Below are 144,179 nucleotides of genomic sequence, written 5' to 3' on the forward strand. Positions count from 1 at the left end.
GCTGCCATCTACAGGTGGGAAGAGTCTTTAATGAATTAATTTATATAACAATCAATTCAGCTGCACAGTTTCACAAAAAAAAAAAAAAATTTAAACATACAGCAGGCAGAAACGGGTACAGAAGATCTTCTGGCCGATTCTTCCACTGAGGAAAGATGTTGTCGAAGCAGCATGTTCTCCCTGCGCAGCAAACAGCAGTAAATAGTGGCATTACTCGTGATTTGTGTATTCAGATACCATCCTTCACCCCAAAATCTGCCGATATTATACTTTGCCTTTTTTTTTTCAAGAGTGAATAACAAAATAAAATAAATCACATAAGCAGGTTCAGCTAAGCTCATAATGACCGATCCCAGGAACCAAACCTGAGCAGTTGCCAACACACCGCGGAGCCAATTTAGACTCACCAGTCAACCTATCCTGCACGCTTTTGGATTGTGGGAGGAAACTGGAGCCCCTGGCAAAAACCCCCACGCACATGGGGAGAGTGTGCAAACTCCACACAGAGAGGACCCAGGACCAAACCCAGAACCTTCTTGTTGTGAGGCAGAAGCACTAACCACCATGCTGCCCACGATCATTACATCGCATGTACAGTAATAATGCTGAGAGTTGCTTCAACTTAATTACACTGCAGAGACGTAAACTGTGCCTTATTGGCCCTTAAGCTCATAATCTCTTGATTTTCCTTTGAGAAGAGGCTTGGTCAGGCACCTGACAACTTGTTGCAACAGTCTCCTACAGTATGTATTCCATACCTATTATATCAGCCATTAATGCCACATACGAGTATAATTCTGCATACACTGTTATGGTCCATATAAATAACTAGATAATTTTCAATAATTAAAAATAAGAACCATATAGTATATAGTGTTGGCATGGTGGCCTCCCATTTCCAGGTATACAGGCCACTCGAACCCCAGCCATGTTCTGTGTGTGTGTGTGCCTCTGTGCCTGTCTGTATAGACATTGCATGTCATGAATACATCACATTAGAGATGGATTTATACCAAAATTTTGACTTTGATACTGATACCAGCTTTGGGATCTTGCTATTAAAGCTAAATCAATAATGTAAAATATTCCCATTTAAAAGTTATGTTGCCTTGAAATAAACAGGTTGATTTATCAATTGGGGTGGCATGGTGGTGCAGTGGTTAGCACTCTTGCCTCACACCTCTGGGACCCGGGTTTGAGTCTCCGCCTGGGTCACATGTGTGTGGAGTTTGCATGTTTTACCGATGGTGTCGTGGGGTTTCCTCCGGGTACTCTGGTTTCCCCGCATGGTCCAAAAACATGCTGAGGCTAATTGGAGTTGCTAAATTGCCCGTAGGAATGCATGTGAGAGTGAGTGTGCCCTGCAATGGGCTGGCCCCCCATCCCGGGTTGTTACCTGCCTCGTGCCCATTGCTTACGGGATAGGCTCCGGATCCCCCGCGACCCAGTAGGATAAGTTTGGGAAATGGATGAATAGATGGATATACAGACAAATTAAGTAGGTTTTTACATATATAATGACAGCATACAGTTTTTAAAAGATAGCAAAATTCTTCTTGTGTGCATCCATCCATCACTTTTGTTATTCACAATGTTCAGAGATCGCATTGTGAGGGCAACTTATGCTCCTCCCTCCACTCAAAGTCAGCTATTTGTGAAATAAGAGACAGAACATTTGAATTCACAGCTTGTCTTTTTGCTCCTTTCTCCACCTTGAAGCCCCTTTCTGGGTTAATTTGGTGATTTGCATATCTTTTCAAGCATGTAAATGCACTGTCACAAAAATGGCACTTAAATGCTGCAAACTTGACATCTCAAAATGTTGAAAGAACAGTTGCTCATTACAATGAACTTACTTTGACATTGAGACATTGACATTCATGATCATGAAATAAAAAGCTTGCTGTCAGAGGTAGGGGAAGAAGATGTGCAATTGTATTTCAGACAGCTGTACAATTTTAAAATAGTGTCTATAGCAATGTTTACATATTCTTTAGTGTCAGGTTCGCCGCGGGCGCTGGGGAGCGGGTGATCGCTTAGGCAGGCAGAGGGAGCACCTGCTCGGGCTGCGCTGGAGCCGCGGGCAGAGGGAGCGCCTGCTCGGGCTGCGCTGGAGCCGCGGGCAGAGGGAGCGCCTGCTCGGGCTGCGCTGGAGCCGCGGGCAGAGGGAGCGCCTGCTCGGGAGCGGCGGGCAAAGGGAGCGCCTGCTCGGGAGCCGTGGGCAGAGGGAGCGCCTGCTCGGGAGCCGCGGGCAGAGGGAGCGCCTGCTCGGGAGCGGCGGGCAGAGGGAGCGCCTGCTCGGGAGCGGCGGGCAGAGGGAGCGCCTGCTCGGGAGCGGCGGGCAGAGGGAGCGCCTGCTCGGGAGCCGCGGGCAGAGGGAGCGCCTGCTCGGGCTGCGCTGGAGCCGCGGGCACAGGAGGCGGCGGCTCGAGCTTCGTAGCAGGGGCCGGGGCTCTCCGGATCTGGATCAGCCTCCTGAGGCCCTCTACTAATCTCTCCAGATTCTCCTGCAGAGAGGCGGGAGGGGATGCAGCGAAGTCACGCTGTAGCTGCGCAGCGAGCTGGTCCTCCTCTGGGAGCCTTGTATGGCCGGCTCGTCCATTACCCTCCAATAAAGTCCCTGGAGGGTGAAGTATCGATTCGCGAGGGCCGCGTGCGTAACTGGAACCACCAGCGGAGGCGCAGCGGTTGCAGCTGGCAGAGGAGAAGGGAGTGCCTCAGGCTGGGCGGCTGCAGGCGGCGGGACCTCCAGGTCCCGCACAGGAGAGACGGGCGTGGCCCCTTTAAGGGTGCGGGGCACCCGCGGGATAGCGTCCCGCACCACTCTGGCCCCTCTATTAGCCAGCCGCTCGGGCCGGAAGTAATACCGCTCGAGGGGCGGCTGCAGCTCCTCGGTGACCGGCTCCCGTTCATGGAGCAGGAGGAGTTCCTCCTCCTACTTGCTCCCAAAGCCTGGCGAGAGAGGAAGCTCCCAGGCTGATCGTCGGCTCATCGGGTCTCCTTCTCCTCTGCTTTCTCTTCTTGTGGTCCGTCATTCTGTCAGGATCGCCGGTTAACGGGTGCGGCGAACAGGTAGACAGACGGGCAGGAAACAGGCAAGGCAGGCAGGCAGGATACGGGGAAAAACGGGGATTTATTTCGGTAACGGGGACTTGGAAACATCTGACGCAGACTAACATCAGTGACAGACCAGGAACCAATGTAAGACACGGACTGAAATACACAAGGCTGGGCAAACATAATCAGACACAGCTGGGTACGATCAGGAAAGCACACGTGCGTGGCACACACGAGAATCGTACGAGCTGGGCGTGACAATTTAGTAAGTCTTGTCAGTTCTCCTTATGAGATATTCAGCTTGTGCGTTTTTGAAAAGCTTGATATTATATTAATGTTTGGATGAAGAAATAATTCACTGTAAAAATAAATGTTTTCAGTCCAATATCAGATTGTGGCTTCAGAGTTTAAGGAAAACCTGGACAAAGCTGTTGAAAGATGTGAGAACCTCCTGATACTAGCTGGATGTCTGCAAAGCATCACTGTCAGCAATAAAAACGAACTGGTGCAAGACATCATTAATTGGTTTGTCCTTCAGCACAAGGACACACTTTGAAAGGTGTGTTCCTCATTATGTATTATCCATGTTCAAAGTTTTTAGGCCATTCAAAATTAGTGGTTTTTTTCCCTATTTTATAGGTTCCAGGATGGTCTTTGTTGCCGTGGACTACTGGATGCTATCCAGAGCCATCCAGGCGTATTCAGAACAGTATTTACAAAGATCAACGAAAAGCTTGAGAGTATTGAACAGCTGTTTACAGAACAAAGGTCTGAGCGAGGGAGCGACACATACGAAAATGAAGCCATCTGCCATTGGAGAGACTATCTCTTGGATGCTAAGAGTAAGTATTCCTCAACCACAATTAGAACCAAACTTAGAAGGATGTGGAATTCTAAAGAATGATAATTCTTCATAAAATCAGCACTCTATCCATCCATCCATCCATTTTCCAAACCGCTTATCCTACAGGATCGCGGGGGGCCCGGAGCCTATCCCGGAAACAATGGGCACGAGGCAGGGAACAACCCAGGATGGGGGGCCAGCCCATCGCAGGGCACACTCACACACCATTCACTCACACATGCACACCTATGGGTAATTTAGCAACTCCAATTAGCCTCAGCATGTTTTTGGACTGTGGGGGGAAACCCCACGACGACATGGGGAGAACATGCAAACTCCACATACATGTGACCCAGGCGGGGACTCGAACCCGGGTCCTATGGAATATTATTTAGTACTGTATAACATAGAATACAAGTATTATGATATTATTAAAAAGTATGCCAAATATCCATGATGTAATCATTACAATATAAACATTATAATGTAATCAACACAATGTAATCAACTGAGTATGTATTTGCACCTTTTGTTAGTCTGAGATTCTGTTAGCTACTTTATGTTAGTCCTGAATCTATGAATATTCACTTTTATTAGCGTATATTTTATCACTATGTTAAAGGACAAATATATTATCAACCTTTTAGTTAGACAATGTGTAAAAGGCTGAAACTGCCTAGGTTTACTACTGAAGGAAGGGATTCGCCTGAGTTCACGGCTGAGTATTTTTAAAAAACCAAGTGGAGCTGCTCACGCCACCATTATGTTCAGCCGAGAGACCAAACGGTAAAAGAAATGATGGACAAACTTATCACCTAGGGGTGTGGATTTAAGGGAAAAAACAATTATTGTGAATGGCTGAAGGAATGATGATGCTTAAGTGACGAGATATTGTTAAATGATAAGAACTTATAAAAATTTGTGTAAAACAGTACTGGACACACTTTTACGTGTCTAGCCTTGGTTGTAACTTCATTGTTGCAATAAAGACTGAATTCTGGATACTGCACAAGCGGACCTCTGACTTCTGATTTGGCGGAGAAGGAGAAATAACCACGACAGTCCCAGAGGTGTGAGGCGACAGTGCTAACCACTGCACCACCATGCCGCCCCCTATCAGCACTCTAACCACATATATTTAAGTACCATTCAGCCTTATTTACTTTATACATGAAGCCTGGCAAAAGCAGCCAGCCTTTACGGACACTGGAGGACATCCTTATTTTTGCCACCGGAAGTGACAGCATTCCAGCTCTTGGCTGTAACCCTGCACCTACACTTGATTTTCTTCATCATTCTTCAAGGTTCCCTCAAGCCAGCACTTGTTCAAACATCTTAAAAATATCATGCCATGCCTCATATGAAGATTTCAAATGCGACATGGACTTTGGAATTAAGAATTCGCCTGGTTTTGGAATGGCTTGTTTACGCGTAGTTGATGTTGCATTGTATGAAATTTTTACAGTTTAAAACCCAGCAGTATTCTTCACTAACACTACTGGTTCACAGATTCAAGAAAGTTTTTAATAACTGAGGCTTTGTTATTGGTGCCAGCTTTTAGATACATGATTTTTCTGCTGTATCCACCAATTCTGTCACGCCCGGCTCGTCCGCTCCTCGTGTGTGACACGCCCCCTCATTATCCACGTGTGCTTCCCTGATCTTGCCCAGCTGTGTCGCCCAGTCCCGTCTATTTCAGTCCATGTCTTGTCCGTCATGGATGTTAGTCGATGTCAGATGTTTCCTGGTCCCTGTACCGTGAATAAATTCCCGTTTTTCCCCGTATTCCGTCTGCTTGCCTGCTTCCTGCCCGTCTGCCTGCCCGTGCGATCACCCCCTTCACCGGCGATCACAACAAATTCCTCCTTGGATTATAATCCTCCACCTATTAAAAAATAAAGAAATCATTTAATATATATATATTTTATATTAATTTTGTAACTATATTAAGATGATCTGGTCAAATTGAAGCAGCAGTTTGATTTTCAGTAATAGAAATGTTCATAATATTTATGTAAATTGTTTATTACTAACTTGATTAACTTGTGATTGCCATCAACGTGCCAGAGTGCCCATGGCGATGGTACACTATAGCCTCCTCACTTGATGGTGTTAATTGTCAGGCCCCTTAAGAAAACACCAATGGGATTGACAGCCCTCATAACTTCCCTTAGCCTCTTTTTCTGCACCCTAAATTTTGAAAGACATAAAAAAGATGAATTGGTAATTCAAATTACTACAGACAGTAGTGAATGTACAGTATGTGCTGCAGTTACCTGCATACGTTCTGAGGCAAGCAAATATATATATATTTATAAAAAACTAAATTTGTTGTTTGATTATAGACAAATATGGTTGATGCTTAAGATTTATCTAAAACTTACCTCACTCCCATACTGCAAAGAAACCCTGACACGTTATTGTAGCCTGAATCTGGAAACTCTGTGATCACATTTGTCACCAGGTTATGCAGGTCTTCCTCAGATATTGATAAGTGCTATGGATTGAAAGTCCATGTTCTTCCATTCTTCTGTGGACAGTTCTTGTACTAATATCCAACATTTCTTCTATCTGTGGAACTGAGAAGTTATGGTCCAGGAAAAACTCCAGCTGATCTTTGGTGACATTAATTTTAGGTTGACCTCTAGTACCTGTATGACTTGGTGTTACAACAAAACCTGTGCAGACATTTTTGGGTTCACAGTTCAAGAGCAGCTTTGCTCTTGACAAGTTTTCTAAAACTAAATCAGTTTCACGTTTCAGAAAAGATCTGATTAGAGTAGTTTCTATCTGTTCTATTCTATAGTAAATAAAATCACTGTCATCAAGAATTGGATTCTCAAGGTAGCGGACTGTGTTTTTAAGGACATCTGCAATACTGTCCAAATAATCTTGAGGAAGCCCTTGGAATCTGTAACAATGTAGAACATATTATTAATTAACACCAGTATACCCCCACACTGCTTAATTACTGAATTTACGTCTCCAATCACCAAATGCTGCCAAATTATGGGAAATAGATTTTCCTGCTATTATTGGGAAACTATTCATTGATATAGCTTATACCAACATTCCAGATTAACGGTGTGAAATGAACTTAAGAATGCAAATCCTTTTCCCAGGAACAAAAATTAGACTAGGCCAATGGGTGAAGAAAACAAAGACAAATATAAACCTAATGTCAGTGTATTGTCATTGAGGTTTTGTACTCAGGCACCTCGCTGTAGACAAAAACAGAGACAGAAGTAAACACTGAGGCTCAGAGAAATAATCCTTATTCTTAGATGGACATCAACAGAGTTTGCCTTTCAGCGGGTACAGATTTATTCATACTTTATCCAGCGATGTAAAATATCTGAGCTGTGTCTTCAGGTGCACTTATGCTTGTCAGGGTTTTGAGGTGCTGGAGTCCATCCCAAGAGGCACAGCACTGGAGGACAGGATGCAGGTCCACTTCTAGGCTATTAAAGGTACCACGCAGCCTGTGTACATGCCATTGGACTGCCAGAGGAAACCCACGCCACGGTCAGCAGAGGTGGAATTTTAACCCTTTTAACTTGACTGGTGAGGCAACAGTGTTACTGTTGCCTAGTTTATATACAGACGAAGATAGAGATGCTTTATTGTCATTGTAAGTACAATGAGATTTAGTTTGGAACACGCCAGCAGATGCACAGTAAACTTACATTTAAATAGAATCCGAGGCATAAAACAGAATCAGAAAATAAATGATGTACAGACACTGTACATGTATAGAATCATACACACACACAATACGGTGCTGGTAAGTTGGTGGGTGAGCAATTCACAGAAGTAGAGCTTATCAAGTGTTTTAAATGCACATAAATATGGATATTGCACATGTGGGGTATTGCATCAGAATGTTTGAGATCAGTGCTGTGAGTTCAGAAGTGTGATGGATGTGAGGTAAAAACTGTTCCTCAGCCAGTTTGTGTCTGCGTACAGGGTTCTGCAGCATCTACCAGATGGCAGAGGTGTAACAAGTTTGTGTCCAAGGTGGGTTGGGTCGAAATTGTATTGATTTTCTCAACTTTGTGGTATTTATGAGAGCATCGAACAGGATAGTGAAACCCAGCTCTGTAGTTACCGTGATACCACCCTAGGGGGCACTGTTGCACTGTTACCACTGTTACTGTATACAGAAAATTAAACTGCACTTGGAAGGAATGTTTTTATGGTTTTATATACTGCCACATGTCATTGCTAGCGGATGGGACAAAGACCTGCCGAGGTCACCCTTGACAAATATAGTGGCCTTCTGTTTTACAGGTAGATGGAGGCTTTCTGTTTAATAAATTGGGGGCAGTTCTTTGTTTTAGAGGCATGCAGGTAAAGGTTCTGTTTTAGAGGTAGATGGAGGCTCTCTGATTTATAGGAAGGCGGAGGCTGTTTTATAAATGGATGGAGGCTCTCTGATTTATAGGAAGGCGGAGGCTCTGTTTTATAAATGGATGGAGGCTCTCTGATTTATAGGAAGGCGGAGGCTCTGTTTTATAAATGGATGGAGGCTCTCTGATTTATAGGAAGGCGGAGGCTCTGTTTTATAAATGGATGGAGGATCCCTGATTTATAGGAAGGCGGAGGCTCTGTTTTATAAATGGATGGAGGCTCTCTGATTTATAGGAAGGCGGAGGCTCTGTTTTATAAATGGATGGAGGCTCCCCGTTTTAGACGCAGGTTGAGGCTCTCTGTCTCAGAACCTGACTCTCTTTTACCTGACAGTCACGCTGGCTTCCATCTCACCAGGAAGCAGAGTGACAGAGTGACACCCACTATATAAGTGACCCACAATCGGAGCCCGATGCCAGGGTGACACAGCCAAAAAGGGATGTGTCAGTAGAGGCAGAAATCAAATTAAAAATGAGCAAATTGTGTGCCGTGCGACACAGTGCTGCCGGCAAGCTTATGTTTCCGGTTTCATAGGAATTTTCATTTCTATTTATAAGCTTCATAATTATTTTGTGCTAGTCTAATACATCATACATAGACAGGTGCAGTAAAAGATGGTCTTAGAAACTCGATTAAGTGACAAACTTCTGATATTTGTTGATAAAAAAGTTTGTGAGAGAAAGCATTTTTTGTGCTTCCGGATCAAGGCGTCACTTAACTGTAATAAATCAACAAATATTTTAACCAGTAAGGTATAATTTAAAGCCGTATACGTAAATGTTAGTGAACACCTTAGTAAGTAACTGTTAATTAGGTAATACTTGCTGTTATATGTGTACAGTAGCTTTGTAGCTTGTGTAGCTGTACTTAGCTGTCCCAGTAAGATTACACAGTAAGACATGAATGTTCATGCGATGTTCCAGTGAAGTAAAAGGGCATCTTAATTTACATAGCAAATTATTTTATACAAAATAACAGCTTTTTCTGAGTTAGCAAGGGCAGCCCGTCCCTGAGCAGTATGGGGTTAAGGGTGAAGTCATTTTGCCAGCAGTGAGAGTTGAACCAACAACCTTCTGATCACAGGCATAGCATCTTGACCCACTGAGGTGCACAGCAGCACACCCCTCGACGGTCACCTTTCACACCAAGAGTTTGTGCTGTGACTTCATATCACTGGAGGAAAATTGTCCCTCTGTTCTCCTCACTCTGAGATCTGAGATGTACGGTAATCACATGAAGCTCACTGCCGCTGTCCTCCTGACCCACCATTAATCAGCACACATAAGAAATTAGGAAAAAATGAGGATTTGCCTTTAAAAGGCTTGTGATGAGATACTATTTGACGGACAGATAATTGACAATAATGACTTTCAATGTCTTTTTTATTGATTTTGAAGACAAAAAAAATCTAGAATTTAATGTATTATCTCTTGCTCTATTTTCACACTATACTCTCTCATATTGGCACATTAGTGATACACACACACAAACACTGTTTCCCGTTCCTTTTGAAGGTTACTTGATGTCTTCCTACGATTCATGAGAACCTGTCGGATAAGTTGACGGTCATCTCTGCCATTAGAATGTCGCTTCCGCCCTTTACCTGGCTGGTTTCTGGTCGTTCCCAGTGTCTCCTCAAATTGTTCCTGGGTACTGCTGTCTCAGAAATTTTGAACCTGGAAGCAACCTACTGCTCAGCGTAGCCAAATCACACAGATGTTACAGCACGTTCTTCGCCACTGCAACAGAAAGGAAAGTCCACTCACCTCTCTCGTGGCCCTTCTTGCCTTCGGAGTCAGTATTGAGTGATATGTCTGCTGTCTGAGGTTGGCCTTTTTGGGTTGCTGAGTAGTAAATACTTTGGAGGGCAGGGGGTGGTTTTTGTGTGTGGGGGTGGGGGAGCATACACATGATTCTGCAGTTTGAGTATGCTTCCCATCACAACGCCAACACTGTAATAAAGCTTACTGCCGTTACACTGCATTGATGTGATTGAGGAGCAGGGGGCCAGTGGGCATGGGGGAATTTATTTTTATCTGGCATTATTTGAAAATGAACCGCTGGCTTTAACTCAAAGCCCAGGGTTCCCTAGGAAAGTTCACAGAAAGCACAGTGTCTTTGTTGAGAGTTCAAGTCTAAGACTGGGTCTGTTTTAAGGACTAGTAACTCAGGTGGCTCAACTGCATTTTATTTATCTATGTCTTAAAATATCACGTTTATATGTCTCTATTTATATTCTATTTATCATTCCATTTGCTCTATAACCAACGAGAACGATATTTCACCTCAGTGGATCATACAGCTGAAGAACAGAATAAAAATACTTTGCTGGGTGTTTGTTTTATCAATGACTGTAGTGACTGAAATCCCACTGTGGAGAGAAATGCAATCCTGAGGCCCCGCCCCCGATCATGTGACCCAGTAAAATCAGTTAAATGTGACTGAAATGTCAGGCCTAGTCACTGAAAACCTGTAAACTTTGACAGGTAATAGCACTGCTGCATTCGTGTGGCAACATTTGAAAAACCCATGAAAGCCACGTTTCGCTTTGACCTCACAGTAAGGCAGCTGGGGCCTCCATAATTACAACATGAATGAAAAGTGACACCTCGACAGTGAATATTACACCTGTGCCATTCCGCAGGCTTCAGGCATCGTTCGTCTGAGAATAACAATGTCAGGTTTATGTGTCGTGTCAGAAGGGTGAAGGTTATAATGAAATGGAATGTTAAATCCCTATGCTCTACTGTTTAACCTTCAGGCAGAAAGTGTGCAGCATCTATAAAATGTCTGAAATATGCGTTTGTGTAACGACCAAACAACAACAACAACAAAAGATCAGTTTATTGATAGCAAAAGTTTTTGCATATAATTAGCTTACATATAAATCCCATGGGGGCAGCATGCTGGTGCAGTGGTTAGCACTGTTGCCTCACACCTCTGGGACCCAGGTTCGAATCTCCACCTGGGTCACCTGTGTGTGGAGTTTGCATGTTCTCCCCATGTCGTCGTGGGGTTTCCTCCGGGTTCTCCGGTTTCCCCCCACAGTCCAAAGACATGCAGAGGCTGATTGGACTTACTAAATTGCCTGTAGGTGTGCGTGTGAGAGTGAATGGTGTGTGAGTGTGCCCTGAGATGGGCTGGTCCCCCCATCCTGGGTTGTTCCCTGCCTCGTGCCCATTGCTTCTGGGATAGGCTCCGGACCCCCCACGACCCAATGGGATAAGTGGTTTGGAAAATGGATGGATGGATAAAACCCATACTTATGGAATGATTAAAAGATGAGGTTCTGTATGTTTTCATTAGACTAATGCTGTTTGACTTTCCACACTTGGCAGCAGCCTTTGCAGGGAATATGCACACACTATCCTGGGCAAAGTGGAGACATCATCACCATCCTCACCATCATCATCATCACCATCACCATCAAAGGCTGTGTTTGAAATGTCCACTCGTCCACTATATAGTTAGTCACTTTGAAATGCTGCTCAAATTCTCCACTATATATTTCACCCACTTTACAGTGCACTGCAAAACAGTGTGAGGCACACCAAAATGCAGTGTATAGAAACTGTACCCTACGTCTGTCGACTTAGACCATCATGCATCATGCCTGTCACGTGAGTGTTGAAACCATATTTGAGAAACTTATCACGGTCTGAATTATAACCATTAACCGTTGTTAAGTAGCTTGCACATTAAATACTTGCATGTGTGCTTACATAGTGGTAGGGCTACCACTGCCTTAAAAACTCATTTTATTGTATTTGATTGCTTTACATGGGCAAAGCTAACACACAATAAATATAGTGTTGAATATTAATATAAAATACCATAGTTACAGCTGCAGTCCCCATCGTGCTTGTGTAGGTGGATACAGTGCAGTCAAGTACATTAATAACAGAGTTACATGTACAAATTTGCATTATAAAGTTTTGTTTTATTTTTACTTAAGCGTTGTGAATGAATGTCAATTACAATGAGGACTTGTCCAAAAATAGCAACGTTGGTGCCCATGTTCTGGTGTGTTTTGTATTACAATTAGTACAACTAGTACTATCACAAAATATATAACAAATCAACAAGTACATTTTTCAGCGTTGTAGTTTGACACTATATATTGGGATATTCTGGCATTTCTTTCTGTGACAGAGATAGCAATTACAAATTTCTGGTGCATAATTATGTAGCAAAATTACAAAATAACATCCCCCTAGTGTACGAAGTACATCCACCGTTATCTGCCTTTATCCTCTAGCGAATGTTCTATGTAGCGAAAACTATAGAGTGAGTGAATGAGCAAACAAGCGGACGTTTTGAACACAGCCGAAGTCCAATTTGAGTATTTTCTGGAAAGAGGCTCTTGTAGTTCTTCTTGTTCTTTAAAGTGGATCATTAATTAAAATCATTTAGAAATTGTGTCTGACAATAACTCATTTTATTTAATGGCTCTCCCCCATGACATAGCTATGACATAAACACTGTCTTGCGGAGCATGACTCCCTGGACGGCCAAGGTGCATATTTTAGGTCCTGGAATGAGACACTGGGTACTTCACACATGACCATGGGGTCAATGCGTTGAATTGGGGAGGCGGGGGGTTAGACTTGGCCAAGTATAGGAAGAACAGAACAGAGATTCTTGTCATACCAGCCACTGTGTCACCAAGGAGGGTCGGGGTCAAGGGCCGTGAGTCTAGTAGACATTGTCACCAGGCAAGTCGTTACAGCCAGTACTACACGCATGCAGCTGACACGCATGGCAATGGTTTGGGCTTGGTGGGGGGGGGGGGGCTTCTGTATATCAGAATCAGAAGGCTCAGGATTCGTAGCTCTGTTACATACAGTGTTCAAAAGTTTGGACACACCTCCTGTTCTTTGTTAATCAACAGGACAGTGACCCAAAACACGTCTCCTGGCTATGTGAGGAGAGTGATGGAACCAGCCAGCACAGTCACCTGGGCCAAACCCAGCTGACACAGTTTGGGATGAGCTGGATTGGAGAGGAAAGGAAAAGCATCCAAAGAGTGTCCAGAATGTTCTACTGGCTGCCAATCCTGGGTTGTTCCCAGCCTCGTGCCCATTGCTTCTGGGATAGGCTCCGGACCCCCGGCGACCCAGTAGGATAAGTGGTTTGGAAAATGGATGGATGGTTCTGACTGACACCAGGTGAAGTGGGAGGTACGACCCGCTTTGGTTTCGAATGAGACGGCAGAACGAGTGCAGACACAGACGGATGGATTTTTTTGGCCATTGTACCATTTTGGGTATGAACTGCTTTCCAATCACAGCTTGCTTTATATATGTATTTAGAACCCTGTTAAAAGTAAGACACTGAATTTATCACTGTTAAGTACTTGCTTACCTTTCACCAGTGATGCACATTTCTATCAATTAAATGAATGTTAGATTTAACAGACAATTTCATAAAAAGCGACATTTTTGAGAAAGCAGGGCCAAACAGTGCCTGGAGTAACGGGGGGTTAAGGGCCTTACGGAGGGGCCCAGTAGTGACATTGAACAGGTGACCTTCCCATCATAGACATAGCATCCAAACTCAATGAGCCAAACAGCGCCCCCACTGGATTGCTATGTGTTTTGCAGCTCAGGTGATTTTTTTTCCTATATGTTGATTTAAATGTGGCTGGTATTACTACACCATGAAGCTTCTCCTCTTCCTCAACACCCTCTTCATGGCATCAGGATGCTGGTTACCCATGGAGACCCTGGAAGTTTGGATCAGGAAGGAGGCAAAGGGCCAAGCGTCCTATGGCATATGCAAATCACTGCAAATCACTGCAAATCACTGCGTGCAGTGTGCAGAGGTTAGGTGACACATACCATCCTGTAGCTCAGAGATGGAGAAAGGGAGACAGCTGTTTGGTCCTGGAGAGGAAATACATAAAACCTCACAGGAAGCAGGAGTATTTATCAGGGTCTCACAGCCTCATTCTGCCCTCCTAGACATGTCTATCTACCTGCCTGTCTGTCTGCCTGCCTGTCTATCTGCCTTCCTGTCTCTCTATTTCTCTACCTGCTTGCCTGCCTGCCTCTCCATCTGTCTGTCTATCTATCTGCTTGCCAGTCAGTCTGTCTGTGTACCTGCCTGCCTGTTACACTGTGGACACCTGCTGCATTCACAGCCAGAGCGCAAATACCAGAGTAAACGACTTTAATATCTAAGAATGTTCCTTGCTGATCATGACTATTGACACAACATTGGATAGTGAAGTTGACTGAAGAGTAACAGCTTCCCGCTGTTACCCTTCAGTTACCAATAAGGGTACACTCACTCAGTGTGGTCTTTTCCAGTGCAGACCTCCTCACGTCGACCTCCAAGAGACGAGCTCATGTCTTTACCACTGAATTAGCTTCAGCCCCCAGGCCTGTTTCATAAAACATTTACATTTTCACTTACAGCACATATGTCCCCGTTATATAATTTCCATTTTTCCATTTTCATTTAGTCTACATGTATATATCATTAATCATTACTCCATCCGGGAATTTTACATGTCATATACTAACATACACTGTACATATGCGCATCAAAATAATTTTTTCACCAGCTTCTGGGAAAAACAAAATATATAAAAAGATAGATTATCATAACTAAGACTGAAATAACAAAAAACCCATAAAATATTACAGTAAAACGAAAGTGATGACGATGATGATGATGAAAACCCTTTATTGCTGTTGCAATATACCATGTCACTAGTCACGAGTACCAGCGTAAAACAGGCCATCAACCGACCATACATGTACACAAACATCACAGTAGGGGGTAGACAGGTCGGGAGACAGGGGCAAACAGAGAGAAGAAAAGAAACAGAATAACGTGAGGAGAGAGGAGGAGAATAAAAAAACAGCCCCCAGACTGTACTCCAGTGGGGAGGACATTGTAGGAACCGAAAAAAACACCTCAGCAACATAAGCACATGGTCACTACACCTTACAACATAAAATGACACAACTTGCAACAGGTGAGGGAAATGGGGAGGAGGAGGTAGTCCAGCACAGACAGACAGCCATCCGGTCCTGCAGCCACGAGGGCGCTGGTCACAGACCCGCCTGTTCACGCTGGGGGTATGAAGCGGCAAAGGCGTCGGATGGGGGGGAGGGTGCAGTCAGTCCTTGGGATTGGTCTCACTGTCTGGTTCTTCTGGGGGAGTTGTTAGTTCAGCAGCGGCCTTGGCCGAGGCCGGTGCTGATTGGGGGGAGCCAAAACCTGATAGAATAGGGTTGTTTGGGTTTCCGGGCGAGAAGCTGTAATCTCCAACTCCCCTAATGTCCACGCTGGTCTCAGCCATCCAATAATTTTTGCAAAGCTGTGAGCTTCTCCATGATGTTATCCAGTTTCACAGTCTGAGTGCTAACAGCTCTGCCCACTCCATCAATCATTCCGGCCAGCCTAGTGGGGCTTTGAGCGGCTGTCACCGTCTTCTTCAATCTTTGATAAACCAGGGCAATGCTTAATCCAATCAGCATAATACCTGTAATCATGGTTCCGAATAGGTAGATGTCTTCAATGTCCTCCACGGAAAGAGCTGCCAGGCACACGACCCTCCACCGCTCCCATCCGTCCATCGTGTAGCCAGCAGCATACGTTCCTGCCAGACAGGTTCCCCCGACCCTAGGCTTCTCATCGAGAAGATGGTGTCAATTGCGTTGAAAGACCAGCTGATCAAATCCATCGTTTTACGTAGTTTGGAGAGCAGGGCTGAGAGAGTCTCTCAAGTATAAGACAGTAGACTAGACGAGACGAGAGGAGCAAAGCAGGGAAGATAAGGGGAGGGAGAGGGAGAGAAGTGCGACCGCCTCCGCTGAGAGCCATGCATGTTCTCCCCATGTCGCCGTGGGGTTTCCTCCGGGTTCTCCGGTTTCCCCCCATAGTCCAAAAACATGCTGAGGCTAACTGCACTTGCTAAATTGCCCATAGGAATGCATGTGAGAGTGCATGGTGTGTGAGTGTGCCCTGCGATGGGCTGGCCCCCCATCCTGGGTTGTTCCCAGCCTCGTGCCCATTGCTTCCGGGATAGGCTCCGGACCTCCCGCGACCCAGTAGGATAAGCGGTTTGGAAAATGGATGGATGGATGGATGGAATGTGTATACATAATATTTAGTGTAGTAACTGCTTCTGGCCAACAGGGGGCCACAGGCAAACGTGTGATTTGAGTGGTGACAAATGCTGCTGCTACAGGTCATGGTCGGGCTCCTGCAATCATCCATCCATCCATGCATGGAGGAGAGCACCAACTTTTATGGAGGAATAAGAATCATTTCCTCTCTGCCCGCTTGACTGGGCTTGATAACTGGTCACTAGAACTGGCATTGAGGAGGTACCACGGCTCATCTGACATGCCCCTGCACCCTTCTGTGCCATCTGTGCAAGGCTGCGTTTTTTTATAACCTCTATGCAATATTTCTGAAGCCTAACCAAACCCCACTTCTTCCTTCCTACCACGGAATACAGTGCAGCACTACACACTGGACTACAGTCTATCAGGCAACACAGGGCACAAAGCTGGGTTCACCCGGGACCATCATGGGGCAAACCACCCTCCAGGCACTTTGGAGATACCCATCAGCCTCACTGTATGTCTTTGGACTGCAGGTGGAATCTAGAACTGCCAGATCCGTGCGTGAGAGAGAGAACATGCAAACTAGGAACACACAGGTCAGAAACAGGAACCAAGGTTCCTAAAATAAACTGGAGAAATGGCTCAGTGATTTCTTCCATCAGTAACTGGCATGCTGTATAGACAGTTCTCTGTATCGAAACTCAACCATAATCTGCGCCAAACATCCAGAAATATCCGCACTAATCACATCTCTTGTTTGCATCACTGACTGAGCTTGCAGAAGAGACCGTTGGAACGTACCAACTCCAATGAGGAACATAAAGTAAGCTTCAGTTGTTAGTATGGCTATGGACTAGCTTCAAGTAGTTGCAACTTTTCCTCCTTAAAAGTAATATTACTGGTCCTCACGCTGTGGGTGTCTTCAGGGAAGGATCTAAATCTATATTTTCTGGGGGTGCCACTGAATGTCCATAGCTGGACAAATAATCATGCAAAAGCATTTATTTCCTATTATGAAATTGCTCAGGTTTGTTTTATTAATGTATTTACGAAAATGAAATTGTGCAACTTTTAAAAGAATAAGGGCATACATACATGTGGTAGTAAATATTCAGTGATTCTCATTTAGCATTTTGAGTCCCAGCTGTGAGCCTCAGAGCCCCATGTGTCTCAGGGTAAAGCAGATGCTATAAATCCTTTGGCTGTACAGCTGTCATGTTCTATTTGTGAGAATAATGTGTACAAAGAAGAGTGGAGTCAAAATCAACAAGCATGCAATGACATTAAACACCCAGATTACCTGCTAATCGCATACAGAAATGCCTCAAATTTAACCAAGGACGACATGTTCCAGGTCATTTTTCTGTCTGAAGAAATGCATGTAGACGCAAAACAAAACAAAAACGTTAAACTTTCTGGATGCTCAAATACTTGCACTTGGCGAAATGGCAGAGCTAATTGAAGTAAAGGAGTGTTACGCGATGACATTTCGAATCCATCGCTCATTGAACCTGGAGAACATGGATCCAGAAGGTAATTAATAATTAAATGATAATAAAGTTGTAGCCACCGGTATGTGACAAACGAAATGAACGTCTGCATTGGCCTAATACTTGTTAGTTGATAAGTAGCTGATAAGTAAAACCTTTGAGTTTCGAGGTAAAATCACAGACCGGTTGAATAGTTCAACTTTTATCTACAGAAACCAATGTATTTTGTACTGCAAAGGGATGCACTGAAGTTTTAATATGAGAAAATGTAACGATGCGATAGGAAATGCTGTTCGGTATACTCCCCTTCACCATGTTTAAATAATAAAAAAATAAAAAGTGCCAAAAGTGCAGGAATAAATGTGTTTCATTTAATATTAATTCACTTGGATATTTGTGAGAGTAAGCGTATTCATGGATGTTGTCTTTTTAGCTTTATGGGTAATTCTCACAATTTTATTTATCCGACAATCGGAAGCCCGTAGACTCATTTTAAACTTATTTTGTAGTACAGTGTTTATCCCGTTATTGTCAGAGCCCATGTTCTTATATATATATATATATCTGTGTTCCATTTTGTCGCAGTTCATGAGTTTGTGGAGGATAAGTTCATCTCCATTCTGGTCGTGAACTTCGAGAGCAGCTCACTGACAATGGAGAACTTCCAGTCTCTGGCCCTCAGTGTCCCTTCATTTTATTGGCGACTCACTGGGGAGCAGTTGGATCCCAGTCTATTGCGCATAGCACCTGCACGGCTGGAAGTAGTACATCATGGTGCAGAGACTGGTATCCAGCATGGGAATGGAGAGTCACCAGCTGAGGAGAATGCCCATTACGGACAGGGGCTGCCGTCACCCAGCTCTGCAAGGGAGGCTTCCCCTGCAGCTCCAGCATCCACGACTGAGGATGCTGATGGACTCCTCGAGGCTCATCCTTTGGCCTGGGGTGAAGATGAGCCCTTATCTGTGGCTTCTGAGGTTGAGCCAGAACATGGTGAATCCTCCAGCTCCACCTTCTGGATCCCCGCGGGCCCTAACAGCACGTGGCAGCAGGTTGAGATTGAAGGCCAGACCTTTCTGCGCAAGCTGGATGAGCTCAGCCTTCCTCAGGGATTTTGGAGCATCACGGACTACGCTGATGATCACACCATGGTCATGTCCGTGCATGTCTGCGTGCATGTCCGCAGTTCTCTGCGGACATGGAATGTGAGGCGGGAGGAGAGGCCTCCTCACAGGCCCGCTGGCACCAGTCAGAGGAAGCGTAAGGCCAAGCCCGACGACAACAGTGGCTCCAGCTCACCTCCGCCACGCAAGAGGCCCATGCGCTTATGATTGTATTCCACGTTTTTACACTGTGAGTTACATTTACAATTTAGTCAGTTACTTGATAAATGACCAAATAGTAGTTGCTGCGGTATATATTGTATACGTTTGCTGAACTGGAGTTTTGTGCGTCCTTACAAAGTAATAACTGTAAGCATTCTTTAAGTATGAAAGAGTTTGGGGCATTGTCATCTGAAGGAGACGGCCCCGTGTCCCCATAATTATAACTTTATACTATATTTCTGCATGACTGAGTATTGAATGAGTACCTGGTACTCGCATCACATATTTACCATTTATATCAGTCTCCAAAGTGCTTAGAGAGTTAAGGCTGGTCTTGGTTAGTTCTTAGTGATTGAGCTTTTATTCTTCTGTAATACTCCCCAAGTCCCTCACTCTACTCAATCTCTGTACTCTTTGGTAGTGAATGAGTCATTGTCACTAACTGCAAAAGTTTATGGATATTAAATGGCAAACATAATGCAGACATATGTAACATAGTGTGGTGTTTGCAGTAAGTTGGGCTTAGTGGAAAAAGCCCAATTACTAACCCTGACTTCTACTTCGCAGGCAGCCCCAAGTCGCGTCCCGGCGGGCAGGCGGCCCAAAGTCGCGTCCCGGCGGGCAGGCGGCCCAAAGTCGCGTCCCGGCGGGCAGGCGGCCCCAAGTCGCGTCCCGGCGGGCATGCGGCCCCAAGTCGCGTCCCGGCGGGCAGGCGGCCCCAAGTCGCGTCCAGGCGGGCAGGCGGCCCCAAGTCGCGTCCCGGCGGGCAGGCGGCCCCAAGTCGCGTCCCGGCGGGCACGCTGCCAGAAGTCAAGTCCCGGCGGGCAGGCGGCCCCAGGTCAAGTCCCGGCGGGCAGGCGGCCCCAGGTCAAGTCCCGGCGGGCAGGCGGCCCCAGGTCAAGTCCCGGCGGGCAGGCGGCCCCAAGTCAAGTCCCGGCAGGCACGCTGCCAGAAGTCAAGTCCCGGCGGGCAGGCGGCCCCAAGTCAAGTCCCGGCGGGCAGGCGGCTCCACCCAGCGGGCACGCTGCCAGAAGTCAAGTCCTGGCGGGCAGGCGGCCCCAAGTCAAGTCCCGGCGGGCACGCTGCCAGAAGTCAAGTCCCGGCGGGCAGGCGGCCCCAAGTCAAGTCCCGGCGGGCAGGTGGCTCCACCCAGCGGGCACGCTGCCAGAAGTCAAGTCCCGGCGGGCACGCTGCCAGAAGTCAAGTCCCGGCGGGCAAGCGGCTCCACCCGGCGGGCACGCTGCCAGAAGTCAAGTCCTGGCGGGCAGGCGGCCCCAAGTCAAGTCCCGGCGGGCAGGCGGCCCCAAGTCAAGTCCCGGCGGGCAGGCGGCCCCAAGTCAAGTCCCGGCGGGCACGCTGCCAGAAGTCAAGTCCCGGCGGGCAGGCGGCCCCAAGTCAAGTCCCGGCGGGCAGGCGGCCCCAAGTCAAGTCCCGGCAGGCACGCTGCCAGAAGTCAAGTCCCGGCGGGCAGGCGGCCCCAAGTCAAGTCCCGGCGGGCAGGCGGCTCCACCCAGCGGGCACGCTGCCAGAAGTCAAGTCCTGGCGGGCAGGCGGCCCCAAGTCAAGTCCCGGCGGGCACGCTGCCAGAAGTCAAGTCCCGGCGGGCAGGCGGCCCCAAGTCAAGTCCCGGCGGGCAGGTGGCTCCACCCAGCGGGCACGCTGCCAGAAGTCAAGTCCCGGCGGGCACGCTGCCAGAAGTCAAGTCCCGGCGGGCAAGCGGCTCCACCCGGCGGGCACGCTGCCAGAAGTCAAGTCCTGGCGGGCAGGCGGCCCCAAGTCAAGTCCCGGCGGGCAGGCGGCCCCAAGTCAAGTCCCGGCGGGCAGGCGGCCCCAAGTCAAGTCCCGGCGGGCACGCTGCCAGAAGTCAAGTCCCGGCGGGCAGGCGGCCCCAAGTCAAGTCCCGGCGGGCAGGCGGCCCCAAGTCAAGTCCCGGCGGGCACGCTGCCAGAAGTCAAGTCCCGGCGGGCAGGCGGCCCCAAGTCAAGTCCCGGTGGGCAGGCGGCTCCACCCAGCGGGCACGCTGCCAGAAGTCAAGTCCTGGCGGGCAGGCGGCCCCAAGTCAAGTCCCGGCGGGCACGCTGCCAGAAGTCAAGTCCCGGCGGGCAGGCGGCCCCAAGTCAAGTCCCGGCGGGCAGGTGGCTCCACCCAGCGGGCACGCTGCCAGAAGTCAAGTCCCAGCGGGCACGCTGCCAGAAGCCAAGTCCCGGCGGGTAAGCGGCTCCACCCGGCGGGCACGCTGCCAAAAGTCAAGTCCCGGCGGGCAGGCGGCCCCAAGTCAAGTCCCGGCGGGCAGGCGGCCCCAAGTCGCGTCCCGGCGGGCACGCAGCCAGAAGTCAAGTCCCGGCGGGCAGGCGGCCCCAAGTCAAGTCCCGGCGGGCAAGCGGCTCCACCCGGCGGGCACGCTGCCAGAAGTCAAGTCCCGGCGGGCAGGCGGCCCCAAGTCAAGTCCCGGCGGGCAGGCGGCCCCAAGTTAAGTCCCGGCGGGCAGGCGGCCCCAAGTCAAGTCCCGGCGGGCACGCTGCCAGAAGTCAAGTCCCGGCGGGCAGGCGGCCCCAAGTCAAGTCCCGGCAGGCACGCTGCCAGAAGTCAAGTCCCGGCGGGCAGGCGGCCCCAAGTCAAGTCCCGGCGGGCAGGCGGCCCCAAGTTAAGTCCCGGCGGGCAGGCGGCCCCAAGTCAAGTCCCGGCGGGCACGCTGCCAGAAGTCAAGTCCCGGCGGGCAGGCGGCCCCAAGTCAAGTCCCGGCAGGCACGCTGCCAGAAGTCAAGTCCCGGCGGGCAGGCGGCTCCACCCGGCGGGCACGCTGCCAGAAGTCAAGTCCCGGCGGGCAGGCGGCCCCAAGTCAAGTCCCGGCGGGCAGGCGGCCCCAAGTCAAGTCCCGGCGGGCAGGCGGCCCCAAGTCAAGTCCCGGCGGGCAGGCGGCCCCAAGTCAAGTCCCGGCGGGCAGGCGGCCCCAAGTCAAGTCCCGGCGGGCAGGCGGCCCCAAGTCAAGTCCCGGCGGGCACACTGCCAGACGTCAAGTCCCGGCGGGCAGGCGGCCCCAAGTCGCGTCCCGGCGGGCAGGCGGCCCCAAGTCAAGTCCCGACGGGCACGCTGCCAGAAGTCAAGTCCCGGCGGGCAGGCGGCTCCACCCGGCGGGCACGCTGCCAGAAGTCAAGTCCCGGCGGGCAGGCGGCCCCAAGTCAAGTCCCGGCGGGCAGGCGGCCCCAAGTCAAGTCCCGGCGGGCAGGCGGCCCCAAGTCAAGTCCCGGCGGGCAGGCGGCCCCAAGTCAAGTCCCGGCGGGCAGGCGGCCCCAAGTCAAGTCCCGGCGGGCACACTGCCAGACGTCAAGTCCCGGCGGGCAGGCGGCCCCAAGTCGCGTCCCGGCGGGCAGGCGGCCCCAAGTCGCGTCCCGGCAGGCAGGCGGCCCCAAGTCGCGTCCCGGCGGGCAGGCGGCCCCAATTCGCGTCCCGGCGGGCAGGCGGCCCCAAGTCGCGTCCCGGCGGGCAGGCGGCCCCAAGTCGCGTCCCGGCGGACAGGCGGCCCCAAGTCGCGTCCCGGCGGGCAGGCGGCCCCAAGTCGCGTCCCGGCGGGCAGGCGGCCCCAAGTCGCGTCCCGGCGGGCAGGCGGCCCCAAGTCGCGTCCCGGCGGGCAGGCGGCTCCACCCCAAGTCGCGTCCCGGCGGGCAGGCGGCTCCACCCCAAGTCAAGTCCCGGCGGGCACGCTGCCAGAAGTCAAGTCCCGGCGGGCACGCTGCCAGAAGTCGCGTCCTGGCGGGCAGGCGGCCCCAAGTCGCGTCCCGGCGGGCAGGCGGCCCCAAGTCGCTTCCCGGCGGGCAGGCGGCCCCAAGTCGCGTCCCGGCGGGCAGGCGGCCCCAAGTCAAGTCCCGGCGGGCAGGCGGCTCCACCCCAAGTCAAGTCCCGGCGGGCACGCTGCCAGAAGTCAAGTCCCGGCGGGCACGCTGCCAGAAGTCAAGTCCCGGCGGGCACGATGCCAGAAGTCAAGTCCCGGCGGGGCACGCTGCCAGAAGTCAAGTCCCGGCGGGGCACGCTGCCAGAAGTCAAGTCCCGGCGGGCCAGGCGGCCCCAAGTCGCGTCCCGGCGGGCCAGGCGGCCCCAAGTCGCGTCCCGGCGGGCCAGGCGGCCCCAATTCGCGTCCCGGCGGCCCCAAGTCGCGTCCCGGCGGGCAGGCGGCCCCAAGTCGCGTCCCGGCGGGCAGGCGGCCCCAAGTCGCGTCCCGGCGGGCAGGCGGCCCCAAGTCGCGTCCCGGCGGGCAGGCGGCCCCAAGTCGCGTCCCGGCGGGCAAGCTGCCCCAAGTCAAGTCCCGGCGGGCAGGCGGCCCCAAGTCAAGTCCCGGCGGGCAGGCGGCCCCAAGTCAAGTCCCGGCGGGCACGCTGCCAGAAGTCAAGTCCCGGCGGGCAGGCGGCCCCAAGTCAAGTCCCGGCGGGCAGGCGGCCCCAAGTCAAGTCCCGGCGGGCAAGCGGCTCCACCCGGCGGGCACGCTGCCAGAAGTCAAGTCCCGGCGGGCAGGCGGCCCCAAGTCAAGTCCCGGCGGGCAGGCGGCCCCAAGTCAAGTCCCGGCGGGCACGCTGCCAGAAGTCAAGTCCCGGCGGGCACGCTGCCAGAAGTCAAGTCCCGGCGGGCACGCTGCCAGAAGTCAAGTCCCGGCGGGCACGCTGCCAGAAGTCAAGTCCCGGCGGGCACGCTGCCAGAAGTCAAGTCCCGGCGGGCACGCTGCCAGAAGTCAAGTCCCGGCGGGCACGCTGCCAGAAGTCAAGTCCCGGCGGGCACGCTGCCAGAAGTCAAGTCCCGGCGGGCACGCTGCCAGAAGTCAAGTCCCGGCGGGCAGGCGGCCCCAAGTCAAGTCCCGGCGGGCAGGCGGCCCCAAGTCAAGTCCCGGCGGGCAGGCGGCCCCAAGTCAAGTCCCGGCGGGCAGGCGGCCCCAAGTCAAGTCCCGGCGGGCACGCTGCAGAACTCGCGTCCCGGCGGGCAGGCGGCCCCAAGTCGCGTCCCGGCGGGCAGGCGGCCCCAAGTCGCGTCCCGGCGGGCAGGCGGCCCCAAGTCGCGTCCCGGCGGGCACGCTGCCAGAAGTCAAGTCCCGGCGGGCAAGCGACTCCACCCGGCAGGCTCGCTGCCAGAAGTCAAGTCCCGGCGGGCAGGCGGCCCCAGGTCAATTCCCGGCGGGCAGGCGGCCCCAGGTCAATTCCCGGCGGGCAGGCGGCCCCAAGTCAAGTCCCGGTGGGCAGGCGGCCCCAAGTCAAGTCCCGTCGGCCACGCTGCCCCAAGTCACGTCCCGGCGGGCAGGCGGCCCCAAGTCGCGTCCCGGCGGGCAGGCGGCCCCAAGTCGTGTCCCGGCGGGCACGCTGCCAGAAGTCAAGTCCCGGCGGGCAAGCGACTCCACCCGGCAGGCTCGCTGCCAGAAGTCAAGTCCCGGCGGGCAGGCGGCCCCAGGTCAATTCCCGGCGGGCAGGCGGCCCCAAGTCAAGTCCCGGCGGGCAGGCAGCCCCAAGTCAAGTCCCGGCGGGCAGGCGGCCCCAAGTCAAGTCCCGGCGGCCAGGCGGCCCCAAGTCAAGTCCCGGGCGGCCAGGCGGCCCCAAGTCAAGTCCCGGGCGGCCAGGCGGCCCCAAGTCAAGTCCCGGGCGGCCAGGCGGCCCCAAGTCAAGTCCCGGGCGGCCAGGCGGCCCCAAGTCAAGTCCCGGGCGGCCAGGCGGCCCCAAGTCAAGTCCCGGGCGGCCAGGCGGCCCCAAGTCAAGTCCCGGGCGGGCAGGCTGCCAGAAGTCAAGTCCCGGGCGGGCAGGCTGCCAGAAGTCAAGTCCCGGGCGGGCAGGCTGCCAGAAGTCAAGTCCCGGGCGGGCAGGCTGCCAGAAGTCAAGTCCCGGGCGGGCAGGCGGCCAGAAGTCAAGTCCCGGGCGGGCAGGCGGCCAGAAGTCAAGTCCCGGGCGGGCAGGCTGCCAGAAGCATTTCCAGATTTAGACGGGTTTCCTATTTTTTCTATGAATTAATCCATCGACTATTTAACCAATTGGTTGATTCACTTAACGCAGTAATTCACTTGTAACAGCGGGAGCTGATATGCAGGTGAGGGGAGCCAGAGATATTAAACACGGTTTTTTAAATTCGGTTATGGGAGCACCACATGCAGCTGTTTTGGTAGATAATGGAAGCAGGAAGTACTTTTTGTAAACTAAAAATTTATTGTGGGTAAACTTGGTATAAAGATGGTGGAGTGACAGTACTTTTATGTTGATTTAAAGCCTGACGAGTTTATTAGCTATAGTTTTAGTGGACTTTTAGTCCAGTTTTTTTTTCATTAGTTTCCATCTTTCAGTTTTATTTTGCAGTAATATCACTGGTCCCAAACAATCCCAATGCATACACACACATACTGGTACTGTCAATCAATGTATAATAAGTCAAGCTGTTTTAGGTGAACCCCATAATGTCCTGTAATAAAGCTTGTGATGAGATATCCCTCTTGTTTCTCCTTTGCAATGTGGTTATGTATAAAAACATTCAGGAAGGAATCTTATCTGTATTCTTCACTTGATGTGGGTGTCACTATTTCAGTGATGGGTCTTTATTGTAAATATTTAGGTGTTTGTCACAAATACAGATGGATAGATAATAATTACATTAATTATTTAGGTAATACACAGAAGAAATGTGATTGAAAGGAGATTAATGTGATGTAACATAGACCGCCAGGCGTAATGTTCTCGCTGTCTGTATGGGACCATGTTGTTCTTACAAGTGACCCCATAGAAGCACATCTCCAGGTTTTTAATGTTTACAGTCTTCATATCTAGATCAGCATCATTGCTTAATTTCAAAATTGCACGTAGGAGCTGCACAGTGGTTAGACCTGTTGCCTGACATATGTGGGAGGAAGGTTCAAGTCATGTCTGTGGATCTTGCATGTTCTCCAGGTGTCATGGGATTTTTTTCCGGTTTCCCCCCACAGTCTAAAAATATTCCAAGGTTAACTGGAGTTGCCAAATTACCCATGTCTGAGTGGTGTGTGTGCCCTGTAACAGGTTGGCACCCCATCCTGGGTTATTCCCTGTTTTGTGCCCATAGCTTCCAGGATAGGCTCCAGACCCCTTGTTACCTTACACAGGAAGTTCACCATTCCTGTCCAAAGCTTTGAGGAAGTTACAGGATCCCCGCGGATCTTTGAAAAGTATCAAAGTCTGTTTTTCCCCCCTTTTTTTTTTTTCCCACGCACGTCACTGCCTATAGCACAGGGGGCAGTGTGTACCCGATAGGCCTATATGCACGCCATAGACAATGAAGATATAGTGCTGCATGTGCGTAGCTGGTGTGTAGCAGGTTTCCCTTAAAATGGTAGAAATGGTAAATGCAAATGATAAGTACTGTGGCTGGTTGAAAAAGACGACTAATGTCTAAAAAGCGCAATACAACCTTTGTAAAAAAGTTATCAAACTGGCAGCAATGGGCTCTAAAGCCATCGATGCACATATCAAGGGAGAGAAGCACAAATATTTTGTCAATAGTCGGACAACTGTCCCCATTCAGTTTTTTACCAGTATTGGCATTGCAAGCACAACCTCTACAGATAGGCCTACACCCGTTTTGGCAGTGTCTCCGGATCCCACAACAAGTAATGCATTCAGTACATTCTCCTCAACCGACACTGAAAGCAGAAGTGCTATGGGCTTTGCCAAAACATTCACTTGTGGTAGGGATAAAACCGCTTTTCTTGCATGATTTGGACTCGCTCCATATATTAAAAGGGAGCTTCGTTGTCATGTTTGACGTAAGTATGAACAGGACCATCAAAAGAAAACAACTGGATGTGCATGTCAGGTATTGGGTGAATTATGAGAATGGCTCTCGAGTGCAGTCCTGGTATCTGGGATCACAGTACATGAGCCACTCCACCGCTGAAGACTTACTGGAGAAGTTTAAGGTAAGCCATTCAATAACATTTAAACTCATTAACGAACCCACTCTGAGACGACGAGCGAAGGAGAAGAAAGAGCAGTTGGTGGTCTTAAATGCAGATACTGCATAGACAAACAGGCGCACACATACACAAGCATACGTTCCCACCCTCATGCACACATAAACAAATATTTACACATTCACCCAACATAGAGAGATGTACACATACTCTCACTCCCCATATATACTCTATGTGGACCCCTATTTTTTCCTCTGGCGAGGAGACCAGAAGACCACCCCGGACCCTGCAGCAGCCGAGAAGCCCACCAGCCCAGACCCCGACCGGACGGCCAGCTCTTCCTCTCAGCCCCCAGCTCCAAATGTCGAACAGAGAACGGGGGTGTGAAAAGACCCCATGCCCCCCTTCGCCCACTCAGATGTGGTGTTGGTGCATGTTCTAAAGTGCTTTTAAAACGGGAAGGGCATGGCGCTAACTACCCCCTGCCAACCAACAGCTGGTGTTAGCTCAGCCCCCCCGGCCCAGCCTTAACCCCAGCCCGGAGGCAGAGCGCCCCCAGAACCCCAAGCCCGCCCCGGATTCACCAAGGAGCAGCGCTGCTGCCAGGCCGGTAACCTACGTCCGCCGGCACAGGCTCCCCCAGCAGCTCCGCCTGCAGCCACCAGAAGGACCCCACCCAAGAGCCACCAAAGCCCCACCCAGGCCAGGATCGCAGTCGCAGTGCCGAACCCCCCAGCAACCCACCCCCAGGGAACCCCCAGACGGCCCGAGACAATATGCCCCCCACGTACAACGACAATGACCAAAGCGGGACAGAACCGTGACCCCCCACCCCCACTAGGTGATGGAGCTGATCAAAGGAGCACAGAGAGATTGATCTAGTGTGGCAGCAGAAGCTGTATCAAGACTAATATGGTTCAACAATCTGTCTCTATATTGGTCGATATAAAATTTTTTTTTTTTTCCAGTTCATAAGGACAGTCTTCTAGGCAATGCATAAGGCGGTGAAAGCCATGTGGATTGTGTTAAAATCTGTACTGACGCCATCTAGGTCACCCAACAAGCAGACTGAAGGAGAGGCTGGAATGGTACATTTCAGACATTTTAAGTCTTCACAGATCCTGCGCCAGAACATCTGAGTAGGTGGACAGAACCAAAAAGCATGGATGTAACTTTCAGGTGTATCGCCTTGACAGTGTGAGCAGATGTTAGAAGACGTAAAACCCATCCTGAACATCCGATGCCCTGTATAGTGCACTCTATGCAGGATTTTGTATTGTATTAACTGTAAACTGGAATTTCTAATCAGTTTAAAGGTTTTTAAACATATCTTAGACCAGAAATTGTGGTCCCAGCTGACTGATAGATCTGCCTCCCATTTTGCAATGATTCATCCATTTTAGAAAGTGTCCTGTATATTTTAGACAGTAATTTGGGGGGTTTTAGATTAAGGAATTCTGCCACACTTTGTGGTATTTGTAATTTGATTTGATTAGACCTTAATTTTTTTTTACTATAGATTTAACTTGTTGATATTCTAAAAATCTATTCTTGCTAATCCCATATCGTTTAACTAATATGTCAAAGGGAATAAAGTCTATTCCTTCAAATATATGTTCCAAGTATTTAATACCTTTACAACTCCAATCTGGGAAGTTTATCAATTATTGTTTAGTAGTACGTCAGGGTTGTTCCAGATGGGAGTACGCTTGCATGGGATTAATGAAGACTCAGTCATTTTTAGAAACTCCCACTACGCTGTCAGAAAAGAGCTGATACTGATGCTTTTGAAGCATTCCTGTCGTTTTGATGTTTGAGCTAATGAATGGTAGATCCGAAATCTCTATCTTATTGCATAATGCCTGTTCTACGTCTGGCCAAGGCTCATCTAAGAGGGTATGTTTTAACCACCCTGAGATGTTTTGGAGCCTGTTGGCAAAGAAATAGTGGTGAAAATTAGGCCGATCTATTCCTCCTTTGTCCTTAGTCCTTTGCAGTGTTTCTAAGCTAATACGTGGGGGTTTATCTTTCCAGAGGAATTTAGAGATGGCGGAGTCCAGAGATCTAAACCAGTCAGGTGATGGTTTACTCGGGATCGTTGCAAATAAATAATTAGTTTTTGGCAAAGCCATCATTTTTATTGAGGTGACCCTTCCCATAAGTTATATGGGTACAGACTTCCACCTGACCAGATTATCCGCTACTTTATTTAAAAGTGGGAAATGGTTTAGTTTAGTTAAATCTGCCAGCCTAGGTGTAACATTAATACCTAAATATTTTATATCTCCAGACGGCAGTGGAGTGGGAGAATTATTCTGGAAGGAGCAATTAATTGGAAGAACTGTAGATTTCAACCAATTTATCGAATAATCTGAGACTCTTGAGAAAGAGTTTATTAATGTAATCACCTCAGAAAGAGTGGTTTGTGAATGCTGGAGAAAAAGTAACACATCATCCACATAAAGACTTACCTTATGTTCTACATTCCTGCGTTTAATGCCTTTAATCACTGTAGCCTGTCTAATTGCTGCTGCTAGTGGTTCAATAAAAATCGCAGACACTGAGGGGAATAGAGGACATCCCTGCCTGGTGCCCCTCTTCAGACTGACCAAACATCCTCCAGTTTCTTTCGTCCTGACACATGCTGTTGGGGAACGATGTAATATTTTTAACCAGTTTATGAAAGAGTTTCCGAAACCAAATTTGCATAAAGCTGCAAATAAAAAATTCCAGTTACTGTAACTCTATCGAATGCTTTTTCTGCATCTAGAGACAATATTGTAATTTGAAGGTTTTTATTGCATGAATAGTCTATGTCTAGATTGAGTAATCTACGTGTATTTGTTGATGAGTGCCTCCTTTTATGAAACCAGTTTGGTCAGGATGAATTATGAGAGGGGTTAACTTCTCTATTCTTTTTGAGAGAGCTTTGCAGATTATTTTAAGGTCAACGTTTATAAGGGATATTGGACGATAGCTGGTAGTTACTGTAGGATCTTTGCCTGGTTTTAGCAAGAGACTAATGTTGGCAGAATTCATATTTGGTGGTAGCCGACCATTTTCCCTGGTTTCTTGCAACATTCTGCAGAATGTTGATGCCAGAATTGTCCAGAATTCTTTATAGAATTCTGCTGGAAATCCATCTGGACCTGGAGCCGTTTTATTGGGCATACCGTTCAGGGCTTCCTGGAGTTCACCTGGTGTCAGCGGAGAATCCAGTGCCATCGCTTGATTGTCTGATAATTTCAGAAGGGTTATACTATCAAGAAACTGATCAATTTCGTCTTTAGATGCGTTTATCTGTGGTGAATATAAAGATTTCTAAAAGTCCCTGAAAGTGCTGTTTTTTTCTGTTAGGGTCATATACTGTATCCCCATGTCAGTCTTTAACAGCACATATAGTTGTTTTTTCCATATTTATTTTTAACTGATTAGCTAAAAATGACCTGATTTGTTACCATGTTCATAATTTTGCCAGCGAAGTTTTTCTATTAATAATTTCATTTAAATCTAGTTTTGCTTTGCGTATTTTATTCAGCATTTCCTGTTCCTGGGATGATATGTAGGCTTCTTCTAAGGATTTGATGGTTTCTTCTAATTCCTGGATACACTTGTTTTCTCTTTTCTTTTTATGTGATGAGAATGAGATTATTTTACCTCTCATCACAGCTTTGCCTGCTTCCCAGAGAACAGATGCTGATGTTCCAGGCAGGTCATTATAGTCTAAATATAAAGCCCACTCTTTTTTAAAATAGTTAATAAAATTTCCATCTTTAAGCAATGATGTATTAAATCTCCAGTTTCTGCTTGGTGGAATGGCCTTCTTATTTATTAGGGTTAAAGATACAGGAGCATGATCGCTGACAGCAATAGGGTGTATCTCTGTGTCTGAAATGTCACTCAGCAATAATCCAGATGAGAGTAAGAGTGATGGACATGTGAGAAGAAAGTATATTCCTTACGGGTGGGGTGAAGAGAACGCCATGCATCGCAAAGTCCGTAGTCGCTCATGTGCTGTTTAACTATATTTGTGGATTCCCAATTGCGCTGAGCAGCTGTACTGAGCCTGTCCATTTCTTTATTTAGTCCAAAGTTGAGGTCGCCCCCAAGAACCAGTACGCAATCCAGGTGTTCAGAGAGTGTGGTAAAGAAAACGTGGAAGAATGAGGGGTTATCAACATTTGGACCATATATACTAACAATACATAACTTTTTGTTAAGTATAGATAATTTAATGATTATAAATCTACCCTGTGGATCTATAATTGTGTTGAGTACTGTGAAATTGACATTTTTATGTATTAGAATGGGGAGGCATGGTGGTGCAGTGGTTAGCACTGTTGCTTCGCACCTCTGGGACCCGGGTTCGAGTCTCCGCCTGGGTCACATGTGTGTGGAGTGAGCATGTTCTCCCCATGTCGTCGTGGGGTTTCCTCCAGGTACTCCGGTTTCCCTCCACAGTCCAAAAACATGCTGAGGCTATTTGGAGTTGCTAAATTGCCCTTAGGGTGAGAGTGAATAGTGAGTGAGTGTGCCCTGCGATGGGCTGGCCCCCCATCCTGGGTTGTTCTCTGCCTCGAGCCCATTGCTTCCGGGACCGGCTACGGACCCCCCACGACCCAGTAGGATAAGCGCTTTGGAAAATGGATGGATGGATGTATTAGAATTGCTACCCGTCTTTGCCTAAAGTTATAGCAGGCTGAGAACACATTAGGAAACTCAGGTGTTTTAAGTTCATCATTTGGCAGGTCTATGAGTCTCTTGTAATAAAACAACGTCTGCCTGTAGTTTTTTAATATTTTTAACCTCTTCTCTCTGGAGCCAGCTCCATGCCCATTCCTTGAGACAATCCTTAGTGTGTCCTTAGACATGTGTGTGTAGCTAATGTAGCACATGCAAATGAATGAGGTTTGAGCGAGCTTGTACGGGCTTGTGTGTGCCCTATGTGTCTGTGTGCGCTATGAGGTCGGAGTGGTTGTGTTGACGCTGACTGCATATGTACGTGGTTGTGCTGTGCAGATGCGTAATGATTGAGGGTTTTGTGTGTGACAGAGTAGAAAAGCAGGTGATCGGTGCAGTGAAAGAAGGGGGAAGTGAGAGAGACATACAAAGGGGCAAGTTGGTGAGGGTATACGTGAGGACAAGAGAGAAGCGGAAACATTGTTAGCACTGTAGCGCTGCGGAGACTGACGGTAATGTATTTGATATGACATCATGTTCAATTAGCAGATTAACATGTATAAGCTAGAGAGATGTTAATGGAAGACGATTAGAGGAAATAAGAAAAATATATAACGGGTTCTTATCTGGACTGGTGTTAATATAACCAGGGAGTGGTACTGGGGTCGCGGTACAGCTGCCCATCCACGTACAGCTGGTCTACGGCGATGACAACTCGGGAGCCCTTCTAAATAAAGTTGCGTCGGATTGGGAGCAGAACTTTGCGTCGCTCCAGGATTTCTGGGGAACTGGTCGTTTACGCCAAAGTCCGTTCCTTTCAGCTCCCTGCCGCGGCTCTTCACCTGCTCCTTCTGCTTAAAATATCCAAATTTAGCCACAATAGGACGCGGTCTCAGTGCACCAGGCCTCTTGGCTCCCAGCCGATGGACTCTCTCAAAGCAGATGTTTTTCACAGTGTCCTCCGAAAGTTTCAGGTGGTTCTTGATAAAGGTTTTGACGGTAATTCTGGGATGCCTGAAAACACCAGGTTATTTCTCATGCTGCAGGCCTGTAGATCGGCGACAGTCTCTTTTATTTTTTTATTTTCTTCATTTAGATGGGTCACATTTTCAGTTAGACACTTAACCGAGTCCCGTAGTGAGGCGTTTTCAGCAGCGAGTGTTTCCACCTGCTGCTGGTTGAATTCCAAAGATTCCCTCAGGGATTTGAATTCCTGATGTAGAATCTCGAGCAGAGCCAACCTCGCGTCGAAACTGGACAATCGTTTGTCGATTGAATCCAAGATGTCGGCAAAGTCTTTACCAGTCGGCGATGCTGTGCCAGGGGAGTCTGCCGGGCAACTTCTTTTGGAGGACGGCGTCTCGCTTTTGGCTGGAGAAGAAGCGTTTGCGTTCTTCTTCATGACTATAATGTTGAAGTACCAGTCGATATATTCCTCAAGAGATTCCAAATTCCCCTCGCTGTTCATTCAGATTTTCCACCAAGTCTCCGGCATCTGACGTCACCTACAGCATTTCCGCCTCTGACGTGCCCTCCAATGTACTCATACTTGTACTTGCAAGATCTCAATTCTGCATTACAGTAGCGTACATTGTCCTGGAGGATATGGGTGTGAGGCAAGGAACAACCCAGCATGGGCCACCAACATATCGCAGGGCACAGATACCAGTCACACCTACACTGTAAACCCGGATAAGTTGAATTTACTTTAAAAATTTGAGGAAACCGGTTGCCTTAAAAAAATAAGTAATTTGTAATGAAAACCTAAGTTCATTTAACTGAAAATGTTAAGTACATTACACTCAATTCAAAATCGATTTAACTTGACATGTTTTGCTAAGTTAACTTCTTTGCACAATTAATACACTTAATATCTTAAGTATAATGTACCAAATACCTAGTTGTAGCTTACTTATTCAGTTATTATCATTAAATTATTATTTCAGTTTTTAATCTGGTGGATTATAAATAGTTATTCAGGTCAAGAAATCAGATGAAACATTTGTTGAAAACACCCCGGTTAGGGGTAAAATGCTTTATTGTGAACATACACAACAGATTGTTTTTCTAAAAGCACGACATAAAATTAGGCACCTGGTATCAGGTGCAACAATTAAGAACACCACTTAACACTGCAAACTGTTTTCCTCAGTTTTTGGTTTGTTAATCTGAATCAAAACCAGACATATCAGTGCCAGTCCAATTACATAAATAGAAAAAAGTGCATAACAGTGCAAATAAGTCCCTTTTCTAAAAGAACAAACAATCTTTCTCCTATCTGGAGAAATAGTGTAACAACACCTCTTTACACTGCAAGTTGGTTTTTCAGAGTCTGAATTTTTGGTGGCAGCTCACTTTTACCCAGGTTAAACATCACCTGCTGAACAAAGCAAAAAGTGTTTTTCATGTATCTGGGATAGTCCAGGTGCAGGGCATATATCAGTCCAAAAAGGACATAGAAGGCCTGAGGAAGGTTGGCCAGATCATCCATCACCACATTCCCTTCCAAGATGATTCCCACTTTGGATGGGTTCAGCTTAAGGTTCTCTTCACCAATGAAAAGCAATCCCACTGGAGTTTGCCTGTACAAGTCATTGTCAGCTGTGTCCTTACAGAGAAACAAATGTACAATCGTGTGTTAGTTAGCACAAACATTTTCGAAGTGTTAACAATACAAATACCCTAAAAAGAAACACTGTACACTGATATATTAGTAAAAGACATTCTGTTCATACAAGATATGAGGCCTGGCTTGTTCAGCTTCCTTTTCACTGTACAATTACAGCAAAATATTTAATGTTAACTGAACCCAAATTTTTTCAGCCAAGTTTTTTCAGTTAATTTCATGCCACTGATTAAACATACAGACAATTTTATGGTAAAAATAAATAAAAAAAACTCCAAGTCTGAAAAACTGAATAAATCTGTAGCACATAGTAGTGCGGATTAATGGTTTAAAAATAAAATAAAAACAAAGAACATGCATTTATGAGGGGCCGTGCAAGCCATAATTCATTCTGGCACTCACACACATTTTCCTCTCACACTCACATTCTCCTCTCAGAGGAGAGGAGGATAGGAGAAGGATGTGTGTGTGAGAGGAGAATGTGTGTGTGTGTGTGAGAGAGAGAGCAGAATGTGTGTGTGTGTGAGAGAGAGGAGAATGTGTGCAAGAGGAGAATGTATGTGTGTGTGTGTGTGTGAGTGTGTGTGCTTGCACGGCCCCTCACATGCATCTGCAACATGTATAAAAATGAATATGCTTACAAAGCAGGTCTTGAAGAAGGCAGAAGGATCATCGCCCAAGGTGACCGGCAGTCCCCGAAGACAAAGGCATCTGACGTCTGTTGGCTCAGTTGTCTAGACGATAGTGGACATGGAATAAAACACTTTATAAGGATACTGACTGTAATTTACAAGAAATTACAAGAAGAGATTAGGAAAAAAATTAATGGAAATAGGAGATAAAATTATGAGAATAGAAAATGCAGAGGTAAAAAAAGGTGTAGAAAATGAATAGAAGAGGGAGAAATAGAGACGAGCAAAGAGGGGGAGAGAAAAATTAGACAAGAAACAAAAAGGATAAGGAGGAAAAGCTTCATAGGAAAACAGGACTGATGTAGATATGTTAACTTACCTTTGTCTGGTATAAAAGTTCAGCCAAAAGCTGACCAGTAAGGCCTTTCTTCTTTTTGAAGAGGTCCATGAGGCTTGGAGACAAATTGTCAAGTGCATCCAAGAAGTTCTCTCTGAGATTTTTCCCTACCACTCTGCCAAATTCATAATAAACCTGAAACATGGCAAACAATGCATCAGTCAATGTTCACACTGTTTTAATCTGACACACTCAACACTACATGATATGTAGACACTAAACACAAACCTGATTTTCTGTAAAAAGAGCTGGCCAACGATGCACCACCTGGCTGATGGCAGGCTTCTCATTGACAATCTCCTTTCTGCGAAAAGCAAACGTCACATCCATCTCTTTCTTAACCAGGGATTCCTTTGGCTTTGTCTTCATCATTTCATTGACCAGAACCTCACGAGCTACTTCCATGTTTTGGTCAGTCATCCCCTCTGGAAAATCAGGCAGGAAATTTATTTCCCCTTTCTTTGGCTTCTTGATCTGTGTGTTTGGAGGATCGCCATTTGTAGTGTCACTTCTTCGCTTGCCACCATTGACAGTAACATCAAGTCGACCCAGCTGCCGCATTTTGGTTCTATAATTACCCATTTTGAACTTAAGGCTATTCTTCCAACCATTCCAGCCAGAGTGTGACCCAGTTTCTTTAAGGCATGGGTGTGTTTGCACTAAAGCCTTAGCAACAGTCTCAAAATCTTCCTTTGTTGGGTATGCTTTAAATGCATACATGGTCTCAGCCAATTTCTCGAGTATGTCATGCTTTAGTTCTTTTGTGACTTTAAGAAAGGTTGCATCCCTGAAATACTGCAGGTTACCTTGGCGTAGTCTATAATCTACATCGACTTGAAATTTTGGAATTTAAAATACCGCTGGCCACTGAGAACTTCTATCCAAAGAGATGGACAGGATCTCGGTGTCTGCTTGGCTGCCTGTGTCACTACATAATTCAGAACCTCCAGGGACTGGTACAAGCTCAATGATAGGGATGATTTTGACCGTTGGTTTATCTGGGAGCTCAGACAAGTCTGTGAGGTTGCATAATTCATTGTTAAATTCAGGATCTTGGTACTGTAAGGTAAAATTGTAGTTTGTTTGGAGAGTGCCTTTGAGCCAGCTAATCAAATCTTCAAGTATGTATGGTCGAGGGTTCATTGTCATCTTTCTTATATCACCCTCGGAGATGATAACCCGCATTGTTAATTTCTGTTCCATGGCCATCTGAAAAATTAAAAGAAAAAAAAAAAAAGACAGACAGCTGTTTAGCAAATTACAAATCGTCTCAGTGTCACCATAAGCTCTCCTTGTACCATGTATGCTGATAATGGGAGGACATCATTTAAATCTGACATCTTCAACACACACATAGAAGTAACACTATCACAATGAAGTTGGTAAGATCTCAAATGCTCCCTGTACCATGCGGCCAATTTGTGACAGACAAATAGAATCTCTACATTAACTGCAACAATCTTGTGAATCTGGACGAATGCAGGCAGACCAGAGCATGACCCAGAAGACAGTATCATGCCTGGATGATACTTGATTCCATCTACACTGACAGATGCAGCTTCAAGCACCGACTCTGGTGTTGTAAAGTTTTGAGCAATTGCTGTCTGCACACTGTGAGGGAAGGTGGCAAGCAAAACTGGAGTAACCTTTGACATCTCAACTGATGGTCTGAAAAATGAGCTACAATCGAGATGGTAACTGACTGCCTTCTGGTGTTTTGTAGCAAGTGTCGTGGCAACATTTTTAAAGTTCTGAGCAGTGCGAATTACCCTCTTAAAGAATTTATGCTTCCCCTCGAACCGCATTGTCCAAACCTCAGACAGGGGACCAAATTTCCTTACCAGCTGAGGATAATGTTCCACAAAGTGATGTTTTGGCCTTAAACGAAACTCTGGAAATGTTGACTGCAGTAAGTGCCTGTGCTCTGCTATCTTACAGTCCAGAAAGTTAAGCGTCTCTTCTGTATGCTTTGGTGCTACAGCTAGCTCAGTAATATCTTTGAGCAGCATGAGAATTTCCCAAGTGTTGTCACCCTCAGGGACACAGTGACCAATGAGAAATGGAAGGAGCCTTATGAGACACCAGTTCTCATGGCCATTTCCACCAATGGTCCCTTTACTGGAAAATCCCTTTCCAATAACCTGAGGTCGATCTGTTTTGTCACTAAATGAGTACTTAAAACACCTGATGGCCTGATTCAGCATATCTAGGGTGAAATAAGTCTTGCCTATCAGGTCTGTAAGGCACAGGGACAATTCAACTGGAACAATACCTTCCAAAATATCATGCAAGATGTCAGGAGGGTACCCACTGACCACATGAAAGTGCTCAAGATTCTCAGTTAAAGGACATGCTCCTTTCACACCATAAGCTCGAGTCATTCCAGGGTCCTCTCTGATATCCTGCACCTGCCTGTCATGGGACTCTTTGTCTCGGAGTTGAAAGAAACCAGAACATACCTCTTGTTGTTGAGTGTCTCTACTGCTTGCCAAACAGAATCTGCAGAACTTGTCGACAGTAAAACTCTCCAGGAAACCTGCAAGAGAGTGGGCAGCAAGATTGTCAGCTGCAACATACAAGACTGTACCTTTCACACTTGCACCTAGTTGCTCCAGGTAAACGCCATTCTGCTCCAATAATTTTAGATCATAGATCAGAGGTTGGAAAACTTTTGCATAACCACACTCCTTGACTGTGGAGGTATTGCACAGTAGAGCAAGTTGGATAGAGCTGAGGGTTGACCGATATTTTGAAGGTATGTTTGCAATAACCCAGTATACTGCACACATCTTGTGTTTAAGCTTTGATGTTCCAAGAGGATTGGCGACTTCAAAGTCATCAATGTAAAGTACAAGAGCAATTGTGAACTCATCTTTTGCAAGAAATGGATTTTCAGTAAAGTATTGCCCATCAGTATATGATCTGAATTCCTGAGGGACATGTACTTTTTCTGACATAGCTTTGTCTAAAACATCAGTTTTGTTAAGCAACTTCTGTAGCATAGGAACAATGGGAACATATGCAAGAGTTTTTTTGCCTTTCTCCACAACATATTCAATTGGATTTACCAGTGGAAACTCTCTACGCACATAGGCTGCTCTTTTTTTGGCAGTTCCTAAAGGTCCATCTTTGGAACAATGTGTCATCATGTTACTTTCTGACACAGCATTGATAATCTCTTTAATAACAGTCTCATCCATGTCAGCACAATATTTGTTTAATATGCCACTGACTCTGTGTTGTACAAGTGGTTGTGAGAGCTTATTGATTTGACAGAGCTGCTCTATCACATCTTGCACTGCACTCTCTGGTATGTGCAAAACAGTGTGCATCTTTAGTAGTAAAGATGCCAAGTTGTGCTCAAGCTGTTTTTCTAAATCGTGCAGATCACATTCAGTTACCTCAGACAACTCTTGTGTGTCCTCAATATCATCATCTGACATCTGCTCTTGTGAAGCATTACTGTCATGGCTTATAATATTGTCACCAACAATTTCTGATTTAAACCTCTTTGAGATCTGTTGTTTGTGTACTTTACTCTTGTGTGCTTTGAAGGTGGAGTAAACACTGCTTTCAAAATTACAGTCTTCATAAGGGCATCTGACTTTATGATTTACTTTTAGATGTGCACGATGCAGGTGAGTGAAAAAGTCACTCTCTGAACAAGACTCTGTAAATCCACACGACAGACAGCTAAACTTAGTTGGTATATCTGTACTTTGTTGCTGATCTGGAGTTTTTGTGTGAATGCGGGACAGGTGAACTTTTAGTGCATTTAATGATTTAAATGTGCACAAACATTCCTGATGTAAACAAGGAAAAGGCTCGGTTCTGGTATAACCTCCGTGTTTTAGCCTGTAATGTTTAAATAATTGTGCTCTTTTTTCACAGCTAAAAGGACAATACTTGCACTTCCAAACCATTATTTAATCGGTGTCTTTAGACTTAACTCTAAGAATTTCTCTTTATTTTCCCTGCAAATGAGCAAACATTAACAACATTTACCTTAAGAAACCTAACAGACTGGAAAAGTCTGAACACTGACATCACATTTATTATTTTGCTAGTTTACGGCGAATTAGCTTTAATATAGGGCATTTTAAGTCACATACACATCTTAAGATACATATTCGCTTATGTTGTCTTAAAGGAACTTACCAGATACAATAGGCCGTGGTAAACCGCGTAAAACAGCCGCATGTGTTCCCGCTATCTTCTTGGAAAAAATAACGGTTGCAGCCGGCCAGGTGAAAGCCTAAAGGCGAAGCCCGCGAATCCCCACTAGGAGTACCATGACAACCAGCTGCCGTAACGCTGCATCTTGTTTACGACACTCCCTCAATTCTGAAAGGGGAATACTCACAAAAAAAGAAAAATAATAATATGAACATATTAATGCGTAGCTCAATCTAAGGCTGGGTTACACTAGCATTAGATATCGATTAGTTGTGGATAAAAAAAAGCCAACGAACCGGTAAATGTTAAAAAATTGTTTCCACCGCTGCCCCCAAAACCCTCCCCCCCACAGTTAGGTAAATATACATTGCACAGCCAGGTAAATTAGCCAGTGTCTAAAAATTTCCGTCGAAATGACGAAAGTTTAAATGAAGTTTTTACAACTGAGGGAGTTAAACTCACCTTCCAGTTCCTCGCCAGCGGTGTTTGAATCCACACAACCGCAACAAAAAATCAGTTTTAGACTGTTTTTGTTTTGTATTATGTGTCTGTGTAAGAGCAGGCTGCAATATAGACTGTTGAAATAAGGAAAACACACACACACTGATACCTTGAGCAACTGCTCATTACTCTGTTAATAGGCAGTTATCACAATTGGGAAGAAGAGGTGTGGTCTGTTCAATAACTTTTCAATTTAAGCTTATTGTACTTCACATTATTTGCACATTGGACTATGCCAACAAATTAGTAGAATATACTTAAAATTATGAAGTGATATCATCAAACTTTTTCTTTTTAGTATATAATGCTTTAATATTTAAGTAGAAACTAAATCCGGGCTAACAGTGTACAGGCAATTTGGTAACTCCAATTAGCCTCAGTATGTTTTTGGACTCGGGGGGAACCCCACAACAACACAGGAAAAACATGCAAACTTCACACGCATGGTGTTATGGCCGCAACTCAAACCCAGCTCCCAGAAGTGTGAGGCAATAATGCTAACCATTGCACCACCATGCTGGACCATAAGTAGAAATCCAACAAGTGAAACTGATTTATTAGGGTTAAGCTAACAGACACCCAGAAAAATTAAAATGTAAATCACTGCAGTGCCGTGCAAACCTGTGTGAACAGCCAATCAGATCAGCCTGCTCTGTAGCATGTACCTCCCTGTTTCCGGTCCCTTTGTCAGTTTCTCAATGGCTGATTCAAAACAAGTGGAACCACTATGATGTTCAAACCCTTTGCTCTTCTCATTTTCATTAGTAAGCTCCTGATCACCGTAATCAGTCTGCATTTGAGACATTTTTCCCACACCCCATTCTCACAATAAGCTGATAATAATACTAATAATACTACTGTAATAATAGTATTACAGTAGACTTACTCTTTAAAGCCAGATGGCAGTGCTCACATACTGATGAATGGTTGCGTACCCAAGTGCTAGAAAGCTAGAAAGCAAACAAACTGATTCACCACTTACTCTCATGTACATCAATTAAAACTGTTTGCTCCAAGATAAAAGATAAAAATACAAAAGTAATTTTTGCTGTCTAACCTCTGTTTACTGCATGACATTTCTGATTAACTGATAAGTAGAAGATACGTTTAATCTGTTGCTTGGTGGTAAGATGTTTCCAAAAGGAGAACCACAAAGAGCACAGTCATTTTCAAGGTTATTTCTCACTGGTCAGTGTGAAAGGCTGCATCATTAATATAACGCCGGGCTCAACACAGTGACTGCGCCTGCGCTGCACTGTAGATCGCAAGCCAGGCTGCAGACCATCAGCCCTGAAAGTTAAAACAGGACTCGTATGTGTGTCATGGGTTGTTTACAGTTTTTCTCAATTGCTTTGGCACATTTTTCGAAACAGTCTTAACATTCTCTAAACTGTGAGTACAAATGTCACAACTGTTTGCAGGAACTTCAAAACTTTATAGCATGTCTGCAAAATGTAGTTACTCACCCAAAACATTTAATTCATGCTTCAAAACCTAGTTTTTGTGTCAATAATTTGGCCAAGGCCACCAAAATCTAAAGTATTTTTGTCATTGTGTGAGCCACACTGGTCAAAATGTTTAGTTGTTTTTTCACCACAACAGTCAACCATGAAAATTAAGGGTTTAAACAAAAATCTCATATTTGTTGAGAAAAGTCAATAGTATGTAGAAAAGAAATGAAAAAATCTATGAACATTTGTATTTGTACAGTGTTTATTTTTGTACTTCACGTGTATATACACAATACAAGTGTATTACTGTACATGTAAAGTAACTGACAAGAGTAACAAGATTTCACTTTACATTTCATATTTGTGTATTACCACAAATACATAAAAACAACAAATAACATTCATGGGGAAAAAAATATATATATATATTCTTGGTGGACATCTTGTCGCTCACGTTGGTCAGGCCAAAGATTTTCATCAACATCACATCTGATGTTTTCCATTGCCACACACCGTGGAAAAAATCTCCTTGAATGCCGCACCCATCCCCTGCAATGGTCAGCTGTGATGTCCTCACATGCAGCATTCATGGCATCCAACAAAGACATCTGATTTTGTGGTCTATGATCATACACTTTCCACCTCCATGCTAAAAAAAACTCTTCTATTGGATTTAGGAACGGAGAGTATGGTGGAAGGAATTCCACTGTTATCCTTTCATGTGCAGCAAACCAGTCACTAACGCTGTTGGTTCGGTGGAAGCTGACATTATCCCAGACAACAACATAATTAGGCAAATGTGGTCTAACCAAACCTCTTTCTTGTTCTAGAATCAGGTCTCTGTAAAGTGCATTTAGGAAGGCCAGGAGAAGTTGGGTATTATAGGGCCCAATGTGTGGAATATGTGTGCTCACACCGTTCTCTGAAATGGCAGCACACATTGTAATATTGGCCCCACGTTGGCCTGGTGTGTCAATTGTGGCTCGGTGTCCAATGAGATTGCGACCACGTCTCCGGCCTTTGGACAGATTAAACCCAGCCTCGTCCGCAAAAACAAGAATGTGGGTCGTTTCATGTAGTTCTAACTCCATGATTCTCTATGAAGGAACACAGGAAAAAATTTAACAGTAAACGTATTTTCTTATGGGTTTCTGAAACTTACAGTAAAGTAATACAGGCATCTTAGAAATACAGGAAAACTCACTAAGTGCACACCAGTGGTTTACCTGGACATACTGGTACCGCGATGCCTTGACTCTTTCACTGTTCCTCTCAAATGGCACCTTATAGAGCTGTTTCATAGTCATCTGATGTCTTTCTAAAACTCTGTCTATGGTGGAAATGCTGACAGAATTAATATTTGCAAAGACCTCATTGTCATTTATGATTGCACTTTGGATCTCTCTTAGCCTGATGGAATTGTTGGCTATGACCATGTTGCAAATTTCTTGTTCTTGCAGTTGGTTAAATACTGCTGCTCTGCCACCAGCGCGAGGTTGTCGTGCAGTTCTATAGAATGAACAAATAGACTTGCATTTACCTTTACAATATTGTTGTTTATCTTTTCCACTCTGGAGTTGCCCGCGGGGAGAGGCGCCGAGCGGGCGTGGGCATACTTATTGCCCCCAGGCTGGGCGCCTGTACATTGGGGTTTACCGCAGTGGACGAGAGGGTAGCCTCCCTCCGCCTTCGGGTGGGGGGACGGGTCCTGACTGTTGTTTGCGCTTATGCGCCAAACAGCAGTTCGGAATACCCACCCTTTTTGGAGTCCTTGGAAGGGGTGTTGGAGAGCGCTCCTCCTGGGGACTCCCTTGTTCTGCTGGGGGACTTCAATGCTCACGTGGGCAGCGACAGTGAGACCTGGAGGGGCGTGATTGGGAGGAACGGCCCCCCCGATCTGAACCCGAGCGGTGTTTTGTTATTGGACTTCTGTGCTCGTCACGGACTGTCCATAATGAACACCATGTTCAAGCATAAGGGTGTCCATATGTGCACTTGGCACCAGGACACCCTAGGCCGCAGTTCGATGATCGACTTTGTAGTCGTGTCGTCGGACTTGCGGCCGCATGTTTTGGACACTCGGGTGAAGAGAGGGGCGGAGCTGTCAACCGATCACTACCTGGTGGTGGGTTGGCTCCGCTGGTGGGGGAGGAAGCCGGCCAGGCCTGGCAGGCCCAAGCGTATAGTGAGGGTCTGCTGGGAACGTCTGGCGGAATCCCCTGTCAGGGAGAGTTTCAACTCCTACCTCCAGCAGAACTTCTCCCATATCCCGGGGGAGGCGGGGGACATTGAGTCCGAATGGGCCATGTTCCGTGCCTCCATTGTGGAGGCGGCTGACCGGAGCTGCGGCCGCAAGGTGGTCGGTGCCTGTCGCGGCGGTAATCCCCGAACCCGCTGGTGGACACCGGTGGTAAGGGATGCCGTCAAGCTGAAGAAGGAGTCTTATCGGGCCTTTCTGGCCTGTGGGACTCCAGACGCAGCTGACGGCTACCGGCAGGCCAAGCGGAATGCGGCTTTGGCGGTCGCTGAGGCAAAAACTCGGGTGTGGGCCTGTTGGTGAGGCCATGGAGAACGACTTCCGGACGGCTTCGAGGAGATTCTGGTCCACCATCCGGCGGCTCCGGGCGGGAAAGCGGTGCAGCATCAACACTATTTATGGTGGGGATGGTGCGCTGCTGACCTCAGCTCGGGACGTTTTGGGTCGGTGGAGGGAGTACTTCGAAGACCTCCTCAATCCCACCGACACGCCTTCCAATATGGAAGCAGAGTGTGGGGACTTGGGGGTGGACTCGCCTATCTCGGGGGTGGAGGTCGCTGAGGTGGTCAAAAAGCTCCTCGGTGGCCGGGCCCCGGGGGTGGACGAGATTCGCCCAGAGTTCCTCAAGGCTCTGGATGCTGCGGGGCTGTCCTGGTTGACACGCATCTGCAGCATCGCGTGGACATCGGGGGCAGTACCTCTGGACTGGCAGACCGGGGTGGTGGTCCCCCTCTTTAAGAAGGGGGACCGGAGGGTGTGCTCCAACTACAGGGGGATCACACTCCTCAGCCTCCCTGGTAAGGTCTATTCGGGGGTCCTGGAAAGGAGGGTCCACCGGATTGTCGAACCTCGGATTCAGGAGGAGCAGTGTGGTTTTCGCCCTGGCCGTGGAACAGTGGACCAGCTCTATACTCTCAGCAGGGTTCTGGAGGGTTCATGGGAGTTTGCCCGACCAGTCTACATGTGTTTTGTGGACTTGGAAAAGGCATTCGACCGTGTCCCTCGTGGGGTCCTGTGGGGAGTGTTCCGGGAGTATGGGGTACCGGGCTCCCTTTTAAGGGCGGTTCGGTCCCTGTATGACCGGTGCCAGAGTTTGGTCCGCATGGGCGGCAATAAGTCGGACTCGTTCCCGGTGAGGGTTGGACTCCGTCAGGGCTGCCCTTTGTCACCGATTCTGTTCATAGTTTTTATGGACAGAATTTCTAGGCGCAGCCAGGGCGTTGAGGGCGTCCGGTTCGGTGACCTCAGGATTAGGTCTCTGCTTTTTGCAGATGATGTGGTTCTGTTGGCCTCATCGAGCCGTGACCTTCAGCTCTCGCTGGAGCAGTTCGCAGCCGAGTGCGAAGCGGCTGGGATGAGAATCAGCACCTCCAAATCCGAGACCATGGTTCTCAGCCGGAAAAGGGTAGAGTGCTCTCTCCGGGTTGGGGATGGGGTCCTCCCCCAAGTGGAGGAGTTTAAGTATCTCGGGATCTTGTTCACGAGTGGGGGAACGATGGAGCGGGAGATCGACAGGCGGATCGGTGCGGCGTCGGCAGTCATGCGGGCGCTGCATCGGTCTGTCATGGTGAAGAGAGAGCTGAGCCAAAAGGCGAAGCTCTCGATTTACCAGTCGATCTACGTTCCTACCCTCACCTATGGTCATGAGCTTTGGGTTGTGACCGAAAGAACGAGATCGCGGGTACAAGCGGCCGAAATGAGTTTCCTCCGCAGGGTGGCTGGGCTCTCCCTTAGAGATAGGGTGAGGAGCTCAGTCATTCGGGAGGGACTCAGAGTAGAGCCGCTGCTCCTCCGCATCGAGAGGAGCCAGATGAGGTGGCTCGGGCATCTGATCAGGATGCCTCCGGGACGCCTCCCTGGGGAGGTATTCCGGGCATGTCCCACTGGGAGGAGGCCCCGGGGAAGACCCAGGACACGCTGGAGAGACTATGTCTCTCGGCTGGCCTGGGAACGCCTCGGGGTCCCCCCAGAGGAGCTAGACGAAGTGGCCGGGGAGAGGGAAGTCTGGGTCTCCCTGCTGAGGCTGCTGCCCCCGCGACCCGACCCAGGATCAAGCAGGAGATGATGGATGGATGGATGGATATTGTTGTTTATACTGTAAAAATACTTTACATACTGTAAAACAAAAAAATACATATGTACCTGTTTCCCCTACGAAAGGTTTGCACAATTGATGACACTGTGGACCTGTTTACATTAGGCTGTACTCTTCGACCAGCCTCTTCCATTGTAAAACCATGATTTATGACATGATCCACAAGTGTGGCTCTGATTTCATCAGAGACTCTGACTCTTCTATTTCCACCTCTTCCTCGATTATTTCTTCCTCTACCACCACCACGTATTCTTACACGCCTTCCAATTGCTCTTCCACGAGCATGTTGCTGCAGTTCAGCGTTGTGAACGTCCTCCATTCTCAAAACATTCTACAGCAGTGATTGTGCTGTGGGCAATCTACATATATATACTCCCAAAGTTGATTGGTTAAATGGTTAAATGGTTGAGTCATATTAGAGGTACTTTGCAATTAGATTGCGATTGCAATTACAGGGCATGTGCCAATGTAGCAGACATTACAAACAATGTCAATGTTAGATATATTTTAGAATATACATTCATGAATACTAATTATGATAATTGAATAGATCGTTTTGAATGTGATGGCTTACACAATAAAAAATGTCTGAGAAGTTCTGAAGTGTTTGACAGTGTAAGTGAGAATCGAGTCATCAGTTTTGATCAACAAGCCATTTGCAATTATTTGTTGTCCAAACTGCAGACAGTTGTATGTACTCTTTGCACACATGTGCCAAAACATTTGCAATTTGCTCAAATCAATAAGAAATTCCAATCTGATGTGAAAAAGATGCGAATTGTTCAGAGATCATCAAAATCATTTGAGAACTGAGCCAAAGCAATTGAGAAAAACTGTAATAAAAATGTACAGGACAGAACATACAGTAGTGGATTCAGTTTCCTTTGCTCTTACACTCAGATAAGGTCAGTTGTCAAGTCAAGCTTTTTACAATTGAAGCAGTTGGCCAAAATAAAGCCAATTCTTTCTAGGCAGCACTTTGAGACAGTAATCCACTCTTTTGTCACTACTAGTCTGGACCACTGTAACGCCCTCTATGTTGGGGTTAGAGGCTCCACTATTGTTCACCTCCAGAAGGTTCAAAATGCTGCCGCACATGGAAATATGAGCATGTCTCCCCCATTTTAGCCTCACTCCACTGGCTGCCCGTACATTTTAGGATTCATTTTAAAATTCTGTTATTTGCTTTTAAAGCCCTCAAGGGTCTTGCTCCACCTGACCTCTGTGAGCTGCTTCACCCTTACACCCCCACCCGCTCTCTCAGGTCAGCTGATCAGCTGTTCCTGACGGTTCCTAAGACTCAGCGTGAGCTTAGAGGGGATCGAGCTTTTGCAGTCGCAGCTCCTAAAATGTGGAATGACTTGCCTTTTCACATTAGAGAGGCCTCTTCTCTGTCCGTTTTTAAATCTCTTCTTAAAACTCATCCTTTCTCTTTGGCCTTTGGCATGTTGTGAGATGTTGACTTTAATAGTAAATTTTATTTTAATCTTAGCCTTTTCTTTATTAATTAATGTAATTTCTTGTTTTTATTTTATTAATGGCCTTTTACTCTCATTTAATTTGTGTTCTGGTTTTTATTAAATTTATTTTACTTCGTTTTTAAGTATGTGAATGTTTTTATTTATTCCTCTGTGCAGCACTTTGGTCCATATGATTGTTTAAAGTGCTTTTCAAATAAAGCTGGATTGCACTGGATTAGAAGATGGCTCAACAAATCTCTTTCACAGTATGTAAAATTCGACAGAGGGGCGCAAGGTGACCTTCTGTCAGGGGCCCAGAATTTTTAGCTACACCTCTGTGTTACTGTGTTGTTTTTGTTCTGTTGGGTGTTGGGTTTTTTCCCCTAAATATACGCTGAAAACCAACCAATCTCTGAACACAGAACAACACAGACAGCTGTGATGACTTTTTACTTGCTGCAAGGGAAGTCCGGTCCTGACTTCGAGGTGTCAGCCTCTCAGTCGAACTCAGCCAACTTCGAAAGAGTAACTCCCCTCGCAGTATCTTTTACTGAGGTACACAAACAGGATATGCGAATAACATTTAACATTGTTTATCACCATGTATGGGGTGGAAATATTCAAGCGACAGTTCTTAAGAAGGGTGATTGCTAAATTAAGATCAAGCTGCTGCAGGGTGTTATGTCTAAGAAATGGCATCTAGCAAAATGACAATAGTAAAAGTACATATTTCTCGAACAGTGGGTGTCAGCAAGAGCCGGCCCACTTATTCATTACATCATAGTGGGGGATCTCATTACAGTCAAGGTCCCACCCAGAACCCAGCAGGGGCCAGCCAAGGATCAGCCAAGGACCAGCCAAGGTCCCATCATGGAAACTGGGGAAAATTCAAGCGGCTACATCTGTATATATTTATAGAGATGACTAATTGGCTCTGTTGTAGAAATTTCCAGCCAGAGACTTGGTTCCTATATGACAAGGATATTTTATTTTTACTCGGACTGAGAGGCTACAGAAAATCATCTCTGCATGTGATCTCCCCTTTACTGCTCGAGCAGAGCACATGTACATCAACAAGTGTCAAGGTAGTAAGTGCATACAAACAACTTCTCAGGACAGTTATAGGGCCTTCAGGAGGAACCAAACTGCTGCCTCATTCAGAGATACCATTGTCTAAGACTTGCACTAAAACATTCTGAGCACTTGGGCATATTTAAACAAAGTAGTATGGCACCTGTGTCAGAATCCATCCCTGCCTTGTCCTGTTCACATGTCACTGGCCATCCTATTCTCTCCTCTGTCTTCTACCCCTTAGCCCGTAGTGTGTTTGCCTGCTCATAGGGCCACCATGTGGCTTAACGGGTCAAGTGGTTCCTGACTCCCCTTTTAGTTGTGGGTTTTGAGGATATCACAGGGTCTGTGTTTTCATGATTGTCCCCCAGGCCACCATGCAGCTCAGCCCAGGATTCTCCACCCATTCTACCTTTACTCCTTCAGCCGCATACATGAGTCAGACCTATAGGTTATTCAAATTTCGTCCTGCCAAATTTACTGGACAGGAAGTGGACACTGCAAATGAATATGTGAATACTCCAATACCTACATCTTTACAAGTTACATTAAGGGGTTTGGTACAGTAAATGGTTGTGAGGTGGGATTTCTTCTTGATGTCTGTTTGTAGCCCGTCCACCAGCAGCTGCTGCTGTATTTATCACACCAAGCAGGGAACGTATATTGCTAAGTTTTTCTTAGTTCAATTACACTTGACTAAGCTAATTAAGCTGGCTATGTTATTTATATTCAGAAGGATGCCGCCATATTGGGTTATACACAGATGCCACAATAGCTCACACTCACATTCCCTCTTCATTATTTTTCTAAATACACTCTATCCTGCCTTGTCACCTGCAACAAGATCTCACTCCCTGTATCGAGTAAAGTCTTTCTAATGGTTGAGCAGATTTCTGCTTCTCTCCTAACCATGGACATCCAAAGTAAGATGAAGCAAAATGTTAGGGAATTTGACAACACATGGTTACTCTTTTGGTAACAGTGACTTTGGTTTTATTTTGATAGATGCAAACCACATAATATGGTCTTAACCTTGTTTTCTGTCCTAAAAGCAAACTTTTGTGTTACAGGAGAAAAGTGCACAGCTGCTCGGATCAACCCCAGCTAATCAGCGCATATGGGAATCTTTTCAAAATACCATGTGAGTCTAAATACCATCTAAAGTAATATAAGCTCTTTAGATGACGCTCAAATAATCAATTCCCATCAACTTGGTGTCAGAACACAAACTCGGTGGCAAAAAAGTGAAGCACAACAGACTAAGTTGTGAAAATGAAATCTGCATGTGATGAAAGGGCATGTGACAGTATCTCGATGATTATAATATCAGATCAAACGGAGTTGGCGGTATGGCCACACTGCTGGTCCCATGTCAGTAGGGTATAGCACACCCCTGGGCCCGGATACCACTAGGATGTCACTGGTGTACCACTGTGCCGTCAGAGTGTGGTGTGTCACTCCACAGCGTTGGCAGGATTGCTCTTCTCCCTGCGGCGCCACCATACGCACACGACGGTCATCTGTGGTACTGCAGAACTGAGATGTATTGCTGAACATGGTAGGACGCCAGTCGTCATCAGTCCATGCCTCCCAGTGACTACACCACTCCAATCGCAACAGTTTCTGTGCTATTGTGAACGGCAGCCTATGCATGGGACGGTGAACCTATAGTCCAGCTGATGCCAGTCATCGCGACACGATGATATAGGGTGTTGTAGAGAGTCCAGTAGCTGTGTCCATATATCAGGCGCAGGTGTCATGGGGATCTGTGATGCTTGGAGCACAATCCAACGATCCTTCCTTGGCGTGGTCTGTCTTGGATGACCAGAAACTTCACGACGTGTGTGGATGCCTCACGTGCCCATTGGTTTCAATATCAGGCGACTGTGATATCCGCATGGCCCACATGCAGTTGCACCATATGACCACCTGGCTTCATGCAAACCCGCAATGCAACCCTATCAAACTCCGTCAAGTGCTGTTAACACTGTCTAATGTGACTACGAGGCATCCTGTGTCTGGTAATTAAACATGCCAACTCCTTGCAATTCTAATCATTTACATATCCATCACTGGTCTGCACGTGTACCAAATTACATCTAAATTGGATAGTTCTGGGTTTTCAACTTTTTTTTCCCTGAGTGTATATGCCCTTCACTGATGAGAAATTCATCAACATCTAAGTCCTACATTCATGTACAATGCATATTAAATGAATATTTTGTCACTATTAGTCTTGATGTATCATTCTTTGAATGCACTCAATTGAATCATGGACAGTGGTTCCACATGGTAAAAAAATGAATATTCTGAAAAGGAAACATCCTTCTTCGGTTGATACATTCACTTTGTATTCTGAGAAGGTTTTTCCCTTGATTGCCTTGTACAGTATGTCTAGTGTGTTTTTTGGTATGAATGTGGCATTAATCATACAATGAAAAAAACACTGACTTGTAGTGAACATGTAAAACGACAACATGCAGTGTCATCTATCCATTTTTCAAACCGCTTATCCTATTGGGTCACGGGGGGTCCGGAGGCAGGGAACAACCCAGGATGGGGGGCCAGCCCATCGCAGGGCTCACTCACACATGCACACCTATGGTTAATTTAGCGACTCCAATTAGTCTCAGCATGTTTTTGGACTGTGGGGGGAAACCGGAGTACCTGGAGGAAACCCCACGACGACATGGGGAGAACATGCAAACTCCGCACACATGTGATCCAGGCGGAGACACGAACCCGGGTCCCAGAGGTGTGAGGCAACAGTGCTAACCACTACACCACCATGCCGCCCCCATGCAGTGTCATATATAACTGAAATAAGAAATGCTGGATTGCCTGAGTTGCATGCGTGTGTGTTTTTTAATATGGGCAACATGGTTCCCTGAGATGCCTCAGTGTTGCTCACCTCCATCTCTAACACACAGCCTCAGAAATGATTTTAAAACTACTGAAAGAAATAATTGGCTACACTGCAGCTCCACTGTTTTGTTTGGCACCCCTGCATGTCCTGCATTGTGTGGGGAAAAAAGTTGAAGGCTGTGTTACATACTGTAACACAGCTAGAATGCAAAAACACTTTATACTTCACATAAGATGGTGGACCTTATTGACAAAGGCAAATTTGTGTTGACCCCAGCAAGGCAGCTAGCGTACTTTGCATTTCTCTCTTACCCGGATGTGACAATAAAGTGCTGCACTACAGTAAACCCTGCAGACAGCATTCCCCTGGAGGATGAGGGGCAGCCACATGAGTGTGTGGCAGAGTCTTTGGTTTACACTAAACTGAGAGCAGACTTGGAGAGCTCTCCCATTGAAAATAGCGAGATGGTTTTGTTTGTGGATGGCTCATGTTGGAGAGATGGGGATGCCTTGAGGGCTGGGTTTGCTGTAGTCCAGGCACAGGGTGATGATTTTCACACTCTCGTTTCAGAGCACAACCCTGTTCTGGTCAATTAGCGGAGATAAAGGCTTTGACTACAGCGTGCCGGCGAGGACAACATAAGACAGTTACTATCTACACAGACTCTGCATATGCACACGGTGTATGCCATCTCTTTGGAGCAGTCTGGAAGCAAAGGGGCTTTCGCAAAAGTGACGGCTCCCCCATTCAGCATTATAATCAGATTTTGGAGTTGCTACACACAATGATGCGTCCCAAGCGTTTGGCTATTGTTAAGTGTCAGGCCCACCGCAAAGGTCGTGATTTTGTTATTCAAGGAAATGCAGCCTCTGATGCGGCAGCCAGGGCGGCTGCGCAGGTGAGTACTGCTGATCTTTTACCTATGGTGACTACAGAGCAGGTTTCTGATCTGGTGGCCCTGCAGGAGCGGGCGGGCCCCTATGAGGCCTCAGTGTGGCTAAAAAGGGGGGCCTCTAAGGATGCTAATGGTCTGTATCGCAACCATGAGGGACTTTTGGCTGCACCTCTGTCTCTGGTGAACATTTTGATAACGGATGCGCATGGTCTTGACCATTGCGCACGGGGGGAGGAGTTAAGGAAAATTACACAACAAGCTGCAAGCAATGATGGATGCAAGGTTGTCAGAATGTGAATATGAGGTGTGCATTAAGAACAATGTACGCAAAGCAATCACGGCCCCAGTAGGGCACATTCCAGTGCCTGAGGGACCGTTCAGACACTTGGTGATGGACTATGTGGACATGGGAAAAACAGCATATGGAAAGCGATATATGCTTGTGATTGTGGACAGGTTCAGCAGATGGGTGGAGACAATACCGTCCAAGGACATAGGGGCGATGACAGTGGTGAAATTCCTGATCAGAGAGTCCGAGGTTTGGGATACCAACTGAAATAAGCTCTGATAATGGAGCTGCCTTTGTGGGGAAAGTTAAAAGTTAGTGGTTTAACAGCTGAGAATAAAACAAAAGTTGGCATGTGTGTATCACCCTCAGTTGCAGGGTATGGTGGAGAGAGTGAATGGCACACTTAAGCAGAAGCTGAATAAGATTTGCACCACCATGAAAATGAACTGGGTGGATGCCCTGTCAACAGCCTTGATGGCATATCGGATGGAAACGCACAGGTGATGCATTTGTCTCCGCATGAAATGCTGACTGGGAGACCTATGCCTGGATCGACTTGAGGGGGCGTATAAGGGACCCAGCCTAGATCAGCTGGGGGATGAATTAAAGTTGTACATGAGGACTTTAACCAAAATACACAAAACTATTTCCAAACAGGAAAAGGAGAAAGCACAGAAAGAAGACACAGACCAGGAGGAGCCAGTCATCTTTCCCGGAGATAAAGTCTACCTGCGAGTGTTCCGGTGAAAGTGGCACGAGCCCCGACGAAAGGGACCCTTCAAGGTGACACGAGCCACAGCAACAGCGGTGCAGGTAGAAGGGAGTAATACGTGGTACCATTTGAACCACTGCACTAGAGTACCGCACGAAAGACAGAGTCACTGAAAACTACACAGAGGATGCAGCTGCCCTTGACTCAGATGGCCCTGATGGAGCTCCCAGAGGAGCTCCACAGCTTGGGGTGGAGTCAGGATCAGAGCAGAGTGAGGGCCAAGAGGGAGCATCGCAAGCAGACCAGCCACTCCAGACAGGACACGAAACTGTGGGTTCTGGTAGGGCTGACAGCAACGATGTTAGTGATGCTAATGATTTATCAGGCCCTTCAGGTCTGGGTGCACAGCAGGACCACAGGTCAGGTGAGCACAGGACAACTGACTTCACTGACTCAGCCTGGTCCTTTGATGCTGAATAACCTCTCAGATTACAGTGAGCGAAAGCGGAGAGAAATGGGGGGAGATATGGGAGTGAGGAGAGTGAGCAAATTTTAGAAGGATGCCCAGGATGAAGTAGACCTGGATGGGTTAGCAAAACGTACACTTGGAAATTGGTGGTATAAATGGGCTAAGTATACCGCCACTTCATTAGGGCAGGAGGGGTGTGTGTTGTGTGCAAGTCCTGACCCTTCAGTTAGGGTTGTCCCGTTCCCATACACTAATAAACAGTGTGAAGAATGGGAAATGGAGAGGATTATGAGATTCTGGAAGAGTCTGTGTCAGGAGGGGCAGGCCCCTAAGAAAGTGCAGGCCCACATCTAACCAGACGGAGCGCATACCGTACTGCCCATATCAGCGTCTGATATATCAGGGAAATACTAAATATGCATAGAGGGTGGAAAAGCATTGTGGGCAGTTTAAGCCCTGGGAAGGAGGTCAGCAAGATATTATGGCGAACAAATTGAGTTTTTTTACAGCAAATTTTCCTCTCTTCACGTTGTCCCTACTGCGCAGATTAATCGTCCCATGTGCCTGCCAGCAAATATTGCTCCTTTACCTGCCGAATGCTGCCTAATTTTAATGCTGCAATTGAAAGGCTTCAAACATGATATGGGTGTGTGGGTTCTTACTAAAAAGTTACAATTCAAGTAGCCTCAATAACAGTCCATTTTGATGGCAGGTATCTGAAAGTACAACTCTGCAGGACCTTGAGAAGTGAAAGACACCTCTGCTTGACTTCATGGCCAATGCAGGTTGTCTGAGGCCTATCCGGTCAATAAGAGACAGGAATCTGCTGGAACATGACATTGTCACGTTTCAGGTCATCCACAGGGGTCAGGGTCCATTTCAGAGGTATTCTGTGTTCTGTTTACATGCATGTTAGTTAGGATCAGAATTTTATCCTTTGACCAACATGGATCAAGTTGCTATTATTTCTTTGAATATAAACTAATAAAGTAACCAGTAACACATTGATAATTCATAAGTGAGTTATAAACACTGTCTACATTCTGCGCCACCTGTTCTGCTTTGAGCCAATCACAATGACTGCTGACCAGATGGAAGATCTTTTCAGCATTCATCTGTCTCCAGAAGGTAGCAACAAGAGAGTTGCTGAGGAAATAGACTCTCCAGAAGGTAATGACCATCTCCAGGATGCAGAAGGTACTTTAATTGACCGTATACTACGGGACCGTTGAATGCTTGAATCTGATTGGCTGACGAACGTTCTGAGGTGTGCAATTATTTTCAGATAAACGCACGCTGAACGTAGTTCCAGGTAGCTCTCTTGACCGCATTACAGTTCCATATCACTTCGCATAGTTAACTGTAATAACGGAAATTAGCATACAGTACCTATACAGCACACAGGACTAACAAAAACAACAACATGACAGACGATTTTCCGAAAGTAAATTTTAATATTCACGGTGAATATGAAACTTTCAACAATTGGGCTGCAGCAGTATTAGTTAGCCTAGTGTACCAACTTAAAGGCTACACATGACATTTCTCACTAGCGAGGTAATAACAGCGCTGCATCTTGAAGCAGACTTACAGTTTAGAGACGGTGCTTCAGAACACTGTTGAGGGACACACAGAGGTAGCCTAATTCATACAAGCTCTCTCTCTCTCTCTCTCTGTTTCTCTTTCCCTGTGTCTCTGTCTCTCTCGCTCTCTTTCTAATAACTTCATTATTAACTGCATTAGTCTGCTATCAACGGCTCAAGCCTCCATTGCCAGCTTTAAAATGACGTTTTGGAACTAGCAAAAGAGTCGTTGGATGAGATGCGGAAGAAATAATCCTACTCACAATAGCGATTTAAGTAGATAAACCGGACGAATCCCTTGAAATATATCATCTGATCGATGTCTTGAGGTGTGGCAACCGTAGTATAAGTGGAATAATTGACTCCGGACCGTTGAATTATTAGAAAATAATGCACACCCGAGGTGTAACGGCATTACCACCTCGGGTGTGCATTATTTTCTAATAATTCAACGGTCCGTCGTCAATTATTCCTTACGTATAGTGTAGAAGTAAATGTTGTTTTTGTAAAACCAAATATACCTGTATAACAAAAAACACTGTAGCTAAAGTTAAATCCTCTTACTGGACAATCACCTATTTTAAATCGCTCTTCAGTTTTATCCGTTTTCCAAACCTCTTATCCTTCTGGGTCACGGGGGTCGGGAGCCCATCCCAGAAGCAATGGGCACGAGGCAGGGAACAACCCTGAATGGGGGGAAGCCCATTGCAGGGCACACTCACACACCATTCACTCACACATGCACACTTACAGGCAATTTAGCAACTCCAATTAGTCTCAGCATGTTTTTAGACTGTGGGGGAGAACCGGAAAACCCAGAGGAAACCGCACGACGACATGGGGAGAACATGCAAACTCCACACACATCTGACCCCGGCGGAGACTTGAACCCGGGTCGCAGAGGTGTGAGGCAACAGTGCTAACCACTGCACCAGCATGTCGCCCCATCCTATTAAGCTTATTGTTCAGAATTAAAAATGGGGTTATTAAGAAAGAGTAGCCTCCTATAAAATAGCCCAGCACTCCTCCCTCCAGGCCAAGAATATTTTCTTTATGGTCCAGTTCAAAATAATATCAACTGCAGAAATACGGAGCACATGTAATTTATCTGTATTTTAGATGGTAGACGAGTGGCTGGGTGACGTCGTGGCTGGACGACTTGCAGTGTAGCTTGTTATCTGTGCATTCTGGGCAGGCTGCTGACTTCTGATTACTTTTGGCATTTGGTTCAATGTCACGTCATTTCCAGGTGTGTCGGTGCCCAGTATGAAGCTAATCGCCGCATTATAGTTATGAAAAGAAGACAGAATAGCAAAGAAATTGAGGCAGAATTAATTCAACAAAGTATTAAAAATATTACTCAAGTAGATGAATCGCTTCTTGAGACTGAAGGCGACTGTATTTGCATGAACGAGCGTCGAAAAGAAATGCATTATTGTCACGTTTAAATGAAATAGTAGTAAGTGTCACATTTGCGACGTATTACAGGAGGATGTTAATCTTAACTTTGACTGTAAAATATCATAATAAACAAGAAATGTGAGTTTTTAGTCTGCTTAAACAAGACTACCGATGTTACAGCGAGCGGACGCTGCTGCCGCGCAGGAGAAGCGAAGCGACATTGCCTTTAAAATGAGAGATTACATTCCGTGGCAGGGGGACAGTTTACAGCACGACACCAGCATTAGGCAGCAGGATGGGTGGGTTAGGTGATCTCCATGACTGAAAGGGATTCTGGGGACTCGGGGGACAGTGTCGCCCTGAGGGACTGAGGGCCACGTCAGAGGGGGCCTGATGTAGAGGGGCCCAGACAAGGGATGGCTGGTATAGAAGAGCCAGGTGTGGAGGTGCCACATATTGAGGAACCCTGGTGATCACACTACAGGGGGCCAAATGTTGGTGGGCCAAGAGGAAGTGGCTGGGGAGTAGAAAGCATAGATGTCTTGGAGGTGGGTAGACTACAGAGATTTATGCACCCCGGGATTCCCTCAAGTGCCTCTCAGATCTAGGATGGCCAATACTCGGTCCTCCCCAGGAGTGAGAGGATGCAGACTGGCTCCCCCCAGCTCTCCTCACCGGCTCCCTCCAAAGAGCTGTAGCCCTCCTTTTGGTGATGCCGACATCGTCCCTGCACTTCCCCCTCACACCCTCTGCCATGCGGCAGCAGACATGGCCCACAGAATGTATCAATTTTCTTTGATCTCTTGCTATATATTTTCCTGACATATATTTGTCTTTTGCCAATGTGCATTGTGGTATAGGAAACGTACCCCAGAGCAGGACTTTAGACTAAACCATTTTCAGTAAGGATAGGTGTGCTTGGGGTGAAAACACTTTAAATGAACTATTGAGATTGATTCATTTTATCTGTACTTTTTTGAATATGAAGAATTATTTTAGTGGATATCTCCCTATTTTAATGCTAGAGGGAGCCCCCCCCCCCAAATTTATGCCTGACCCACAAACCCACACACTGTCCACAGATGAGAACAGCGCAGACCCTGCACAGTCAGGTTTGGCAACTCCTTCCAATTTTATAGCCCAAACCAGGAGTAAAAGATGCAGAAAATCAGACCCTTCATAGAAAAATTTATGTTCAACGACACTCCATAATGCTGCTTAAAATGAAGCAATGCATGCACAAGTTAAAGCTCTTTTCGTTTTAATGAATGAGGAAAGAAATAGTTTTGGATAAAGAAATGAATTAGTCTTATTTTTTTCATGTGAGCATCCTCCTGCAGCATTGAAATACGGTAAAGTGGCTGATGGATGGACTTGTATTAAATTTGGGAGGGTCTGAATGAAGCTCATTACCCCAAATTTTCTTAAATTGGCTTATATATTTACAACATGGTGACTGCAACAATAATACACCCACGACTGTGGTGTTCTACCTAGAGCACCACTAGAGGGAGCTCACACATTCTGTCGTACTTGCCAACAGTGATGTATAGGAACAGAGTTAGAAGCCGGTAATTTATATATAAAAAATGTCATTTCATTAATCTGACTGGGTAGGTCCAGCTGTCAATCCCACCCAGGCCTATCCTCAGCTCCGCCTCTGCATCAGTCCATCTCTTTGCAGTCCAAGTTGTACATCTACCAAACTTGGCAACAAATTTACAACGGTTCTGTTTCGGTGGTTGTATTTAAGGAATGTCACATTAGTAAACATCTGGACATCTGAAATGGGCAGAGACAAAATCGGCAGTACAGGCAGTCCAATGTCTTTGAAACTCCTTTTTCCTTCAGCACCCTCTTACTGCAAAACCTCAATCCAAAGTTCTCTATGTTGTTCATCTCTGTAAAACTGCAACAGGAGAGCTCTCTCCACTGGTGTTCTAATTCACCAAGGGAACAGGAAAGGCCCTCTTTTGGTAGACTGCCTACTGCAGGCTCTCTTACCCGGGGATGAATCATCTCCAGCTTACTCAAGTGACTCTGGAAGTCGCATTTGATACTGTGTCCGGAAGCAGTCCCTGCTGCGCTTAGGAATGATGTCTCTTCTAGTGTAGAACTGACTGTGGAATTTACTGTAAATTCCTAGCAAAAAAAAAAAGCTGCCAGAAAAGTATTGCAAAATTGCTGTTAATCACTGTAAAACCCCCAGCTCCATGGGTGTCCCTACAGGTGGCTGCCCTTTGCTGCCAGGTTTGCTGTTACCTTTGTCTGTGCCCGTGTGTCAAGCAGAGCAAGATGGGGTAGGTGAAAAGAGAATTTCCCCAAGGGGAGTAACAAAGCATCATTTCATTTAGAAAATAATTACAAAATGTCTTTTACAGGTTTTGTCCTATGTAAATTACAGCAATTGTCTTTTTTAAACAGAAAAATAACAATTAACTGTAATCTAGTTTAAAATATTATCTTGTATTCTATTCAAAATATAGAAGTTACCTAGCAACTGGAATTGGCAATAAATACTAATACTCCACAGTACTGAATGTTGTTGTAGAATGCTTTCCAAGTTAATTTTTGTATTTTACATTTGCAGCTATGCAATCTATGCATATTGTTAAGTGGTTTAAATGAGACTAAGACGAAAATGACAGCCTGAGACAGAGACCCACACAGAACAAACTCACATTAACTGGAATGACATTAACTTGAAAATTTCAGGATAATCTTCACACCCGTTAACCACTTGATGGAATTCAACTTAGTCAGAGTTGCAACAAAGTCAAGTATTTTTAAAACTGACCATATTCTAGGCTTAAAGGCCCAATTTGAAATCAGGACTGGACATAGAAATCTATTCAGAACAACATTACATTAATGTTAGAATAATGTTATATTTTTTGCTGGTCTGTGTTAATGTAATGCAACAACTCTGGTCTAATACCTCCCTGTCACTTTAATGCTGGATGTGTGTGCAATTTATAACAAGTTAGGCAAGCCACGGATTCAACCATTAAACTGCATTTTCATTCCACATTTTTTGACAGTTTGGTCCAAAATCATATTCCACTAAATCAGCTGTAACAAATTCCAATAACTTCAACCTTCAAATGTATTAAAGTTGATCTTTTTCAGTGTGTTCCTAAATCTTACGGTATAAGCAAAAGGTATAAATAAAAGATTAAGAACAATTTCCATTTGAATAGTGGAGAAGAGTCCTCATCTTTTGTACATGTCTCATGCTCAGAGTCCATCAATCGCCTGAGGAGAGAGGAGACGGGAGGATTGACTGAGTTGTTCTTCTCATGCATTGTCCCACTTCTTTGGCTTGCAGTCTTCATGCTGCTGGTTGGATTGATTCCAATGAAACAGTTTAAACCGCAAAATCACATTAATAAAACTTACGCTGACCCTCACTGAAGCGGCCTGGTATCCGTTTCATACCTCACTTTACAACACACAAGACTTTTTTTTAACAAAGGCACAAGTTATTTTACGTCATGGCCAACCCACGTTTGCTAGTTTAATGGCAGAAAAATAGTCAAAGCCAGGCGCCTGGTCCACAAGGGTTGTACTCAGTCACTGCTGTTTTTATGGTGTAAACATGCTATGAACTAATTTTTTCAAACATTTTCTTTAAGAGCTAGGTGCGCTAGGTGGATTGCTATTATAATGATGGATTTGCCAGGCAGAAGAAAAGAATGCTTCTCTACAGAGATACAGAAACAGAACTGCTTGTGCACAATGTGAAAGCGTGCGAGCAGACCATCTACAACAACAGCAGGATTACACCAAAGTAGAGGTCTGCATTCCTGTGGAACCCACAGCAATAAAGTGCAGTGCAGGACAAACTTTCATTTTTGAATGCAGGAGCAGGAGGGAAGTGACTGATATGTTTGCAGGGAAAAAGAATGAAACAAGTGTTTTTTGTTATCAAACAATTTTTTATTTGCGTGAGTAAATATAAAATTACACAACAAAGTATAGCACGTTATCACAACATTACATTGTGTGAAAGCGCTTTACAGCATCCCCACCCAAAGCCCCCAGTGAGTAAGCCATAGGCGACAGTGGCAAGGAAAAACTCCCTAGAAGGAAGAAACCTTGGGAGGCACCAGACTCAAAGGGGAAGCCCAAACCTCCAGGGGCCGGCAGGGAAAGTCAAAAACACACACACCAGATAACTGCAACAGGTTCTTCTACATATCCTATACATGGGCATGGTACAGTGATGCAGTGGTTAAAACTGTTAACTCACACCTCTGGGGATATTCATCCATTTTCTGAAACCGCTTCTCCTGTTCAGCGTTGCTCCAGCTGACAGCTTTTGCAATTCATCTGTATCTGAATGAGGAAAAACAACATACAGGCAATACAATGGAGCTGTCAGTCACTCCTGGCACATGGAATACAGTTCTGCACTGACACCTCCGCAATGAACAATTGCATTATAGCATAGGAAACTAGTTAACTTTCACATAAAATTTAGATATAATCAAAACAGAAGCCTGGAACAATTTAAAATTTTACTAAATGGCAATATACTGATTTTAGTCACCAAACAAACTTTATAGGACTTGCTTCACTACTTTTATTTGTGTTTCTTGCAATACATCTGCCCTCTCCTGGTCTGCTGGAATATCATTGCTGTAGGCAGCACCGAGCGCAACCACCCGCATCCGCAGTAGAATGCAACATGAAAGCGCACGCGGAAAAGTGAAATATCACCTAGACTTTGCGGCACAGGAAACTAGCCGACTTGCACATGAAATTTAAATTTAACCAACACAGCACCCCACAACAATGTTCACTTTATTTAAAAGAAATGAACTAATTTACTCACTAGCAAGCGCAATAATGTACTTAAACGCAGGAAAGCGCACGCGGAAAAGTTAAATGTCAACTACACTTTGCGCATAAAATTTAAACATAATTAACATAGTAGCCCGGAACAAAATCACTTTATTTAAAAGCAATATACTGACTTTACTCATCAAACATATTTTAATATACATGCAAATTTGACAAATACTAAATAATAAGATAAATTATCCGATAAAATGGGAGCAGAATGGCAACCCACCTTGGTGCAGAAAACAAGTGAAGCCGCGTCTTTCAAACCGGCAGCGTCCCACGTGCCGAGGAGTCAAATGTAATCAAGCAACACGGCCCACACAATTAAATAATAACATCATAATAATTATAGCTCTTTTATAATTATTCTATATATTATTCTATAATTAGAACACCGAGAACAGTATACAACAGCATAAGCATATAACCCTTAAAGGTTTATTAATTAAAAATCACACATTCATCCTGCTTAACAAAAAACAATGACTTAAAGAGACTTAATTGTGAAATGAACGCTACTGTCCGAGGGTATTTATCTCCACAAATCGCTATGGAACATAATGTCTTAAATACTCAGATTTTCAGAATGACAGAATCTTAACATTTTAAATTTTGTTTTGCGATACCGATACGTAGTGATATTGGTATGTGGAACAACGTTAAACTGTAGTTAGATTAAGGGCGTATTCACAATTTACCCGTTTGCCTTTTACCGTGACTGAGCACGATCCCCCACCCCAGCTGGTCTGCACTCCCCACATTGCAAATAACGATCCAGGCCTTCAGCGCTTTTGTTACCGTGGGACTTTGTTGTGTTGAAGAAAACATTAAAATGAAGTCTGAGGAATGTTACATAACACAGCTAAAATGCAAAAACTCTCTCTGGTGTAATTCACTGCAAAAAACCAATGGTCTTAAGTGTGGTGCCTTCTTCATAACACTCCCTGACTTTTGTATTCGTGACCATGAGATACTGTGGCCTTTTCTTCCTTCATTTGACTAGTGTTCCTCCCTTTCCTCCCAGCCTTGGTTGGTGGTTCAGGCAGCATCACCTTCTTTTAATAGTCCCAGGTTTATCCATCCATCCATTTTCCAAACCGCTTATCATACTGGGTCGCGGGGGGTCCGGAGCCTATCCCAGAAGCAATGGGCAAGAGGCAGGGAACAACCCAGGATTGGGGGGCCAGCCCATTGCAGGGCACACTCACACACCATTCACTCACACATGCACACCTAGGGGCAATTTAGCAACTCCAATTAGCCTCAGCATGTTTTTGGACTGTGGGGGGGAAACCGGAGTACCCGGAGAAAACCCCACGACGACATGGAGAGAACATGCAAACTCCACACACATGTGACCCAGGCAGAGACTCGAACCTGGGTCACCCAGGTGTCATTTATTTTGAAATTCGGTTCAAGTGCAGAAAATATAATTACCATATAATTACCTTTAACAATGAGGGGGGAAAAGTCGAGACAGGAAATTAGGTAACAGTAATTAGTAATCACGCATAGTTCTCATTTATCATGATGTAAAATTATAAAACCTTTTCTGACTATTAATCTGCACATTTCAATAATTGAATTAATATTGCCTAATTTATTTTTCATTTACTGCAATCACTGTACATTAAAGTATGTTTTGAATCTAGCTGTGAAATTGTTGATGCTTTTGTTGATCTGAAAGATGTTGCCGGAGCCTTAGGATATGCCTCTATACACATGAGTGAGGGGATGGATGCATTATTCTATGGAGGCCTCTGAAGAGAATAATTATTCCAATTTTATATTGAGACAAATGGTTAATTCCTTATTAATGCAGACTGCGTTCAGAGCCCCTGTTCTGCCATTGATCTTTTTTTAAGGCAAGCTTTCATGTATTAGTTTACTCTAAATTTTGATCACATGTCAAACTAAGCCACATGGCAGCCCGAGCAGCAGGCAAACACACTATGAGCTAAGGAGCTACAAGACAGAGGAGAGAATAGGATGACCAGTGACATGTGCTGGCCAAATGGGAACAAACAAGAGAGAACAGGACAAGTCAGGGATGGATTCTGACACTAAATACGCCCAAGTGCTTAGAATGGTTTAGTGCAAGTCTTAGACAATGGTATCTCTGGATGAGGCAGCAGTTTGACTCCTCCTGAAGGCCCTATAACTGTCCTGAGAAGTTGTTTGTATGCACTTGCTGCCTTGACATTTGTTGATGTGCATGAGCCCTGCTCGAGCAGTAAAGGGGAGATCGCATGCAGAGCTGATTAGCTATAGCTTCTTAGTCTGAGTAAAAGTAAAATCTTCTCGTCATATAGGAAGCAAGTCTATGGCTGGAAATTTGTACAACAGAGGCATTTAGTTATTTCTAGAAAACTATATAGAGCCAGTGAAGGAACCAGATGTTACAGTAACACTGGTCACTGTCCATGGTTCTGAATACTCTACTTGTTGGGCTGGCACTGAACAAATAGGATAACCGGCCACCGTGTCCGTGTGCCTCTACTGATTGGCCCCCTGACATATAATTATTTTTAAGACTGAAGGGGAGAAAGATCATACAGGAAATTAGTTAACAGTAATTAGCAATCACTTATAGTTCTCATTTATAATGATGTAAATTTAAAAAAATAATATATATATATCATTAAAAACAAAATATAATCCTGATTTAATGTATCCCTTCTGCTCTTAAAAAAGCACATTATGTCTGAAAGACAAATATGTCTATTACTCTACATGTTTTAATAATTTTGTTAATATTACCTAATTTGCTTATCTTTTTTTCTGTAATCACGCTGCATTAAAGCAATTTTTAAAACTAGCTGTGAATTTGATGATTCTGTTGTTATTCTGACTGTTGTTGCCCTGGTGCCTTAGGATACGTCTGTCTAAACATAAGTGAGGGGATGGATGCATTATTCTATGGAGGCCTCTGAAGAGAATAAATGATCCCAATATTATATTGAGAGAGATGGTTAAATCAGAGCTGGATAAGATTTTAACAACGCTGAGCTATTAGTTAAGTTCTTCCCAAACGAGCTTGATGGGCCGAATGGGCTCCTCTCATTTGTAAATTTCTTATGTTCTAAGATATACAGTACTGTGCAAAAGTCTTGTTGAAAAAAGAAAATTACAGATTGGAAACCTTTTAATAAAGAAACTGTGATAGAAAATTCTTGATTATGCTAATCAGTAATCAATAATGGAATATAGATGATTATGCAAAATGCATTACCTAATCAGTAATTAACAATTGAGTTTACAATGTGTTGTTGATTTAAACATAGTGGTTGAAACAATGTAATTTACTTGTCATTAATTGAATGTATGAAACAAGAATGCAAATCTGCTTAAGTAAGAAATTTCTATTTTCTATAGAGGAACTAACATGTTTGCCATATATTGCTTGTTCAGCAAGAGGCCCAGGTCAAAGCAAAGGCATGACCTGAGAAGTAAGCTGTTGCAGAAGATATTATAAAATGAATGCATGGTATTGGATAATATAAAATGTAGAAAAAGAGAACAACGAGTCCTAGAATAATATAGCAAAAGGAAAAGTCCCAAATAGATAGACTTGTTCTAAGCTGATAGGTGGACCTTGAAAACGTAGAAGAAACTGGTATCTCCAGATGGCCAAACTTTCTTTGAACTGCCTGGACCTTGAAAGGCAGAAGTAACTGGAACGTCCAAAAATCCGATTTGTCCTTGATTTGTCAGATGACTGTCGCATTTTAGGCCATAAAAGATGTATGAATTTGTTGCTCGGGGAGCAGAACACAAGACGCATGATTGCTGAGTGTCTGTTCCCTGTGAGCTCATCGAATAATAAAATTCTGTCAAACACTTAAACATCGGACTTCGAGAAATTTCTTCCACAAAACACTCTGTTCTCGTTAACAATTTTTCAGTTATAAATTCCATATTATACACTTTCTTTCCATTGTACTGTCGTGGGTGGCTGGGGTTTTAGCCAGGAGATCGTTATCATCCTCCTGGCAATTACAAGAAGAACTCTCAGTAATACAACCTTATTTTCATGCACTATATTCTGTGGCATAATTCCTAGTATGAAATGAGCTGGTTCAAGTGGTAATTTTATGTTCAAACATTTTTTTTATCTCTTCCTGTATATTTTGCCAGTACTCTGACAGTTTTGGACAATCCCAAAAAATATGGGTGTGGTCTCCTACCAGGTCACAACCCCTCCAATAAACCCCCGATTAGAGGTGTTGCCAAACGTAGAGGTGAGAAGGGGAGTCTTAAAGTATCTCATCTTAACTTTCCAATGAAATTTCCTCCATGTAGGACTGTTTGTTATTCTGTGTCCTTCTTTACATGAATGAGTCCAATCTTCATCGTTAATGATAGTATTCATCTCTAGTTCTCATTTTTCTTTGATATCAACACTGTTGACTCTTTTTGTAATATTTTATAAATATATGATATAATGTTCTTTTTAACCAATCCTTTAATTGTTAATATAAATAATATACTTGTTGACTGTAGGTATCTAAAACAGTTGGGCACTGGGAGGCCACATTTGTTTCTAAGATGTTCGAAGGACATTAGATCTCCTCCATCACACAACTGATCCAACTGGTTAAACCTCTTTTCTCCCCATGTCTTAAACCCTGTATCTAATTTAGATGGTAGAAAAATCAACATTCTGTGCAATTTTCATTGATCTTGATATTGATGAAGGGCGCCCAGCCTCTCTCTCACTTTTCAGAGTGTTTCCTATCCAAATGTTATTGATTTTATTTACTTTCTGTGTATCTTGATTAAAAATAATTGCTATGTCCAGCGGCAGATTTGGGCAGATACTCTGTTCCATTCCCACCCACTGAGCCTCCCTGTCCTGGGTTATCCATACCACTACTGATATAAGTTGGGCTGCCAAGTAATAATTTTTTTAATTAGGCAAGTCAGGACCCGCGTTCTCTTTTGGGTTTAACAGTCTTTTCAGTTCAATCCTGGGTCTTTTGTTTTGCCAGGTAAATTTGGATAACCATTTATTGAGCGTTTTGAATGTGGATATAGGGACCCCTATGGGCAGGGACTGGAACATAAAGAGAAGCCTAGGTGGTATGTTCATTCTAATGCTCTCCAATCTCCCCAATAAGGATAGAGGGAGGATTTTCCCATCTTTGGAGATAATTCTTTATTTCACATAGTAATTTACTATAAATAGTTTTGTATAAGTATGATATACCAAGGATCCCTAGGTATCTAAAGCCATAACTGTGGAATCGAAATTTTATATTTGCGAGCTTTAATGCAAAAGACATTCTCTGTAGTATAAGTGTGGGTAGGTTACTGTAAAATTTGGACGAATCTTAAACTTAAAGCAACAGTAAGGTGTAGCGATCAGGGAGTTCAGTATAGGACTAAACATGCAAGGGAAGAAGTAGATAATTAGTGAAACTTTTGACTGGGCTGGAAATCTGAGGAGTCATACGTAGATATATTGCACAGCAGATATTTTTGTCTGCTTTTCAGATGGTTGACATGACATATTTTCCGACGCGCGCTCTCTGTCCGCTGGTGGGAGTGTGCTCACCTGTCTGCATCGGGGCGGAAGTCCGCCATGCGCAATACAGAGAGCAGAGGAGAATTGTAAATGTGCGACCGTGTAGAGACAAAAATGACAAGCTTTTGTGTAAATAAGATAAATAGCATAAGGCTATTTAGTTTGTTTATTAAAAGGACAATGTATAGACTTGTTCTATAGGAAAAGTAACCTTAAGAACATAAGAAATTTACAAACGAGAGGAAGCCATCCGGCCCATCAAGCACTTTTGGGGAAAACTTACCTAACAGCTTAGAGTTGGTAAAATCTTATCTAGCTCTGATTTAAAGGAACCCAGGGTTTTAGCTTGCGCTACACTAGTAGGAAGACTATTCCATACTCTAACTACACGCTGTGTAAAGAAGTGCTTCCTCAAATTCGTTTTAAAATGTTCTCCCGCTAAATTCCACTTGTGGCCACGAGTTCTAGTATGTCATGTCACTCGCCATCCAGACCTGTTAGAATCTTATATACCTGGATCATGCCCCCACTTAGTCTCCTTTCCTCGAGGCTGAACAGATTCAGCTCAACTAATCTGTCCTCATAAGACATTCCTCTAAAACCAGGTATCATTCTCGTAGCCCTACGTTGCACCTTTTCCAAGGCAGCAATGTCCTTCTTAAGGTATGGTGACCAAACCTACACACAATATTCTAGGTGGGGTCTTACCAAGGAATTATATAATCATAGCATCACTTCCTTTGACTTAAACTCCACACAGCTAGAGATGTAACCCAACATTCTATTTAACTTTTTTATTGCTTCCCCACACTGGCGAGAGTGGGACATGGAAGCATCAACATACACACTGAGATCTTTCTTATAATCAGCTACCTTTATTTCAGTGGAACCCATAAAATATCTGTACTTTATATTTCTGCTATATTTCTGGATGTGGCAGTGTGTGAGGAGATGGAGACTCTGATAAAGTATCATAAGGCTAATAAGAACACAGAAAGGTGTAACAAGAAAAGGAGTGAGCAACTGGAGGTTCTGAGGTTATGGCAAAGGGAGAGGCCTGGAGAAAAGAGCAGAAAGTGATGAGAGAGTGATGAGTGAGAATCAGGCAGGAGTCAAAGGTGAAACAGAGCAGGAGGAGTTACGACTTCCTCAGTATCACGGACTGTATCTGTTAGTAGAAGGGCCACCTCTGATATTTAAGGGCCACTTTCCAGTAATAGAGGGCAAGATAAAGTTCAGAGGGGAAGAAACAGAAGGATGAAGAAAGTTGTTTATATGGGTACAGGGAAGTGAGCGACCTGCGGCGGCAGACCGTGAAGGAAGGACTGCGAGGGAGTGATATAATAATAGAAGGCCAGGCATGTGGGTTTAAGAAAAAAGGGGGGGATATAAAGGTGGGGTGCGGAGCAAGTGGTAGGGCTGCAGAAGGGCTGATGCATCTGATGGACAGCCCTAACCCTCCATGTAGAGGATGGAGTCAGTTTCAGGAGAAGGAGATAGAAACGGATAGTGAGGAAGGAGTAGAGGAGGATAATGCAGATCATAGAACAGTGGGAAGAAGGAGGTGCTGTGAGACTCCCGATAGGGACACTCTGATGCTCCCCCTGGTGGTGAAAGGAGCACAGACACAGTATGTGCCATGGGCAGAACAGTCCTGGCAGACGGAGCTGGAAAATGGATGAAAGTATTTGAGGAGGAAACTATGGGACGGCTCTTGGTGATGGGGGACATAAAAGCGGTTCAGGCTTGTGTCCTGGGGGTAGACGGAATGGAGAGAATGCTGGCAGTGGTGACAGGGACTCCGTGACTGAGTGTGGCTGAAATGAAGGTGGAGCCCGTAAAGGAGGGGGAGAGCCCAGCTGCCTATCTGCAAGCCCAAGAAAAGCGGTGGAGCATTGAGGCAGAGCAGGACCTGCAGGATTCGCTGTTTAGAGGTCTGTACCGGAGGGCACTGCAGGACACGCTCCCAAAGCCAGTGAGAAGCAGGCTAAGGCAAGTGGTGGGGCTTATTACTATTCCTGAGGAGCAGCTGATCCACGCTATTGACTTGTACAGAGAGGAGGAGGACTCTGCTGAAGAGCATGAGAGGGAGCTGACGAAGAAATTGAGTTAGTCACCGCCAAAAAAACAAGGCCTCTAATTGGCCTCTGGTCCCTAATTAGAACAGAGTGAGTATATACAATGGATGGGGGTTTCCTCAGAAGACACCCATTTACTCACAAATTTGATGATCCTAGAACACGGAGAGACTGGGGAACAGGCTGATTCAGCTGGTGTGCTGGAGCTGTGATCAGCCTGGACACACCTGTCCAACCTGCATGTTCCAGAATCTTGTTTAGTAGATGTTCAGATAGGGGCCAAAAATGTAAATATGTCTAAACTAACATCAGAGCATATCCCAGTGAATTTGTTAGGCAGAGATGCTTTGTGTCAGCTGCAGATAGACATAAAATGTACGAAGGGGGAGTAGAGGTACTCAGTGGACAGTTCACCCTTCTGCAACAAAGGTTGTTGTCCAGCAGGGATAGTATAGCTTATACGGATTAGAAGAAGTTATTGGAAAGGTTTGGGAAATCCTAGAACAGTGGAGACCATTTATACAGGAACAATATAGCAATGTGCTAAATTGGAAATAGGATAAATACAGTTGTTAGTTGCGATGGGAGATTTCAGTGATCCTGGAGTGAGGGATGAGTGGGATCGGCTGATAGATCCGCTGCCTTGCCTAGAGAAAGACGGGATGCGCATGACGGCAGACTGGATAATATTAGGCCCTGAGGGAGTAGCCATTCAGATACGGAGGACAGGAGTAGTGGGAGAATGGTACAACACACCAGAGGAGGAGCCCCCCTTAGCAGTGGCTTTTAATCAGCCCACGCTGGATCTGGGAGAAATGATGGGGCGAGCAAAGCAGGTGGTTTGGGTGCCGACAGAACATGAAGGAGTGCAGGCAGCGGCAGGAGAGAAGCTGGTAAGGAGTCAGTCGAGTGCAGAGAGTGTAGGAGATTTCAGAGGTTAATGGTTGTGGAGCATGATTGGAGTGCAGTGTGAAGGGAAATAAAGGACAGAGGAATGTTGGCAGGAGATGGAAGTGCCTGAGGAGGTGTGGTTCCGCTTTGGAACCCCGCCCCTCCCATCTGTGGTCAACCTTCCCCTTCTCAGTCTCTTATTTCTGGCCAGACGCGAGATCTTCATGGTTTATGCAGCGTGCAAGCGTTTTTCCCCTCCTTGTGTTCCTGTCTTCCTGTGTACTGATCTCTGCTTCGCCTCCTTGGCTCCAAGTCATGCCTGGCGCGCTTACTGCCATCTACGATCAGCCGACCTGGATTACCGACAGCGTCTGCCGTTTCAGCCCTCTGACAGCCGACGCCGGACCCCCGGTTACATAGGATGGATGGATGGCTTCGAGCTTGTATTTGAAATAGAAACATCGCAGCGGTTCTCAGGCAAGAGCTGGACATATTTATTTTTCAGCTTGTTTTTGGTAAAAGCAAGAAATATAAGCTTTGTGCGTCTGTACTCTGGTCTTACTCCCTGCACACATTGATTGCACGGAAGGACAGTCACTGCAGTCAGCTATTCTCACAGACTGACTTTCTCCTTTAAGTGCTGATACTGCAGAAGAAGATGGATCATTTGCTTGCTTAATAACCACAAGCACCCATATTGCAGAATGAATGAGACTGAAGTGGATGAAAGGCCACATCATTCTGTCTGCAGTGAAAGAAATAATAGCAGGAGTTGGAATTGATTATGATTATGGAGAAAATGGCTGGCTATGGTGAGAAAGCTGTGGAAATTTGTACCAATTCACATCGGTGAGGGCATAAAGGGTTATTTCATTCAGTATGGGAAGAATTCACATATTTGTGCGAGGAAGGTAACAAAAGTTCACTAAAGTACACTATATTAACTTTGAATATCCTTAATTAAAATATTATGTACAGTATAACACTGCACCTTTTAACAGGCTGCATGTCTGGCAGTGAAGGTCACATTCAGTTTGCTGAATGTATTCTCTGTCTTAAATGGTCGGCCTATTTTTCCTTCTGCTGGATGATGTATCCAGTTTTCTAATAAACAAAGAGTATACTAAACAAGTTGATGTTCTGTGTGTCTGATACCTGTACCTGTTTGGCAAAGCAGTATATAGTTACTGCCTACACTTTTGGCTGTGCATGTGTGATTTTGATGGGAATATTATATTTTTATATCTGTGTAGACTTTTTCAGCAATAATTGAGTTTATCCTTCTGTACAGTATTTAAGGTTTTGGTAATTCATCATTTATTTGTATTTGTGCAGTGTGCAGTTACCAGGTTATAAATAAATAAACAAATAAATAAATGTGACATCAGAAGAGATGTACAATGACAGTAAAATGTGTGAAAGTACTGGAATGTGAAAAATGTGTGTGAGTCTCCACATGTATAAAGCGGCTGTATACCATAAGGAAAAGGAGCAATGGATGAATTACATAAAGTGCTTACTGTCCAAAACGACAATGAGTCATGTTTGGCGTAACATAAATATTCAGTGAGTTAACCCTTCGAACTCGACAAACGCAAAATGCGTTTTTCGCACCTATTAATCTGAAGCTCTTAACTTTGGTTATGCATAATGCACAGACAAGAATCATATGTCTTTGGAATCAAGAGAACTATCAGCTAACTTCACCAAGTCACCATATGGATGCAAAATCAAAGATTTCTGCCTGGCACTAAGCATGTATTCCTCTGTCACGTCACCGGTGGGAAGTAGGACCCAAATGCAAGCTGTAGGGCAGAATCCCCTTCGTGGGGAGTTTTATTGACAGGCAGGTTTGGGCACAGAGACGCAAACAGACAAGGACACAACTGGAGAAGATAGGACTGGGCACTTTACCAGACTAAGGAATGGGAAAACACAAGGAAGCTGATAGTGACTGACAGAAGGGGAGGAAGGTTGACTAAATGGGCAAGACATGACAGTAAACGCCCCCCTCCCAATCCTGTGCCCTCCGGGTACAAGGGCATCATTAAGGGGACACACAGACCAGGGCAAAACCAAGGACAACAGGGGAGACTAACCCCCAGGACACAACTCATGACAGGCCAGGTAATCCAACAGGGATGCTGACTATGGACCAAAAGACAGACAGTGGGTGTCAGTGGGTAAGTGGGAACAAAGGACACAGTAGAAGGAGACAAAAGGGAGGGATTGGGCATCAAAAGGACCAAAGATGGCACAGGGACAGACAAGGCAGGACACAACCAGACAAGACAGGCAAGCAATGGAACCAGTGCAACAATAATATGGCCAGGAGAGGGGAACCTAAAGCGGGAAGCAAGAGTGACTGGAGTGGGGGCTGGAACAGTGAAATCGGGCTAAGAGGTGAAACCAGGGAGAGCCACGGGGAAGCAAGACTACAGACCAAAGACTGAGGTATTAGGAGGGGCAAGACACTAGGTAGCATGGGAGGTAAAGTGAACAGTTCAGGGCCTCTGATGGGCTCCGGGGTGCCGCAGAAGGGTCACGGCCAGGGGGGCCTTTGGAATCCTGTCTGGGTCTGTAGAAGCTCCACTCGTCTGCGGCAGCCGAGGGAAGAACAGCATCGGTAGACGGCGAGGGGTTGGCAGAGTCGGAGGGTGTCGAGGGGCAGGCAGGACAGGAACTGGACCAAACCAGGGACCCTGCAAAACAAAAACACAGGCCAGTACCTGCGCCATGAGGAGACCGGATGTGGTTCCTTTTGGGAATCATTGAATGGGATACCCTGAAAGACCATCTTGGACCAAGCCTGGATCAGGAGGCAGGTCTGGGTAGCATAACCTCGTTTTTTCCTCCTGGACCTCAGCTCACGACTGGATTTCCGTTGACCCTGCCGTTGTCGCGGCAATAGCCTCCTCGGCTGGGGAAACTTTGGCCACGGGGCTGACACCACGGAGTGGGACTCAGGGCAAGACCTGGAGGCTCCCACTCCATGTCCTCCGGGGGAATGTCCTCCAGGTCAGCCCCCTCTGGGCTGGCATTGTCCGGAGAGTCTGATGCCAGGCTGGGGATGCCTTAATCCAGGCTGACTGTGCCTTAATCCATACTAAATGTAAATAAACATAATGAAATTTAAAAGAATAAAATGGTAATTAGAGGAAAATTTAACGTGTAAGTTTTTAAAAAAATGGGCTTTTCCTTTTATCCAGATGTCTGCAAGCGCTGTGACTGATGAATGGTGATGTATGAGATCCTGAGACTGGGCGACGCTTCCAAGGATGGGTGGCAGGTGGCATTTCCCAGGAATTACAGGCTGGAGATGCCTGAGGAGCTCTCCTGGAGGGAAGACAGAAAAAGAAGAAGGGAACAAGCAGAGGCTGTGGGGAGAAAAAGGCTGCAGAACCAGTTAAAGTTGTACAGGTGGATTGTACAAATGCCCTCAAGTCTTGGTCCATGAGGGTTCCTGTTTTTAATTTACAAAAAAACAATAAATTAATTTTAAATAAATCTTAAGGCTTCTCATTTACATCTTTCTAGTAGTTAAAACACATACAATCAAATAACTTGCCTGGTGATTTTGGAACTTCCGACTCCAAAGCAAAATAATACAGATTACAAGTACATGCATTATTCTACTTGGGGAAAAGGGATAAATTAAATAAAGGGTTAACTTTGGAATCTAAAACAAAAACAGCAATATCATATCAAGGGTCTTCAATACCTTTTTCCTGTGTCTGCTCCCTTTACATGTAGATACTGATATAAACACGTACCTTTAAAATATATTATGTTTAGTTTATAAGCTTATTTCATTACAACAAACAAGCACAATCCATAAGTGCACTAGGCCTAACACATGGTTCAGAAGCCTCCTACCCCACCTTACACCAGCCACATGGACACCATCTGTCCAACTGGGCAACTTCAGCGTCTTGTGCCTCCTGAAACGCCACCTCAGTTTCTTCTTCTTCCTCACATCCTTCTTCCTGAATGGTTTCCAGCCATGATCTGCCTCCTTGTGACACAATAGATCCCAAAGCATTCCCTCTACTTTTCTCTCCTTCTCCCTTAACCTCCTCCACATTCACTCCTACCTCACATCCATTCTCCTCACCTCCATTTACCATATGCATTACATTCATACCAGCCTCCGCCCCCTCCATCTCACCATTGGAGGCCCCTTTCTGATACCTCCACATTTTCCCAAGTAGCCCTTCCCAATCCCTCCTTATCCCCCCCAACCTGGACAGTGGGGGTGTCGCTCGTGAGCACTCCTCCACACCGACTCCCCAGTCGATCACCTCGTCACACAGGTTCCAGGCATCCCAGTACTGGGTGTTGATCCAGGCAACCGCTGTCTGAATTTGCTTTCTGAGGAGTAAATGATAGATAGCTAACCAGCTATTTACAGTGATAATTAAATGAATAAAGACCAGACAGATCTTCAACCATACACAAAATACAGTTGCTATAATTATTATAATCATGGGCATAAATTTTATTTAACAGTAGGGGGGGGACAATAGATATAAAATTTCTCATAAGCAATTTTTGAAGGGGACACAAATAATACAGTCTAATTGTACTTATGAAGATTTGTCCCCACAGTGAAAAACTTTATTTCTGTCATTATTATTGTAGCATGGAGACTGTGTCATTATGTTTATTTTCAAAGTTTTTCTCAGGTTCAATGACAAAGCAGATTTTTCTTCAAAACTATTTATTACATTTTTTGTTATGTTGTTTACGGTCAAGCCATCAACATACAATAAAATTTAAACATGACTATTATTGTGAAAGATATAAAATAAGTAATGTTTTGTATCAAAATCAACAATTAAATTATCGATTTACAGTAACTGTTCTATGCAAAAAAAAAAAAACATCTGCAATTTAAAGCAAACTTACATTAATGAATAGACACTAAACAAAAGTACCAAATGTGTTTTTCCTGGTATAACTGGGCCCCACAAACTCTTGGCATATGTTGTTTATGTTAAAGTTGTCCAGCTCGTCTTTCTGCATATTGCAGACTAACAGACTGTGAAGTCTGTCTTGGCCCATAGTAGCCCTTAGCCACGTCTTTAGTCTGCGCAATGCACTGAAGCTCCTCTCAGCTTCACATGAGGACACTGGAACCACCAACAAAATTCTGACAAGGACCTCAATCTGGTCAAACAAGCCTGAAGGGCCAGTGCTTTGGACAGGATCTTAGTCCGTATTCAATAAGCCTTTAGGTGAAAGGAGGTGTAAGAATGAGGATCTTTCCCCTTTTTTAGCATGAGAAATATTAGCTTGGGCAAGAGGTTCAGGTTGTTGAACATGTCCAATAGGAGAGAGGACAACTGGGGCCATAACTTTTTATAGAACTCTGAAGGAAAGCCATCGGGTCTGGGACATTAACCACTTTGCGAAGCAGCCGCCATGGTGGTCAGTTCAGTTACAGTGAGAGTGATAGTGACATCTAAATCATTCACAGCCACACATTCCTATGAAGGAATGGCTAAATCCCTAAAGAAACTATTGAACTCTAGACAACAAGTGAGAGGAGAAAAACTTGAATGCATTATTCATTTCTAGAGGATTTGCTCGTAATAATGAGACCTTGTTTGCATCAGTAGTTCAGCAGTATGTTGAATGCAGTATGTGTCCACACCTGTCGTCTGATGGTTTAAAATGAGTTTCTTGAAAGAGCATCATACGAGACCTTCAGCGATAAAGGTATTGCAGTATTTCACTGTGTTTGATAGGATTATTAAGGCTGTTATAGTTAAAACTAAGCAATTTACAATAGTATCCCCCCACACCTCCCTGGTGAGTCCCAGGTTAATCATTACTAAGGCGTACTCCTAACTGAAGTCTGCTATGAAAATTCGGGTTGAAGGCTGTGGCGCAATATGTTAGACTGACTGAAATAAAGCAGAGAAAACGTAATATAAAGAAGTAAGGAAAATAGAGGTTAAAATGCACGGTAATTTCTTGTCATATCGCCGCAAATGCACATAAAGTACGTACGAATTCACACTGTTACAACAACCGATTGCTGCACATATCGCTTTTGAAGGTGAATGCGTACTTGCTTACCAGTTATATCCATCCCTGCGTATATAGCTAACAGAATGTCAAACACCATTGCTGTGCTCTAGAAGTTGCAAAGTAACTTGCTTGCCTGCTAGTGGCACTCCAGTACATTTCTAAAAGCATGCTCAGGCAGTGCCATCTTGTGGTTTGTCATATGTGGAAGCCTCAACAAGCCAAAATCAGCTACTTTTTTTTCCAAAGTACAAAATTAATTTGTATCAGCTAAATGTATGAGTGTTTATAGCCACCGAGCTTACCTTATTGGAAGACAAAGCAGGACATTCACGTATCATGTAATTAATTTAAGAAAGCGGTATTTTGCCTCATTACGCGTGTATTTAAGCTGCAGTGTGGTGGAAGCTTATTACCTTTGAATAACATTCCTTTAAATATTATGCCTCGGCTCCATTTGCTTGAACAAAATAACGCTTCCTATTGTACTGAACATTCGCTATACAATTTGTTTTTATGAAACTTTCTTTAACATTTAAAAGAAAAGTAGAACTTTCTACATCTGAACTACATAGTACGTCTTCGACATTCCCCGGAAAAATTGACTCTACGCACGAGTTATGACGTAATACGCACGTAGCGTAATACAGCTCATTAGCCAGTTTCAACGTACGTATTATTACACTAATGTTAAGCGGACAGTGGGAGTAGTTTCCATAGAAACAACGTAAATATTCTTTACCGTTTGCAGCACAGCAAACTCTACGCATGAAAATGGCACTGAGGTGAGCAGTTTGTTAGCTCTCCAAAATTTCCTTTTATTCTTCAAATTATATTATGCAACTTTGATTATTTTCTCTTTTATACTATACTAATGTAGTACATGTCGATAAAATTATTGCATGTTTTTAATGTCATTAAAACTTGTGGTCTTTATTTTTATTGGAGGTGTTCTTATATCGAAGTGATGATGATAGACAGCTATTTGGTTAGTAAAATCTTCCCAAACTTCAAAAACTGTCACTGATCCCTAAAACGGCGGTGTAATTTGCCGGGGTGTCCACGATAAAATATGCGGAACGGTGGGAGATTGGTTATGCGAACGGAAATCCGGCACTAAACAATACAGACAGTTTTCTTTTTAATACGGCGCGAACCCGTAATAAACGGGACGGTAGGCACCGCCCGCCCCCCCCCTGAGCACTGAGCGCTGAGCGCGGACGGTACCGGTACACTGACCGGAGGCTGGGAACCCTTACGGTAATGGATGGTAAAATGTTTACTTAAAATGTTTAAGTAATTTGGGGCATTGCTTTCGTAATAAGGTAAATGCTTCAAGACTATTACATTTTTAAAAAAACAATGTTGCACAGAACTAAAAAAATACTCTTAGTTTTATCAGTGTTAACACAGTTCTCAGTAGCATTCATCTGGGTTTTCACTTGTGGAGGGCTGTTGTTTCCTATTCCATGTTAGTTATAATCGCTAGCACAGTTTTTTTTCTATAAACCCCACAATTTCCATTTCCATTTTCCAAACCGCTTATCTTACTGGGTCTCGGGGTGTCCGGAGCCTATCCCGAAAGCAATAAACCCCACAATTATTCATTATAATCCATCCATCCATCCATCCATCCATTTTCCAAACCGCTTATCCTACGGAAGCAATAAACCCCACAATTATTCATTATAATCATGGGCGTAAATCGCGGGGGGGGGGGACGGAGGGAACATGCCCCCCCCCCCCAATAAATTATTTTAAAAAACGCACTCTCTATTGTGAAAAATATATGCATGTATACCTAAAATAATTGTGTAGGTAGAAAATAAAACAAACGCAAACAATGCCTTTAGAAACAGTTGCGCCCCCCCCCCTTCCTCACAGTGGTTTGGCCCGCTGCCTGCTTTCCCAGTTCATCTCACCTACTCTACACACACGAGTCAGGTGTGTGGCTGCGGCTCTATTAATGTTGAACTCCAATAATTAGAGTATTTTATTTAATTTAAATAAAGCGATTATCTTTAATGTAGTTAATGCAGACTCATTCATAAATTAGTTTCGGCAAAAATGCTGATTACCGATGTAATTTTCCATGAATCAGATATATTAGCGATTAAAATATTACTTATTTAGTTAACGTTCGCTTGTTTACAATAACTTGTTCCATAGTGCACTGCAACTAACGCGCCAGAGCCGTTTCCAATGCATTGTTTTATTTGTGACGACTTGGCATAATGGGGCGGCATGGTGGTGCAGTGGTTAGCACTGTTGCCTCACACCTCTGGGACCCAGGTTCGAGTCTCCGCCTGGATCACATGTGTGTGGAGTTTGCATGTTCTCCCCATGTCATCGTGGGGTTTCCTCCGGGTACTCCGGTTTCCCCCCACAGTCCAAAAACATGCTGAGGCTAATTGGAGTCGCTAAATTGCCCATAGGTGTGCCTGTGTGAGTGAATGGTGTGTGAGTGTGCCCTGCGATGGGCTGGCCCCCCATCCTGGGTTGTTCCCAGCCTCGTGCCCATTGCTTCCGGGATAGGCTCCGGACCCCCCGCGACCCGATAGGATAAGCGGTTTGGAAAATGGATGGATGGATGGACTTGGCATAATATTAACTTAACATTAACGGCCACAGTTAGCATATTGTTTAGCTGTGCATTTACTAAATGAGCACTGTGCTACGTCCGAACTGACCCCACTGTATTTTTTTGTATAATCAGTTTCTATTCTGTTCTTAAGTGTCTTAATTAATTTTAAATACAAATTTAAACCTTTTTTAATTCCTTGTTTTTATTGTTGTGATTATTTTATGATAGTTTTACTTTCTTTATGTAAAGCACTTTTAATTACCATTGTGTATAAAATGGCTACAGCATAAATAAACTCGCCTTGCCTTACAGTGTCATAAACTAGATAAAATGACAGAGAAAAGGAAAATGGACATAGGAACATTTTTCAGTGCACCTAAACGCCAAGTAACTACGAAAAGTTCACATATTATGGCAATTTGGCTTTAAGAATGGGTGCTTATCATACCTGTCAAGTTTTGGATTTGAAAATAAGGGAAATTTTCCGGCGCCCGCCGCGAGCAGTCCCACCACCCCAACCAAGCTGCAGTATCCCTTACATTTTAAGACAGGCGACAAGAAAGCTAATCACCACTTGTCAACCACTTATAAACTACAACTGGCTTTATGCACAGCTGCACTACTTCCTGAACTTCAAAGGCAGCTCCTTTGTTTCCTGTCTGCCATTATTGGACAAACTAATTAATCCAGGTGATCAGTTTGTCCAATAATGGCAGACAGGAAACAAAGGAGCCTTCGTTTTTCCTGTTGAGTATTTTCGTGCAATAGCAGAGTCCGGGAACATGTCAGCTACACACTTGTTGAAGTCATCATGGAAGGAGAAAGGAATGTTGTTTTTGGCACACAGTATTGCCATTTTTACCTCTGCACTTGTGACCTGGTCTGCCTCAGTGGCATTTCTCGTCACGAATGCTGACATCGCCTGGGCATGTTTTTGTGCCTTTAGCCCGCGCTTGTGCTTGGCGGATTTGTCATGCTGGCAACATCATTCCTTCCCCCGTGTGCGATGCTAAAGTCGCAGTTACAAATTTTACAAAACGCGTGACTGCCCCCCACCCTGCTCTTCTTCAGAAAAATTAATTCGTTGTCCCATTGATCGCGGTATTTACACGAGGGTTTTGGTTTTTTGGCAGGAGTGCCTTCCTTCTCTGTCCTGGCGTCCATCATCTGTCTGTTTTCTTCTTTTTTTCCCGTGTTTTTTTCCCGCATAGTAGGCTACTGCAGGTGGTAGTTATCGCGAGGCTAGTGACAGAGCTCAGATTTTGGGGGGGGGGTAACTTTTTTTTTTTTTTTTTAATAATGCAGGTTAAAATACGGGACATTTACGGGAAAATACTAATACGGGAGGACGGCGGGAAAGAAGGGTAAATTACGGGACTTTCCCGGCCAAAACGGGATACTTGACAGGTATGATTCTATGGCAAATGCCAATCGAGCTCCATGGTGCTGGGCAGTGAGCACAGGGCCCATTAGAGGATGTTGGACCCTCAAGCCAACCTCATGAAGTCCAAACAATCAGAAACATTCACACCAGTGGCTTGATGAAGGTCATTTTGTAGAGCTCCAGCAGTGTTCATCCTGTTCCTCCTTGCACAAAGGAGCAGATCCCGGTCCTGCTGATGGGTTAAGGACCTTCTATGATCCTGTCCACCTCTCCTAGAGTAACTGCCTGTCTCCTGGGATCTCCTCCATACCCTTGAGACTGTGCTGGGAGACACAGCAAACTTTCTGGCAATGGCACGTATTGATGTGCCATCCTGGAGGAGTTGGACTACCTGTGCAACCTCTGTAGGGTCCAGGTATCGCCTCATGCTACCAGTAGTGACACTGACCGTCGCCAAATGCAAAACTAGTGAAAAAACCGTCAGAAAAGATGAGGAGGAAAAAATGCCAGTGGCCTCCACCTGTTAAACCATTCCTGTTTTGGGGGTCATCTCATTGTTACCCCTCTAGTTCACCTGTTCATAATTTCATTAACACCAAAGCAGCTGAAACTGATTAATCACCCCCTCCGCTACTTAACTGACCAGATCAATATCCCAGAAGTTTAAAAGACTTGATGCTATACTCTAATTAAAAAGTGTTCCTTAAATTTTTTTGAGCAGTGTATAATCGTAGCATCACTTCCCTTGTCTTAAACTCCACACACCTAGACTTGTAACCCAACATCCTATTGGCCTTTTTTATTGCTTCCCCACACTGGCGAAAGTGGGACATAGAAGCATCAAGATACACATCGAGATCTTTCTCATAATCAGCTACCTTTATTTCAGTGGAACCCATAAAATACAAGTACTTTATATTTCTGCTCTCTGCATGATTACCTTACATGTATCTACTGTATGTTAAATTTCATCTGACAGGTATCAGCCCAGTCGCTAATTAAATCCAGATCCCGTTGTAGCCTCTCCGCTGCTAGATCAATATCTGCTACGCCACCCACTCTGGTGTCGTCTGCAAATGTAGCCAGTTTCCTGTATGTATTGCTGTCAATATCATTAATGTAAATTAGGAACAGTACTGGTCCTAAAATTGAACCCTACAGTACCCCACTATGAACACAGACCCACTGTCATGCCCGGCTCATACGATCGTTGTGTGCCACGCCCCCTGATTATCCACGTGTTCTTCCCCTATCATGCCTAGCTGTACCTTGTCGTTTTGCCATGTCTTTTGTCTATATCAGTCCACATCTTGCCCTGTCCGATGTCCGTCATTGATGTTAGTGCTGTTGTCATGTCCCGTTCTGCCCATAGCCGTCTTCCCCCTAATAAAACCCCAGTTTTCCCCGTATTCTACCTCCCTGCTTCGTCCTTCCCTGTCTCCTTCCTGCCAGCCTGCCCGTTCGCACACGCAAACTCTGACACCCACAATATAATATTGTGTACAGTACATACTGTAATCAATCCAGAGGTAACATCACTTCTCCAAATTCAAGTTGCTGGCTATGTTTACTGTAGGTCCCAGGGGAAGGGGCTGCACTAAACCAGTATTTCAATTGATTACGAAAAACCTTAGTGCTTAATTAGCAATCACCGATGGTTGCAGCGGAATTTCTGAAGAGAACCGTCAAACGAGAACAACGTTTATCCAAAATGGGAAATTTATGACGCTTTCACAAACTAGATAATATGAAAAAGAGAAAACTTTATTTTAAGTATGCAATGTCAGGAGAAGATTCAACTCCGACCTCCAGCAGAGCTTCTCCCATGTCCTGGAGGACGCAGGGGACATTGAGTCCGAATGGGCCTTGTTCCATGCCTCCGTTGTGGAGGCGGCTGACTGGAGCTGTGGTCGTAAGGTGGTCGGTGCCTGTTGTGGCGGCATTCCCCGAACCTGCTGGTGGACAGAGGTGATGAAATGATGGAATGCGGCTTCGGCGGTCATCGAGGCAAAAACTCAGGTGTGGGAGGAGTTTAGCGAGGCCATGGAAAATGACTTTGGGGTGGGGGGTGTAAATGAGGTTACGTACTGGGCATGCTGTTGTGGGCAGATGGGTTTCCTCCTTGGTGGCCATCAGGGACTAACGAGGTGAAGCGTATTGTATGATGCGGGGGTGCGCAGGCACTACGCAGCAGCTGAAGTGTTTTCTGGCTCTGCTCATGTCCTGCGCACGATACCAGCTGCCTGTCCCCGCATCATAACACTCCACCTTGTTTGTTACCCTAAACCCATCGTGGCCGCCCATCACAAACAGGAGGTCGTCCACCACTGCGATGCCAAATTCACTGCGTGGTGTAGACATGGGGGCCACAGCATGCCAGCGGTTTGTGGTAGGGTCATAGACCTCCATGGTCTGCAGGTGATCAGACCTGTTGATACCGCCCACCTGAGAGATGCCAAAGATTCATTATCACTTGCTTGCCAAAAGGATGGGCAAACATCAACTTTCCCAAAGTCATGAACTCGTAAGCAATTTTCACCCTATGAAAGCAGGCTCCTTAGAACCTCCCATTGTCTATAAATGACACAAGCTTATATACACATGTCAACCTATATGCAATGAAAACATGGATTTGGGCAACAGAAAACTTGTATGATTCGGTGAAAACTGTGAGCCATCAAAAATGACTCCTTATGCTAATATATTTTGCTTTTTTATTGTTATTACTTAAAACGAACACTTGAAGCTAATCAGACACTGAAAAAAACAACAATCTGACCAATTATATCTAGAACTAGAGAAAATAATTAATAAAAAATCTAAACTTTACAGCCCGAGCTAGTAGCAGAGACCCCCAGCAGATCCATTTATAACCCAGAAATGAATGCAGGGAGGCTAAAGAGGGTAGCATATATGTTTTTATGTGTATTAAGATAAGCCTTTGCAGCAGGTATTTCTGGCATTTAACTGTTATGTTTGGTTTAAATGCATCACAATGAAAGACACAGCAGCAAAGACAAAAAAACCATGAGTCTTACAGGTAAAATGTGAGATTTGACACAGAAAGGAATCACTCACCGCATAGATCTTCCCTTTATACGCCGTGACTCCAAGGCTGTGACGGGGAGTGCTCATTGGAGTGATCAAGCTCCATTCGTTAGTGAGTGGGTCAAAGCACTCCACTGTAGAAAGGCTCTCTGTTCCACTGTGGCCCCCACAGATGTATATCTATGAAAAACAATTTAACTGTGAACACCGTTATACTGTATATGACTGGGGTTTGGAGGTTACAGATGAAGTTCATTGTGACTCAAAAATACAAGTATGTGCTATGCATAGTGTATGACAGGGTTCCCCAGTTCCGGTCCTGGCGGAACACAGTTTGCAGATTTCCCTTCTCAAACACACCATAATCAGCTAATTTTCAGGTTTAGTATGGCTGTTTGAAAAGGGAAATCTGCAAAGAGTTTTCAATTCTGCTCCCCCAGGAACAGAATAAAGGAAACCTGACATGGGAACACCATTTCATCTATCTCACAAGTCTTGGATATGACACCACAGCACTACCCAATATGCCCCTAATGGAGACCAATAATGCATTTATCCAAATGAACTAAATGAATTATCCAAAAAAACTCAGTAATCTGAAGAGAAAGAGAACTCATGACTGTGTAAAATACTCAATTTCAAGGGGAAGATGAGGGTAAACACAGTCAGACACCCTCCCATTACCCTACCTTGCCATTCAGGGTGGTGGCACTGGCATCGCTTCTCCTCTCATTCATGGGCTCGATCTGGGTCCATTCGTTGGTTACTGGGTTGTACCGCTCTACTTTATTGAGGGGCCTGAAAACAATATGGCCACCCATGGCGTAGATGAACCCATCGAGCACAACCACACTAACATTACAGCGATGCCAGTGCATGGGGGCCATCTGCTGCCATTCTCGTGTTATCGGGTCATATCTGCGCACGGAATTAATGAAGTGTTGGCCATCAAACCCCCCAATGCAGTACACAAATCCATTATGGTACACCGTGCCATGACCAGCTAGGTTGCTCTGCTCCTCCTGCGTGATATCCACCCAGCGGTCGGCCCGTGTGTCATACGCATCAATGCAGTTAGTAGTGCCCATGTTCCATCCACCGACAGCCAGCAAAACGTCAGAGGGCAAGCGTGGGCGGATCGGCGGGTTCTCAAAGTCAGAGAGTGGACTTTCATCATCATCATATACACAAGTCAATGAGAACATAGTATAACTATACTCACCTTGGGCAACAGAACTGAAATGTGGGCCTCTCGGGTGGCAGGCTCGTGCTCGATCCACCGGAGGATGGCGTGAAACACCACATCCTCTTCTCTGACATTCAGTTCATGCCCCGCTCCATGATGTCACAAAGTTCTTCGAGCGTGAGTTCTAGGAACTCGTTTGAGTTGATGGCAACCTCCTTGAAGTTCTTCAGGAGGAATTTGAATGCAGACTGGTGCAGCTCATTGAGGCAGTAGACTTCTCCGATTTTGACAAGCCCAACACAGTTGTCAAGGCAGAGATGCTCATGCAGGAAGTCACAGCAGCGCTGCACGATGCCCAGGACACTGAGATAATCAGCAGCTGCCAGGAGGTTCTCCACATTGTCAGCTGTGATGACCACAGAGTACGTGTAGGCGTACTCGATGACCTGCCTCAATGTTTCAGGGGAAATGCCTGGGAGTTGGTACTCCCGCTTTCCTGAATCACTCCAGTCACTGGAGAACAGAGCCCTGAAACACAATCCAGAAGTGACTCATCTAATAAATATGGGTTTTGCAGGCAAAGTTAAATAAGGGGTTTTCTAAATCTTCTGAACCAGGGACCCCCAAATGGAAATAAACCAGAGATAAGGACGCCCCGCTACAGATGATCACATAGGCATCTAAGAACTAGGGACCAGGGGCTTTAACTCTTATTTTTCCAACATTAGCTCCCCCTATAATATTTTTCACTTGGGCTGGTGGGCAAGTGCCCCGGAATACTTTGTTTTTGCCTGATGGACATGGTCCCCTTTTTATATATTTATACCATTATTATTATTATTATTATTATTATTATTATATGTTAAACGTTAAGGTGGTACTGTATACTTAAAAATATTTCTGATCAGCACTGACCTACATTAACATAATTTAATATAATATATATTAATATAAACTTTCTGTCATCCTAGAGCCTTATTGCCAAGGAGAAGTCATTGCTAACGAGAGAAAAAAACGGACTCCTTGCTGTTTTGGCATCGTCATATATGAGCCACAGCAACTTACTGGAAGTAGGAGCTACAGCCACACAGAATCACTCTATGGGCGTTGAACTGAACACCGTCTGCGATGAGGACCACGTCACAAAGCTGTCCTGCGAGCCGAAGCTTGTTGAACACTTCGAAAGCCGGGGACATCAGTACTCGCTCCATGTCGTGTGCCATCATTATTCAAAAATGTGGATGTCTCGTCTCTTTCTCCTTTTTATACCACTCGAAATGACGTGTAGCTACGTTCTAATACGCAAAAACCGCACTTTTGCGTCACAGTGTTCTAAGATACCGTAACGTTTATTTTTAAATCTATATTTGAGATTCGACATTGATTGGGGGGAAAATATTTTCTATGCGCAATCAGCTGTACAAGAAGAACAAGTTAAATGTTTTTAACATCACTTTTGGAAAATGTATACCGTGCTTATCTTAGCATTTACGTTTTGTATTATGTGTGAATTGTCAAATCACGAATTCCCGAAATAAATAAAATAGTTCCTTAATTAATAAAAAAATGTTTTCATATTTTTTCTCCTCGGCTACGTTTCTAAAAATGAAAAACAAAAAAGGTCCTTTACATGACTGTCAGGAACGAGGCTAAAGTTCGTATCTTATTCCCTAGTTTCCACCTTAAACATAAGCCACTGAGCAACAAATGTCCACAGGACATTATTTTATGGGCTAAATCTGGTCGGCCCGTTGTGGCCTTTATTTAGAACAAAAATGGTCCTTGAAAATTGGGCTGCGTAGTCCGTCTGTTTTGGTCCACATTTAGCACAAGGCGTACGTATTTTTCGGACCGCAAATATCCCCAATACAGTCATGAAAACATATTGCAGCAAGTGTGGAATTATCACAATGATTATTGTGCTGTGTACAGTACACTTCACCCAAATCCTGAACACTATTGCATATAATCGATTATATATTATAGAGCAGTTATGTTACAATCAAGGTACAGTGTGCAATATCACTCCATGAGCTATTGACCATTTTCCTGTTTTATGATCTTTTCTTGAGAAATCGTTTTTTTTTTTTTTTTTTTTTTTTGTAATTCCTCACTTCTGCCGACTAACTTTAGTTTAATATATTTCCGTGCAGGTTTTTAAGTTTGTTTTCCTGCAGCTTCGCGGCACCCATCGTTCTTGCGCACCCCCACACAGATGGACGAGTTAAGTTAGAAGTGGATGGGAGTAGCGGCAGGACAGATATTCCGAGGGCGCCCATTGAACGATGTAAGTAATTATTATTTCTCGTTAGAATTCTCACTTAACACAGAATGTTGTGTTTGGCTGAAGTTTAAACAGTCGAGCTGAATTGTGGCAAGATAAGCTGAAGCTGTTCGCGTCCGTCGCTAATGCTCGCGCCATGACTAGCCAGCACATAGTGAAATGGCGAATGGATTTGGCGACATTTTCCGTTTGAATTGAGCACAGAGACGTAGGTGGTGTTTTATTTGTGGCCCTGCTTTTACAGTGGACGTGTAGCAAAGTGAAGTTGGGATCAGCTTGCGTCTTTTGCAACTAACATCACACTCGATATAGCCTAGCGCAGTGTATGGTGGAATCGTCATTTTGGGTGTACACAACGCAAGAGCGCAGGAGTGTTTTATATATTTATATATATATATATATATATATATATATATATATATATATATATATATATATATATATATATAAACAATTCCACTCTGGCTGAGTTTTTTTATTATTATTATTTTTCATGCTATACTATATACAAACGTTGTACAAGTACATCTTAGGATATAGTTCACTGTGACAATATAAATGGTAGGAGAGAACTGAAACAGCAACGACTGTGTTTATGTAATTATTTAGGTCTGTGTATAATATCTTACTGTATCTAAAATCCCAAAGTAAATTAATTATTTTTACCCACCCACACACACACAAGACATATTAAGGATTGTACATTAACATATTTTATCGTAAAAAAAACTGTTGTCCGAACCATACTGAATTTAACTGGATATAGATATATACACACACAAACAAACATAATAACTAACATATAAATTGGAAGAAATATAACTTTACATATAAAACAAGCACACACAGAAGTCAAAATATGACATACATATAAAATGTATGGTCGGTTGATTGCCAGTTTCTCACCGGTACTTGTGACTAGTGACATGGTGTATTGCAACAGCAATAAAGGGTTCTCATCATCATCTCATCATCAAATAGAACTTTAAATATAAAACAAGCATGCACAGAAGTCAAAATAAGACATACATATAAAATTATTATATTAAATAAGTATAAAAGGCAGATACAATTAAAATGAGGCATTCCTAAATGACACAATTAACATGATTGCACTTCGCACAACACACAGTGATATGAAATAATTGTCATCTAAATCAGGACCTTCCTTGCCTTCCTTGATACAAAGTCATCAATAATGTCATATGAAATCTGGCCAGCAATAGCATGATTAATGCTGATGATGGCAAGGCCAGTGAGGCGTTCCTGAGACATAGTGGACCTCAGATATGTCTTCACAAGTTTCAGCTTTGAAAAGCTCCTCTCTGCTGAAGCCACAGTTACAGGTAGAGTAACTGCAATTCTCAGAGCAATGCACAAATTTGGGTATATTTCTGAGAGTTCGCTGTCATGCACAAAGTTCAGCAGCTCAAGACAGGTCATAGATTTTGATGGTAAGTCAGACGAATTCTTAATCTCCTGTGCAAGCTCTCCGGCATCCAAGTCTGATTGGTCCTGAAAAAGCTAAGTAGCACCGAGGGTCTTACACTGTTCAGTGAGGTCATCATTTGAGAGATTTGGAAAATGTGTCAGTCCTCCAAATTTCTGTCCCACATTTTCCAATGTGGTGAATCTCTCTTGGATGGAAGACACTGCAGCATCAACAACAACATTAAAAAAGGTCACCTCCAGGTTCTTTAAGTCATCACTCAATGGCTCATCAAATGATTTGTGAGAGAAGTGCCGCTTTGTAGATCTCTGTCTTTTCTGCTGTAGAACAGCCTCTACGTTCATGTCCTCACACATATCCTTGGCTGACATTTGTGCAGATGCAAAGCCTGTTGCCCTGTAGTTGCGAGAGAATTGAATGATAGCAGTGAGACGAGTCAGCGCCGCTTTCCATCTTATTTTCTCAGCCTGCAGAAGTGCCATCTCTTGTTTGTTAATTGTTTCACCATTTTTAATCCTCACTACCAGCTCTTTCCATGCTTTCATGGAGTTATGGTGTTCAGGACTATTGTCACGTGAGGTGAGAAGAGAACTGGCATGCTTCCAATCTATCAGCCCAGAACTTGTTAAACTGATGTGTCTTTTAGAAAACAAAAAAAAGCAAAAAAGGCTGTTGTTTTTCTCAGAATATACTAGCCAGCTTTTAGGCATCTTTTCACCGCTAACTAGTGTTTTCTTAAAATACTGCTGGTGGCAACTTCTTCCATCACCCTCATTTCTAGGAAAAACAAAGTCAGGTGCTACCTTACTTGGTCCTTTGCAAACCAGCTGTATTCGAATGCTGTCAGTGATATCTGAAGGCCAGTTTGCAGGTTTTGTAGGCAGGAGCTCATCCTCAGGGGGTTGAGCTCCAGGCATTTCTATGAGCATACATTTGCATTAGTATACACAAGTTATTTTGAATACACAGCATTCATCGTGCCGGAACAGTCATTGCAAAATATTTTGCGACACACCCACACACTCAGGCTACGCACAATCACACCTGAAGTGGCTGCTATTGGCTCTTCATCCTCGGGATCAGACATTTGTGGAGACACATATGTGGCTGAGGAGGTGGACGGCTCCTCATCTTGGGCGGTGGCAGTGGCAGAGGGTGCTCCAAAATGTTTCAGAAGTGCCCCTGAATAGAAACCCACTATAAAACTCTGATACATGCATGCGTCATTTTCATGTTTAAAACAAACATATGATTTTGCCCAATTTATCAAATATTCAGAATTATATGTTTAACAAGCATTTAATTGAATAGTCTATCACAACATCGCTGTTTGGAAGCAATGCATTACTCTGTAATTACACTAAGGTGACTTTCCTAAATAATAAAAAAATAATAATAATAATAATCCTTATAGTGTAAGGGATTTTTTTTGCTAAGTCAGCTAGACTACAACAGAATTCTGTCGTCCGGTTTTCGCATAAGATAGTATGCAAACGGCTAACAAACAGCCATTATAATTCGTCATACACTGAGAATAGGACACAAATCAAAAGTACTTGTCCATCTTCCATCTGTGTTAATTTTGCACTCCAATATCAACACCCATCCCCCAACCCGAGAGTCTGGTGCTTTTGTGTTTGTTTCTTCCGTGTTTTTGGGTTACACGATCAATCTCGTCCCCCACCTGCAAATTTTATTTGTTCAGACCAAATGTGCCAACTTGAGTGAGGATTGATAGTTTGATCAATGAAGCCATGCATCTCCAGGTAATGGGGGCACATTACCTGCATTGTGAGGGATTGTCAGTTAGGGCACTACGGCCATGTGGCGCGTTTCCCTGAGGGTGATCCGGGTCGCAGGATCCTCATTGCTGAGGACCCAAGCGGCTGGACCAGGCCAAGGGGACGCCCACGTACATGTAACACCTACTGTAGCTGTGGCAGATGGATGGCCGATGGATTGGTAGAACTGGACCGTGTATTTGCCTGGGGGATCGCCGGCCAGGATCCCGAGGAGATTCGCTGTGTGGTGGTTGACTTCATACATACAGATTCAATTTTATATCTTACATGAAATGCAAAACACAACAATAATCCTGATGTAGTTTTCTGAAAATCTGTAACAATAGAGTGAAGGAACTGATCAAAGGCTGGGTTACTCATATATGGTATGATGAATATAATTAAGTGTTTGTTTAACCCTTTAGCTAAAAAACACACACACAAATTCCATAGCACAGCTGATTATATATATATTTTATATTTTAATCATCCAGCGATATTGTTTAATGTTGTTTCGTTGTTCACATTTCGTGGTGTGTCAACAATGATCAATGAAAAACAAATTGAATTGTTGTTATTCCAGTCCTCCTGCCTGTCGTCTGCCTCAGTCTGTCTGTGGCTGAAGGAGCACAGATGCCCTCCCCAGCTTCCAGATGTCTCTGTATGGTAAAGTGCAGCAGTGTCTATTGGTATCATGGTCTCAGAAAAGAACAGCAGAAAATGACAGGAACAAATGTCCATCATCTGATACTCGGACTCCTGGTGACAGACAAGTAGTCTCTTCCCGCCTCCCAGCCCAGCATTCACCAAATAGCTATAGAGACACTGTTGCATATGCATGAGCTCCCACATAATTATTAGACTGAACATGTTTCCTTTGTGTGGTTACATTGCAGCATTCTTAGAAAACTAAGAAAGTATCCCAGTGTTCTGTAAGCACTATACATTTTAGGGAAAGAATTTGAGGGGGGGTGTACTTGAGGTTACCCACCAGGCAGGTGGGTTTATCTCCTCCTGGGTGGCCATGGGACTACCGAGGTGCAGCGTGCTGTACGATGCGGGGGTGCGCAGGCACTACGCAGCAGCTGAAGTCTCTGTTGGCTCTGCTCATGTCCTGGGCGCTAAACCAGCTGCCTGTCCCCGCATCGTAACACTCCACCTTGGTTGTAACCCAGACGTCATCAGAGCCGCCCATCACAAACAGGAGGTCATCCACCACTGCGATGCCAAAACGGCCTCGTGCCGTGAACATGGGGGCCACAGCACGCCAGTGGTTCATCGCAGGGTCATAGGCCTGGACGCTCCGCAGGTAATGTGACCCGTTGGAACCGCCCACCGGGGAGACACCAAAAGCAAGTGATCACTCAGGTACCAAAAGGATAAGCAAATATCAGCTTTACCAAAGTCACAAACTTTTCAGGAATTTTAGTCCTATGAAAGCAGGCTTCCATTGTCTCACAAGCTTATAACTCATTTGTGTTAAAGACACGTGAACCTAACTGTACCAAAGACAGGGATTAGGGTGGAGGGAAAACCAGCAGAATTAGGGGAAAATCATGAGCCTTCAAAAAAGACTCCTTATGCTCATATATTTTGCTTTTATTATTATTATTACTAAAAATGCCATTTGTAGTTAAACAGACTCTGACAAAAACAACAATTATGTCTGGAACTGGAGAATATAAAACTGTGATCAGAAATCGAAACTTTACTACCCGAGCTTGTAGCAGAGTCCCCCAACATATTCGTTTATAACCCAGAAATGAATGCAGGGAGGCTAAAGAGGGTGGTATATATTTTGTACATGCATTCAGATAAGCCTTCACAGTGAGTTATTCTGACAGTGAACATTTTGTTTGGTTTAAGGGAATCACAATCCATGACAGTAGCAAAGACAGATAGGTAAAACTTGAAACTTGTCACCTATGGTTCAAGGTGCAAGAAAGGAGTCACTCACCACATAAATTTTCCCGTGATAAGCAGCGACCCTAAGGCCACGTGGGCGAGTGCTCATGAGAGCGATTATGGTCCATTCGCCAGTGAGTGGGTCATAGCACTCCACAGTAGCATGTGTATCAGCTCCATTGTAGCCGCCACAGATATATATCTAAGAAAACCAATTCAAAAGTGATGAGTGTCATGATGTACATGATTGAGATGGAGATCCAGAAAGTACAGGGTCGTAGTGAACCTGGAGCCGACCACAGGAAGCACATGGCACAAGGTAGGAGATTTACAGATAAAGTTCACCGTGACACAAACATAGAAGTATGTGCAATGGATAGTGTAGGACAGGGTTCCCCAATTTCCGTACTAGCGGGCCAGAATCCAATGAGCTACAGAGCTGCACAATGCCCAGGATGTTCAGCTGATCGGCGGCCGCCAGGAGGTTCTCCACGTTGTCAGTTGTGACGAGCACAGAGTACGCGTAGGCGTACTCGATGATCTGCTGCATCGTATCTGGGGAAACGCCTGGGAAGTGGTAGTCCCCTTTTCCTGAATCCTTCCAGTCACCGGTTAACAGAGCCCTGAAGGACAGTACAGATGTGAGTCATTTAATTAAAAATAGGGTTTGCAGACAAAGTTAACAAGGGATTTTCTAATTCTTAAGTTGAGGAACCTCCACTACAGATAAGCACATATGTACTTAAGAACTAGGAACCAGGACAGAAAGGGCTTTAATATTTTTTTTTTTGCGGCAGTGGGTCCCCATTAAATTTTTCACTTGGATCTGTGGGCAGTCCCCTGCAATATTAGTTTGCCTTTGAATGACGTGGTCCCATTTCAATATTTTTATACTACTACTATAATAATAATAATTATTATGCTAATAATTTTAAGTATTATTTTTATTATCATTATATGTCCAAAGTTAAGGTGGTTCACTTAATAACTAGCTCAGAAATATTTCTTATTAGCCCTGTACTCTAATTTAACACAATTATGCATTTATGAAACTTTCTGTCATCACAGACGCTCATTGCCGGGGACAAATCATTGCTAAAGAAACAAAACTAACATTGAATGTAAGAAAACAATATATGTGATGTTTAGTAAATTCATTTGAGTTAAAATACCATTCTTTTCATGAATGGTACATGGAGCAGACGTATTGCATGGTGCTCTGTAAAATTGTGTTAAAATTTGTAACACCGATGTTTAAAGGGACTTTAAGGGACTAGTTCATATGTATGCACGGAGCGTATTTTGTGACAAATGTTTTATCACCTTTGGAAAAAGAAATAAAGTACATGTATAATTAAAAAGTTTTAGATTTTTCCTATAGGCTTTTCCTTTGAGTAAGAAAAAGCAGTGAAAACGGGCTTTCAGGTAATTTACCTGGAAAAATAAAGTTTAAATAAATGAAATAAATGCTCTAATAGTACACGTAAGTTAGTGGTTTATTTATTGTTAGTTACTGTAATGTTGTGCTGCTTTATTTGTTTAATCGTCTAGTCTGTGAGGAAGGCATTCAAGTACGAATTGCAATGTATTTTGTACATGACAATAAACTCTTAATCCTTGGAATAAATGTATTTGATCTTTTTCCTGGCAACTCTCTTTTTATACAGGGCCATTATATACAATAGTAAATTTTTTTCACTGCTGAGAGTTTGTACCAGGACTTGGTTATTGTAAATTTAATGTGCATGCAGGTGTTATTTGTATAGATTCATCTACACCCTTCTGGCAGTGCTGCTATCGCAGTCAGGTCTCGCACACTTCGAGCAGTAGTTTATACTCCACCCCTGCAGCCGCCGGCAGATGGCGCTCCACGTCCCGTCAGCTGCACACAGACCTAAGTCCAAGTCGTTAGTCCAACGCACCCATAGTCTTGTGATGACATGTGATTGAGAAAATGTCATCAGGTGGCTGTTTAGCGGTTCAGAGGATTAGCTGGACTTGATTTTGATTGAATGACACCTGGAGGAAGTTTTAAGGGTAGAGGACCTTGTTTAGAAGCAAGAAGGGGAGAGAGACGGCGGGGTTGTTTCGTGAGGCAGGGACGGTGTTGGATGCTCAGTTGACAAGAAAGGATGTTTTGTGCCATGTTGGATTGAGTTTCGGATGGAGTGACCAGCGAGGGACGTGTGGAAAGACTTTGTGTGCGTTTTCGGTGGGCTTTTGGGACGCAGATACCCACAGACTGATCTACGGACATACGGGATGGTCTTGGCGGCTACTGGACAGAGGGAAGTTCGGTGGTTGTTTTAATCTTAGATCCTGTGAGTGTGTGTGTGTGTGTGAGAGAGAGAGAGAGAGAGAGGGGGGATTAGGGAGGTATATTTACTATGGTTTAGCGTGGAAAGTGGGTGGCTTATTGGGAGTGTTTTATGTATTGAGCATTTATTTATGCATAATAACGAGGTATGTTAAAGTCTAACCTATCCCTGCTTTAGACCTTTTGGGGGGTGTGCAACACTGCATGATGGTGGGTGGCGCTAGCTGCTGGCTTGGTGCTCCGTAGGTTAGATAGCATAACTCGTATTCCTGCCTGCATTCACTTAAACCTGGTATCTTTTATGAACAGTATATTTAGTAAAGAATAAAGGAAAGTGTATTTGTTACCGTGTTCTGTGTGGGTTTTTGTGAGGAATCTGGGGACGACGACCTGACCGGTTAAAAGAGGCGGTGGCAGCGTAAGGAAATTGCTGTGACATTACAGTCTATTGGGTGGGTGGTAACGGTGACTCTTAGCATCTTGCGAAGACTTCAAAGGTAAACCTTACAACGAGAACACGTGTGTACTTTTCTAGGCGTGCTTCCAGAACAATCCCATAAGACGTTGCTTAAGGGACAGCTTGACTGCGGAATGAAAGAATGTGGTGTTCACTGTAAATACAACACTGCAGGAAAGCTTCACAATCAGGATTGAGGAGAGCCTAAAAATGAGACGCAATTTGAATAATCTAACCGTAAATTAGATTTTCGCTGATCGGGTGCAGGATCCCGCCTCCCCAGCTTGTAGTATCACAGCTTTTTATTTGTATGCATACGTTCTTTAAAATGCCTGGTGCGCATGTCATTGATTTTTGGGATGAGCAATGCCACAATAGCCGAAAGATTGTGTTACTGTTATAACGTAAAAGAATGTACAATGTGCGTTGATTACCTCATTAGTACTATTCCAGGGTGCTTTCTTAGGGAAAATATATTAAACTTGTATGAAATGAACCTGCAGTGTCAACTCAACCTTATCAACCAAAGTTTTGTTATACCGCGACAAGGCTGAAGTTGTCTTCTAATTCTCCAGCTTCTTCGCAGGATCCGTGCCTCCTTAAAAGGGGATGCCGTTTCGACCGAATCCACTAGAGGGCGCTGCTAAATTGAAGACTCCATAAATGTATTCCTTATGTCTGAAATTTGTTCTTTTAAATTAAATTTGGAATCTGAGCTGTGTATTTGATTTCTCAGATATTATTTGAAGATACGTCACTACAATTTTCAGTTTAATTCCCTCTGAAATTGGAAGTCTTTCATTAAGATGTACTGCACAAGCTGCAGTTTCTGTAACTTGTCGGATTTAAGGTACCGCAGTTTAAATGGACTTCATATTCGTTCACTTACATTTTGCCCAGACTACCTCAAGTTCGACAAGATACCCCGATAAGCCAGTAACTCCGCTTCGTAGTACAGGCCGCTGTTCTCGTCTAGCTCCATTTATTTTTGTTCCTTGTTATCCCAGTGTAGTCTTCAGAGTTAGTGGTTTGTGTTTTCTAGGGTCAGTGCCTGGTAATTGTTCCAATCGTTGCTTGTTGTCCTGCACCCTCTGTGATTGGTCGATTGTCTGATGTCCCACACTTTGATCCTCTTATTAGCCCAGTTGGCTTGTTTAACTGCCTGCCTCTGCTCAGTTGTTTACTCGGTCATTGTGTGTTCATGTTGCTGTGTGTTTTATAATCCTGCTTCCTCTGTTATACCTCGTCTGTGTATATGTATGTGTGTGCGCCGAGACACATTAGGGGATGATGAGGTTCAATATTTATTAACTTCAGCTCCGGGTCTAACGCACACACACTCAACTTCACTGTGTTGCCGCCTTCGACTTCCCGCCTGTGCTGCCATAACTATATGCTACTACTGCCCTCTCGTGGTTGAATCCAAGCTATTACAGTATCTATGTATGTGTGTATTTATATGTATGTATATATAATATAGTGTGTGTGTGCAGGAATATTTCAAAGACAAGTCTGGTGGTACCTGAAGCACAGCCGTCTCTGTGTTGCACAGTTGGTTTCAGTATCCAAATGTCCCTTCAATTACAGTACGTGCTTCATTCTGATAACGCAAGATATTTTGAATGATACGGTTTGTTCTTTATAAATGTATATAATTTTATTTCAGTATTTCATTAAACAGTATGATTGAGTGAAAGGACCAAAACATATATTGACCAGTTCTTGTCTTTTTATCAATCTTGGAGGGACGTCCAGTTCTTGGTGACTCTGCGGTGTGTTTCATGGTATCTAAGGCCGTGGAAACTTGCCCTTCCTGCTGACACACCTTTCTGCAATATGATCCTTTTCATGTTTTTTTTTAAGCTTTCTGTGAAATATGACTTTTGGTGTAAGATACAACTGAGTAAAGGTCATGAGAGAACCTACCTGGACAGCTGAGCTTTATTTGGGGTTAATCAGTCACTTAACTGATGGCAGGTGTGTCCCCAAAAAGCCTGAATGCTGTAATTAAATCAAAAGGTGCTCCAACATAGTATTAGTTTATGGGTGTGCGCACTTAGCTAGCTTATGTACTTTTCTTGTTTAAAATTTTTTCCCCCCAAACACATTTTTGTTTTTCGGTTGAATTGTATAGATTTTAGGTCACGTTAAAAGTGGAAAAAGTTTTGAAATGACTTGTGGTCAATTTTTTTTTTTTTTACATCATGAAAACCTGGCATGTTAACAGGGATGTGTACATTTTATCTCCACTGTACCAGGGCAACAGTGTGGAACAACTAAAATAACCAATCAGCACAGGACAACAAGAAGCAGACGGCGTAACAAGGATCGAAAGTAAGAAACCTTAAACACTAAGGGTTAATAACGCTAGAGAAGACTTGGAATAAGAGTCTAAGCAGAACAAAGTTAGACAAGCAGGTTACACCTTAAACAGGGACACAAAGAGAGACAAAAGATACTAAGGAAACCAAAAACCAATAAAACTTTGAGGTGAACTCATGACTGGAGGGGTTTAGCCTCTAAGCCATGTACTCAACCCACTGAGCGACACCTGCTGATCAAAAGGACACAAGACACACAGGACAGGATCGGACAGGTACTGGCGCAAACGTTCAATTGTCTGGTAAAATTTAACTTCATAGAGGTTTAGGAACTGAAGTGGTGTCCATTTAGCCATCCAACAAGATATCAGTAACTTTTTGGAGAACAGAAAAAATTCTTGTTAGTTTTTGTTTTACTTTTTTTTCTGAGCATTTTACTACACTTTCTAGCCACATAAATAGCTTTAAACATTTTCTTTGACTGCCTACGACTTTTCTTCAGTACTGTGTATGCGTCTACATGCATTTCCTCAGACAGAAAAATGACCTGGAACATGTCGTCCTTGGTTAAATTTGAGGCATTTCTGTATGCGATTAGCAGGTAATCTGGGTGTTTAATGTCATTGCATGCTTGTTGACTTTGACTCCACTCTTCTTTGTACACATTATTCTCACAAATAGAACATGACAGCTGTACAGCCAAAGGATTTATAGCATCTGTTTTACCCTGAGACACATGGGGCTCTGAGGCTCACAGCTGGGACTCAAAATGCTAAATGAGAATCACTGAATATTTACTACCACATGTATGTATGATGCCCTTATTCTTTTAAAAGTTGCACAATTTCATTTTCGTAAATACATTAATAAAACAAACCTGAGCAATTTCATAATAGGAAATAAATGCTTTTGCATGATTATTTGTCCAGCTATGGACATTCAGTGGCACCCCCAGAAAATATAGATTTAGATCCTTCCCTGAAGACACCCACAGCGTGAGGACCAGTAATATTACTTTTAAGGAGGAAAAGTTGCAACTACTTGAAGCTAGTCCATAGCCATACTAACAACTGAAGCTTACTTTATGTTCCTCATTGGAGTTGGTACGTTCCAACGGTCTCTTCTGCAAGCTCAGTCAGTGATGCAAACAAGAGATGTGATTAGTGCGGATATTTCTGGATGTTTGGCGCAGATTATGGTTGAGTTTCGATACAGAGGACTGTCTATACAGCATGCCAGTTACTGATGGAAGAAATCACTGAGCCATTTCTCCAGTTTATTTTAGGAACCTTGGTTCCTGTTTCTGACCTGTGTGTTCCTAGTTTGCATGTTCTCTCTCTCACGCACGGATCTGGCAGTTCTAGATTCCACCTACAGGCCAAAGACATACAGTGAGGCTGATGGGTATCTCCAAAGTGCCTGGAGGGTGGTTTGCCCCATGATGGTCCCGGGTGAACCCAGCTTTGTGCCCTGTGTTACCTGATAGACTCTAGTCCAGTCTGTAGTGCTGCACTGTATTCCGTGGTAGGAAGGAAGAAGTGGGGTTTGGTTAGGCTTCAGAAATATTGCATAGAGGTTATAAAAAAACGCAGCCTTGCACAGATGGCACAGAAGGGTGCAGGGGCATGTCAGATGAGCCGTGGTACCTCCTCAATGCCAGTTCTAGTGACCAGTTATCAAGCCCAGTCAAGCGGGCAGAGAGGAAATGATTCTTATTCCTCCATAAAAGTTGGTGCTCTCCTCCATGCATGGATGGATGGATGATTGCAGGAGCCCGACCATGACCTGTAGCAGCAGCGTTTGTCACCACTCAAATCACACGTTTGCCTGTGGCCCCCTGTTGGCCAGAAGCAGTTACTACACTAAATATTATGTATACACATTCCATCCATCCATCCATCCATTTTCCAAACCGCTTATCCTACTGGGTCGCGGGAGGTCCGGAGCCTATCCCGGAAGCAATGGGTTATTCTGTTTCTTTTCTTCTCTCTGTTTGCCCCTGTCTCCCGACCTGTCTACCCCCTACTGTGATGTTTGTGTACATGTATGGTCGGTTGATGGCCTGTTTTTCGCTGGTACTCGTGACTAGTGACATGGTATATTGCAACAGCAATAAAGGGTTTTCATCATCATCATCGTCATCACTTTCGTTTTACTGTAATATTTTATGGGTTTTTTGTTATTTCAGTCTTAGTTATGATAATCTATCTTTTTATATATTTTGTTTTTCCCAGAAGCTGGTGAAAAAAATATTTTGATGCGCATATGTACAGTGTATGTTAGTATATGACATGTAAAATTCCCGGATGGAGTAATGATTAATGATATATACATGTAGACTAAATGAAAATGGAAAAATGGAAATTATATAACGGGGACATATGTGCTGTAAGTGAAAATGTAAATGTTTTATGAAACAGGCCTGGGGGCTGAAGCTAATTCAGTGGTAAAGACATGAGCTCGTCTCTTGGAGGTCGACGTGAGGAGGTCTGCACTGGAAAAGACCACACTGAGTGAGTGTACCCTTATTGGTAACTGAAGGGTAACAGCGGGAAGCTGTTACCCTTCAGTCAACTTCACTATCCAATGTTGTGTCAATAGTCATGATCAGCAAGGAACATTCTTAGATATTAAAGTCGTTTACTCTGGTATTTGCGCTCTGGCTGTGAATGCAGCAGGTGTCCACAGTGTAACAGGCAGGCAGGTACACAGACAGACTGACTGGCAAGCAGATAGATAGACAGACAGATGAAGAGGCAGGCAGGCAAGCAGGTAGAGAAATAGAGAGACAGGAAGGCAGATAGACAGGCAGGCAGACAGACAGGCAGGTAGATAGACATGTCTAGGAGGGCAGAATGAGGCTGTGCGACCCTGATAAATACTCCTGCTTCCTGTGAGGTTTTATGTATTTCCTCTCCAGGACCAAACAGCTGTCTCCCTTCCTCCATCTCTGAGCTACAGGATGGTATGTGTCACCTAACCTCTGCACACTGCACGCAGTGATTTGCAGTGATTTGCATATGCCATAGGATGCTTGGCCCTTTGCCTCCTTCCTGATCCAAACTTCTAGGGTCTCCATGGGTAACCAGCATCCTGATGCCATGAAGAGGGTGTTGAGGAAGAGGAGAAGCTTCATGGTGTAGTAATACCAGCCACATTTAAATCAACATGTAGGAAAAAAAATCACCTGAGCTGCAAAACACATAGCAATCCAGTGGGGGCGCTGTTTGGCTCATTGAGTTTGGATGCTATGTCTATGATGGGAAGGTCACCTGTTCAATGTCACTACTGGGCCCCTCCGTAAGGCCCTTAACCCACCGTTACTCCAGGCACTGTTTGGCCCTGCTTTCTCAAAAATGTCGCTTTTTATGAAATTGTCTGTTAAATCTAACATTCATTTAATTGATAGAAATGTGCATCAATGGTGAAAGGTAAGCAAGTACTTAACAGTGATAAATTCAGTGTCTTACTTTTAACAGGGTTCTAAATACATATATAAAGCAAGCTGTGATTGGAAAGCAGTTCATACCCAAAATGGTACAATGGCCAAAAAAATCCATCCGTCTGTGTCTGCACTCGTTCTGCCGTCTCATTCGAAACCAAAGCGGGTCGTACCTCCCACTTCACCTGGTGTCAGTCAGAATGGCACAGGTGTAATATTCACTGTCGAGGTGTCACTTTTCATTCATGTTGTAATTATGGAGACCCCAGCTGCCTTACTGTGAGGTCAAAGCGAAACGTGGCTTTCATGGGTTTTTCAAATGTTGCCACACGAATGCAGCAGTGCTATTACCTGTCAAAGTTTACAGGTTTTCAGTGACTGACATTTCAGTCACATTTAACTGATTTTACTGGGTCACATGATCGGGGGCGGGGCCTCAGGATTGCATTTCTCTCCACAGTGGGATTTCAGTCACTACAGTCATTGATAAAACAAACACCCAGCAAAGTATTTTTATTCTGTTCTTCAGCTGTATGATCCACTGAGGTGAAATATCGTTCTCGTTGGTTATAGAGCAAATGAAATGATAAATAGAATATAAATAGAGACATATAAACGTGATATTTTAAGACATAGATAAATAAAATGCAGTTGAGCCACCTGAGTTACTAGTCCTTAAAACAGACCCAGTCTTAGACTTGAACTCTCAACAAAGACACTGTGCTTTCTGTGAACTTTCCGAGGGAACCCTGGGCTTTGAGTTAAAGCCAGCGGTTCATTTTCAAATAATGCCAGATAAAAATAAATTCCCCCATGCCCACTGGCCCCCTGCTCCTCAATCACATCAATGCAGTGTAACGGCAGTAAGCTTTATTACAGTGTTGGCGTTGTGATGGGAAGCATACTCAAACTGCAGAATCATGTGTATGCTCCCCCACCCCCACACACAAAAACCACCCCCTGCCCTCCAAAGTATTTACTACTCAGCAACCCAAAAAGGCCAACCTCAGACAGCAGACATATCACTCAATACTGACTCTGAAGGCAAGAAGGGCCACGAGAGAGGTGAGTGGACTTTCCTTTCTGTTGCAGTGGCGAAGAACGTGCTGTAACATCTGTGTGATTTGGCTACGCTGAGCAGTAGGTTGCTTCCAGGTTCAAAATTTCTGAGACAGCAGTACCCAGGAACAATTTGAGGAGACACTGGGAACGACCAGAAACCAGCCAGGTAAAGGGCGGAAGCGACATTCTAATGGCAGAGATGACCGTCAACTTATCCGACAGGTTCTCACGAATCGTAGGAAGACATCAAGTAACCTTCAAAAGGAACGGGAAACAGTGTTTGTGTGTGTATCACTAATGTGCCAATATGAGAGAGTACAGTGTGAAAATAGAGCAAGAGGTAATACATTAAATTCTAGATTTTTTTTGTCTTCAAAATCAATAAAAAAGACATTGAAAGTCATTATTGTCAATTATCTGTCCGTCAAATAGTATCTCATCACAAGCCTTTTAAAGGCAAATCCTCATTTTTTTCTAATTTCTTATGTGTGCTGATTAATGGTGGGTCAGGAGGACAGCGGCAGTGAGCTTCATGTGATTACCGTACATCTCAGATCTCAGAGTGAGGAGAACAGAGGGACAATTTTCCTCCAGTGATATGAAGTCACAGCACAAACTCTTGGTGTGAAAGGTGACCGTCGAGGGGTGTGCTGCTGTGCACCTCAGTGGGTCAAGATGCTATGCCTGTGATCAGAAGGTTGCTGGTTCAACTCTCACTGCTGGCAAAATGACTTCACCCTTAACCCCATACTGCTCAGGGACGGGCTGCCCTTGCTAACTCAGAAAAAGCTGTTATTTTGTATAAAATAATTTGCTATGTAAATTAAGATGCCCTTTTACTTCACTGGAACATCGCATGAACATTCATGTCTTACTGTGTAATCTTACTGGGACAGCTAAGTACAGCTACACAAGCTACAAAGCTACTGTACACATATAACAGCAAGTATTACCTAATTAACAGTTACTAAGGTGTTCACTAACATTTACGTATACGGCTTTAAATTATACCTTACTGGTTAAAATATTTGTTGATTTATTACAGTTAAGTGACGCCTTGATCCGGAAGCACAAAAAATGCTTTCTCTCACAAACTTTTTTATCAACAAATATCAGAAGTTTGTGACTTAATCGAGTTTCTAAGACCATCTTTTACTGCACCTGTCTATGTATGATGTATTAGACTAGCACAAAATAATTATGAAGCTTATAAATAGAAATGAAAATTCCTATGAAACCGGAAACATAAGCTTGCCGGCAGCACTGTGTCGCACGGCACACAATTTGCTCATTTTTAATTTGATTTCTGCCTCTACTGACACATCCCTTTTTGGCTGTGTCACCCTGGCATCGGGCTCCGATTGTGGGTCACTTATATAGTGGGTGTCACTCTGTCACTCTGCTTCCTGGTGAGATGGAAGCCAGCGTGACTGTCAGGTAAAAGAGAGTCAGGTTCTGAGACAGAGAGCCTCAACCTGCGTCTAAAACGGGGAGCCTCCATCCATTTATAAAACAGAGCCTCCGCCTTCCTATAAATCAGAGAGCCTCCATCCATTTATAAAACATCCTCTGCCTTCCTATAAATCAGAGAGCCTCCATCTACCTCTAAAACAGAACCTTTACCTGCATGCCTCTAAAACAAAGAACTGCCCCCAATTTATTAAACAGAAAGCCTCCATCTACCTGTAAAACAGAAGGCCACTATATTTGTCAAGGGTGACCTCGGCAGGTCTTTGTCCCATCCGCTAGCAATGACATGTGGCAGTATATAAAACCATAAAAACATTCCTTCCAAGTGCAGTTTAATTTTCTGTATACAGTAACAGTGGTAACAGTGCAACAGTGCCCCCTAGGGTGGTATCGCAGTAACTACAGAGCTGGGTTTCACTATCCTGTTCGATGCTCTCATAAATACCACAAAGTTGAGAAAATCAATACAATTTCGACCCAACCCACCCTGGACACAAACTTGTTACACCTCTGCCATCTGGTAGATGCTGCAGAACCCTGTACGCAGACACAAACTGGCTGAGGAACAGTTTTTACCTCACATCCATCACACTTCTGAACTCACAGCACTGATCTCAAACATTCTGATGCAATACCCCACATGTGCAATATCCATATTTATGTGCATTTAAAACACTTGATAAGCTCAACTTCTGTGAATTGCTCACCCACCAACTTACCAGCACCTTATTGTGTGTGTGTGATTGTATACATGTACAGTGTCTGTACATCATTTATTTTCTGATTCTGTTTTATGCCTCGGATTCTATTTAAATGTAAGTTTACTGTGCATCTGCTGGCGTGTTCCAAACTAAATCTCATTGTACTTACAATGACAATAAAGCATCTCTATCTTCGTCTGTATATAAACTAGGCAACAGTAACACTGTTGCCTCACCAGTCAAGTTAAAAGGGGTAAAATTCCACCTCTGCTGACCGTGGCGTGGGTTTCCTCTGGCAGTCCAATGACATGTACACAGGCTGCGTGGTACCTTTAATAGCCTAGAAGTGGACCTGCATCCTGTCCTCCAGTGCTGTGCCTCTTGGGATGGACTCCAGCACCTCAAAACCCTGACAAGCATAAATTCAAATTCAAATTTTATTTGTCACATACACAGTCGTACACAGTACGATATGAAGTGAAATGCTTACACGACCGCCAGTGACCTAAAAGAGAATTCTTTACATAAAAATAGAAGTGTACTGTACATAATAGAAATAAAAATAGAAATATGCTGTACAATAGAAATTCTTTCACATTGAAATTAGGTGGAGGAAGTATGGTGTGCAAGTATGCATGAAAAAAGTGCCTTAAGATGCCTTATTAAAGTGACTTTGTGCAAGGGTCCAGATGTAAACATGACCATGTGAGGTCAGATGTGAGTGTAGATGTGCATGAGAGTGTCCATAGTGTCCATTGGCGTTAGCAGGTTGTATTAGTTCTGTGTTTGTGTGTTGTTGAGTGGCTAGAAGCTGGATGAATGTGCACCTGAAGACACAGCTCAGATATTTTACATTGCTGGATAAAGTATGAATAAATCTGTACCCGCTGAAAGGCAAACTCTGTTGATGTCCATCTAAGAATAAGGATTATTTCTCTGAGCCTCAGTGTTTACTTCTGTCTCTGTTTTTGTCTACAGCGAGGTGCCTGAGTACAAAACCTCAATGACAATACACTGACATTAGGTTTATATTTGTCTTTGTTTTCTTCACCCATTGGCCTAGTCTACTTTTTGTTCCTGGGAAAAGGATTTGCATTCTTAAGTTCATTTCACACCGTTAATCTGGAATGTTGGTATAAGCTATATCAATGAATAGTTTCCCAATAATAGCAGGAAAATCTATTTGGCATAATTTGGCAGCATTTAGTGATCGGAGATGTAAATTCAGTAATTAAGCAGTGTGGGGGTATACTGGTGTTAATTAATAATATGTTCTATATTGTTACAGATTCCAAGGGCTTCCTCAAGATTATTTGGACAGTATTGCAGATGTCCTTAAAAACACAGTCCGCTACCTTGAGAATCCAATTCTTGACGACAGTGATTTTATTTACTATAGAATAGAACAGATAGAAACTACTCTAATCAGATGTTTTCTGAAACGTGAAACTGATTTAGTTTTAGAAAACCTGTCAAGAGCAAAGCTGCTCTTGAAGTGTGAACCCAAAAATGTCTGCATAGGTTTTGTTGTAACACCAAGTCATACAGGTACTAGAGGTCAACCTAAAATTAATGTCACCAAAGATCAGTTGGAGTTTTTCCTGGACCATAACTTCACAGTTCCACAGATAGAAGAAATGTTGGGTATTAGTACAAGAACTGTCCACAGAAGAATGGAAGAACATGGACTTTCAATCCATGGCACTTATCAATATCTGAGGAAGACCTGCATAACCTGGTGACAAATGTGATCACAGAGTTTCCAGATTCAGGCTACAATAAAGTGTCAGGGTTTCTTTGCAGTATGGGAGTGAGGTAAGTTTTAGATAAATCTTAAGCATCAACCATATTTGTCTATAATCAAACAACAAATTTAGTTTTTTATAAATATATATATATTTGCTTGCCTCAGAACGTATGCAGGTAACTGCAGCACATACTGTACATTCACTACTGTCTGTAGTAATTTGAATTACCAATTAATCTTTTTTATGTCTTTCAAAATTTAGGGTGCAGAAAAAGAGGCTAAGGGAAGTTATGAGGGCTGTCAATCCCATTGGTGTTTTCTTAAGGGGCCTGACAATTAACACCATCAAGTGAGGAGGCTATAGTGTACCATCGCCATGGGCACTCTGGCACATTGATGGCAATCACAAGTTAATCAAGTTAGTAATAAACAATTTACATAAATATTATGAACATTTCTATTACTGAAAATCAAACTGTTGCTTCAATTTGACCAGATCATCTTAATATAGTTACAAAATTAATATAAAATATATAAATATTAAATGATTTCTTTATTTTTTAATAGGTGGAGGATTATAATCCAAGGAGGAATTTGTTGTGATCGCCGGTGAAGGGGGTGATCGCACGGGCAGGCAGACGGGCAGGAAGCAGGCAAGCAGACGGAATACGGGGAAAAACGGGAATTTATTCACGGTACAGGGACCAGGAAACATCTGACATCGACTAACATCCATGACGGACAAGACATGGACTGAAATAGACGGGACTGGGCGACACAGCTGGGCAAGATCAGGGAAGCACACGTGGATAATGAGGGGGCGTGGCACACACGAGGAGCGGACGAGCCGGGCGTGACAGAATTGGTGGATACAGCAGAAAAATCATGTATCTAAAAGCTGGCACCAATAACAAAGCCTCAGTTATTAAAAACTTTCTTGAATCTGTGAACCAGTAGTGTTAGTGAAGAATACTGCTGGGTTTTAAACTGTAAAAATTTCATACAATGCAACATCAACTACGCGTAAACAAGCCATTCCAAAACCAGGCGAATTCTTAATTCCAAAGTCCATGTCGCATTTGAAATCTCCATATGAGGCATGGCATGATATTTGTAAGATGTTTGAACAAGTGCTGGCTTGAGGGAACCTTGAAGAATGATGAAGAAAATCAAGTGTAGGTGCAGGGTTACAGCCAAGAGCTGGAATGCTTTCACTTCCGGTGGCAAAAATAAGGATGTCCTCCAGTGTCCGTAAAGGCTGGCTGCTTTTGCCAGGCTTCATGTATAAAGTAAATAAGGCTGAATGGTACTTAAATATATGTGGTTAGAGTGCTGATAGGGGGCGGCATGGTGGTGCAGTGGTTAGCACTGTCGCCTCACACCTCTGGGACTGTCGTGGTTATTTCTCCCTCCCCGCCAAATCAGAAGTCAGAGGTCCGCTTGTGCAGTATCCAGAATTCAGTCTTTATTGCAACAATGAAGTTACAACCAAGGCTAGACACGTAAAAGTGTGTCCAGTACTGTTTTACACAAATTTTTATAAGTTCTTATCATTTAACAATATCTCGTCACTTAAGCATCATCATTCCTTCAGCCATTCACAATAATTGTTTTTTCCCTTAAATCCACACCCCTAGGTGATAAGTTTGTCCATCATTTCTTTTACCGTTTGGTCTCTCGGCTGAACATAATGGTGGCGTGAGCAGCTCCACTTGGTTTTTTAAAAATGCTCAGCCGTGAACTTCTGGTGAACTCAGGCGAATCCCTTCCTTCAGTAGTAAACCTAGGCAGTTTCAGCCTTTTACACATTGTCTAACTAAAAGGTTGATAATATATTTGTCCTTTAATATAGTGATAAAATATACGCTAATAAAAGTGAATATTCATAGATTCAGGACTAACATAAAGTAACTAACAGAATCTCAGACTAACAAAAGGTGCAAATACATACTCAGTTGATTACATTGTGTTGATTACATTATAATGTTTATATTGTAATGATTACATCATGGATATTTGGCATACTTTTTAATAATATCATAATACTTGTATTCTACGTTATATAGTACTAAATAATATTCCATAGGACCCGGGTTCGAGTCCCCGCCTGGGTCACATGTGTGTGGAGTTTGCATGTTCTCCCCATGTCGTCGTGGGGTTTCCCCCCACAGTCCAAAAACATGCTGAGGCTAATTGGAGTTGCTAAATTACCCATAGGTGTGCATGTGTGAGTGAATGGTGTGTGAGTGTGCCCTGCGATGGGCTGGCCCCCCATCCTGGGTTGTTCCCTGCCTCGTGCCCATTGTTTCCGGGATAGGCTCCGGGCCCCCCGCGATCCAGTAGGATAAGCGGTTTGGAAAATGGATGGATGGATGGATAGAGTGCTGATATTATGAAGAATTATCATTCTTTAGAATTCCACATCCTTCTAAGTTTGGTTCTAATTGTGGTTGAGGAATACTTACTCTTAGCATCCAAGAGATAGTCTCCCCAATGGCAGATGGCTTCATTTTCGTATGTGTCGCTCCCTCGCTCAGACCTTTGTTCTGTAAACAGCTGTTCAATACTCTCAAGCTTTTCGTTGATCTTTGTAAATACTGTTCTGAATACGCCTGGATGGCTCTGGATAGCATCCAGTAGTCCACGGCAACAAAGACCATCCTGGAACCTATAAAATAGGGAAAAAAACCACTAATTTTTAATGGCCTAAAAACTTTGAACATGGATAATACATAATGATGAACACACCTTTCAAAGTGTGTCCTTGTGCTGAAGAACAAACCAATTAATGATGTCTTGCACCAGTTCGTTTTTATTGCTGACAGTGATGCTTTGCAGACATCCAGCTAGTATCAGGAGGTTCTCACATCTTTTAACAGCTTTGTCCAGGTTTTCCTTAAACTCTGAAGCCACAATCTGATATTGGATTGAAAACATTTATTTTTACAGTGAATTATTTCTTCATCCAAACATTAATATAATATCAAGCTTTTCAAAAACGCACGAGCTGAATATCTCATAAGGAGAACTGACAAGACTTACTAAATTGTCACGCCCAGCTCGTACGATTCTCGTGTGTGCCACGCACGTGTGCTTTCCTGATCGTACCCAGCTGTGTCTGATTATGTTTGCCCAGCCTTGTGTATTTCAGTCCGTGTCTTGCATTGGTTCCTGGTCTGTCACTGATGTTAGTCTGCGTCAGATGTTTCCAAGTCCCCGTTACCGAAATAAATCCCCGTTTTTCCCCGTATCCTGCCTGCCTGCCTTGCCTGTTTCCTGCCCGTCTGTCTACCTGTTCGCCGCACCCGTTAACCGGCGATCCTGACAGAATGACGGACCACAAGAAGAGAAAGCAGAGGAGAAGGAGACCCGATGAGCCGACGATCAGCCTGGGAGCTTCCTCTCTCGCCAGGCTTTGGGAGCAAGTAGGAGGAGGAACTCCTCCTGCTCCATGAACGGGAGCCGGTCACCGAGGAGCTGCAGCCACCCCTCGAGCGGTATTACTTCCGGCCCGAGCGGCTGGCTAATAGAGGGGCCAGAGTGGTGCGGGACGCTATCCCGCGGGTGCCCCGCACCCTTAAAGGGGCCACGCCCGTCTCTCCTGTGCGGGACCTGGAGGTCCCGCCGCCTGCAGCCGCCCAGCCCGAGGCACTCCCTTCTCCTCTGCCAGCTGCAACCGCTGCGCCTCCGCTGGTGGTTCCAGTTACGCACGCGGCCCTCGCAAATCGATACTTCACCCTCCAGGGACTTTATTGGAGGGTAATGGACGAGCCGGCCATACAAGGCTCCCAGAGGAGGACCAGCTCGCTGCGCAGCTACAGCGTGACTTCGCTGCATCACCTCCCGCCTCTCTGCAGGAGAATCTGGAGAGATTAGTAGAGGGCCTCAGGAGGCTGATCCAGATCCGGAGAGCCCCGGCCCCTGCTACGAAGCTCGAGCCGCCGCCTCCTGTGCCCGCGGCTCCAGCGCAGCCCGAGCAGGCGCTCCCTCTGCCCGCGGCTCCCGAGCAGGCGCTCCCTCTGCCCGCCGTTCCCGAGCAAGAGCTCCCTCTGCCCGCGGCTCCCGAGCAGGCGCTCCCTCTGCCCGCGGCTCCCGAGCAGGCGCTCCCTCTGCCCGCCGCTCCCGAGCAGGCGCTCCCTCTGCCCGCGGCTCCCGAGCAGGCGCTCCCTCTGCCCGCGGCTCCCGAGCAGGCGCTCCCTCTGCCCGCGGCTCCCGAGCAGGCGCTCCCTCTGCCCGCCGCTCCCGAGCAGGCGCTCCCTCTGCCCGCGGCTCCCGAGCAGGCGCTCCCTCTGCCCGCCGCTCCCGAGCAGGCGCTCCCTCTGCCCGCGGCTCCCGAGCAGGTGCTCCCTCTGCCTGCCTAAGCGATCACCCGCTCCCCAGCGTCCGCGGCGAACCTGACACTAAAGAATATGTAAACATTGCTATAGACACTATTTTAAAATTGTACAGCTGTCTGAAATACAATTACACATCTTCTTCCCCTACCTCTGACAGCAAGCTTTTTATTTCATGATCATGAATGTCAATGTCTCAATGTCAAAGTAAGTTCATTGTAATGAGCAACTGTTCTTTCAACATTTTGAGATGTCAAGTTTGCAGCATTTAAGTGCCATTTTTGTGACAGTGCATTTACATGCTTGAAAAGATATGCAAATCACCAAATTAACCCAGAAAGGGGCTTCAAGGTGGAGAAAGGAGCAAAAAGACAAGCTGTGAATTCAAATGTTCTGTCTCTTATTTCAAAAATAGCTGACTTTGAGTGGAGGGAGGAGCATAAGTTGCCCTCATAATGCGATCTCTGAACATTGTGAATAACAAAAGTGATGGATGGATGTACACAAGAAGAATTTTGCTATCTTTTAAAAACTGTATGCTGTCATTATATATGTAAAAACCTACTTAATTTGTCTGTATATCCATCTATCCATCCATTTCCCAAACTTATCCTACTGGGTTGCGGGGGATCCGGAGCCTATCCCGTAAGCAATGGGCACGAGGCAGGTAACAACCCGGGATGGGGGGCCAGCCCATTGCAGGGCACACTCACTCTCACATGCATTCCTTCGGGCAATCTAGCAACTCCAATTAGCCTCAGCATGTTTTTGGACCATGCGGGGAAACCAGAGTACCCGGAGGAAACCCCACGACACCATGGGTAAAACATGCAAACTCCACACACATGTGACCCAGGCGGAGACTCGAACCCGGGTCCCAGAGGTGTGAGGCAAGAGTGCTAACCACTGCACCACCATGCCACCCCAATTGATAAATCAACCTGTTTATTTCAAGGCAACATAACTTTTAAATGGGAATATTTTACATTATTGATTTAATTTTAATAGCAAGATCCCAAAGCTGGTATCAGTATCAAAGTCAAAATTTTGGTATAAATCCATCTCTAATGTGATGTATTCATGACATGCAATGTCTATACAGACAGACACAGAGGCACACACACACACACACAGAACATGGCTGGGGTTCGAGTGGCCTGTATACCTGGAAATGGGAGGCCACCATGCCAACACTATATACTATATGGTTCTTATTTTTAATTATTGAAAATTATCTAGTTATTTATATGGACCATAACAGTGTATGCAGAATTATACTCGTATGTGGCATTAATGGCTGATATAATAGGTATGGAATACATACTGTAGGAGACTGTTGCAACAAGTTGTCAGGTGCCTGACCAAGCCTCTTCTCAAAGGAAGATCGAGAGATTATGAGCTTAAGGGCAAATAAGGCACAGTTTACGTCTCTGCAGTGTAATTAAGGAGAAGCAACTCTCAGCATTATTACTGTACATGCGATGTAATGATCGTGGGCAGTATGGTGGTTAGTGCTTCTGCCTCACAACAAGAAGGTTCTGGGTTTGGTCCTGGGTCCTCTCTGTGTGGTGTTTGTACACTCTCCCCATGTGCGTGGGGGTTTTTGCCAGGCGCTCCAGTTTCCTCCCACAATCCAAAAGAGTGCAGGATAGGTTGCCTGGTGAGTCTAAATTGGCCCCGCGGTGTGTTGGCAACTGCTCAGGTTTGGTTCCTGGGATAGGTCATTATGAGCTTAGCTGAACCTGCTTATGTGATTTATTTTATTTTGTTATTCACTCTCGAAAAAAAAAAGGCAAAGTATAATATCGGCAGATTTTGGGGTGAAGGATGGTATCTGAATACACAAATCACGAGTAATGCCACTATTTACTGCTGTTTGCTGCGCAGGGAGAACATGCTGCTTCGACAACATCTTTCCTCAGTGGAAAAATCGGCCAGAAGATCTTCTGTACCCGTTTCTGCCTGCTGTATGTTTAAATTTTTTATTTTTTTTGTGAAACTGTGCAGCTGAATTGATTGTTATATAAATTAATTAATTAAAGACTCTTCCCACCTGTAGATGGCAGCAGTGAGCTGCTAGGGAAGGTTGAAACTGACCCTCCGACAGAGGGGTCCTCTTGCTGCAGGAGGTCATGCAAGAAAACAGAACACTGCAGTGAGTGTGTCCATTTGCTGCTGTTGTTTTATCTGCTTTATCAATGTTTTTCCAGTAGCATATTACGTCATGCGTTTCACTAACACCTATTAGTTCAAAAAAAAAAAAAGTTGACTCAGTTTCCTACCTGTGTTACTGCGACCAGACCCCTAACCAATACTTAACATATGCACCAGAGAGTGGAAAAGGGAGCATTACTCAACCGCACCCAATCCTCCAAGCAACAGGGGGCGCTCCTGTCACTTGAAAATGCTCAGTTGCTGCACAAACTGGACGAACTGCAAAGGTTTGATACGCCTGTGATCTGTGTTGTCTCACCTCTAACCACATGTTGTAAAAGTGTCTGCTGCATGTGCCGGTTCATATCGGGCACCGCACACGCCACCAGCTGCTGCTCGGGTCCATCGCTGTGTGGGCGAGCTGCTCGCTGCAGCCTGCAGTGTGTCCATCATCAGCTGCCAATGGCTGTCATCAGCCCCCTGCACAGATGCCGTGCTGTGAGTGTCTGCATGTCAGGACACAGGAGTATTACAGTTATGATCTGGGTCACATAGCACCCAGACACCAAACTGTTTGACATTTTACTAGAATGATTAAGGTGCTGTTTCTGAGAATATCAATATTCTGTCAGCTGTCCCAATGTAATTTAACAGGTAAGTTCAGCTTTTAAGTAGACTGTGTGTGTGTGTGTGTGTGTGTGTGTGTGTGTGTGTGTGTGTGTGTGAGAGAGAGAGAGAGAGAAAACCTGTTACTTTGACCTTGTGAGGACATTTTTCCAGTTCCCACAATGGAAAACAATGGAAAGCTGGGTGACCGTAGGTCGTAGACGCAGGAAGGGGCGTACACACGTTGCAGAGGCGGCATCACCTGAGGTGACTGTGTCGAACAGGTTTCAGGTTCTTCCAGCTTTAGAGCCGGAACGGACTGGGGAGGCAGGTGGGCCCTTGGGCACTGAGGAGCCCCCTCCCCCTAGGAAGAGGGAGGTTGTGGTTGTCACGACCGGTCGCGGAGGTAAGTGGCGATCGTGCGGTAGGGCGTGGAAGGAGCAGGCAGGCAAGCGGGATAACAGGAAAACGGGGGTTTAATGAGGTAACGGGGAGCAGGAGACATGTAACGCCACTAACATCAATGACAGACAAAGCAAACTGGGGAGACCAGGACTTAAATACACGGAACAAGGCAGCAGGAAACAAGACACGACTGGGCAGGATCAGGAAATCACACGTGGGTAATTAGGGGGCGTGGCACACACGAGGAGCGGACGAGCCGGGCATGACAGAACCCCCCCCCCAAAGGCGCGCTACACCGGGCGCGCCAAGGAAGGGGGCGACGGACGGGACGAGGCAGAACAGGACCTGGAAAACAAGAACAGAATTAACGCAGGACAGGGAACAGGACCGAAGTACAAAACAAGGCAAGAGACAGAACATAGGACAGGAGCTGACAAAGGGCCGGGAAAGCGGAGAGACAGATTAGAAAGGGAGACACAGAGGGAACAGGCGGGACAAAAGGACCGGGAGTGAACGGAGGGAAGCCAGAGGGAGAAGGAGGAACACAAGGAGCGAAGGGACGAGGGACAAAGGCGGAAGGAGGAGAAAAGACAGGCGGGACAGAGATGGGAAAGAAGGGAGAGAAGGAGGGGGAAGGAAGGGGAGCCCGAGGGAGCCCCAGCGGGCGACGGGCGGCAGCCGGAGGGGCCGCAGGCGGCCGGGAGGCCGGAGCCGGAGGGGACCTCGGAGGGGCCGAGGAGGCAGGGCGAGGGACCCGCGGAGGGGCCAGGGAGGGAGCAGGAGGGAGCACCAGGGAAGGGGACGAGGGAGCTGGAAGGGGCCAGGGCGAAGGCACGGAGGAGGGGGGAGCCGCAGCAGGCGGCGATGTCCGGGGGAGGGCCGGAGGTAGGGGCCCCGCAGGCGACCGAGGAGCCGCCGTCGGGGAACCCCCAGGCGACCGACCAGGACCCGGAGAGGGGAGCGAGGCAGGGCGACGAGGCACCGGAGAGGGACCCGCAGGCGACAGCCGACCCGGAGGGCCAGGACCCGCAGGCGCCAACCGAGCCCCAGCGCAGGCGAGGCAGGGCGAGCCAGGGGGCAGGGCGGGCGGGACCCCAGCCCTGCATCTGTGTCCCCTCCCTTTACGGGACACAGACATGACCCCAGGTCGGGGTCGAGTTCGCCGGGGCGAGGGAGAAACTGTCACAGGGGGAGAAGGGACAGGAGCGCGGTCAGGAGCTGCAGGTGGCTGCAGTGGGGGCGCCTGGACAGGAACAGGAGCGCGGTCCGGAACAGGAGCGCGGTCAGGAACAGGAGCTGGCTGCAGTGGGGGCGCCTGCCCGGGAGCTGCAGCAGGCGGCTGCAGAGGGGGCGCCTGCCCGGGAGCTGCAGCAGGCGGCTGCAGAGGGGGCGCCTCTGCAGGAACTGGAGCGCGGTCAGGAACAGGAGGTGGCTGCAGTGGGGGCGCCGGCCCGGGAGCTGCAGGTGGCTGCAGTGGGGGCGCCGGCCCGGGAGCTGCAGGTGGCTGCAGTGGGGGCGCCTGGACAGGAACAGGAGCGCGGTCCGGAACAGGAGCGCGGTCAGGAACAGGAGCGCGGTCAGGAACAGGAGCGCGGTCAGGAACAGGAGCTGGCTGTAGTGGGGGCGCCTGCCCGGGAGCTGCAGCAGGCGGCTGCAGAGGGGGCGCCTGCCCGGGAGCTGCAGCAGGCGGCTGCAGAGGGGGCGCCTCTGCAGGAACTGGAGCGCGGTCAGGAACAGGAGGTGGCTGCAGTGGGGGCGCCGGCCCGGGAGCTGCAGGTGGCTGCAGTGGGGGCGCCGGCCCGGGAGCTGCAGGTGGCTGCAGTGGGGGCGCCGGCCCGGGAGCTGCAGGTTGCTGCAGTGGGGGCGCCTGCCCGGGAGCTGCAGCAGGCGGCGGCGGCTGCACGGGAGCGGGGTCCGCCGGCAATGGCGGCTGCACGGGAGCGGGGTCCGCCGGCAATGGCGGCTGCGCGGGAGCGCAAGCCGCAGGTGGAGGAAGCTGCGCAGATCTACCGGACAGCGGCGATGGCTGCTCCGGCTGCGCAGGTTGCAGAGGCTGGCGCTGCGCTGATAGCGCAGGCAGAACTGGCACGTCCTGGGAGGGGGAGACGGGCGCGGTCCTCTTCGGGACCCGGGGTATCGAGTCCCTTACGGCCCTAATACCTCCCCAATTAGCCAGGTGTTCGGGCCGGTGATTATACCGGTACAGGGGCGGTAGTTCATCCGGAGCGAACGGCTCCAGCTCGGGATACGAGAAAGGAATGTCCTCCTCGTCGCTGCTGGAAGCCCCGACTCTCACCATGAAGTGGACTCCCCTATGGAGCGGGTCAGGGACGGAGCCCTGGACGAGCCCCTCTCTCTCGTCCTCAGCGAAAGACCAGGAGTCGGCGAGGGAGCATGTGCCCAGTCGGATGGGCTCAGGCAGGGGCTTCCTTCTCCTCTGCTTCCTCCTTTTCTTCTGGTCTGTCATTCTGTCACGATCTGGCGCGGGGAGAGCGGCGATCGTGCGGTAGGGCGTGGAAGGAGCAGGCAGGCAAGCGGGATAACAGGAAAACGGGGGTTTAATGAGGTAACGGGGAGCAGGAGACATGTAACGCCACTAACATCAATGACAGACAAAGCAAACTGGGGAGACCAGGACTTAAATACACGGAACAAGGCAGCAGGAAACAAGACACGACTGGGCAGGATCAGGAAATCACACGTGGGTAATTAGGGGGCGTGGCACACACGAGGAGCGGACGAGCCGGGCATGACAGTGGTAGTGGGGGATTCCATTATTAGGGGAGTAGACAGTTATGTGTACACGCGTGATAGAGGGTCCCGTACGGTGTCTTGCCTGCCTGGTGCCCAGGTAGGAGACCTTCCAGATCGTGTGGATAAGCTTTTGGCCCCAGCTGGGGTGGATCCAGTTGTCGTGGTGCATGTTGGCACCAACGACATTGGCAAGGGTAGAAGGGCTGTTCTGCAGGATAAATTTATAGAAGTTGCCAATAAGCTTAGAAGCAGAACGTCCACGGTGGTATTCTCCGAAATACTCCCCGTGCCACGTGCAAGTCAGGCTAAGTTAGCTGAGATAAGGAAGTTAAATGCGTGGCTAAAAGGATGGTGTAGGAAAGAGGGGTTTAGGTTTATGGGGCATTGGAGGACCTTCTGGAACAGGTGGGACCTGTTCAAGCCGGATGGGTTGCACCTGAACCAGAGGGGAACCAGTGTATTGGGGAGGCGTATGTGTAGAGTAGTTGAGGAATGTTTAAACTAGGGACTGGGGGGGCAGGGAGGTTAGTTAACTATGTCAGTGGGGGGAAACGGAAAGCCCCAAATAATCATATTGTAAGTGGGCACCGTAATAGGCCTACCCTTTGTTGTCTGTATTTAAACGCCAGAAGTATTAGGAATAAAATTCATGATTTAGAGGTTTTTATCTCATCGGACTCTTATGATATTATAGGAGTAACTGAAACGTGGTTGAGTGAAAAGGATGGACAAGAATATAATATGGATGGTTACACGTTGTTCCGTAAGGATCGTATAGGAAAAAAGGGAGGTGGTGTTGCAGTATATGTAAAGGAAAACTTGCAGGCAAGGGAACTTACTGATATAAATAAAACTACGGAAGCAATATGGGTAAAATTAGATGCTAAAAACTCAAATAGCCTAATTGTCGGTGTTTGTTACAGAACACCTAATATAGCTGCTGAGGAAAGCAGATTGTTATACAGTGATATTAGGACTATGAGCAATAAAAATGATGTGGTAGTTATGGGTGATTTTAATCTACCAGGAATGCAGTGGGACATTGTCACTGGCTCTTCAGAAAATGAACTGGAGATGGTGGAATTAGTACAGGATTGTTTTTTTACTCAGTTTGTTAACACCCCTACCAGGGGAGATGCCATTCTTGATCTTGTTCTCTCTAATAACCAGGACAGGATTGGTAAATTAGACGTTTTAGAACCACTTGACAGTAGCGATCATAACATGGTCAAATTTGAGGTTAAGTTTAGTGTTCGAAGAGCTAAGTCCAAATCAAAAATATATAATGTTAGGAAGGCTGACTTTAAGTGTATGAGACTAAAACTAGAAACTGTGAACTGGATGGAGTTAAATAACAAAACTGTTGAAGAGGCCTGGGAATTTTTTAAAAGCACATTATTGCAAGTGCAAGAGGACTTCATACCTGTTTCCAGCAAGAATAAATCTAGGAAATTGCAACCTAGGTGGTTTACTAGGGAAATAAAGCATAAAGTAAGGAGGAAAAGGGCTTTGTTCCAGCAATGGAAAATAACTGACGATGACAGAATTAAGCAGGAATATCTAAGTCTACAGACTGAGTTAAAAAATGATATTAGACGAGCTAAAAGAAATGTCGAAAGGATGGTTGCATTGGAAGCTAAGGATGACGTTAAAAGTTTCTTCCAGTATTTTAACTCTAAAAGAGCTATAAAACCTGAAATTACTAATCTGCAGGATAGTAAGGGTCTTATAATAGTAAACGACATTGATATAGTAAATGAGTTCAATAAAAGTTTTGCACGGGTATTCACTGTTGAGGACCTTAGTAATTTACCAGTTATTACCTATCCAGCATTGTCTATAGCTAATATATATATAACTGAAGCAGATGTTTTGCAAAGCCTAGCTAAGCTCAAAATAAATAAATCACAGGGTCCTGATGGCATCTTACCTATAGTGTTAAAAGAGATGAGGGATATTATTTGCCGACCCTTAACTTTACTGTTTCAAAAATCCTTATCTGAAGGTGTGGTACCTTCTGATTGGAAGCACGCCTTCATAACGCCTATTTTTAAAAAAGGGGATAGAAGTAATTTGTCTAACTATAGGCCAATCAGTCTAACTTGTATAACTGGTAAAGTTATGGAGGCTATAATCAAAGAGAAAATGGTAGATTACCTGGACTCTAATAACATTTTGCGGGATAGCCAGCATGGATTTAGGAGAGGTAGATCCTGTTTAACAAATCTGTTGGAGTTTTTTGAGGAAGCTACTCAGGAAGTTGATGATAAGAAGGCCTATGATGTCATCTACTTAGATTTCCAAAAGGCTTTTGATGTTGTCCCCCACAAGAGGCTCCTACTTAAACTCAAAGCGACAGGTATTTTAGGTACCGTAGCGACCTGGATTGATAACTGGTTAACAGATAGGAAACAGCGAGTAGTTATAAGAGGCACAATGTCACAGTGGGCCTGCGTCCATAGTGGGGTACCGCAGGGTTCGATTTTAGGACCACTATTGTTCCTAATTTACATAAATGATATGGATACCAATATATACAGTAAACTGGTGAAATTTGCAGATGACACCAAGGTGGGTGGTGTAGCAGATACTGAATTAGTGGCTCAGCAGCTACAGCGGGATCTTGATTTAATTAGTGACTGGGCCGATACCTGGCAGATGAAATTTAACATCGATAAATGTAAGGTACTCCATCTAGGGAGCAGAAATATAAAGTACAGGTATTTCATGGGTGTCACTGAAATAAAGGTAGCTGATCATGAGAAAGACCTTGGTGTGTATGTTGATGCTTCCATGTCCCATTCTCGCCAGTGTGGGGAAGCAATAAAAAAGGCCAATAGGATGTTGGGGTATATCTCCAGGTGTGTGGAGTTTAAGTCAAGGGAGGTAATGCTAAGATTATACAATTCCTTGGTGAGACCTCACCTAGAATATTGTGTGCAGGTTTGGTCACCATATCTTAAAAAGGACATTGTGGCCTTAGAAAAGGTGCAGCGTAGGGCCACAAAAATGATTCCTGGTCTTAGAGGAATGTCATACAAGGAACGGTTACTTGAGCTAAATCTGTTCAGTCTCAAGCAAAGAAGACTGAGGGGGGACATGATCCAGGTATATAAGATTCTAACAGGTTTGGATGCTGTTCAACCAAATAGTTACTTCAGCATTAGTTTAAATACACGAACTCGTGGCCATAGGTGGAAATTAGCGGGAGAACACTTCAAGCTGGATTTAAGGAAGCACTTCTTTACACAGCGTGTAGTCAGAGTATGGAATACCCTTCCTGATAATGTAGTGCAAGCTGAATCCTTGGGTTCCTTTAAATCAGAGCTAGATAAGATTTTAACGACTCTGAGCTATTAGTTTAGTTCTCCCCAAGCGAGCTTGATGGGCCGAATGGCCTCCTCTCGTTTGTATAGTTCTTATGTTCTTATGTTCTTAATAGAAATGAATGGAGAGTCCCCATAAGGATATGAATACAAATGTATTGATATCTATGTGTGTCTCTGTGTGTGTGTTTCCCTAACATTTATAACACCGCCCCAGCCTGTGCGATACCTGTGTAATTAAGCAGTTCAAGTGAAATTTCCATTCCAGTTTCTGAGAAATACACACTTAATATTTAATGACCTTCACGACTGGTCAGGACTGCTGTAAGATTTGATGCACCTTTCATCTCTGCCATACCTCTGTTTTGCCAGTTGGTGGCACTGCCTCCTCTCTGGGCCCTGCAGGCTGTTGCCTGTGGGGAGAAATATCCAGCCCAAACTGAAATCCAGAGTGAGCCTCCCAGTCAGAGCGCAGGACTTCATGGACGGAGGAGGTGAGATTGCCTCTCCAAATATCAGCTGTCAGAATATCAGAATATTTAGGAGCTTATATGTATGTTTAACATGACGTGTATGTTTATGCACATAAGTGTTTAACACCACATGTGTGTTTATGTACATGTATGTTTCACGCGACATATGCTGTGTGTGCCCAGCTCATGGACTGAGAGCAGGAGCCACGTTCAGCATTTCCCGGCTCCGAGGGACAGCAGGGCCCTTTGGGGTCAGCCTGTGGAGCCCCAGTCCTGAAGTTCTCCCATCAAGGTGCTCCTGAGTGCCCCCCTCCATCTCGGCACTGAGCAAAGGAGCCACAACTCACTGAAAAGCGCAGTGATGTTTCAGTGATAATGGCTTGCAGCCTTAAAGATCATCATTTTGAATGTCTATATGGCTCTTAAAATGTAATGTTCATGTTTTTGCATTGCATTGAACTCACTTGGTCCCTGCATAGATCAACCATAAATGCAAAATGACTCTGGCTAAAGATCCTCTGGCCTGTTATCATCCAGAGCAGCAGATTCAGATCTGATTGACAATCATGGGAAGCTGCCAGGTTTGGCCAGATTTGATCACATGACTATGAGCGCATGTTCACTAGCCACCACAGTAAAATGCAGATAATACCTTTTTATTCTCTGTTGTTCATTTTCCAAAATAATTAAATTCATTTGTACATCCATCCATCCATTTTCCAAACTGCTTTTCTTACTGGGTCGCAGGGGGTCCAGAGCCTATCCCGGAATCAATGGGCACGAGGCAGGGAACAACCCAGGATGGGGGCCCAGCCCATCGCAGGGCACACTCACACACCATTCACTCACACATACACACCTACGGGCAATTTAGTAACTCCAATTAGCCTCAGCATGTTTTTGGACTGTGGGGGGAAACCGGAGTACCTGGAGGAAACCCCACGACAACATGGGGAGAACATGCAAACTCCACACACATGTAACCCAGGCGGAGACTCGAACCTGGGTCCCAGAGGTGTGAGGCAACAGTGCTAACCACTGCACCACCATGCCGCCCCCAGGGTCATGAGGGTACAGCAGACAAATGTGCTGCAACTGTGTGGCCAGTGTGTGTATCTTCTTGACAAAGATTAACTGGCACCAAATACAGCACAGCAACAGAAAAAGGTTATATTTGGAAGAAAAGGGGTGGTTATACACTGGACCCAGTGCCTTGAGACCCTTCCTGGCAGCAGATGCCATAACAATCACTGTTATTCAAAAGCACTATAGTACTGTTAATCATTAAACGATCAACAAAAATCTCTTACTTTGAAACAGTGCTGGGCCTCAGCTCACACCTGTTTAAAGTAGAATAGAGAATTTCATATTCGTTTTGTGAGGGAAAGTATCATTCCCCACTCATCGGATCCTCCCATGTGGCCACGCCCCCTCATCAGCGTGTGGATTCCACATGTTCATTCCTGTCATTAGTTCAATGTATTTAGTTCCCGTTTCAGTTTGTTTCCCCAGACTAGTCATTATATTGTCAATCTGTGTTTGCTGCTTGTTCATTCCTTTTCGCTTTAATTAAACCCTGCATTTTCCTGTTTCCTGGCGTCCTGCCTCCCTTTCTGTGCCAGAAAACTGAGTGTGTAAGTATAGCATACGTGTATATCACATGCACGGTCTGAATGAGGTCCCAACGTATATTTAGCTGTAGTGCTGAGGATTCTCACATTATCTACGTTGACATTTTACGCAGGATGGTGGTGATACCGCTCTGTCGGTGACACTGGTCCTGCGCTCATATTTCTTGGCTTGTCTCGGTCAGCAGGGGGCGTAGCAGCGTCGCCCCGCTTCGGGCAAGAAGATGGGCAACCGTTGAGCAGCAGATACTTATATGAAGCAGAATGAAAATTGCGAGAGCAACAAAGAACGTACGCGGTGCGCTCTGGCCAAAACGCCGTCTGGCATTTCCAAAGGGTCCAGGCGGAGCTGGGTAGCTCCTTGCAGGTGTTGCACCGTATTTTGTGACCATCGTAACGTGTGACTTCAGGGTCGCTGTTTCACATGTTATTGGGAATGAAGGTTCCTGTTCACATGCACGTGCCTTCTGCGAATTTTATGTAACGCAATTATTTTAACTTTTCTAGGCAGTAGACTTCTTCAAAGCAGCAGCGTTTCCACTTTCTGTTCCTTAATGTGAAAAGGGTTAATGTGGTCTAATGTATCAAAATAGCGACACCAAAATTCTTACACACATATCTGGTCATAAATACTTTCACTTGACAAGAAATAAAATATTAAATGCTAGGAATATGGACTTTAAACTACGTTAAGTGTTTTCCCCTCCATTGATGCCCATTATAACCCACATTTGAGTGTGTGTATGTGTACAAAAAAAAAAAAATTGTTGCACTTTCTTAACAGTGTTCGGATAGATGGTATTCATAGCTTGGGTCCTTATTGAGCTAGTATCGGAAAAATTCATCGCAGCGTCTTGAAGCACTTATGTAAGTCGCTCTGGCTAAGGGTGTCTGCCAAATACTGTAAATGTAAATGTTATAAGGAAAAGGCTTAAAGTGACTTAATGTACTGTAATAGATTTTCCTTGCCACTAGAGGGCGATATTTAAACCTCGGTAAACAACAGGTTAAGCTGCCACCACCTTTAATTATACCCCGGTCTTGTCCAGTAGGTCAGAATACTCCACTCAGAATCAGGGAAACTGAGGCGATAAGAATACTTTATTATTCAATTATTTCATTAATCAATGGGCTCACGTTGGATGCCTCGCAGCACACAATTCCCACGCATACACTAAGGGCATCTGATAAAACAGCACAGCACACGTGAAATAAGGTAGGTTACGCTCTCAAAGCAATAAATCATTCCAGCTCATCACAGCACGGCACCAATAAGAAAGTCTACACAGCAATCAACATCGCAATCCTGACCAGGAAGATACACACGTGATAAAAGACAGAATTCCCATTAAATCCTCAGTCTCATTATCTCCAGGTGAGTGAATGTAGCAGCCTCCGTCAATTAACCCCCCCCCCCCCCCCCTTTCCAAAACAGAGTCTGTACTGGTACTTCATCAGTCTTCATCATATTACCAAAACAGCCACCAATAATCACCAAATTACTCACACATATATATGGTCATAAAGACTTTCACTTGACAAAAAATCAAAACCGAAATACTAGGAATATAGACTTTATACTCTTTTCCTTGCCTGTGCCATGTTATGCTATCACAGAAAAAACAAGACACAAGCAGGATACACCAAAAGCCAATGATAAAATAAAACCCTAAAACAAAGTGGTGAGACAGAACAAAGTCCAGCCTTCTTCCATGACTGGAAGGGTGTCAACTTTTAAGCTGCTCAAACAACCCATTGAACTACATAGCAGGCCAGGGAATAAGGATTCCCTGTCATTACACAAATAAATCACTCCAGGTAATAGCAGACGCTATAGCGATGGAGGTGAAAAAAGACAAAAGAAGAGATGGAGGAGAGGGGAGAGAAAGCAGAGGAGTCTGAGATCAAGAGACGAGAACGAAAGAGTGAGCTGGGGCATTTGGGGCAGCAGCTGCAGAAGCTGAGGCAGTTGGGGCATTAGGTGTAGGAGCAGTAGTAGGAATAGTGGGTGTAGCTGTGGGGGCTTTGGCTGCAGCAGGAGCTATAGGAGGGAGGTTGAAGGAGCCAAAGATGCAGCCAGAGCAGACAGTGTAGGAGAGGCTGCAAAAAATGAAGCTGAAGCTGTGGCAGAGATATCAGGAAAAACTGCAAAAGAAACTTGGGAATTAGGGCTGACAAAAGCAAAGGAAACACCTTATAAAAAACTGTAGTAGATCAAATGTAAGGGAGCATCTGCTTCTGTGAGAGATGCAAGTAAATAGCTGCTGCATTTATTAGATGCAAGGAAAGAGCCGCTTCATTAATTAAGCCGCATGGCAGGCAGGACTATCTACTGTGACAGAAGTGTGGGGAGCGACACAAAAACTAGTCAGACCTGGAGAATAAGCTGACACACAGCTTCAGCAGAGACTCTGCTAAGACAGGATGACTCCTCCCAGCATGAATGCAATCAATTGTGATCAAATGCTGCATGGGAATCGGGGGGTTTAACCGTTATCCTACCCACATATTTACATACATGGGCTACCGACTGGGGGCATCAAGAACTAAAAACAAACACTAGTGTTAGAGCCGTGCGCAGGACTGTTTTTTTTTAACCCGCTCTCATGGGCTGTCTCTGTCACTCCCACCCGCCCCCGCAATATTTCTGTCCAATCCCGCCCGCACCCGCAGATCCATTAACAGATATACTGTATGATTAAATAAGTTTATATGCATTCAATTTTTATTCCAGCAGAACAAGAACTGAATAAATAAAACAAATTCAACAAAAAATCACGAAAAAATGTAAACTGAGCCCAAAAACTAATCAAATGTGCAAATATCTGCAGTTATTAAAAACAACAATAAGCAAATTGATAGAACAAATGTTTAAATATCATTATAAACAAACAAGATCAGCTTAAAAACAAAAGATAACCCTGAACCCAATTTCAAAGAAATACATTCAAACTAGCTGAACATCACAACTTAATACAATGGCTCAGAACAAACACGAATATATAACACAAAATAAATGACATCAGTTACATTCTCCATCCTGCCAATAATCTTGGGATCCGCTGTCTATTTTTAGCCGCCCGCTCCCGCGAGATTTCCGTTGGGGCCCGCTGGATCCCAGCACCAATGCAGGGCATCCATATGCATAGCAAATTATTTTACAGTGCTATCTTGTATAATAGGACATAAACAGTGAATTTGACAGTTATCTTTTATTTTCACATCTGAACACAACACACGGACATTAAGGGATTGTTTGCATTTGCAACCAACCCCTCTGCAAAACCAAGCTGGAAGGCGGTACTGCTTCATGTTCACATGAGCTAGATGGCTAGTTAGGATGGATTCAGAATGCACTGTACTACAACTATAAATGACGTAACGTGATATAGTAAAACCGGCAATGCACATTTGCATTACTTTAAACGACAACTTTACCTGTTACTTACCAGAGTCGCCTATATCTTAGCGGAATGACAGCAGGCAGAAGGCGGCGCGTTTTCAGTAAGATACCGTGTTAAACTTATTTGCAGACACTTTTAACATAAACATTGGCAGCCATTAACTCATAGGTGGCAGTAAAGCTGAAATGACTCTTTCTGTGTTAAAAAAATGCAACACTGTCATTTTGATACTTTTTTTGTTTGTCTTTTACTTCCTCCCATTTGTCTGTCTCTGGTTATTGACGTTTAGGAGAGTGCCAAACACATTAACGATGCACATTTTTCAAATAAAGACAGACACAACACTAAAGAGATGAGAAAGACACAGTTGAATATGTAACATGCGTTTTATGCAGAAAAATAGTGTAGTTAAAACCATCTGGGATTTAAGAGGTTAAACTCAATTGGCTTGAGTGAAGCCACGCCCTCTCATAAGTGAAGAACAGGAATATTCCGGTTTTTCCAGGTTGCCTGAAAAAATGTAGTCACGTAGTTTTCTTAGACGGTGAACAAGCTGTATTACAAAGAGCAAAAGGTTTTTTCTTTTGGAGATACACCGAAATATTAAAGAAATATTCAGAGAGCGAGACAACATTGGTTGTGATGGCTGAACGTTTTTTCCTGCTACTAGTCACCCATGAGGCACGGAGCAGCCGCGTGAGCACATTTTGACCAGAGGTACATTTTCCTTATTCGCTAAACGTGTGTGCAGTAAAGAGGCACAATTTAGTAATTTGGTTTAGAAATATGTGTATTTTGAGTTCATTATATAATTCAATACATTTCGGTATTGAAGTGAATGTACAATTCTTTATGCTGTAAAAGAAAGGTAACTAATACTTATCTCTCCGGAGTACCTGTTAAAGAAAGGTTATTTGTTGATTAGCCCACTTAAAAAAAAAATTGGTTCTCGTACTTGTTTGTAGATTTGCATTTTGTAAATTCCTCGTGTTTCAACATGTTTTAATACACGTTCTTTCTAGATATATATTTTAAAATCTTGGTTGTTCATTTAGAATGGAAATGACAAACAGAATATTGGTTTCAAATAGTATCATTTTTATATTCACGAATGAAACATCAGCATAAAGTATCCAAATCCATGGTTAGGAAGGCATTTATGAGATGCACATGGATCAAGGAATTTACATTCTTGTACTTTCTTACATTTAATATATTTGAAATGCAACAAACTGGAAGAACTGAGGAGGCGTACTAAGTAGGTCTGCTCTCTTCGGTATGTATTTTCAAATATGTATTTTCTTACATATTTGAAAGTTCAAACAATCAATCAAATAAAAAAAAAAATCACTCCCCCCCCTGATCCACCCCCTCCAAAAAAAAGGACATTATGTGTAAAAGTATTTTCTTTGATATAGTGTCATATATTTGATTAATTATAACTGTAATGATTAGACAGAGTGACTGATATAGTAAATATTGTAGTGTATTATAATACCTGTTTGCTTACGCAGGTCAGGTCCTTTTAGCGGGAACCTAAACTTCCTGGAGCTGCATTCGAATATCGTTGGATGTTGATGGTGAGTCACCCAAGGAACTAAACCGATTCTTGTGTTGACAACTCATATTCATTTAACTACCGGATTTGTGGTAGGACTGTTAAATTGTTTTATGCAGTTTACGTAACTAATTTGTATTTCATTTAAGTTGTTATATACTTACCCTTTCTTCACCTGAGTGGAGTTGGACTAAGAAGGGTAATCAAAAAACATATTGGAACTGGTGAACCTAAATCTAAAAACATCCCTAAGTGTAATCTACGGCCAATTACAATTTAATCTTGACGTAATTGGTTATTGATTCTAAATTTAGCTATGAAAGTCTAAACATACAGTAACTAAACCTAAAATAGGGTAAATTGGTTAAAGAGGAATTTAAATCTAGTTTTAATCAGAGAAACTAAGGGTATAAAACTTAAGCTCACAGATTCAGTTAATGTGTATTTTATGTTTGGTTGTGCATTTTATTTTCTGTGTATGTCTTTCCATTTTTCATCCCTATCCATAAAGCTGGAACTGGCGTGAACAGGAAGTTGGGGGAGGCACTCAATGGTAGGGCGTCACTGCACTTACTCAGTACTTCCTCTACAGCTCTCTGTGTAGAAAAATTGAGTTTTCAGTTACCATGGCATTCACAAGGTCCAAGGAGGACGACACTAATTCAGTATACCCCAGCTTTATCCATGCAAAACACCAAGACAAGCTTAAGCTACAGAATGGTAACAGAGATGGGACAGGACAAGGATTCACTATTGTGAATAGCACATCTTTACCTCAACCACTTTGACCAACTCGACCAGGTCAATTTGGCGTGACTCCACAGGCTGGGGGATCTCAAGACTGCTCTGCTTTGCATCCTCCAGTAAAGGCTCAACTGCGAGAAAGCATGGATTTGCCAGGTCAAGCGTCTGAGCCTGAGGAACTGAGAGATGATCTACTAGTGTGATTTATGCTGATGGAATTTACCTCTGGATCGCTTCTTTTGTAGCAGGTACATGAACCAGTTGAAAATCTTCACAAATCGATTTACTGCTTTAAGCTGCGGCGCTTTATCACAGCTACTAGCTGGCAGTGTCTTTGGAGTGAAGCCCTAGAGTGTTGGTTTAACATGCATCAGTTAAGCAAACCAATCCCATACATCCATCCATCCATCCATCTTTTGTTACTGTAATTTTATAGGAAGGGTAAATACCAGTGACCTCAGCAGACCAGCTAATCATCCACATCCCACCAGTTTGCAAGTGGACCAACCTTTGTGAAGAACTTGTGGCCACGGATATTCTGCGATGACGGGCGATCCTGTGGGTCGATTTGAAATATTTTGCCCATCAGTTTCCCAGCTTCAATACCGAGGTTCTGGGGTAGAATAAATTTAGCTTCTTTGATGTTCTTTATCATTTCACAGCGATCGTCGTGATCGAATGGGATTTCCCCAACCAGAAGCTGGTACCTGTAGTAAGAAAGGCAGCAAAGGTGTTTGAGGTCTTTCACATTTGACATAAAAATGCTGTGCTTCCAAAAGAGCAATTCCTCTCAACTGTGTGCCAGTATTCATTTTTCTTTTCTATTTCAAGTAGAAAAAAAAACATATTTATGTATGTTAGACGCATGTCTTCTTAAAATGTTAGACAGATTTTATTAGCCATGCTGATCTTTGGCCGGGAGGAGGGTTGATAGGGTATACGTACATGACACAGCCCAGTGCCCAGACTTCTGCTTCTGTTCCATGGCCCTCCCGTTTCCACACTTCTGGAGCCATGTAGACTGGAGTACCACACACTTTTCTACAACACACACAAATGGAAAACGTTAAGCGCACATGTGCTTTAGTTTGCTGTATAAACAAATTTGAAAGCTTAGCCAGGAATTCTGCAAAAAACACCTACTTCTCCCTCGGCTCCAGCTTGACCGCCAGTCCAAAATCTCCAATTTTCAGTTCCATTTTGTCATTCACAAATAAATTTTCTGAAAGACAAACGAATTTGCATTAAGGATAGACTCAAATACTTTGTCAAACTGCAGACTTTACCAAATTGATAAATTAACACTACACAGAAATCCAGACGAGCTACACTCGCAATGCCATGTGAAATGCCAGCATTATTAAACAGAGAATTGAGTAAAGCGTGAGTGCATGTACACATACCGAACTAGATGTCCCTATGGACATAACATTGCCGGTAGATGTGTTTTATCCCCGATATCAGCTGTTGAATGTAATAGCGGACTTCGGGGTCAGAGTCCCGCGAGCTTTCAGGATGTCACCAAGTGTCTGGGCAGGGAGAAACAGGGGCAGCCTGATCCATCACAAAGTCTTTGCCTTAGTAAGATGTCTACAAAAGTCAGGGACTCACCTGCCTACTGCACAACTCCATGAAAATATACATGAACAGATCGTCTTCAAAAGAATGGGAGAAGCCCACAACGTTCTTGTGCCGTGGTTTTTTTTCAAAATCTCCACTTCTTGACACACCTGAGTGAAATATCAAACACCATCTCATCAAGTATTGTAACAGGGAAATGCAGATAAACTGCAAAGAGGGATGACATTAAGCACAATCCATACCACATACCTCCTCCAGTCCCCAGGAATGTAGAGGTATGACCATCACAGCAAAGGTGTCACCACTTTCAAGGTCGGTCATCTTGTAGCACTTGCCACAAGCACCCTAAAGAACATGTCAATAAAGGGCATTTCTGACTGACCCTGTTCAAGCATCTCCTCTCTGCAGAAAAAAATCAACTGTAATCACTTTCAACAACAACTTTATGGTGCACACCTGTCCCAAAAGCGGCCAAGACAGCTGGGCAATTTGAACTTGCTAGATGGATTACATCACCACATTGAAAATTCCATGGACGGAAAAAGAGGTGAACTTGCTAAGACATTGCAACAAAACACGGATAAAAACTTTCATTACAAGCAACTTCATTGAAGAAAAAAAACCCATCTCCGTTATGTACACCAAACATTCAGTTTCGGTAATGCAGTAACACATGCTCAGGAATAAAGACTTTTATGTAGTGTGCAGTGACTATCACATCATATGTTACTGCGGCTCTTTAGGCACTCAGCTATCGGTCTCACTTTGTCATACAGAACAGGGATTCATTTTCTGGTGAAAAACTTCCTATGTGGTATGTGATACCTCAGCTCCAAGATGTGGAGCAGTTATCTATTACACCGTAAGGCTGGATATTTTTACAAATAAAGGTGGCAATGGTGTCGGTTATTGCCTTAGAACGAGCTGTTAGCTGGCAGGGTGTGAAAATTAGGGCGTTTATTTTTTTTAAAGAGTTTTGTGTTATTTGAAAGCATTGTGAAATGTAAAAAAAAAAACAGTAATGATATGATGAAAATGGGAATACTGACGTTGACAATGCCAATATAATATTTTGGTATGTTAAGGCATGTTTGTTCTCTGCTTTAAAGAAAGGGGGATGTGTTGATATGTAGTGCAGTACTTTTGGTGACCAGCAGAGAGACCTGGAGGGTTGGGAGGAGGTAAAGACAAGGGGTAGGGAGACCGACGGCACAGAGCAGGTTGTGGGTTTGCATGGAAGATGTTGGTGGTTAAATAAAAGTTCATTGTTCATGAAACAAGGTCTCTTCAATGACATATGAACAACACAATGTATCTCTTCCTTCTCATGATAATCTGACTCGCCAAACATGCCTCCAGCTCGCGTGATGTGGCCGAGGGACTTGAGGAGAATTATACACTGACAGCAGTGGAGATGAGAGCGCACTTGAAATTATCAGGTAAGAGAGGGTTAATCGAGCAAAATGTACAATTATTGGTCAGATAATGTCGGTCAGATTTCTAAATAATTATGGCGTACGAATAATGATATATCCGTAAATCGTATTTTACCGATTTAAAGATGTTCATTATTCATTGTATTGTCACGCCCCCCTCGGGAGAATGCAGCGGCAGCAGCCACACCTGAGTTACGTCAACTCCCTGTTTAGTTCTGCTTGGCGCTGCATTATATGCAAGGTACTGTTGAGGGTTTTCATAAGAAGTACAGGGCGGTCTTCCTCCTGTCTACCCCGATCCGGTCCATCCGCCTGCTTTGCTGCCATTCCATCCCATCCCATCCTGATCCTCCCGGACCTCTTCCTTGTACTTGTCCTTCGTCTCGCATGCCACCTGTAGAACTGGCTTTTGGACTCGATTGTACTTGCTGATTCCAGTTCTGTTTGCGTGTTCCCAACAATAAACCCCGTACAGTACGTTGCCTTCTGTGTCTCTACCATCCTCTGGGGTTGCATGTTGTGCAGTACTGTAGTAGCTTGGATTCAACCATTAGATGGCAGTAGTAGCATATAGTTGGAGGGAAGTAGAAGAAGGCAAGAGAGGGAAGTTGAGTGTTTATGCGTTGTTCCCGGAGCTGATAAGTTAATAAATATTGAACCTCTTGCCATCCCCAAATGTGTCTCGGCTGACTCTCAATATATCAAAAGTACATACCGTCTATTTATTTATGTCTGCCCTTCAAACCGCTAGATTCCTTCACTAAGCAGGAAGTTTGTCACGACAGCTGACACCAAATCTCCTGCTGAGCTGGTTCAGACAGAACTATCCTCAATTCACCACGAGGGGGCGCCAACGCAGCAGCTTAGTTCTATTGTTTCTCTTTTTCAAAGACAGTTTTTCTCTTCACAAAAGGACAACTTAACTGAATAATGCACTTTCATAGTAATTGTTTTTAATCCGTGTTAATGTTCTGAACAATGACTACTAAAGGTTCTGTAAGGTTGTCCCACATACTATGGATTTTAAGTTTTTTATCAAGGTGTTAAAATGTACCATCTATTTTCTGCTGAAAGTTGCCAGTCCTGTGTTTTATGTCTAGCAATTTGTACAGTTTCTTCAGTATGGCGCATAAACACATGCCATCATCTATAGTATGAGAATCTCCTCCAGAACTCTGCATTTCCTCAAGATTTTTTCTCATGAACCTTAATTTGCCAAGCATGTATTGACTGGGCACAGTACAGTGGTGCAATTTCTGACAATGAAAGAACATCATGGACCCCTACTCCCCATTCCTTAACCCGATCGAGGGGCTCTGCTCAGCATGGAGTTAGAAGGCTTACGATCGCCAGCCACATGCTCAGATGACCCTGCTGGCTGACATGGATGCAGCATGTGAGGACATTACAGCAGATGCCTGCAGAGGCAGGTAAGACATTAGAAAAGATTCCTTTTTTTCTTATGTTTTATTCTTTCTGTTTTTTCTTATGTACAAATACATAAGTGCACATTAGGATGCTTTTTCACTATTACGTAAGTTCCCATGTGAACAGCCAATCAGATCAGCCTGATGTGTGTCTCTCTGTTTCCTCTCTGTTTCCTGCCCTTTCATCCCGACCATGACCATGATCTCTCACTTAGCAGCAGAGCAGTTTATTCTAAACAGTGGAACCGCAAAGATGTTCAGACTCTTTGGTCTTCTCATTTTCATTAGTAGGGTTCTATACTATTAAATCATATTTTGTGGGGATTTTTATATATCCTGTACGATGTGATTAGTGTAATAAGTATTTGGCCATTTAATCTTCATCATATGTAATGGGTATTCTGATTATTATTATGATATTTATTTATTTGCTTGTTTGTTTGTTTGTTTGTTTATTCATTTGTGTTTCTCTCTTTTTCCAGACACTTCACTGGCTGTGGATGTTGTTCAGCCCAGATACCTGATGAGGGTCCAGCATGGAGACAGTGTGACCCTGACATGCTTCCGTCCAGAAGATATTTCTTTTGCAGTTTGGTTTTAGCAAGCTGCTGGTCAGAAGCCCCAGCTCATGGCGAAAGCACTTCTCTACGTACCTGGTGAATTTTACAAGGAATATAAAAACATAAAACGTTACTCCTTACTGAATGCAGAGGGGAGTTTTAACCTCACTATTTCTAACGTGGAGCCGTCAGATTCTGCAGTGTATTATTGCGCTGCTCTGTTCTATAATGAAATCGCATTTGGAAATGGAACCTTTGTCATAATCACAGATAAATGAGATTCCAACTATTTTCATATTTGCTTTATGAAAGTGTCAATAATATTGTCCTTTGACAAACATTTTTGACAGTTGAGCTCTGTGTCAATATAAAATTAACCAACATAGTTGATGTAGATTGCGAGTATTGGTCCTTGAATGTTTTTCTATATACAGCATTAAACAAAAACATTTATAAAAGCTTTCCAATTAGAATTATAAACTTTTTATTATTATTACACGCATAAATAGCTGAAATATGTAAAAATAAGTATACAAGAATACAAATTAATAGGAGGCATTACGTATCATCTTACTTGTGTGAAGTGGATTTAGTTATGTGTATACAGTTATGTGTTGGACCCCTCCTGATGTTATATTTATACATGAACATGCACTGCATCACATCATTATACAGTTTGTTACATTTATACATGAACATGTGCTGCATCACATTATTTCACAGTTTGTTACATTTTGCTTGCTGTCAGAAATCTTCAGCCATATGGAATCTTCAGATTTGGAAAAATGTTACACATTGCAGCCTCTTTCAAATAAATTAAAGGAAAATGTTTACATTTCAGTTTTGAGTTGATATATATATTACTGCGTAAAAGTCTTAGGCGACAAAGAAAATATATTCTTAAAATTTTTTAACTCAACAGTCAGTGTATATTGTCTCAGAAAGACATGCTATAATATAAGAGTCGGATATGCACCATTCAGAACTGGTTTGAGAATGGACCTTAAATTTCAATTAATTTTGTTCATCTGAAATAAAGTTGAATCGCTGTTGAAAACAGGATGCAGAATTACAATTCATTTTTGAATTTAAGGAAGCAGAATGAATACGTATTTGAATTCAAATAAATTCATATACATACAGTACATATAGCTACAATATAGCTTTTAGCTATACAGCCAAATATTTAAATATGAATTACACATAAGCACATTAACATCGTTGTGTATCACTATTATAATTTTATTCAGAATGAAATAATGCAACATTTGAAGTGTCACCTAAAACAATAATTATACTGTCATTTTGTGCACCATGGTGGATCTGCTCATAGTAAGAGCTGAGTGTCTCTCCTTAGAAGTCAGTGTTGGCTGCAGTGACTGCAGTTTCTAACCTAGGAAACGTCCCAAACACTTTTCCTGCATCAAAAGTCAAACTAGTCCCTATTCCTGCCATGAAAGCTTCACATAATGTCACCGATAACTGAGCCAACCATGTTTATCAGAGGATGCCAACCCTTTGGCTGCAGCTTTCTCTGCACACGCTGAGAGAGTCTTCAGTGTAGCAGGAAAAGATTTCAGGCCAGAAGATTGCAGATTAAATCATGAAACCTTTGAAGATATTATGCTAATCAAATGTAATATAATAATAAATGTAATCATGTTTATTTGAATAAAGCATAATTGCATTTGCCATGATGTCTTGCTTTTTGCTGTAGTGCTATGGTAGAAGGGAAAAACTTACTTTTCAACACACAAGAAAATAAATAGTAGAAACCGCATGAAACCAAGTAATTCCTTTTGCGATGCACACTTCCTATTTAATGTTTAAAAAATAGACAAACAAAATGGTCAACATAAGCCAGAGGGATATTGATAGTCACGAAAATCATGAAAATATAAAATACACTTTACACACTTCATTTCTTTACATTGAAATTAATTAAATTCATCTACCTTCATGCACTAACATCAAACATATGATTATACAATTATAATGTTTGTTCTTATCATATAATGTTTGTTATTGTCATGCCCATGCAGGCGGAACCCACCGACTAGCCCGTCTCGATCACGCTCACATGGGCGGGACCAGCCAGGTGCTCCGTAGAACGCTTAATGACGGAATGGATTTAAGCACTGAGCTCCATCGGGACATTGCGAAGTATTGAGCCATGCTATTGAGCCATACCGAGCAATCTATTGTCTATCGTCTACCCGTTGCTTCCTACCTGTTCCGTCCGCCCAGTGTACTTACCTTGTCTGTTCCTCTTCCTCTTCCCAGACCCGTTCCCGAACCTGAACCTCCTGCCCCGCTGAGACCGGCTTCTCCTGGTACTCTTTCCCTGTGTTGTCATGTCCCGTGTTTGTTCCTCTTTCGGCTTCGGACACATGCTTCTGCCCCTCGACCATTCTCCTCGCTTAGCCCCTTTCATTGCTACGTACTAGTGCTGCCAATAAAACTTCTGGCTGCATGCAATTCTGGATCTCCGTTCCACTTCTTGGGCCAGTGTTACAGTTATAATATAATCTTTGTTATCATATAATGTTATCAATGTATATTAAAGCTGTTAAGGTATGTTAGGATATTAAGGTATACAAATTACATGGTGATTATGAATGTTATATGAATGCATTGTAAATGTATAATGTAGGTGCAGTTAATGTAAAGTGTTACTGAATATATACTAATAAATAGTTATACAACAAAAAGAGACAAGAATGTCAACTATTCTCCAAGAAGTTACTTATTTTATGGATGGATAGAACAACATGACATCCATTCCAAAATATTTCTAAAATCGGCAAGAAATATTTTTCAGGATCTGTGTTTTCCATTGTGACTCTCAAAGCGCTGTCATCATGAACATTTTGCTTTTCAGGTAAAGACTCCAACAGCAAGACTGTGGTACAGCAGCCTGTGTCTGACACTGTGTCTGACACAGACTCTGTGAGCCTGCAGTGTACGATAGAGACTGGGAGCTGTGCAGGAGAACACAGTGTTTACTGGTTCAGACATGGATCAGGAGAATCCCTTCCTGGAGTCATTTACAGCCACGGAAACAGGAGTGATGAGTGTGAGAAGAGCCCTGAGGCTGGATCTCCTACACGGAGCTGCGTCTACAGCCTCCCCAAGGGGAACCTCAGCCTCTCCGATGCTGGGACTTACTACTGCGCCGTGGCCATGTGTGGGGAGATGCTGTTTGGCAATGGGACCAAGCTGGATATAGATGGTAACACCCAGTGAGGGGAGATGCTGTTTGGGAACGGCACACAGCTGGATATAGATGGTAACACCCAGTGAGGGGAGATGCTGTTTGGGAACGGCACACAGCTGGATATAGATGGTAACACCCAGCGTGGGGAGATGCTGTTTGGGAACGGAACACAGCTGGATATAGATGGTAACACCCAGTGAGGGGAGATGCTGTTTGAGAACGGCACATAGCTGGATATAGATGGTAACACCCAGTGTGGGGAGATGCTGTTTGGGAACGGCACACAGCTGGATATAGAGTGTAACACCCAGCGTGGGGAGATGCTGTTTGGGAACGGCACACAGCTGGATATAGATGGTAACACCCAGCGTGGGGAGATGCTGTTTGGGAACGGCACACAGCTGGATATAGATGGTAACACCCAGCGTGGGGAGATGCTGTTTGGGAACGGCACACAGCTGGATATAGATGGTAACACCTATTGTGGGGAGATGCTGTTTGGGAACGGCACACAGCTGGATATAGATGATAACACCCAGCGTGGGGAGATGTTGTTTGGGAACGGCACACAGCTGGATATAGATGATAACACCCAGCGTGGGGAGATGTTGTTTGGGAACGGCACACAGCTGGATATAGATGGTAACACCCAGTGAGGAGAGATGCTGTTTGGGAACGGCACACAGCTGGATATAGATGGTAACACCCAGCGTGGGGAGATGCTGTTTGGGAACGGCACACAGCTGGATATAGATGGTAACACCCAGCGTGGGGAGATGCTGTTTGGGAACGGCACACAGCTGGATATAGATGGCAACACCCAGCGTGGGGAGATGCTGTTTGGGAACGGCACACAGCTGGATATAGATGGTAACACCCAGCGTGGGGAGATGCTGTTTGGGAACGGCACACAGCTGGATATAGATGGTAACACCCAGCGTGGGGAGATGCTGTTTGGGAACGGCACACAGCTGGATATAGATGGTAACACCCAGCGTGGGGAGATGCTGTTTGGGAACGGCACACAGCTGGATATAGATGGTAACACCCAGTGTGGGGAGATGCTGTTTGGGAACGGCACACAGCTGGATATAGATGGTAACACCCAGTGTGGGGAGATGCTGTTTGGGAACGGCACACAGCTGGATATAGATGATAACACCCAGCGTGGGGAGATGTTGTTTGGGAACGGCACACAGCTGGATATAGATGGTAACACCCAGTGAGGGGAGATGCTGTTTGGGAACGGCACACAGCTGGATATAGATGGTAACACCCAGCGTGGGGAGATGCTGTTTGGGAACGGCACACAGCTGGATATAGACGGTAACACCCAGCGTGGGGAGATGCTGTTTGGGAATGGCACACAGCTGGATATAGATGGTAACACCCAGTGTGGGGAGATGCTGTTTGGGAACGGCACACAGCTGGATATAGATGGTAACACCTATTGTGGGGAGATGCTGTTTGGGAACGGCACACAGCTGGATATAGATGGTAACACCCAGTGAGGAGAGATGCTGTTTGGGAACGGCACACAGCTGGATATAGCTGATAACACCCAGCGTGGGGAGATGCTGTTTGGGAACGGCACACAGCTGGATATAGATGGTAACACCCAGCGTGGGGAGATGCTGTTTGGGAACGGCACACAGCTGGATATAGATGGTAACACCCAGTGTGGGGAGATGCTGTTTGGGAACGGCACACAGCTGGATATAGATGGTAACACCTATTGTGGGGAGATGCTGTTTGGGAACGGCACACAGCTGGATATAGATGGTAACACCTATTGTGGGGAGATGCTGTTTGGGAACGGCACACAGCTGGATATAGATGGTAACACCTATTGTGGGGAGATGCTGTTTGGGAACGGCACACAGCTGGATATAGGTGATAACACCCAGCGTGGGGAGATGCTGTTTGGGAACGGCACACAGCTGGATATAGATGGTAACACCCAGCGTGGGGAGATGCTGTTTGGGAACGGCACACAGCTGGATATAGATGGTAACACCCAGCGTGGGGAGATGCTGTTTGGGAACGGCACACAGCTGGATATAGATGGTAACACCCAGTGTGGGGAGATGCTGTTTGGGAACGGCACACAGCTGGATATAGATGGTAACACCCAGCGTGGGGAGATGTTGTTTGGGAACGGCACACAGCTGGATATAGATGGTAACACCCAGTGAGGGGAGATGCTGTTTGGGAACGGCACACAGCTGGATATAGATGGTAACACCCAGCGTGGGGAGATGCTGTTTGGGAACGGCACACAGCTGGATATAGATGGTAACACCCAGCGTGGGGAGATGCTGTTTGGGAACGGCACACAGCTGGATATAGATGGTAACATCCAGTGAGGGGAGATGCTGTTTGGGAACGGCACACAGCTGGATATAGATGGTAACACCCAGCGTGGGGAGATGCTGTTTGGGAACGGCACACAGCTGGATATAGATGGTAACATCCAGTGAGGGGAGATGCTGTTTGGGAACGGCACACAGCTGGATATAGATGGTAACATCCAGTGAGGGGAGATGCTGTTTGGGAACGGCACACTGCTGGATATAGATGGTAACACCCAGTGTGGGGAGATGCTCTTTGGGAACGGCACACAGCTGGATATAGATGGTACACCCAGTGTGGGGAGATGCTGTTTGGGAACGGCACACAGCTGGATATAGATGGTAACACCCAGACTGGGGAGATGCTGTTTGGGAACGGCACACAGCTGGATATAGATGGTAACACCCAGCGTGGGGAGATGTTGTTTGGGAACGGCACACAGCTGGATATAGATGGTAACACCCAGTGTGGGGAGATGCTGTTTGGGAACGGCACACAGCTGGATATAGATGGTAACACCCAGCGTGGGGAGATGCTGTTTGGGAACGGCACACAGCTGGATATAGATGGTAACACCCAGCGTGGGGAGATGTTGTTTGGGAACGGCACACAGCTGGATATAGATGGTAACACCCAGTGTGGGGAGATGCTGTTTGGGAACGGCACACAGCTGGATATAGAGGGTAACACCCAGCGTGGGGAGATGCTGTTTGGGAACGGCACACAGCTGGATATAGATGGTAACACCCAGATTGGGGAGATGCTGTTTGGGAACGGCACACAGCTGGATATAGATGGTAACACCCAGTGAGGGGAGATGCTGTTTGGGAACGGCACACAGCTGGATATAGATGGTAACACCCAGCGTGGGGAGATGTTGTTTGGGAACGGCACACAGCTGGATATAGATGGTAACACCCAGCGTGGGGAGATGTTGTTTGGGAACGGCACACAGCTGGATATAGATGGTAACACCCAGCGTGGGGAGATGTTGTTTGGGAACGGCACACAGCTGGATATAGATGGTAACACCCAGCGTGGGGAGATGTTGTTTGGGAACGGCACACAGCTGGATATAGATGGTAACACCTAGTGTGGGGAGTATATCTGCTTCTGTTTTGCTTTTTTTTTGCTATTTGGACGTGAATTTATTTCTTATACTATTTGAAGTAATGTAATTCCTAATTTAAGTGTATATGCACTTACATTTAATTACATAATTGTTAATTTAATAATCTTGAATATATTAATAAATGTTAAAATGTTAAATATAAAAAAATGTGTTAAAAATGGATAACTTCTATCTACTTTAATTTATTATCGATTTGATCTTTAAGTAATGTAATGTAAGCAAATGGGAAATGTGTCTCTATATCATTATGCTGAAATCCATCTCTCTGTTACAGGCTTTCAGAAGCTGCTGGATCCTCTTCACTCTGGCTTGCTGATAGTTTTATCTTGCAGCATTATTCTTGTCACGGGAGACGGCAGCGATCGCGGGCAGAGCGGCGATCGTGCGGGCAGGAAGTAGGCAAGGCAAACAGAGTACGGGGTATACGGGGATTTAATGAAGGCAAGGCAGGACAGGACATGGGCATCGACAACATCAATGACGGACGAAGGACTAAGGTAAGACACGGACTGAAATACACTGGACTGATTGAAAAGAAGCAGACACAGCTGGGTACAATCGGGAAAGAACACGTGGGTAATCCGGGGGCGTGGCACACAGGAGGAGCGGACGAGCCGGGCATGACAATTCTGAACATTGCTCTCATTTATATAAGATGTAAACTGACCTGTACACACTGTGCAGGTACGCTGCCCGGCTTTATGCACTCAGAAGAAGGACAAAATGTAGTTTTTAACAAAGACTCATGTGCTTATAACAGAGTAGAATTGTTTAATACTAGATACAATTTTCGTATTGGAAAACCACTGGGTTACCCTCTAAAATCGCTTATTAAATCTTACCTTATGTATTTAAAGATTTTTGTAAGATCTTTGTGTTTTCTTATTAAATCTTTAGTATTTTGCTAAATATACTGAAATATACAACACATGTTGCAGTAAGTTGCATATAAATAACATTTATTAGTCTGCCTGGCCCTCCTGTCCCCTCCCCAGTGTGGCCCTAATGAGCCACTCCATTACTCGTTGTCCCATCGTTAGTTATTGTATATGCCTGTCACTGTGCCTGTCACTGTGCCTGTCACTGTGCCTGTCACTGTGCTCATCTTCCCGCATCTTTCTCTGCCCCTGGGTCTTTCCCCTGCTTGTTCCCTGTTCTCCTGTTTGGATCCCTCGTGGTTGCATTTGGTTTTCCCAATAACTGTCAAAGTTTTGCCTCAAAGTTTTGCCCTCTCCGTTCACCTTACTCCAGTCCACAGGTTGTTCCTTTCCTTGTTGTGACACTTCAAATCTCTTGAAATATTTGTATAGCTTTTTTACTATACATAACATATCATACAGTACTAAACAACACATATCCAAACATACACTGAAATTGACAGAAATAATTTTTACTAAGTGTTAATTTCCTCCCAAAATTAGGAATATTATCCTACCATTGAATTGTTATATTGTGTGAAATTATATATGTTAATTTATTGTATATTTTAAACAGATCAGAAAAACAGTGATTTATCAAAAGTGGAATGGTCACATAAGCAGGTATGGTATCAAAATCAGCAAAAAAATTCCAACTGACTTCCATCCTGGGATCAGCATTTAAGAGCAATTTGTACATGTAAGTGATAGCAAACCGAATTGATCCATCCAATTCTGCCATCCATGTCTGCCTGCCATGACGAGGACACACTGAATTACGCTGCCCTGAACCTTAAGAACCCAAAACCCAGGAGACAGAAGAAAGACGGGAATAATGACACTCTGTATTCTGACCTCCGCTACAGAGATTATGAATAAAGATGCTTCTCATTCATGTCAGTCACACAGAGTGTTCAGGGTGTAGCTTTAATAATGTTCAGAGGAGGGCAGGGGAGCCAGTGCTTCTGAGACTGAATCATGGGATTTTACGGAGCCCGATCCTCGTGTGTGCCACGCCCCCCTGATTATCCACATGTGCTTCCCTGATTGTACCCAGCTGTACCCTGTTGTCTTGTCTATTTCAGTCCCAGTCTTGAAAAGTGACATACAGCTGTAAGCTGTTTTGGTTTGTTTGTCTGCTGAGTGCTTCTCTGCAGTGCTGCAGATGTTTCCACTGGTTAGATGCAGCTCAGGAAGACTGACCCACTGACTGCACTGTGTTGGGCTCACTTTGCAAAGAGTAAAAACCACACAGAGAGAACAATACCTGCTTCATTTAAGACCCTGTTTGATCTCTACCTCACCCAGGTCACGCTTTGAAGTAGCCCTAGATATCCAAACAATCTACCATTTTCATTGACGCAGTACACCTTTGACACATGAGTACTACACACAACAGACCCTGTACATTGAATATAGAATGTATAGCTTTCACAACAGAGCACACCATTTATATTATTTATATATTGTTCCCATTTCTAATGGCATGCTTTTGTCTGCGTGTTGAAAAACTCCATTCATCTATCTTCCAACATATATGATGGTCAGGGAGAAGTACTGATAGGGATCTAATATTGATAAACATGTAATATTGGCCAGCAATAATGACCATGATTGACACATACTGATATTATCGTGTCCTGCAGGATGGGGCTGGCCAGTTAGTAACAATTAGCACCTATCTCCAATAGGGTATCTCTCTCCCCTAGGATTGTCTGTTCTCCGTGTCCTGAGGAGGCTTATGTCCACGTACATCACAGCATGAGGTCTCCCCCATTACCCACCCCATGCACAGCGCATGGGCCCAGCATGAGGTCTCCCCCATTACCCACCCCACACACAGTACATGGACCCAGCATGAGGTCTCCCCCATTACCCACCCCACACACAGCGCATGGACCCAGCATGAGGTCTCCCCCATTACTCACCCCACACACAGCGCATGGACCCAGCATGAGGTCTCCCCCATTACCCACCCCACACACAGCGCATGGACCCAGCATGAGGTTGCCCACGCGATCTCCCCTTTACTGCTCGAGCAGAGCACACGCACATCAACAAATGTCAAGGCATTAAGTGCATTCAAACAACTTCTCAGGACAGTTATAGGCTTGTCAGAACTCGCCCTCTAGTGGTTTGGACACATACATCCAAGTTTTTAATAGAGTAAAAGGACCTCCAATAGAAGAAACAAACGTGTAAGATCAAACAAAAACCGCTTGTTAAATTCCAAAAAAGACAAAACACACATTTTCCCATAAAAATGACTGTCATGCTCTCAAATAGCTTGCTCACTCATCGCAGAAAAATTTCAGTTAGCATTCTGTAAACACGTGCTGTGTTTTTCATCTCCAGAGTTTTTGAAGAAAACCACTGAATGAAAAGTTACCCTCGTTTGAAAGCTTGATCTCCTATGTATACGAATCAATCACTGTCATTCTTCGTTGTCAAGTATTTTTAAAATATACGCTCTGCTTCCCTGCAAGCATATCAATTTTTACGCACTGAACCTTTGCCCATGGTTATGTTTCACTATAATAAACTTTTTGTATGAACATCAAATTACAGTGTCACTTGTTTTGTCCAATAGAGGTGTGTCTAAGGTTTGAGAAATGGTATGGGATGTGCTGATTCGCCATTGTTTTTCGCACTGGGGACAGAAACGCGCAAATGCTTCTCTGTCGGCGCAGTATCTGTGGGAGTGTCTCCAGTTCGCATTGCACAGATAATCTCGGTGAGTTTTCCCAATTATTTTCGCACAACATTTTTGAGTGAAGAAAAATGGCTCGGAAGACGTTCATGTTTGAGGAAGCACAGAACATGATTTTGGAAGTGAGGCATCCATCGCTGACTCCGTTGATTCGATGGAGGTGGACGCTTTTTTGCACGGAGAGGATGCAACATTTTGCTCTTTAATTCTATAGATTTTTATAATTCCGTGATTCAGCAATTCATAATTAACATTTGCTTTGGTGACAATTGTATTGTGGTACATTGGGAAAAGTTACGCATCGCCTTTGTCAGGCTTTGTTTGGGCAAAGTTACGTTAGGCATTACTCAGGCTTTGTTTGGGCAAAGTTGCGTGGGGCATTACTCAGGCTTTGTTTGGGCAAAGTTACGTGGGGCATTACTCAGGCTTTGTTTGGACAAAGTTACGTGGGGCATTACTCAGGCTTTGTTTGGGCAAAGTTACGTGGGGCATTACTCAGGCTTTGTTTGGGCAAAGTTACGTGGGGCATTACTCAGGCTTTGTTTGGGCAAAGTTACGTGGGGCATTACTCAGGCTTTGTTTGGGCAAAGTTCATGAACTACAAACACTCAGATTCAGATCCCACCTATAGTGGGATCGTCGTAAAGTAGTGGAGAGGATTGCCGTATAATGAACTCCCATAGATAAATGGGGAGGTTAACTGTTAGGCTGAAGAAACTGTTATTAATCATTTTGTTATCACTCCTGTATGATCAGCAATGAATGTAAATATGTATATACATTATTTTGTTTTCCTCTACCCTCATTCTTTAGATTATATTAATAATAGCATTCCCACCTTAGCAAAACCAGAACTTTCTCTTCTTGTTCTCACCTCCCTATTCTGCGTGACTCTTGCGCCTCCCACTGACTATAAATAAAGGAGCCAAGGGGAACCACCCTTTGTAACACATTCTGCTGTAGTTTGCATTGCAGAGAGTGTGGGTACCCTTGCAAGTAAAACTATAAAGTGTGTGTCTCGTAAAGTGTGGAGTTGGCGTGGAAACGCCGGGCGCTTTCCCCAATATTAACTGATAGTGCTGCAGTCCAACATCCATAACATACACTTCTTCATGATTCTACTCTTTCCAGCTGTCGGATTAGGCCGTGGTGGCTTTATGGTTAGGGAAGTGCACTTGTAGTTGAAACACTGTAGGTTCGAATCCCCGACCAGCAAAGCCTCACTGAGATACTGACCCCCAAGTACTGCTCCCTGGGCGCTGAATTTGCTGCCCCCTGCTATGTCACATATGGGTTAAATACAGAGAATGCATTTTGTAGTTGTGCACCATGTGCTGTGGTATGTTGACAATTAATTGCTAAATTCTAATTCGAAATTAGGCAGTCAATCCCTGCAGTTCCTTCATGTTGCAATTTTGCAGGCAGGGCATTGTCAGCGATGTCTTTTCCTTTTCTGTGTTGGATCCAGGATCTCATCGTTTCAGACGGTCCTCCCACCACCTTTGACATGGCAGCTGTTGTCACATGTTGAGACAGAGCTCTGCTCACTAGGGTGACGACTAAAGGATCTACACAGCAGAAGATTAGTATCAGAGTCAGAATAATCACAGCTCCTAAGAAAAGCCCTTTCATAACAGCTTGCTGCCAACCTCCCCACATATCATACCACCAATCCAAACATTCCTGTGTGTTGACCTGCACCTCTTGCCATTTCACCCTGAATCCCCTGTGATTTAACACGCGGAGGTGTACTCGGTCTGCTGGGGAGATGACTGGCTCCCCCTGGTCGGTGCTGTCTCTTGTCATCTGTGCTGCCTCCTTGTCCTGTTTGAATATAGCTTTATATATTTCGGTTAGACTCCTTATGTACTTCAACTCATGCAAATCTGAAGACCATCCATTGTGAAAATGTCAACCGGTGACTGAGGTGCTTCAACAGTAAAGGAGAGATCGCATGCAGAGCTGATATTCTATAGCTTCTTAGTCTAAGTAAAAATAAAATTTTCTCGTCATATAAGAACCAAGTCTCTGGCTGGAAATTTCCACAAAAGAGCCATTTAGTTATTTCTAGAAAAATATACAGAGCCAATGAAGGAACCAGATGTCACAGTAACACAGGTCTGCCCTGGTGCCTTAGGATACGTCTGTCTAAACATGAGTGAGGAGATGGATGCACAGTTCTATAGAGGCCTCTGAGGAGAATAAATGATCCCAATATTATGTTGAGAGAGATGGTTAATTCCGTTTTAATCCAGACTGGGTTCAGAGCACCTG

The 144,179-nt window shown here is 44.7% G+C and overlaps 2 protein-coding genes, 4 long non-coding RNA genes and 1 gene segment (V, D, J or C); 4 read left to right on the forward strand and 3 right to left on the reverse strand.

Moving 5' to 3' along the window:
* Nucleotides 1-33,889: 33,889 nt before the first annotated feature.
* LOC125727490 (sterile alpha motif domain-containing protein 3-like) lies at nucleotides 33,890-40,463 on the reverse strand. 2 transcript variants are annotated; one of them, XM_049004262.1, is made up of 7 exons: nucleotides 40,084-40,463; nucleotides 39,604-39,789; nucleotides 37,905-37,981; nucleotides 35,674-36,654; nucleotides 35,428-35,580; nucleotides 35,058-35,150; nucleotides 33,890-34,398 (listed from the first exon to the last, which is right to left on the reverse strand). In XM_049004262.1, exons 4-7 carry the CDS (start codon nucleotides 36,163-36,165, stop codon nucleotides 34,096-34,098), a joined length of 1,041 nt encoding a protein of 346 aa, XP_048860219.1. In that variant the 5' UTR covers nucleotides 36,166-36,654; nucleotides 37,905-37,981; nucleotides 39,604-39,789; nucleotides 40,084-40,463; the 3' UTR covers nucleotides 33,890-34,095. The 2 variants fall into 2 exon arrangements, with proteins under 2 accessions (XP_048860219.1, XP_048860218.1); XM_049004261.1 differs by having other exon boundaries at nucleotides 39,604-40,463.
* Nucleotides 40,464-71,823: 31,360 nt separating this feature from the next.
* Nucleotides 71,824-76,661, reverse strand: LOC125727493 (uncharacterized). Of its 3 annotated transcripts, XR_007388774.1 has the most exons (3): nucleotides 76,465-76,660; nucleotides 72,800-74,386; nucleotides 71,824-72,717 (listed from the first exon to the last, which is right to left on the reverse strand). It is a non-coding gene; the product is annotated as an uncharacterized LOC125727493 (long non-coding RNA). The 3 variants fall into 3 exon arrangements; XR_007388772.1 differs by having other exon boundaries at nucleotides 71,824-74,386; nucleotides 76,465-76,661; XR_007388773.1 differs by having other exon boundaries at nucleotides 71,824-74,386; nucleotides 76,354-76,501.
* A 101-nt stretch (nucleotides 76,662-76,762) lies between these two features.
* Nucleotides 76,763-100,121, forward strand: LOC125727496 (uncharacterized). 4 transcript variants are annotated; one of them, XR_007388781.1, is made up of 7 exons: nucleotides 76,782-76,833; nucleotides 85,222-86,257; nucleotides 86,404-86,537; nucleotides 96,703-96,778; nucleotides 99,186-99,278; nucleotides 99,441-99,730; nucleotides 99,836-100,121. It is a non-coding gene; the product is annotated as an uncharacterized LOC125727496 (long non-coding RNA). The 4 variants fall into 4 exon arrangements; XR_007388783.1 differs by having other exon boundaries at nucleotides 99,686-99,730; XR_007388780.1 differs by having other exon boundaries at nucleotides 76,763-76,833; nucleotides 99,441-100,121.
* LOC125727491 (kelch-like protein 10) lies at nucleotides 81,760-85,453 on the reverse strand. 7 transcript variants are annotated; one of them, XM_049004266.1, is made up of 5 exons: nucleotides 85,316-85,453; nucleotides 84,287-84,778; nucleotides 83,754-83,862; nucleotides 83,095-83,244; nucleotides 81,760-82,461 (listed from the first exon to the last, which is right to left on the reverse strand). In XM_049004266.1, the coding sequence occupies exons 2-5, from the start codon at nucleotides 84,382-84,384 to the stop codon at nucleotides 82,156-82,158; spliced, it is 663 nt and encodes a 220-aa protein (XP_048860223.1). In that variant the 5' UTR covers nucleotides 84,385-84,778; nucleotides 85,316-85,453; the 3' UTR covers nucleotides 81,760-82,155. The 7 variants fall into 7 exon arrangements, 4 of the variants coding, with proteins under 4 accessions (XP_048860223.1, XP_048860222.1, XP_048860221.1 ...); XM_049004265.1 differs by having other exon boundaries at nucleotides 83,754-83,982; XR_007388771.1 differs by lacking the exon at nucleotides 83,754-83,862 and having other exon boundaries at nucleotides 85,316-85,447.
* A 24,638-nt stretch (nucleotides 100,122-124,759) lies between the features above and the next one.
* Nucleotides 124,760-127,831, forward strand: LOC125727495 (uncharacterized). 2 transcript variants are annotated; one of them, XR_007388779.1, is made up of 5 exons: nucleotides 124,760-124,988; nucleotides 125,786-125,851; nucleotides 126,341-126,382; nucleotides 126,694-126,821; nucleotides 127,010-127,831. It is a non-coding gene; the product is annotated as an uncharacterized LOC125727495 (long non-coding RNA). The 2 variants fall into 2 exon arrangements; XR_007388778.1 differs by having other exon boundaries at nucleotides 126,341-126,821.
* A 737-nt stretch (nucleotides 127,832-128,568) lies between these two features.
* On the forward strand, nucleotides 128,569-131,866 carry LOC125727498 (uncharacterized). Its single transcript, XR_007388785.1, has 2 exons — nucleotides 128,569-131,020; nucleotides 131,500-131,866. It is a non-coding gene; the product is annotated as an uncharacterized LOC125727498 (long non-coding RNA).
* A 1,836-nt stretch (nucleotides 131,867-133,702) lies between these two features.
* On the forward strand, nucleotides 133,703-135,029 carry LOC125727492 (Ig kappa chain V region K29-213-like). The segment is given in 3 exon segments: nucleotides 133,703-133,740; nucleotides 133,861-133,910; nucleotides 134,459-135,029. Coding segments are annotated over 3 exon segments (453 nt in total).
* The last annotated feature ends 9,150 nt before the right edge of the window (nucleotides 135,030-144,179 follow it).

Source organism: Brienomyrus brachyistius, unplaced genomic scaffold, assembly GCF_023856365.1.
Source record: "Brienomyrus brachyistius isolate T26 unplaced genomic scaffold, BBRACH_0.4 scaffold99, whole genome shotgun sequence".
Taxonomy (NCBI): Eukaryota; Metazoa; Chordata; class Actinopteri; order Osteoglossiformes; family Mormyridae; genus Brienomyrus; species Brienomyrus brachyistius.

What these genes read in the sequence shown, in the direction of transcription:
- LOC125727490 (XM_049004262.1), bottom strand. Translation starts at nt 36,165, where the DNA reads ATGTATGCATTTAAAGCATACCCAACAAAGGAAGATTTTGAGACTGTT. An exon ending in CTCTTTTTACAGAAAATCAG is followed by an intron (nt 35,581 to 35,673) that starts GTTTGTGTTTAG and finishes GCCATGTTTCAG; the next exon opens with GTTTATTATGAATTTGGCAG. An exon ending in CCTTCTTCAAGACCTGCTTT is followed by an intron (nt 34,399 to 35,057) that starts GTAAGCATATTC and finishes TTTCTCTGTAAG; the next exon opens with GACACAGCTGACAATGACTT.
- LOC125727491 (XM_049004263.1), bottom strand. Translation starts at nt 84,269, where the DNA reads ATGTTCTCATTGACTTGTGTATATGATGATGATGAAAGTCCACTCTCT. An exon ending in CCACCACCCTGAATGGCAAG is followed by an intron (nt 83,245 to 83,753) that starts GTAGGGTAATGG and finishes TGTTTTTCATAG; the next exon opens with ATATACATCTGTGGGGGCCA. An exon ending in ATAAAGGGAAGATCTATGCG is followed by an intron (nt 82,462 to 83,094) that starts GTGAGTGATTCC and finishes GGCATCTCTCAG; the next exon opens with GTGGGCGGTATCAACAGGTC.